The sequence below is a fragment of the Myripristis murdjan genome, chromosome 14 (assembly GCF_902150065.1).
Source record: "Myripristis murdjan chromosome 14, fMyrMur1.1, whole genome shotgun sequence".
NCBI lineage: Eukaryota > Metazoa > Chordata > Actinopteri > Holocentriformes > Holocentridae > Myripristis > Myripristis murdjan.
The window spans coordinates 25,790,932-25,933,006 of record NC_043993.1 but is presented as its reverse complement, the minus strand read 5'-3'; the positions used below and the strand labels follow the sequence as shown (position 1 = coordinate 25,933,006).

Below are 142,075 nucleotides of genomic sequence, written 5' to 3'. Positions count from 1 at the left end.
AGCTTGTCACCGCGGACTGACCGACCCGAGTCAGCCTCTTACAGGCTCCCAGTACAGTTTGTTACCACATTAGGAAAACCAGGTCACCCTGTTGTTTGAATCACATGTTTTCCAGCATCCCATGAGCACAAACATGACGCTTTACACACATCAATACAACTCTCAAAATATTCCAAAATGACGGCATTTATCAGAGCTCAAGCACAGACACAATGTGTTTCGGTGAGAAATTTTGAATGTAAACAAAATGGAGAACGTTTACAAGGAAAACTACATTTGGTACCTTTCATAGACACTGTGAAAACTGGGTAAACTGCAGCTTGTGGGACTTTCTCTACCATTCATGGTTAAATACTTGAGATTCCTGCAGTGCCAAAGAGCCAGTTTCCACTCATGTGTCATCATGTGGTCATTCTGAAATTGTGCCTGAAGAATTGAGCTTTTCAATTTCAGTTGTGATTTAATAACTCAGAATAGAGCCTTTTTCCCCCAAGTTTTTCCTGCAATTATAACTTCATAACTTCAGAACTGTGAGAATTTTTTCTCATAGAGAGAGCGCTGCACAACAATCAGCTTCGATGAAAATTAAATAAAGCAGACGGTGGTGGCCTCTTGCAGACACACACACAGCTTCAGGTGTCAGGCTGACTGCATGGTTATCACGTTGCTGCAGCGTTCTCCCCAGTGTCCAGAGACTTATTTAACAACGTGCAAAAATCATAACTACAAGAAAAAAATCTCACAATTCCTGAGTTAAGTTACAATTGAGAGACAAAAATGTACAAGTCTGGGTCATTCAGTCACAATTAACACAATTCATTCTGACATATAGTCTCAGTTACTACAATAAAAATCTGAGTTAAGTCAGATCTGTAAGAAAAAAAATGACAATTTAGCCATTTTTTATTTGTTCATGTGTCAGGAATGGGCTTCCATAGATCACAGCGACTCGCAGTTTCAGTTTCAACTCCCAGTGTGAAATCACCTACTTTTGTCATTCGTCCAACATGTTATAGCATGGACTGTTTCTGCCCTCCACCTTGACCACATGCACACACACACACACACACCAATACCCACACCCACCCACCCACTCTAACACACACGCACACACACAAACATTTACGAACAGGCTCATCCCGCACACACATTACAACTTGTTCATGCTTCCTGGGATTCGTCTTGATGCTCAACATCCTCATGATTTAGTGCCAGCCCCTTTAACTTCAGGAAAGCCATTCATTAAACAAGCCAGTGCCTTAATCTTAACGCTTTTCCTCACAGATAGGGCTGATAGCTGATCAATACCGCCAGACTCAATCAATCAATGTCCCCCCACCCAATGCCTTTCAGCCTTCCTGGCTACTGCTCCAGTTGCAGCTGCCTCAGCTGAAGGGCCGATGCGTCCTGTCTCCGTCATTTGTCTTCAGACTCGCGTTCGGGCTGACAGGCCCAGCACTCTCCTGATGCCCTTTCCTCGTGCCCTTACCTCCATTTTCAGTGAGTTATGGCCTTTCCTGGTCATCAGCACAACTTAACCCACATTTGAACAAGTCATTTAGCCTCATATTCAGTATTAAAACTTATTTTTCTTAAAACAAGTGAATAAGTGAGTGTCAGGAGTTTTCTCAAAACAAGTATTGGTATTTAAAAAAAAAAAAAAAAGAACAGCCTGCATGAGGGATATCACTCCACTAATATTTCAGAAGCTGACACTTGATCACTTGATTTAAAAAAACCCAAACAAGTTCATTTTGATTGACAACATGGAAATTGCTTCTGTAACACCAGAATGGAGATTTATTCACTTGTTTTGGGAAATAAATATGTTTTAAGACACTGAATGACTGGTAAGGTTTATATTTTTTGCATCAGAAAACCCCCAATCATTAGTAAATGAATACATAAAATTAGAAAAATCCAGCACCCTTTGTGTCCGTGCCTCAGATCTTGTTGATGTGCATCATGTTTTACATCCAGCAGTGGAGCTCCTCTGGGTGTTGGCCTTCCTGCTTTTGCTTTGCTTTTCACATTTTTCTCTCCTGGCTCCTTTCTACAGGCAATCCTGATGTGCAGTGAGCTGTGAAGGAAAAAAATTCTTACAGTCGCCTAAAAACACACCCATGACTGTGAACACACACACACACACACACACACACGTTCACACACACACACACACACACTCACACACGCAAGGTGCAGTTAAAACACTGCCTGTCAGTGCCTTAAAAGGTGCACGGCTGAAATGAAACACCCTGTCCTCTTGTCATGTCGGCTGACCCGGCAGCATAAAGGGCCTTTTTGATGGAGTCTGTTCAGGTTGGACTGTGGAAGTAAATTATAAGAGAGGAGATGAAGGTGTTTTCCATAATATTACCACGTCAGGATCTGGAGATAACACAGCTGCCAGTGTCCAAACAGCAAACTCTGTAAAGCAATGGATCTTGGTTTTTCTAACAGCATTCATATCTATCTAAAGAAGTCATGACATTTATTCCCAACTGGCCTTGCATTCATTTTAATTTGTCTGCTATTATTGTGTTTGTGGTCTTTCTTTTTTCCCCTCCACATCCACACAAGTCCACATCCTTCACCCTGACAGCTAAATTCTGTGGCCTACTTTGCTTTTTTTTATTTTGCCCCTGCCTGGACACCCATTAACACATTTCCTTTTATTCTTATATAATTTAAAAATGGAGCTCGAAGGACCATTTTGTATTAGATTTAAGGTTCACACTGGAGCCGCAAACCACCAGGAAACAAGGGTTACAACCAGACGTCCGGTTTATTTTATGCTGTAAATGTTGATGTTGTCATGGTTCTAAACAAAAGGAAACAAATTATAATATTGGCCCTAACAAATAATAAATGCAATCTTTAAATCATCTTAAATATCTGCACATTGCAGTGCCATAAGTATTTCAAATAATAATTGGCCAAGCATGTACTTTGTCATAATAATCACATAACAATTTAAATCAAATCATCAATTCGCCTTCATGTCAATACTTGGATACGTCATGATGCCAATAAATTAAAAGACAAGTACTAATTACATTGAAGGTTAAATGATCATTTGAGCTTTGTTGTGTTCACTACACAAACCCACAAACAGTCATGTCCCCATCTGTCTTTCACAAAAAGAAAAAAAAAAAAAAAAGCATTAATGTATCACACTTTTTCATGAAAAATCCAAATGATGAGTAGTTTTTTTTTCTCTTCTTTTTAACCTTCATTTATTCAGGGCAGGTTTGCTGATGATGCACCGCCCTGCTTCACACTCACGAGGCCCTCCCTTTGCTCCAACACACAACAGCAACGACTGACCAAAACTGCTACGTTACATTAACATATTTTCCAACAATCACACGTGTTTTGAAAAGGTGTGATAGTGGTTAAAATTATTAGCCTGGCAGCCCTGTTATTACTAAAATAAAAAATGGAGAATGAAATGTTTGGTACATGAAACCTGCATTATATGTCTATTTGCAATCAAACCACAAATAATGAATTTTGTTATTATCAAATCAAATTTCTCTCTCTCATATACTGATATTGGGCTTCTTTTCTTCTTCTTCTTTTTTTTTTTTTTTTTTTTTTTGCCCTACCAGTGACTCCACTAAAACTCCTAGTTTGATTTAATTCCTTGTATGTGTTGTCTTATTATCTTGCTCCATGTCCTGTGTGTGAGGAATATGTAGGGAAATGTGTAGAGGGGGCTGTAAATGATGGAAGGGGCAATGTTTTGTAGAAGAAAAAAAAACTGAAACAGGAATATTTAATATCCTCGTAGCGAAAAACAGGTGAACACAGTTTGAATTATTTCAATAAACCACATAAACGGGATTTGTGTTTACTGCTGACACATTAATGTAACTCCTGCCGCTGTGTATATTAGGATATATAATTGTGTGTTAACATTATAAAGGGCCTTTGATAATAATTTATGCTGTGGACAAACTGTACAGTGAAGCCAAATCTAGAAAAAAAAAAAAAAAAAAAAAAGCATTCTGATAATTACTGATAATTATTCAACGTTTCTGATGCTGCAAGAGAACATCTATAGAAAACATCTGGGCAGGGATTTGCATTATTTTAAGAAATTCATGTATTTCATATAAACACAAGCAAGGCGCCTCCTCCTGCAGAATGAGCGGTGACGCGCAGTTTGGAGGCGATTTAGGAGCCGGTTTTTAACCGCAGAAGAAGAAGAGAGACCCAAAATGGCGATTCTTCCGTTGTAAACAAGCGTCAGTTTCACAAAGTATCTCGGTTGTTCATGCAGCTAAACAGGATGCCGTGTGATTAACATGCACCTCTTGTGGTAGTGCTTCTCTTTGCTTTACCTCGATGAAAAAATATTCGAGAAACCTGCATGAAATTGGAGGTTAAAAAAAAAAAAAAACAGAGGCCACCCGGGGCAGTAGGTGGCAGAGTGCAGCCTCATGTCGGTTTGCGAACCAGGAAATGAAAAGAGGAGGAAGAAGAAGGAGCAAGCGGAAGAGACGTGGCATATAAACAGAAAAGTAACTAGCTAGCAGATAAGTTGAGATTTGTCAACATCTTTTAGAGCTAGTTCTCATGCCAGCCCCATAACGAAGCATAAATGAGAGCCGCACAGCACCACCTGACACGGAGGGGAATCGTCTAAACTCGGCGCGACAGGTAACGCTGTAATTTCCTGACATTAAGGTGAAGATGTGACGTTTGATTTGGGCAGCTAGCTAAGCGTTAGCCGTCACGTTTAGCAGGCAACTTTGGCTCCTTCTCTGAGCTGGCAGCTGGTTTCAGTGCTGTGTGATCAAAACGGAGGCGTGTGGATGCTGAAAATGACACGGAAAATATTTGTGTCAAAAGCAAATGTGCGAAATGTGAATGTCATGCCAGGCTAACAGCACATCCTCTGACGTTACACAGCTAAACATCATGTACAAATCACCTCCGCAGGAAACATGGAAGTCATAACCAGTATTACTAACAATGGATGAACAATATGGCCAAACCACACAGGGAACTAGACCGTTTCGCATCTTTAACACTTGAAACAAGACATTAAACTCAAATAGCCGGTTGCCATGTCGGTGTCCTGTCTGTTGTAGTCACTGCACACTTCATGTTTGTTTGATTAATCCTATGGAAACTACGTGTGTGTGGGTGGACAGCTCAGTGAGTCAGAATTGTGTGTGTGTGTGTGTGCTGTTGTGTGACATTGAGTTGTACCACTTTTAACATAAGTAAAAGTTCAGCTTTACCTAAAGTGTAAAAGGGAGTTGTCTTTACACTTTACAGACACTACCAAGAATAAAAAGTGGCTTAAACAGCAGTAAAATTTGCATACGGTTAAAAAGAAAAAATACCATACAGTACATATAGTAACAACATCCACTGATTTCATTCATTTCCTATAGCTGCTTGTTCCTCATCAGGGTTGTGGGTAGCTGGAATCTATCCCAGCATGCACTGGGTGGAAGGCAGGGAAACACCCAGCACTGGTGGCTAGGGTGTTGCCTGTCACAGCATGCAACTAACACACACACACACACACACACACACACACCTATGGGCAATGTAGGTTGTCCACCTGCTCAGATTGTGGGAGGAAACCACACAAAGACAGAAAAAAGTAAAATCGTCTCTGGAATAAACTTGTGTGGCGAGTAAGGGCTGCGAATACAAGAGTGTGAAAGGTGAAGATTTCACACAGCAGATTTCACATTAACTTGAGTGTTTTTTTATTTTGTTTTTTAGATGTGTGTGCCTGTATGATATGTAGACTCTTCGATGTCTGTTAGCCCTTTGATTTCATTCTAAAACGTGGAAAAAAAGCAATGACAACTCAATAAGAAGTTACCTGAAATTTTGGCAAGAAGTGAGTGAACGGTTACAAGAAAATGACTTGAAAATTACCCAAAAAAGAAAGAAAATGAGCTGAAATTAATCATGTAATTAATCAAGCAAAACAATGTCCTGATTAAACAAACAAACAAACAAACAAACAAGCAAACACTGTGACCTGTAAATTAGCCTAATTTTTTTTTTTCTTGTAACATAATTTTAAATATTTAATCATAAACATTATCAGTATAGTTTTCTGGACATTTTCTCACTATTTATTATTATTATTATTATTATTATTATTATTATTATTATCATTACTATTATTATTATTATTATTCATAATTTTCTCTGTCTCTGACTATTTCTTGTCCAGGTCATTTTCTTTAAACCTTTTACTAATTTCTTGCCAAGTTTTGGGTGATTTCTTGATATGTTGCTCATTGCCTTTTTCCCATATTTATCGAAGAAATGAAGCCAATTTGCTCAGGTTTCAAAGGCTTGTGAATGAAAGTATTTAAACAAGGAATCTGTCGTCCATCTGGGTTTCAGAGGGTCAACAATTTTTTTTCTGTCCAGTTAATGTATATTTAAGATCATGATTAATGTGACAGGTTATCTGACGGATGAATCCAGTACATTCAGCACATGAGACACTGCAGGTCAGCCTCTGGTCATCAGTTGTTATTTGGATTAACAGCCAACCAAATGGCTTTACAAGGAAGGCACCAGCCAACATTTCAGGGGAGATTTGAGTTTGGAAAAATCCTGAAAGAATCTAGTCATGTATTATCTGTGCCTTTATTGTGCTTACAAAAACGTGTGAGCACATTGCCTATATTTAGCAGAACTCTGGCCTCAAGGCACCTAGACTTACTAAAAACCTTACACTGACAAATGATTTGCTCGTAAAAATAAATACTCAGTTCCGCTGACACATCTATATTGCTAAAAGAAACAAACTGGCCTGGTTTTTACACCAAATGAGGACAGTCGCCTAGAACAGAAAACATGTGGGGGAAAAAAATCCTTGAGTCTGAAGAATTAGTGCTGTAAACACCCAAAACGTCTCTTATTATCCTCACTACAGGGCAGCTGGCCATGGGTCTCTGCAAGTGTCCCAAGCGGAAGGTGACCAATTTGTTCTGTTTTGAGCATCGTGTGAATGTGTGCGAGCATTGCCTGGTCTCCAACCATAACAAGGTAAGTGGGCAGACGTGTAACTGTGTCGAACACACGCCACATTGCGTTGTGATCACGTTAAAGTGACGTATGTCCCTTCTCCACCCTTTAGTGTATCGTGCAGTCCTATTTGCAGTGGCTTCAGGACAGCGATTACAACCCCAACTGCACCCTGTGTGACACCCCGCTGACCGATCAGGACACTGTCAGATTGGTCTGCTACGGTGAGGTTTATCATCTCTGGAGTGTGAAACTCATCGGGAGTCTTACATCAAACAAATTTTCAGTTGTTTAGGAGTTCATAATGTTGACGTGTGTGCATGCCGTAAACGAAAGCTCTTGTTAACCCCCTGTCCTCCACAGATGTGTTCCACTGGTCGTGTCTTAACAGCCTGGCTGCCCGTTTGCCCCTGCACACGGCTCCGGCGGGATACCAATGTCCCAGCTGCCAGGGTCCAGTGTTTCCCCCATCCAACCTGGCCAGTCCAGTGGCCGACGTGCTGAAAGAGCAGCTGTCGCGTGTCAACTGGGCCAGAGCCGGTTTAGGGCTGCCACTGGTAAGCGCTTATTGTTGATATATCCCTTTTTAGTGGCCTTACCAATGCTTATATGATTTACAATGCAAATCACAGCTTTATAAACCATATCACAAACAGCCGAACCCAAGTCAAATGGTTACAACTGCACATTTTCTTTCTTTAATCCATAGAAACACACTTGAATCTCATGTTATTTGGAACGGTGAATCAGAGGTGGTTAAGTCGTTTTATTTCAACAAGATTATAAGAGCGTTGTTGGGTAGTCTTTAATTTATTTGTTTTTTGCAGAACCCCACTTTCTCTGATTTCATTTTTTCCCCTCCATAAATAATCCAGAGATCAGCTGTTTGCTCTGCTTTGCTATTTCCACTCGATTAACTCCCTCTACATATCGGTCAAACCTTGCCTGCTTGTACTTGATGGTTTGAGTGAAATTATGAATTGCGAATTGTTAAAAAAAAAAAAAAAAAAAAATAGGGACGACTTCAGTTATAATAATGATGTTTGAGTCTGACCAGTTTCACCTTTTACACACATATAGGCCAAGTAATTCTATTTAGCATTCACAGACATCATAAAACATAAATCGAGTGTTGCGCTGTGGTTTTATTTGTGTCACCTATGACTGAAGTGACATTAAATATTTTAGTAGTATTACAAATTCCATGTGAAGTTGTGTAGTATTTGCACACCTTCACGTTAGAGTATGCTGGTGTGTGTTGTTGGCAGTGCTATATAGACACCTTGACTACTGTTGGTGGACAGTTTCATAACATTGCTGATAATCCCAAAAAACCTGCATTTTCACACTCCTCAACATGCCCCATAGCCTGTGTATACCCCAGAGTTTTCTTTGTCCTGTGAGTCCTCTGTGGTGCTGAGTCACCCACCTTCAGTTATTGCAAATATTGAAGGACAGAAAGCCGAGGACAAACGTTCACATTTGAAATAAAGCACACTAAGATTTTATTCACTTTGTTTGAGGTGATTTATTACGTGACATGTTTGTCATTATTCACCAGTGTAACAGAGCACTGAGTGAGTTTAATGCTGTGATTTGAGGAAAAAAAGGTTATGATTGTATTGTGTTGGGTAAACATTCGACAAATGGACTATCCTATGAGATAATTGTGACTTTTGATTTCTGACAGATCGAGGAGCCAGCTGAAGTCCTCGAGGAGACCACAGCGAATGACGTTACTGATTATAGTGATTGGTCCACATTTAATGGTGAGTCCTTATTTATATTAAAAGTCAGTGTTGTATTTGTTCTAATTAGACAGATGTTCAGCACCTCCCTCCTCTCTTTTTGCCCCAGCACCAGAGCAAAGTGAAATTTACCCCAGCCAAAATTACAACTCCAGCCTCAGCGCACCACCGACGTCTGTTGCAGTTCCAGCACAGGAAGATCATGGAGTTCCTCGCAGAAACGGAGATCCAGCCATGCAGGAACACTCTGTCATCAACTTCACCACAGCCACGACCTGCGACACTATCACAATACACGCAGGTAGAGCGGCAGAAAGATCTTTAAACATGCTCTCATCGCCTGCATCTAAGCTACAGCTTCACTTTCCCTTAAAGAGCTTCTCAATTATATTTACAAACCTGAGATTCCATTTATTTTTATTTTATGTATTCATTTATTTGAGTCTAATGTGAGGATTTGTCAAGTCTCTATTATTTTCATTTTGATGTCACCCAAAACCTTGGAGTCTTGTTCTTAAAAATTGTTTTAGGAAACAGCCATGCTGTGTGCAAAATATATGCTAATTATAATGCAAATGTAGACACTGGACAGGGTCCCAGAGTTTGAAGGATGAAAACCCATTACAAGTATTTGGTGTAATAGCTTCATTTGTTCCTTAGTTCAGTGTGATGTATAGAAAGCCACAGCCAAGTATCAAACCACCATCAGTAAAATTTGCACTGAATTGCACGTTCTGAATTTCTGAAATACCTGTTTGTAAAATTATCAGAATGAAAATGTAAATATTATTGTTGCTATTATTCCAGCATCATCTCCAAGAAAGATCTATGACACCCGGGACATCGCCCCCAGCTCCGTCACACAGATCGACTTTGATGACGACAAGTACCGGCGGCGACCGGCTCTCAGCTGGTTTGCTCAAATTCTCAAGTTAGTATCATCATTTGTCATTTGTTGCTTTCTGTATTTGCCTGTAAAACTAAATCAACACAGAATACTGCTGCTGTGAACCGTTGTGTTTTTGTTTCCTTTCTCTTCCCCTCAGAAACCGCACAGGTAAAAAGAGGACCTCTCTGTCCTGGAAGCAGCGGGTCTTCATGCTGCTCCTGGTTGGCGTTCTGGGATTCTTCACGCTGATAATCATTATGGCTAAACTCGGACGTGCCTCGGCCGGCTCAGACCCCAACCTAGATCCACTTCTTAACCCCAACATCCGTGTGGGGAAAAACTGAAAACAAGCAAAGCATTTGTTTTTGTTTTTTTTTTTTGTTCTGGAGTGTTTCAGGCCTGTGTAGAGTCAGCTGTAATGGGACTTTCCATAACTCGATGCGACCAACAGAGGGAGCCCTTTCCCAGCTTGAATGGAGAAGAGAGAGGGATGATGCACCATTTTTAGAATCGAGGCAAACCTTTAATCAGGCAGCAGGTGCATGCCCAGAGCTCGTTGCAGGGCACTGAAAAATCTCTCACAATATTCAGTTTCCATTTTTGGGAGGGGCTTACCTTTGATCCCAGCAGAGCTACCTGCAGCCGGGGTGTTGATAAAGTGTTCATGGGGTGCTCATATAGGATGTTTTTTCTGCAGTTCTGCTGTGTTGATAACAAGGAGCAGTCTCCATATTTGCAAAATCTGGCTAACTTTTGTCAGTGATCTTTATATGTTAATATTTTTTTATTTATCTTAAGTTCCAGTAATTACAAAATCAACACTGTTAATCCACAAAAAAATGTTTTGCTGGCAAAATTATCAGTAATGTGTGGTCGGCAGTAATGTTGACTCAGTTGGCGCGGTTCTTAACTGATTCCACGTAGGAGCACCGATGGTGTTCGGTAAACCTGAGAAGCCCTGCAGTCTTCCTGGTCAAGTTCCTGAGCAGGGACGAGGACACACAGATCGACCCTTTTTCACTGGACTCAACATCCATCACACCTAATTAATACATAACTATTTATGTGTGTTTGCATTACTTCTGAAATTTCCAATGTATACCGTGCATTGCTTTTAGAATTGCCATAGAAACTGTATGTAAATTTTCACCATGATTTTTGATTGTCCATTAAATGGGAATACTACAGAAATTAAGTATTCAAATATTTTTAATACCACCCTGAAAAGTTAAGTATTAAAAAAAACTTTATCTGGTGTTGTGTAGAGGCAGAATCCAGAGTGAAGTTTGTCCACCTACTCATCCCAAGATGTGACAGTTTCATCAAGATGGAAAACACAACATGGCATGCCCAAGAGTTTTTTTTTTTTTTTTTTTTTTAATGAAAAGTAGATTTTGATTATAAAGCGGTGCTTGTTTAAGGGTGAAAGCAGGTAAGTGTCCTCCCTCTGTCTCGCTATGGTGGTAGGAAACTCCATGTCTGTGTATCTTATGAGATAATGTGTTCCTTCTAACCAAAAAACTCCTGTAGTCTCAAAGATAATGTAGTACTTTATGTCAACAGGCGGCAGGTGAAGTCCAACATATTTGCACACTGCCTCAAAATCAGACCAGGATTCACTAACAACAAGCTCAAATCTATCAGTTGCTGTCCTGACCACAAGGGGATGTCAAAGTTCAAGGCTGTGTATGGGAATGTGCAAATATTTGGAAAATAGTATAGGTCTGGTGCATTCTGTGTTTCACAATATTTAAGGTGGAGCTAGAGTAGGAACAGCTGAATTTAGCTGGAAATGTGAGTGCTGACAAATGGACATTACTAACAGTGTCATATGATGCAACCTTGAATTACCACTAGTAAAGAGAACTGAGAATTGCCAAGGAAAGTATTATATTTTTCAAGGGCAAGCAAACCGTAAATTTACTGTCAAAGCCAGTTCATTATGTGCATTCTGGTAATCTCAGATACATCTCAAGACTGCAGTCACTGAAACATTCATATGGGATCAGACAACCCATAAGAAAATGGGTATGACATATATCTTCATATACACTACTCACAAAAAAGTTAGGGATATTCGGCTTTCGGGTGAAATTTCAGGATGAACCTAAAATGCATTATAACCTTTACAGGTGAACTTAATGTGACCTTCTGTAAACTTTTGAATGCACATGTCCAACTGTTCAGTGTTTCAGTACTTTTTGCACAAGTTGCTGTTCTCTAACAAGGAGTTTAACGGCAAAATTCACATCAGGTGTTTGATGCTCCAGCTCATCGAGGTCGTATCATTAGGGAACGGCTGCTGGAGACTGGGGTACCTCAGATGGAGTGGCCTGCACTTTCTCAGACCTGAATCCCATAGAAAACCTATGGGATCAGCTGAGTCGCCGTGTAGAGGCTCGGAGCTCTGTACCCCAGAACCTCAATGTCCTGAGGGCTGCCCTTCAAGAAGAGTGGGATGCCATGCCTCAGCAGACAATAAGTCGACTTGTGAACAGCATGAGACGTCGTTGTCAAGCTGTAATTGGTGCTCAAGGGCACATGACAAGTTATTGACACTGACATTTTTTGCTGTGGTATATCCACCACTGTTGTTGGCTTTTGTTTCAATAAATTGTTTGAGATGAGGAAATCACCAGTGTATGCTTCTACTTAAATGCCCTACTTTCAAGATATAATATCACTGTAGTGTGAACTTTTTATATTTTCCATAAATTTCACCCAAAAGCCAAATATCCCTAACTTTTTGTGAGTAGTGTATATACAAACTATATGAAACCTGTTAGAAATTGCAACGTCATTTTGACATATTTGTCCTGCCCATACAAATGTGTGTGTTTATGTGTTCATGTATAATACAAGTTTTACATAGAGCATGAGCATGCCATGTTGTTTTCCATATACCTCTATTGTTAAATATGAATGTACCATATATTCTTTTTTTTTTGGCATTTCTGCCTAGCTTGAGTAGAGAGACAGAGGGGATGACATGCAGCAACTGAGGTGGGATTTGAACCCAGGATGCTGTGGTCAGGACTCAGCCTTAACACAAGATACACACTCTACCAGAGGAGGTAACCAGGCACCCCTATGTGCCATATAGTCTTAACATAGATTGAAACTGAAAAACATTTATATATGATTTTGCTGTATGTGTGGGATACATAAATTCTGTTTATAGAAGACAGTGTGTGCATATACTGTACATGTGTAAATGGGATATATGTTACTTACATGTATGTAACATGCATGTTTGTCACATGTTTCTGCATAGATGTGTATATGAACTGCAAATACAAAATACATTTGCATTGATATAGAATATAAATTACACAAATATATCAAACAGGTGGTGTTAAAACACAATACGATATAACAAATCTTCCTATGGGTGTTTTTCATTTATGTACGTATATAAATTTCACTATGCGTATTCAATATGTCTTATTAACCTATATCTTCATATATACAGAAGATGTATGTATGTGACAATAATGTATTGCCTTATATGTATATACATGTGGACTGTGTGGAGAGGGTCTCAGACTCCCAGTTCCTGGGCGTTCACATCGAGGATGACCTGAACTGGAGCATCAACACCACTGCTGTCACCAAGAGGGCACAGCAGATACTGCACTTCCTGAGATACTCAGGAATAACCACCTCACTCAAAAACTGCTTGTGTTGCTCTGTAGAGAGCATCGTGATCTTCTGCATCTGTGTGTGGTGCTCCAGCTGCACGCCTGCAGACAGGGAGGCGCTCCAGAGGGTCGTCGCCATGGCCCAAAAGATAACCAACTGCCCTCTCCACTCCCTGGAAGACCTCTGTACAGGTCCCACTGTTTCAGGAAAGCACAGAGCATTGTCAGAGACCCACCTCACCCTGGACATTGTCTGTTTGAGCTTCTGGCCTCAGGTGGACGCTTAAGGACGTTGAACACATGGACTACCAGATTAAAGAACAGTTTTTATCCCAGAGCCATAATTTCACTAAACACAGCAAAACATGAACACCTGTAATGTTCACTGGGAAACACTGATATGGATTGTGCAATATATACTATGCAGAATGCAGAAGAGTTATTTTTTAGAAATATTTATTTCATAGTTTTTATTCATAGTTTTTTAAGATGCGCCGCAAGGACTGCATTTCAATTTCATTGTACTTGTACAATGACAATCTTGACATTTTCTTTTCTGTATTATTATTTCAACTCTCGCCAGCCTCATAATGGGCTGCAACTAGAATCAACTAATATATGACAACAACAGATGAAAACCCACTGAGCATCGCTGATGGAGGTCATTTCCTCTGGAAAGTCTGTCTGCATCACAAAGATGTTGTAGGTGTTTCATTGTACTGATAAAAAAAATGTGGAGGAGTTTAAACTAGAGAAAGGAGAAGAGCAAACTAATGAGTGAGTCATCTCAACTAATCAATGATGAATTCAACTCTTTCTAACATTACATATATGCTTTTTTCTTTTCAGATGTGTTGCTGTTCATTGCACATAATCTTACAAATAGATGAGCTGAGATAAAAAGCAAAGGGAAGATGAGAATTTTTCATTTTGGGCCAAATGGTGGCCAATTGCTATTTCATTTCCTGTGGTACACAGTTTTCTCATTTAGGTGTGTTTTGGAAGGCATCTTCCATTCAGAATAAATTATTGTAGTTCAACTGTTTCCTTCCACATTATTTCACAAAAGGTTTATGAGCAGAAATAAGAAGTAAAGGGAAGACGGAAATGCTGTTTCATTTTGGACCGATTGGTGGCAAATTGCTATTTTGCTCATTTCCTGTGGTACACAAACTTCTCATTTAGATTATACTTGTGCCTTTTGGAAGATATTTTCTATTCAACATAAATTATTCTGGTCCAATGTTTTGTTTTTTTTTTTCATCAAAGCTGATAGTTGACTTACTGTAGGGCTAAACCACGACTCTGCTCTGCGCGTTTCTGCTGGTGGTGCATCCTGAGCTGAAACCCCTGAGAGATGTCCTGTGAAAGTCAGTGAGCACCGTGTCGGGACGGGGGCCAACATCTGAAGGCAGGGGCGTGAGGAGAGCCTGTTTTATAGCCTTGCAGGGCCGTAGCTCCCAATGAGACGCCACAGTGCTCACAACACTATAAAAACTCACAGGGCAATTTAGTGAAATCATCTCCTGTTTCATCATTAACTCAGTGTATATGTACATGAGCTTGTTGATTTCAGCTCATCGGCTCTATAACTTTTAATGAGAGCTGTAACTTAAAATTATGAGCTGGAAGAACACCTTACCAAGCATTCACAAAACTAATTACATTCACGTTTCTTCTTACTATTATTACTATACAATACTTCCCAGCAGGTAACTGTAGAGATCCTTTGCCTTTGCTTGTTTGGACAAATATGCAGATTATGATTTTAAAAATTAAATCCTCTTCTTCTTCTCCTTTTTCGAGTTTTACTGCGAATACTGAAGATCAACCTAACTCTTTGGCACTACTTAAGCCAACTTGTAATGTTAGGACAGCAAGAAAAGTTGTGTTTCTGAGTTTAAACGTATAAAGCACTTTAAAGCTCTCTAGACTCACACTAATGGGTAACACTTTACAATAAGAGTACAACAATTAACGTTAGTTAATGTTAGTTAATGCCGTAATGGTTAATTAACTGTTAGTTAATGATTATTATGGCATTTACTAATGTTAATAATATCTACAATAACCCTTAAATAACATATAAATTAATACCTTAGCATGAACAGCATTAGTACATGATTCTTAGACACATTAGTTAACGGTTAGTTAACTGTTTCTTAATGTTTATTACGACATCAACTAACGTTAATTGTTGTACTCTTATTGTAAAGTGTTACCCACTAATGTCTGCCATATTAACGCTATGACCCCCTGTGTTTGGATTTTGGTCCAGCCACATGCAAATAGTTGCTCTAAAAAACTGAGAATGAGCCCGTGAGACAGCAGAGAAGCTACAGAGGTGCCATCATCTGAAACACCACACCGACGTCTCACTTTCAGGGACCAAACAGAGCGAGAGACCCCACTCTGCCAGCTACTTTCACAAAGTTATTACACAGCTTTTACAGCCTCAGTATATATGTTAAACTGAACTACCTGTTTAACTGCCTGAATTACAAGCAGAAAAAACAGCCGAATAAAAATTCTCCAGTAAATCTCTGTAAATTACAGACAGTGATGAGGTGACATTGTCCCAACCTGTAGCAGCATATAAAGGGACTCCATTCATCACCGGCCCTGTGACTGTTTTCTATTTTACTTATGTAACAGTGACACATGCTGTCCTTGGAAATCCCGGTGATATCTCTCATCAAATGGAGAGACTGGTTTCACAAACATACAAATCTGTCACGTGTGTGCATGTGTGTGTGTGTATTACCCCTGCTAACTTTCCACTCTCTCTGACGAACAGTTACATCAGCGGCAGGTTGACATTGATTGTCAGTGGATCTGAGCCATATTACATTGATTCAGGGAAAGCTGCTGGGGGCGATGATTATATGTGCAGCAAAGTCAACAACACCGATGACAGATGCGCCATGTCTGGGTCACAAATCTGTGGTTCACACTACCTTACCGCTTTTCTTCACATATCAGACTTCCAAAATTCATCATGCAGGCATTTAATATAAAATGATGATGTCTTATGATGTGTCAGCACGTCATTGTGTTTCTCGGTGAAGTTCACTGTGAGTTATTAGTGTGTCCACTGCACTGACATAATAAGGACATCCTGGTCAATAACTCTGTGCTGCATGGTAGTTGACACGCATAAGCACCAAGTTTAGCTTTTGCCCTGTACTCATGGCATGAAAAATTAACTTGGTGATGAACTGTTGATGTTTGGAGTGAATTATTTATGCTGTTAATAACTTTATTTCACAGTTTCAGGGTAAGTTACACCTATCCACATGGGTATTCTCGCACAGTTATATAATGTATCTAACAAAACAAGTAAATAAACACAGTACCCTGGAGACAGCTGTCAGAAATTGCCTCTTTTTGCTTTTCAGATCTGATAAAATACAACAAAAAATGATGTTTCTTCCATACCAAATCATCACAATGGCAGTTCAAGTGTGGGATGGTGTCTGTCCTAAGGTGGGCTGCCTTGGTAAAATAAATTAAATGGATGACAGGTGACTGACAGGTGCATACACATTAAAATCTGCTACCCCACACTACTGCGGCAAGTTATATTCACTTAACAGAGGAGTTCCTTATTCACTTTTTAGTTGGTGTTCATTGTGATCTGGCTATTGTTTTTACTGTGACACACTACTGAAAAGACCCTGTATAAGGTGAGGAATAACTGTAGGCAGACTTCCTCTTCTTTTTCTTCTTCATCTGCTTCCTCATGGCTGGTACAATAGCTTAGATCCTAGACATTAACTCAGTCACTCATCCATAATCAATGTGTATTCTGTCAGTGTTGAAAATTATTTGTGTGGCATTTTCAAATAAAAATGTAACTTCGATTCAGTTAGATTCTCCAACTCATATGCAAAGCCTGGCAGAGAGAGGAAAGATATACAAGAATATATGTAGTCAGAATTAATGGCTGACAGTTCATATCAATCACTATATAATCATATTAATCAGAATATTTTTTTAAATCACAAATGCAAATTATTATTTTGTTTCCACAGTCAATAAAAAGGCTGGTGGTGTGAGAAAAGATTTTAATGAGCCGTTATAGCTGTGAGTGCAACAGCTGGGTTTCTGCTTATTGGATGGGCGCACAAGTATTTATTGACAAGTGTGCGTAGGTTTCACACGTGCTCTCCAGTTCGATTAGAGGGTGCAACACATACAGAGTGGTTGCATTTCTAGTTCAAAGCATCAATGAGCGCCGTTCCCTGGATCACTGCTGTGGTTTCTCCGAGAAAGTAAGTAGATGTTCGCTTTATGACACACAGAACTATCTGTGTTAATTCCTGCAGACTCAATATTTCTGTTGAGCTGCTGGCAGGAAGCACTTTGTTGCAAACACAGCAGTTAAACTTTTCAGACTACAAGAATCAACTTGTAATATTCTGTAGAGCTAGAACTTGTAAACATCTATGTTTCATGATACTGCTTCTAACTTTAACATTCATTTTAAATTGAACAAGTCTTACCTAATGCTGTATCAAACCAATTTTAACTTTTATTCATATTTTAATACAGTTCTGAAATCATGTGCTGAAAAACATATCATTAATTTTGATGCTGTAGTATGTATTAATCAGTACAATATTATTAAGTACTATTTTTTTTTTTTTTTTGTGAGGTATGTCACATTTTCAGTGTTTTTCCCAGTTTATTGAAATTTGAGTTTTGTCATGTTTAATTTCTACATTCATAAGAATTTTGGCAGTGGACTGGACAAATTATCATTTGGCAACAAAATCATACTCAAATCATACATTTTTTTTAGGGATCACTATTGTGCCAACCACTGGGGACGCCGGGCAGGAACAACACCAGGTGATGGAGAAGAGTTACAAACCATTGCAGCTTCACAAGGAAACCAAGAGCCACAAGTTTCATACACCTGATGTACATGACCACCAAGAAAAGGACCACAAACACAGAAAGATGATTAGCCCAAAATCTCAACACAAGAAACATCACCACCAAAGTCACAGCCATCATCATCACCAGTACCAAAATGAGTCACATCAGTCAGATGACAATAATAGCCATGAGTAAGTTTTAAGAGCTTTCTTTTCCACTGTAGCTGCATGCAAAGTTTCTGATTCATGCATGTAATCTGTGCTTAATTTAATTTAATTTAATTTAATTTAATTTATGCACCATAAACTCAGAAAATTCAACAGCTTTAAAAGATCTTTTTTTTTTTTTTTTTTTTTTTTTGCATAAGATTTAAACAGCAGAGAGCCATGGTCATTTGGGTCTACATGTTATATCAGTCTGACTCATAAACTAGTTCCACTTTCTTTGTATCAATGTCCAGTGTGTCCTGTAACAGCCCTTCACCTATGCTCTTTTGTAATAGCCCCCACTCAACAGTAGAGGACAGCAGTTCACACTATCATCACCATGACCACTATCATCAGTGTGGCAGTGACAAGACCGATCATTTCCAACCTGATCATTACCATCATCAACAAAAGCATCACCATGTTGCAGGCAGGATTTGCCACTCTCCTGTTTCAGGGACTTCTTCAAGCTCCTCAGATGGTTCCTCTTCATCCTCTTATTCCTCTGCATCTTCATCAGCATCCTCCTCCTCCTATTCTTCCTCCAGTTCAACCTCTGGCTCTTCCTCTTCGTTGTCCTCTGAGAGCAGTGAGTCTTGTGAGAGATATCCTCTTAGGAAGCCCCAGCATTCGCAGTCCTGCACTGACATCTCCAGGAGACAGAGAGCCTTTGAAGAGGGAGATGACACAGCCCCTTTGATAGATGGTGAAAGTCATCTGAACAAGTTCTCTGCCAAAGACAAACAAGCAAGAGACAAGTGTTCTCACAGTGTCTCTGCCAAGGACACCCTGAAAAACAAACAGAGAACTGCCAAAGGCTTAGGGAAAGATGGAAGTTTCCGTAAAGCTAAATCAATGGAGTCCCTCTCTAGACCTGCAGAAAGAAAAGATTATGAAAGTGAGGATGAAAATGAGGTGAAAAAGAGAAAAATAGAAGCCAGGAAAAATTTAGTGAAGGAGAAACTGAAGTTCTCTGCCTTTCTTAATGAGATCACTCGGCAGGTGCTCAGTCCATTGAGACTCACCTCTCTGGGGGTTACAGATGTTCAAAGACCCTGCAGCCCAGGCCAGGCCTCTGTTAGATCACACAAAACAGACAGCACAACTGGGAATTACCAAGAGCAGAGGAGTCACCCTGGCAGCACAGACTCAGTTAGCTCCAGCAGTTGCTCTCATACCAGCAAACATTCCCAACTCAGCAAGCATTCCCATTCTAGTAGGCATTCTCACTCTAAATTTGGCCAGTGCATGCATCACCACCACAGTCATCACCACTCTGCAGCAGACCCACCTCATCACATGGATCACAGCCCTAGAAGCTGCAGTGATGAAAGATCCAGCCCAGAGAAAAGCTATTCCCAAAGACGCCGCTCATCATCACTAACTTCTCAGCATGGCTTTCATTCTCTTCATTCCAAGCACCACCATGATCACCATGGAGAGCATCACAGTTCCAAACATCATCGTGGACATCGAGACCCCAATAACCCAAGTCATCACCATCACCATGGACACCACGACACCTCTACTCATAATCATGGCAACCACTATAGTTCAACTTGTCATCATGAAGATCACCATGGCCCTACACATCACCATGGAGACCACAATGGCCCTGCTCATCATCATGGAAACCACCATGGCCCTGCTCAACACCATGTAGCTCATCATAGCTCAACTCACTGTCATCACCATGGAGACCATGACAGATCCAGTCATCACAGTGGAGGTCACCATGATAAAACTCATCATTACCACCACAGAGACGACCATAGCCCAACTCATGACCATGGAGATCACCATAATGCAACTTATCATCATCACCATGGAGACCACTCCATTTCAGATTCTCATCGTCATCACCATGGAGACCTCTCCATTTCAGATTCTCATCATCATCACCATGGAGACAACCACAGCCTAAGACATCACCATGGAGACCACCATAGCCCAACTTATCACCATGGAGATCAGCACAGTTCAAGTCATCTCGATCACCAAAGCGACCACCCAAACAAAATGCAACATTCGGATCATAAAGATCACTCCACCACCCTACATCACCAGGGGCACCACAGTCCAAGTAATGATCATGGCAATCACCACCATAAAAGTCATCCTCATCATCATGGAGACCACCACAGCACAACTCATCAGCATCACCATGAAGACCACTACAGCGTGACTCAACAGCATCACCATGGAGATCACCATAGCCCAACTCCACATCATCACCATGGAGACCACCATAGCCCAACTCCACATCATCACCATGGAGAGCCCCATAGCCCAACAAACCACCATGACCATGGAGACCACCACAGCACAACTCCTCACCATCACCACAGAGACCATAGCAGCCAAACTCATGAGCGTCACCATGGAGACCACCACAGCATGATTCAACAACATCACCATGGAGACCACCACAGCGTGAGTCATCAGCATCACCATGGAGACCACCATAGCCCAACTCCACATCATCACCATGGAGAGCCCCATAGCCCAACAAACCACCATGACCATGGAGACCACCATAGCACAACTCCTCACCATCACCACGGAGACCATAGCAGCCAAACTCATGAACATCACCACGGAGACCACCACAGCATGATTCAGCAACATCACCATGGAGACCACCACAGCACAACTCATCTGCATCATCATAGAGACTACCACAGCACAAGTCACCACCATCATCATGGAGACCATCACAGCACAAGTCATGACCATCACCATGGAGACCATCACAGCACAAGTCATGACCATCACCACGGAGACCATCACAGCACAAGTCATGACCAAGGAGATGGCCCTGAATCACATCATAAGCCATTGCACTCCAAAAACAAAGATCATGAGTCTCATAATCTGACTCACTCAGATGTCAAACACCATTCTGCGCAATCAGACTCTCTCAAACACCATGTCTCTCACCGCCACCCATCACCGCTCTCGGACTCTGAACACAGTCCTACACACTCAGAATCACATTATGGTCATCACCCCTCTCACCAAGTGACTGACCATCGCCACCGTCCCACCCGTGAGGATCCTCATCCCCATTCCCAACATTCAGAGACACATCATGGCCATCACCATGATGACCACCACAGCCGTTTGAAAGGTCATTCTCCTGTCAGTTTGCCCTCAGACAGAAACAGCAGCAGCCCCTCCACACAGGATGAGGAACAGGCAGGATACACCGGCTCATCATCACATGAAGTATGGCATAATTCTCAGTGTTGAAGTTATAATAATTCATGATGCTCCCTATTTACAGCATGTGCCCTGTGAAATTATTGATAAGTTGATAGTTAATCATGTTTTATGGTCTGTATTAACAAGTTACGCAATAATGTTCCACTCATTTGTTTTCCTATTGATTTTGGCATGAACATGCATCTCATTGTGGGAGAACAATAGATTAGTTATCACACACAAACTCACAGACATCAAATTGACGTCTTTATAGGTTATCAATTTCATTTTTGTTGAGGCTTCATCAATACCTATTTTTATATTTCACTTTTCATGTCATAGTAAAAAATGTTTTTGTCTTTCAATACAGGCCAAGGCACAGGAGTGTGGTAGAATAATGTAAGTTTGATTTGATTCTCTAGTTTTTTGATCTGGTAAAAGTGAAGTGAGTGTGCATTTGGACAGTGATAGATTAATTGATGTGTTGGCTACTGATTGCTTTGGGTTAGCTTAGATGTGACTAGTTTAAAGTGCAGATTTCAGATTCCAAACTCTAAGGGGAACTCTTAGGGCATTTTCTGATACACTGAATTAACTATTAATACTTGCTGGTCTTTTTTGTACATGTTCCGTCCATTTCTGAGAGCTCCTAGTGAGAGAGAACTCCAGTATTAAGAAGTGTGCAATTTCACATTAATCTGTAACCTATTAACATCATCAGGATATTGATATCTTTTGAAAGGTTGTCTTTCCAGCCTCTTCACATTTCAGTGTATGTCTTGGAGGAGCATGATGGACATGAAATTATTCTGTTAAAAAAGATAGCTGGAGTACATCAAAGGGGATGAAAAAGAGAACTGCTTGATCTATTGATTCACAGTGCTAGAGAGCTTTAAGACTGACATGTTCAGCTTTTTAGCTTAGTTGATCTTCTGACTGATTTTTCAAAAGAGCTCAACAGGAAAAGTGACTGTCAGAGACAAATAACACTAAACGTACTTACATCAGTCTTGAAGACGCAGAAGGACAGTCATTCAGGACTGCCCTGAAAGATCAGCTCCTTGTTTACTTTTTACTGTAAAGTAAGATACAGGTGTGTAGGCATTTTACATCCATAGTAATAAAAAAAGGGCAAAGACATGAAAGAATGTGTCACTGCACAAATAATGTAAACGACTCACTACATATTGTCTTACTCAGTGTATTATTTTTCTTTTATATTCGTATTATTTTATTTGTCCTTGCAGGATGCTACAGGAGCAGAATGAAGGTCTGCAAAACAGTTTGCTAAAGACAGCAGTAAGGATGGAGTGTTTAGGAGAAGAATTTATGAGCAGCCAAAAGCTGCTAGAGACAGAGCTTCAGAGGACACGTGTGGACCTTAGCAACCTCATGGAAAAGTTCAAAAGGTAAAGATTTTCTTTTCTTTTCTTTTCTTTTCTTTTCTTTTCTTCTTCTTCTTCTTTTTTTTTTACTGGATATGTTTTAGTTGTTCAGGTCCAATAATTTCACTTAGACAGCCACATGCAAAAAGAGCACTGCTCCAGTTAATGACCTGATTTGGCTGTCTTTACCAGTCAGTATGGACTGATCTTGGCAGCTTCAGAACAGAAAATGGCACTGAGGATCCTCTAGTATCAGTGTGAACAAGCCTCAGTTGGCTGGCCCAGATCTGTTGCCCTCAATAATAACTGTGTTTTGTAAGCTTGTGTGGCACTCAGATGACCCCTGCTCATCTGTGCAGCTGGAGTTGGCGATTTTTACAGGCTTTTATTTGGGGATCCTGATCATTCAAAGTTATTTTGTGTGTGCACCCATAATTAAGTATTGTGCATCTTTCAGACACCATAATCATAAATCTGTTGTCTACCGTGACCTCCGCTTTCATCATCTGCTCAGATTAATGTGTCTCTGTCCCTTAGACAATCCATAATTCAGTGGCACTTCAGTTGTCATACATGGTGATCTGAATAGTAATCTTACATTACATGTAATGTGGGATATTGCTACTTTATTTTGTATTGTGTATGAATACTTGTGCTCTCTCTCCCTCCCTCTCTCGCTCCCTCTCTCTCTCTCTCTCTTTCTCTCTAGACTACATGATAACTATTCCTCCACACAACAGACCAATAATCTTCTAGAGCAAAAGCTTCATTCAGTGGTGAGGTCCACGCTACTGCTGCATGTCTTGTCCACAAGTGAAAAAAATAGCCTGTAATATATACAGTGACCTATGTTATGAGAAACACAGATACAAGTTTTAAAAAGCCTTTCCTTGACGGGTTTAAAACATTTAAAACAACAGGCATGTTTGAAAATAACAGTATACATCTGGGATAACTGTGTTTTCTTTACTAAATCAGGCTCAGAGTATGGAGGAGGAACGTGAGAGTTTGAACCAACGCATTTCAGCACTAACAGAGCAGCTTGCAAAGACCAAATTCACCACAAACATGGAACCTCCTAATGTAAGAACCTCACCTATCTCTGATTAAAAGGTTTAGGTCACAGTGAAAATGACCAGATTGCAGCAACTAAGAAATACAGATTAAATGTTGAATGAGTGTAATATAGCCTTACACATTCAATTTAGTGTTTGTTTTGTTGATCCTCATACAAGAGCTAAAGTAACTCTAATAATTAAGCAGTATATTTTCAGCATATTTTTACATTTTGTAAATATGAAATAAAATGACCCATCTCCACACTGTACCTCTACTCAGGCAACATCAGTGCTGCACAAAACTGTTGATCATCATTTCCAGTCAGATGATGCCATCAATCAGTTTGTGCTCCCCATTGCTCCGCCTCCAGCTCAGTTCATGGATGGTCTGAACTATGAAAAGGTCAAATCACTTGGGCAGGAGCAATCTCTGGGTTCAGTTCCAGAGGAGGAGGAATCTGACTGGTCAGAGATGGGTGACGAAATCCCACAATTTATACTGACAGGGTCGAATAGAAGTCATGCAAAAACTGTGACATTTGCCACCTGGAGACACGAGGAGAGAGAAGGGGACGTAGACAGTGAGTCAGGGGGAGAGGAAATCGTCAGACAATACCCACCACGTTCACTGCAGATACCTCATCTCCAGTTCACCGTCCACAGTGACATTTTACCAGTCCCTCTGACTAATACTCTCCCTGTCGGTTTCAAAAACCTGTCTGACAGAATGATGGGTGACGGTGGTTACAGGGTCGCCGCAAGTCAAAAACTTGGTTCACCCATCCTCATCCGGTCAGCAAGCCTGGAGGAAATTCCTCTGAAGCACCAGCACATGCAGGAGGAGCTGCGAGGCATGGAGGCCGTGATGGACCTCCACCACGCAGAGGACGAAGCTATCGAGGATTCAGATAATGAGATCATTCATCACTGGAGGGCGGGCAGTGACAGCGACGCAGCGATGGGGAGACCTCCAGAAAGCAGATCATCAGAGTCAGATCGCAGCCTGGCTGGCCTGCAGTCGGCCCAGAGGATGCTTAACCACTTCATATGTGAACTGCAGCCCACTGAGGGAACCGGTCAAGACAGGGTTGAGGTGAAAGGCTGGACAGGAGGGCTTCCAGAGGCGGTGTTAAAAGGAGAGCGAACAGAGCTGTGACAGTAAAATGTACGCATGGTTCAATGTTAATGATGTCACCATTTTTCACCCAGGGAAGGTCAGCTGAGCCTCACTTTCACACACATGCAAACACCTTCACACACCTGGGAGCTGCTCACAGTCTTGTGCTGCTGGACACTGAGCAGCTCCACTGCAACCATTTGGCAGTCAAATGTTTTGCTCAAGGACACTTCACTAGTGGTCTGGCACACCCCATTACAGTTTAAGATCAAACTGGCTGTGATTGACAGACTGTCACTAAATAACCCACGCTAAACAACACATTGAGCTGCATCACTAGTTTTTTGTAGCTGCAAGACAATAATCAGCAAACTGTTGTGATGGTATGTAACGTGTGTCAGTCATACTCAGTTTAGTGGCCAGGCTGTTTTCTCATGAATATATGCAGCACACATTTGCAGTTTAAACAAGGCTGATATGAACTAAGAACAACACAACCATCCCTGAACGGCAGGGATGGAAAAATCAGTGGGCCCTGTACTGTAAAATGAGTGGTATAAAATCCAATGAATAAAGTTAACAGATCAGAGTTTAGTTTAGTTTTTTTTCTTGATTTACAGTTAGTAATGTAGTTGTATAGTTGTACCAAGTTCTAAGTTGAAGATTTTACCTTTAAAAGTTGATATTGGCATTGATTTCTCAAAATGTATAGTTAGGGTTAGAAATCTGGCACTTGGTTGTTGTAGTTTAAGATGTGAGCACTGTGGACAGACTACATTATGTTTATTCTCATACAACAGAAGCTTTTGACAGCCATAACTGTATATTATACTGTATGTATACACACACACACACACACACACACACACACACATATATATATACTTCTGTGCTTTGAAGTAGGCTATTCACTAGATTGTATCACCAGATTGTACAGCTTGTATACAGTCTATAAAGTGCATAGTATAAATTTCACCTCGCTGCAATGATGTAATTGTGATTTATAACATATTTAGAAACTGCTGGTTGAACACACACATATTTGGGGTCAGTAAATCATTTCTGTTAAAGTTCTGTTGTTTTTGGTGCTGCTTCAGTGTAGGAAGAAACAAAAAGCCAGATATTCTAAATACTTTTTGGCAGGCCAGATGTACCCTGCAGGCTGCCAGTTGACAAAAACTGCTTTAAATGGTAAACTAGCTCGCTATTCTAGTTTATAGATGCAAATGTACTGTAGTCATTTTTTTAAATCTATATTGATATTGTAATATTTAGGAAACAAGTGTTTTTTTTTTCTCCTCTTTAATGCATGGAACTTGCTTATATTCATTACTTCATTATTATCATTATTATTATTTGTAATCACCCACATTCATGCATTGTTAAATATTTGATGATCTTCACTGCAATGTTTGCAGCACAGTGTACGCTCCTGCCACTTATGCTACTCTATATATAACTACAGCTGCCTGGTTTAGAATGTCTATATGTATGCAGTGCTGCATTTTCTCTCTGTCATTTGATGATTAATCTGCCAATGCTGCAAAAGAAATTTAATTTCACCTGCTTGTTGAATGCCAATCATGTATTATTTTCCATGTAGTGTCTAATAAAATAATGATAAATAATAAAGATGTAATCAACATTTATTTGCTTGAGTACATTTTGTGATTACTTATGTACACACTTTCATTTCATCTAAATAGAATTGTAACATTCAATGCAAAAGTAATTTACTTACAAAGTTTTCAAAATGTAACCACACCATAACATCAGAAAAATACAAGAAAAACAACAGTATTGCAAAACCCAACGTAAGTATACTTATATATTGTAGTTGCTAATGAAATAGAGTCAAATGGTGTCAGACTGCCTTGGAAGCCCATTCACAAAATGAACAGAAGGGGTCTGTTGTAATTTCCAATTGGGCAAGAAGCAGATGTCAAGAAGGTTTAGAGGTTGCCTTAGCAACAGGAACTGATTCCCAAAACTTGGAAATGTAAACCTCCATACACAGCATCATTTACAGCTGAAATCCTTGACTGGAGGTGGTTTCTCTCCACCTCCTCCTCAGTTGAGCAGAGGAAAAGCTGTTTGCATATGTGCACTTAAAGGGACTTAAAACCACAGTAGATGGTCTGCACTTTGTTGGCATCTAGTGGTTAAAAATTTCACCTTGTTGCAGTGATGTAGTTGTATTGTTGGGTGTGTTCAGAAGTGCAGCTGAACTTTTTAAACCATAGTAGTCAGTTTAGACTGCCCAAAACCCCATTAGGGGACAAGGGTGGTTAGGAAAGGTTTCAGTCTGAAGAGAGAGGTCTTCTGGTCCTACACGATCAGTATTTCACCTGACATTAGTAGAAAGTCAGAGCTTTTCCTCCATACTTCTGGGTTTTAGGGTCACAGAATGAAAAAACACTCAAATTACCATAATGCCTCGTGTTACACACCTCGTTCAACTCCACCCATTTCCGCTCTCCGCCGTGCTGAAGGCCAATTGGTGAATGGGGCCATGTTCTGACATGACACATGTTCACCAATAAACACCTCCTGGAATTCGCCCACCATTTACACTGTAAATGACAAAAATTACGATTCCATGGACACCATACAACATGTGTTAACATTTGTGTTGGGTTTCCTGTCACCTTGATTACGTGATAATGAAGCACAGATAAAAATAGAAGCGATTGTGTTGACATTATATGAAACAGTCCACTCTCGGACAATTGATGATGTCCAAACCAATGTTTTGGTGTATTTCTCACCATGAATTTAGTGACATCTTGCAGTCTATGTATACTGAGGGTGTGTTAGCAACATCTGAACCCTCTTCATCTCGTCTCTCCTCAACTGGCTCCATGTTGTCTTCACGCTCAGTGGATATCAACCACAAAACACATAAGAAGGACAAAGCGGTGTAGTGGACCAATCACAGATCTTGCAGTCTTGCGTCGCCCTACGTTCTCTTACATTTTTGGTGAGGTGCACGTAGGTTTTGGTGGCTCCTCCTCCGCAGGAGCCATAGACGGCGCTGGTGCAGCTACAATGGCATGTTAGCAAAGATGTATCTACTGGGTTTTGGTATCTTTGCCTAGACTCCTTCCCTTTTTAATTATTTGAAGAGAAAAACTGCCAAGTAATCCAAGTAAATTTACTTCAGTGAGCTCTGACATGTTTATTTCTTTTTTACCCTCAGTTTTTCCTTTTGTAGATAAGACATAATTACATGAAAGCAAAACATGAATAAAATATTTCTCATAATTTGAACTTTCATTTTCATCTTACATTGTACTAATCTTATATTTATCATGTCAAATTTGTGTGTGTGTATGTGTGTGTGTGTGTGTGTGTTTGTGTGTGTGTGTGTCTGAAGCTGATGTGTCATAAGGATCTGTGCTACTAAGGTAACGCCTTATAATATCCATCTCCCTGTCATATTCAATTTGGTTTGTCATCCATGTCCCTCTCTGCTCTGCGAGGAAGGCTTTGCTGAGCAGACAATGGCCTGGATTCACAGACCATTTTAATAGGATACATAGGTATTAGCGGTAAGACGGTCCAGGGCATACAGTTTTGCCAAACCAGTGTGCCAAATCCACTGTGTGGCACACTGGATAGTACATAGTGGTCCGAGGACGTTTTTTGGACCCTTTTTCGGCACTTTTTGGGGCAACAAATAAGGTGAACTTTGATCCAGCAGCATCCGTGAATCCAAGACACATCATCTGAGATATAAAACTTTAATATCTTTCTTTGATTCTTAGAATTCTCCACGGATTTCTGTCTTGTTTTTTTTTTTTTCATTTTGGATAAAAATTTGTTCTCAGCTGGCTAGAAGTTTCTTTTTGATTGTGATTACTGTAATTACATCAGTGCTGTTCCTCTTTGAAGCTTTTTAATTTACAACCTCAAGTATTCTTCTGGAGTCTAGCCTCTGCACTCTCTTCCTTATCCACAGATACAACAGAGTCTCGTTCGCCTCCTTGTCGCTCTCCTTCCCCTACTCCCCCGGTAAGACTCGGACCCCCTCGCTGCAACCATGGTGGTGATGAAGATGAAATTCCCCTTTGAGAAAAGGGTGAAGTTAGCCCAGGGACTGTGGGTACTCTCCTGGTTTGCAGCTGTGGCTGGTGCTATAACCTTCACCCTGGGCTGCATCCTTAAGACGGAGCTACGAAAGAGGGCAGAGGTATTTCTTAAGTCTTACATCCTGTGACTTTAAGCTTAAAACAATACTTCAAAAGCATTCAAATTACGAAAAGCATACAAGGACTGAGTTAATATTCAGCTAGCTTTACATGGTGCATTTGGAGGGCACCTTCATCTAGTTAACATAATTGTATCAGAGTCCTGTTGGAGAATCATCCTGTGAAAACATTGCATCGGGTTTATATCATTATTTGAAATGTTCAGGATGAGTTTGGTGACAAAGCAACAGCAAACCTTTCATTTGCAACATGCAGCTAAGTGCATAAAAGTTGCACAGTATTTTACATAAAACCTTATTGCCATAATACGTGAGATATTGTGATATTCCTCTATGTAATAGTGAATATACAGCATGTGTAGGTACTAGTGCAACCATGCTCTGAACATAATATACAAATGACATATCATGGAAGACAATACACAAGCTGCTAACAAAACAGGGTTACACAAAAAGGGTTTTTCTAAACTGCACTGTACAATAAATGCTCTACATTAACAGATAAGATACGTAATGGTTGAAAGGTATCATACTATAATGTAATTATTCACATATTCACAGTAACTGCAAGTCCACCATAAACATGAATAAAAACACCATCTGTGGTTGTATTACTTTCAACTGGAACAGTCTTTGGAAGCAATCTGGCCACAGAAAAGATTTTTGAGACTATGAGTCAAAGCATATCTGACATAATTTCACATATTCTACACAGGCAGCTGAGTAAAATATCCTTTTTGAGTCCTAGATTCAAGTGAGAAAATAAAGGTGCACTCTGCAAAACTGAGGGTTGGTTGAAGTGAAAACTATTTGGACTCAACTGAAAAAAAAAAAAAAGCATGGAATAAGCAGCATGTGATCTCTTGGACGTGGTCTCAAATATCAAATTTCATGCTTATTCCACACTTTTTGGACAGCTGTGTCTCTAAAGGGTCCTCACTTCTCTGAAACTGTACACAGTGCAACTTTAAGCCTCTCAGTGTTGCACAGAGGCTCAAAGGCCCACCTGAACTAAACACACCTGTGACCCAATTTGGATCCTGACTCATCGTTTATTAAACCAGGATCTATCTTGTCTTTATCCTTAATCACCTTAATCCCCATCTTTGAAGACAATCAGAATTTAGCATCACAAACAAAACATTCACAGCTCATTTGAAGCGTTTGGATGCATACGTATTTAAGTACTTTTATGTATTTTTTAAAATTATTAGTAGAAAGAATAATAAAACATCACTAGATCCTTGTACTACTGGACTATAGCTGTACTCTCGCATTACTCATATGTCAAAAAGTATTTTTAAAAGGACAAACAAAAAAGATTTTGCACACCTGAAATTCTAAAGCCACAGGTGTGCAGAAAGAAATGAAACTAGGCAAAGAAAGGAAGACGTTTTTTTACTGATATCAATGTCAAGACATTGTTCCTGATAAAATCAATGTAATTGCAAGTGAAATGAACACTGTGCGCAAGAATTTCCTTTTAGTTGCTGTACTATAAAATACCAAAATATTTTTTCCCAAAGATAACATTTTTGAGACAAAAAGAAACCTTTCCAAGCTATTTGAACAGCTTGTGATATCTGGCTGGTGCCAATATTCACTTATGAAAAAAGCAACTAATCACACTCATAAATCCTTTGCTGGAATAAGTGTAGTTACAGACCAAAAAAAATCTCCGCAGCAGATAGTACAGAATGTCTTGTGCAATGGAGATAATCTACTTTCTGCTATTTGTCCATCGATCCACATGATCCCACAACATAGGACTCTCAGGTCTGCAATCAATCAAATCCTAAAAAATGAGCACAAAACATGCATTGCCTTACACATTTATGGACACAGCCTTATTGTGCAGTGAGACATTTGTTAGGTTCTGCTACTTTATGATTTCATCTCTTTTTTCATATCTTTGTCATATCAGAACAAGAAAGCTTATGAATGGAAGTTCACTGGCTTGAATCCCACCTGATCTGATAAAATTTGAGATGCTACATGAATTATACTGTCGACAAATACTGTTGTATGCCCCTGAGCAACACACTTAAGGCCCAGTTGCTCCAGCTAAGATGCTCAGTGGCCAACAGGAGCTTGTGCTTGAGTTGGAAAGCTCTTAAGTGTGGATGTCACTGAACAACTGGGAAGTGATGCTAGAAAATAACCTATACCATGTGCGGTGGTCTATGGTCATTCACACATGCTTGAAAGTCTGTGTTCAAAGACAGATGGATTTTCAGCTGGATTTTGGATGTACGATGTCGAGTATTTTATGTAAATATATTGCATATGATATAGTTAATATATTCTGAATGTATTGATTTCTCGAAGAAAATGAGCATGAATAATCTTCAGTATGTTATTCTATGACTTACTTCCAGGTAATGGACAACACAGATGTACATGTTGTGCCCAATACCCTCATGCTTGTTGGTCTGGCCTCCTTGGGTATCAACTACTTTGCTGGGAAGATCTGTCAGGATGCCCTGGATGCTGGGCGATTCCCTCGCTGGAAAACCTTCTTGAAGCCCTATTTTGCGACATCTTGTTTCTTCACCGTCCTAATGCTTCTGTCTGTGGTCATGAGCTACGTCATGAAGGGCAGCCTGGAGAATTCTCTGAAGATCGGCCTGAGGAATGGCATCCGCTTCTACAAGGACACGGACACGCCTGGGCGCTGTTTCCAGAAGCAGAATATTGACCGTCTGCAGATGGACTTTCAGTGCTGTGGAAACACCGACCACAGGGACTGGTTTGAGGTCCAGTGGATCAGCAACCGCTACCTTGACTTCAGCTCTAAGGATGTGAAAGAGTAAGTTGTGACGAATGTTACAGCAGTGAGGCCTGAATGATGAAACAATCCAATAACGGACAATCATGGAATAACCATCTAACTAAAATCTAATTAAAATGAGGGAATCTCTGTCTGTCTGTCCTTTGATTATATCGACAACCATTCATCCGATTGACTTCACACTTCACACTCAGCGGGTGCATTGCTGAGGACCCAAGGAAGAGGGTCCTCAGCAATGCACCCGCCGAGTGTGAAGTGTCAGTTGATCATGAAGTTGTTTGGACAAGCGGTTCTCCAGAAATCTGCAAGCAGCAATACCAGAGGCCAAGCAGTTGTCCTGTTTTCAAACAGCCATGTTTTGAACAGGCACTGCACTAGTTAGTATTAATAATGTGCCACAAATGCAGCTTTTACAGCCTTCTTTGTGGTAAATCCTATCCCTTGTATCTTTGATGTTTCTCTTCCAGCCGCATCAAGAGCAACGTGGATGGCCGTTACTTGCTGGATGGAGTCCCTTTCAGCTGCTGCAACCCAAGCTCTCCACGGCCCTGCATCCAGTACCAAATCACAAACAACTCAGCTCACTACAACTACGATTACCAGACTGAGGAGCTCAACATCTACCTCCGAGGCTGCAGGGAGGCCCTGGTCCACTACTACATGGGCCTGATGAACACCATTGGGGCTGGAGTGCTTACAGTCTTTATGATCCAGGTATGATGAGAAGAATCACTGGTCCACAATTGACTAATTGACTAATAATCACTGTTCAAGCAGTGTTGATTAGATATGGTTGGAAAGATTTTAATGTGGAGACAAATCAGCACCTCACAGCATTATTGCAGGAGTTGGATGAAAGAACATACTGCTGCACAAATGGTGCAAGACACCTGGATCATATATGTCATCATTTTATTATTATTATTATTATTATTATTATTATTTAAGGTATGTATTGCATCAGCATACTCATACAAATTTTAAGCAGTAGCCACAAAATGCCACTTTCTGTTCAGGATCCTGGGAGACGCTGTGTGATGAAACCTATTTCCTGTGGAACTTCAGTGCTGGGCAAAGTTTGCCTCGGGCTCTTTCTGTCAGACATTCTGTCAGGAAAAATGTTAAGGTCTGAATTAGGATTAGGGATGATCTGTCTGTCAGAAAGTGCTTGAAGCAAATGTCTCTCTTGTGCTGTAACTTCCTTTTCCTTCTCCCCAGGGGTCTGTGCTGGTGTGCCTGCGGTATCTGCAGACAGCCATGGAGGCAGTGGCAGGGCAGGAAAATACTGAGATCGAAACTGAAGGCTACTTGCTGGAGAAAGGGGTGAAGGAGACCATCATGGAGTATGTGGACCCTGTGCTGAAATTCCTCTTGCTGAACCAAGTGGCGGAGGGCGAAGAGACCCCTGCTGCCGCCACCTAAAGCACACATTATCATGGCCCCATTTACACTTATCATGTCATGCATCTCTCATCTGGATAATATACAGACATGTTTATCCACATTCCATTTACACTTGGCCACATCAATGCGTCTTCATTAGATGGATAAAAATGTGATTGCACTCGCCCACACAAAATGCAGATGTTTTCAGGTGGAGCGTAGTGATGGCAGCTGTGGCTTGGGTAGACGGATGTACTCACACTTAACAAGATTGCGGCCATGATGCGTCTCAAGACTCCTCCTCAGGTGGCTTAGAAATAAGATCTGACTCCAGCCCCAATGTGTCTTGGATGTATTCACACTTGGCCTTTTAGCTATCCAATAGCTATCCCATCTGCTCAAGACGCATGAATTGGCCAGGTGTAAATGGGCACAGAGGCATGATTTTATTCTTATTTTTTTACCAAGTGGGCGACTAAATAAATGATAATATAAAGTTGAATACAACTTGTGAATTAAGATTTTCTTTGAATTTCACCGACTCAGGTATAGTGTGGGTTATGTTTTTTTGTTTGTTTGTTTTTTTTTTTGTGAGTGACATGGATCGTACATCTAATATTTCTTATATAAAAACCAAAACAATTATCTTCTATCTGCTATCATTTACTGCCTGTACACCTTCCCATTCAATTTCCAAATACATAATTGACCCTCCATCCAGTACTGTATGTAAAACCACAACAGATGCCCACAGTGTTTATAATCTATAATCTTTCTAACATTGATGAGTTACTTGTCAATACTGCTTAAAATGAATAATATGCTCAAGAGTTGAGCAAGACTTTTGTTTAGTTATTTTTTGTTCTTTCATATTATTTACAGCAAGAAACCCTTTATTGTTACACTTGTTTACAACTTGACAAATACACAAAACCATTTGTATCTTAACCTCATTGTGAAATGACCTGCCATGTGCATTTCACACCACATTCCCAAGATTGTTTACTTACCAAAGATATTTTAAAAAATTACCCATCACTTCAGTGGGTAAACAATAACTCTCCAGCTGATGTAAAAAAAAAAATCTGTTTTGGTCTAAAAAAAAAAAAAAAAAAAAAGAACGGTGATGTAAAGCTGACTGTAGAGAGACATGCGACACAACGCTCTGCTACGTAACAATGCAAAAGGACACTATATTACAGAGGTATTACAACAGATAACATATTAAAGTTTCAAGTTTCTAATTGCCTTGTGGAGTGGAGTCACTTATTCCTTCTTCTTCCAATAAAAAATTACACACACATCAAACATAATATATATAATACTATACACACTTTCCCCCTCCTTAGCAGGCCCTCTCCAGTCCTACTTCCCCCTCCCTCCCTCACTCTCCCTGTCAGGGAATAGGATTATGAAGACTGATTAGTCGATGTCAGTTATGCAGTGAAAGCTGTTAAGTGTGTCCTCTGCCCTGACACCTTTCCAAAAGCCGCTAATCCCATTTGTTAATACTCAACTTGCTGGCCCAGCAGTATACTCCTACAGTGGAGGTGAGATGCTATTCACCATGCAAAGGTTTTGTGTGTTTATTTATACACATGTAAATGCTTTTAAAACATCTTTGACACCCTTTCAAATGCACATACAGAAATTACACGTTACAAGTCATCAAAAGCAACTCTAGTGAATAAAGGGAAACATTGCAGAGTTGCTCATGAATGTGGTTCTTGGATTTTACAGTGGTAATATGAGCCTGATTCACTGACTGGGTTCTCGATTAAATTATCAGTAAAAACCATCTCGTGCCACATCAAACTTCACTTTGCCACCGGAATAATCCGATTTTTTCAGGTGTCAATTCCAAAATGTGTTGAAAAAATTCCACACCGATGTTGCCTCATGCTGATCATGGGTTTTTGCTCAGTTGGGGCACATGCACATTTCAAATTTGCTCATGGTAAGGGTATATACCAAAGACAATATGAAAGAGATGTTGGATATGTCCCAAAATGTATCAGTATCCCTGGTATGGGACAAGAAAAGCACAGGTAAGTACCCTTGTTATTGCTTAAAGTGGCAAAAAAAAAAAAGAAAAGAAAAGAAAAGAAAAAAAGAAAATGTCCTCTGAAAATTCTTTAGGGGGAATCAACTGAAGGAAAATGGTATGAAAAAAAAAGTTGTGCTAGGTACATGCTTGCCAAATGTGAACATCTTAGCAAACAGTGTAACAAGTGGAAGCATTTCTCCTTGACAGCCATGGGTGCAGAAAATACCTCTAATCTTTCAGCAACACGACTTATTAAAAAGACAGTTTGGAGAGAAAGAGAAGATTCGAATCATTTGTTCTCATCCTTGAACGCCATCATGACAGATTAATAGGCTACATGATGAGCACAGCATATAACAATAAATGTCATTTATTGTATTGCAATTGAAATGTCATGATTGGAGTCGTTTTATTAAAAGTGTGTGTCTGTGTGATTGTGTGCGCTTGTTAATCCTCATAATAAAGCGGTGACATACCTAATTGTTCATATTAGGTGAGAGATAAATTGGATTAGCCTGTGGATATAGCACAGCAGTAAATAGCATATTAAACTTGGAGTTGGTGTGATTTGTAGTAACCCAATAGGGATCTCATGATAAAGACAACATTTATTTGAAGCTTTACACATTTCATTGACTGAGGAGTCATTTATTATATACACTGAAGATACAGTAGTACTCCATTAAGGCCTTGAAGAAAGGGGCCATGCTGTGTTTGATGGGCCTATAGTGGATTTTGTGCATTAACATGGATGTACAGGGTTTTATTTAAAGGTGCGGTGCTTTGCTGGCCACTAGATGTCCTTCATTACATGGGCCGTTGTTCATAATACCAGTTGGTGTTATTAGAGTCAGCTGGTATAATTTAGGTAGCCATGCCTACAGCCCGGACAGAGTGTTGTTTTTGTGTGTGTTCCTTCTTTCGTTCTTACATAACTAAAATTAAAAAAAAGACCTCACAGTCACTATAAATGTCTTGTCAACTGCACTGCACACAGACATTTTCAGTTTAGGCCTTATATTTGACTAATCACACTGGAAATAAATTCTAATTGTGGTAAACTCTCAAGCTTTTTATATTCCAGTGTGGATTAATTTGTATACACTGCAGCTCTTGAGAAGGTGTGCAGATTTTAATTATCTTTACCAACATCAGATTATCAGCAGCTTCTCTGTCATTCGTCATTAAAAAATAATAAATAAATAAAAACACAGGATGTATGTTTCATGATTCAGAGAACTGTAGCAATAAAATGTCATCATCTCCACTGATTAATAAAATCTGTCATCCAGCCTCCTGTAGTTGATCACTCAAGTGTGTGTAAATGAGTGAGCAGAGGATGTTGTTGGAGGCTGCTGCTTTCATAAAGTAAGTTCTACCATGCTTTAAAAATAATAATAATAATAAAAAAACACTTCCTCATTTGTCCATGCAGTTTCCACCATAACAATAACAACAGCTGTTTTTGCACATTAAGACGACCGCAGATCTTCAAAATGCGTCAGCTCTTCAAAGCCCTGCACACATGAAGCGCATGCATGTTCAACAAATACGTGACAGACCAATGGTGAAGTTCTGAGCTCAATTCCTGGGTGTTGCAACCATATTGAGCCAAATATAGAAATGCACAGTATGCAGGCGGTTTGATGGGAAGTTCCACTAAAGGTTAAAAGGCATTGTTTATGCTTGACTGGTTTCATTTTCTCCTCTATTTCCTTTCCCATGTCACAGTTAAGTGGCTGAACTGTTCCCAGCCATCACACTGCTGCTGATTGGGATCTGTGGTGTTGACGGTGAAGCCGCTATAATGCAAGATCTGCTGTAGGGTCACACATTATCTTTAGACACGACAGCTGCTCTAAGCTTGGGTAACGAGTTACAGTCATTTTCAGTATAGTTAATTCAGTGTATTGAGTGTTATTGTTTAATTATTATTATGGGGTATGACAATTGGTAGATTAGGATAAATACTGTATTTTCCACCAGAAGGTAAAAATTTGTCTTTGGCTTCACAGCATATGACTCAATATGAAAGTAAAAGACAACAGACAAATGAACTGCAATAAAATAAGTAAAAATACTGTTAGCAGCATCAAAGTCATGCATGTTCATTAACACTTTCATGGGTATTAATGGTGCATTTATGGCCATGGTGATAACTAAAACCAACAACCCAGTTTATGTCTTGCAGTGGCCTTTGTCACGTGCTCTTCTATCAGCTGCCTTATTCATTATTGGCTATTGACTTAGTGACTTCAGCTCTACAAAGTGTGCATGTCTGGCCTGTGGGCAAGCATAATGAGACTTAATAAAGATAGTAAGTGTCTGGTTGGTTTTGTTGGAAGACAGGCCCAAAGTGTTGTGCATTACAATATCATAAAGGTACTAAAACATAACTTTGTAAACATAAGGAAAAAATACATTAAATAACTGAAATAACAGAGGATTTTCATGAAAATAACTTATTCTTGGTAAGTATTTCAATATAATGAATGTCAGTGGTAAAACATTTTTGTTATTATTTACAATTTTTGGAAGTTTAATAAAATATTGAAATTCTAATTTAAAAAAGTCAAGTATCAGCAGAGCCCTTACGCTGCTAAGTTTTGTTTATGGATAAATAATCTCGCAGAGGGGATTAAAGCGTAAGTCCTGTCTCAGAGGACCTGCTGGCATTTGGACAGAAACAGATGATATCTCCAGTACAAAGGGGCAGAGAAACACGCTTCCTGTCATTCAAGCCCTGAGTCCGTACAAACACCAGCTGCGGTGACGTTTGCGTGATGACGTCAGCAAGCCCGCGGCATTCTCTGCGCGGCCGAGTTGAGCTGTTCGAGCCGCTTTAGGGATCAGTGCGTTTTGAACCATTTCTGTGGAGAGGGACACTTTGATTTATGGGGCTCATTTTGTGAACCTGCCCAAAACAAAGATGAGGCAGGGCAGATTTAGACCGTAACTGATGCACATGAATGAAAACTGTGGTCGATTCTACACTTCCATACAAAGCTGCTACAGCTCGATGTGATTCTAAAACAGCCATATATATATATATATACATATATATATATATATATATATTGATGAAGATGGTATACATTAGGTTGAAACCGCTGTTATGACTATTAATAGTGTATTCGTGCATTCCCTCTTGACTGACTGGGTACAACGAGTTAGTAGGGCCATTGTAAGGGGAAAAATCACGGAGCCAGGGGAGGGAGGGGTAATATTCTGAGAAAAAAAACTCAGAATTTCCCAGATTAAAGTCATAAATTTAGAAGAAAATAAGTCACAATTTTATGAGAAAAATAAAAACAAAATGTTTCTCTTTTAATTTTTTTGGTAAAGGAACCACTTTGCTTCACTTTGCAAGGTTGGATGAACCACATACCTCAGGCTCTGCCACTTGCTGTGTATCACGCCTTCACCTGATAATCTCATCAAATTATACTTTGCAGTGGGATTTGGTAATAAGGAAATTCTTGTGATCTTAACCCAGAATCACAATAGTATCAACAGCATTTGGACTGTGAAGAGACATTGCCATGACCTGGGCCTATTCAGAAGAAAACAACACACTACTTTTCAAGACTTTTTTTCTTATTAATTTGCACATGTCTTCACATAAAGTAACAGCTTGAGTCTCAGAGATTTTTTCTTGCAAATTCTCGCAAAATTGTGACTTTTTAATCTGCTAATTTTTACTTTTTCCTCATTAATTTGTGTTTTTTTTCCCCCTCATAAATATTCCACTTTAATCTCAGAAAATTTTATAGAGTTTTTTTCTTTCTCGTAAACTTCAATCTCAGAAATCCTGACTTTTTTCTCTGACTATTCCCCCGTCCCCTGGCTCTGTAATCACTATTATATTTCCTGATATTGTCTCTAACAGCAGCAGAAAGGGTGACAGTCACGCCCAACACATTTTCATTCAAAATAAAGGAGTCGCTCTTCTTCTCCCCACCAGCCGAACTGTTGCAGCTGCGCGGAAAGCTAGTTTTCAGACAACTGGCACGCCAGCCAGGAAGCCAAAGGAGACTCAAATTATTTCATTTTTAAGTATTTTCTAAACTGTAAAACAATATATCTTCAGGCCCAGCGTTTCTCGGAGGGGGTTTCACGGCATTAGCAGGGTAGGTGAACGACAGGGGACATTTTGTTCCTTCGTTTGCTAACGGCTTCACAGCCCAGGAGCTCGACTGCAATAACGTATCGCTAACTTTATGGGACACAACGCCAAAAAAAAAGTACTTTCTTTTGTAAGCATGGGGATTTTTTATGCCTTGTTGTCAAATGGACGAGGCATAAAAAAGTACCAAAATAATGCTGTGTAACGTTAAAGCTGGTAATGTTAGCTAATAGCCACCACGGATGGCCAATAGGGCGCTTCCACTGTTGTTGCCTGGTAAAGTGAGGCTCATCGTCCGGGAACTTTAGCATTATCATTATTATCATTATTATCATTATTATTATTATTATTATTCAAATGGGTTTGTTTTGGGATGATTTGGATAGGAAACTTGTTTTACGCACAGCACAAGTGCCACTGGATAACGGTGATATGTTGAGAGGCGTTGGGATAGTTTCCAGTTAAACGGCGTGCTGTCAGGAGTCAAACTGTGGTACTGAAGAGAGTCGGATATAAAAGTTTGTTCAGATTGTGATGGATGTCTTACACATTGTCCAGGTCAGTTCATGGCTGGGTGTGTGAACCGTATCTGCGTCTGGGCCTGTGGAGAAACAAGGCTGCAGGAGCTGTGATTGGTCCGCTTGACCCGTCTGTGTTTCCTCCCACATGGTTAATTTAATGATTTAATGACGATAACACTGAGCTGGTCACAAAACAGACTAGCGTATCATACCTGCAAAAATGTCCACTCATTCTACATCTCAGCCCAAAATTATAATGCTTGCCAAAAGTCAATAAATTCATGGCAATAGGTGTCTCTAAATGTCTCTACTTTTGCTGTTACGCATGCTTTGGCAAGATAAATAAACCAAATTTGACTCTGCCATGTAGTGAACAAAAGTACTATGTACCACGGCAGCATGTCAACCCAGAGCCATATATCATAATGGTTCTTGAATGGTACTTCTCATGACCATTGCATGGATCTGTAGCAAAATTTAGTTATGTGTTAGGTGCACAGGCGAAGAGAAACCACTGTGCCTCTTGAAAATGGCACTTAGTTAGTGAGTGGCCACTCTTTGTGCAGTGCACCTGTACAACATTAGTGTCTAAAGTCTGTTTAATGGCACTCCAAGCCAGAGGGGGAAGCTCAGAAAATGTAGGGTTAGGGCAGGTTTATGTACCTATAAATATAGAGATTGTGATGTGAGACAATATATTGCCTTTGTTTTTGGATTTTGTAATATTGTGATGTTGTGTAAGTGTTGTCTTTTCCTGGTTTAAAAGATAATGTGATGCAATTGCCTGAGCTGACTAGACTTATTTGCATGTACCTGTTTGGTAATTTTATCTGCATGACTAATGATTTTTTTTTTTTTTTTTTTTTTTTTTTAAATCAAAAAGCTGGTGTGTAAATATCTTATGAAAGGACCAGTTGTCATCCCTACAATATTGTCACAATATTGAGGTATTTGGTCAAAGATATCATTATATTTACTCATTATTTGCTCATTAACATTAACAGCTCACTCACAGCCTTTCCAGGGAGGTGACAGTTTTGCGACCTCTCTTGACTACAAGAAAAAAAAAAAAAGCCAGTCAGCATTAGACTAGCCAACAGCCAAACCAAAAAATATCAAACATATTTGGTGCAAATTGGAGCGGCTCCAGTTGGATCGTCTTGACTCTGTAGCCTCTTCATGCTGCGATATTTTTGAGGGACTGGGAAGACCTCCTTGACCCTGCCTTAGGATGAAATTGGCCAAGATGTGATAATGTGAGAAAACCTTTAGCCCATTAAAGTGTCTGGCAACAGGGCTGTTGTCATTCCATGTGCAAATGGTGCTGTAGCTTTCCATGTAGGTCTTCAGGGCTCTGTTACTTTTGCCCATATATAATAATATACCAGAATATTTTCCAAATTGTAGATGGTTGGCAGTCGATCATGCAACACCCTAGTCTTGTCTCAGTCTGGGAAAGGCAGAAAAAGAGAATTTTTCCTCAAAAGTTGCAGTATTCCTTTAATAAATATTGTACTGTGAGCATTAGCATGCGAGTCAGTAGTTTCTCTTCCTGGAAGCTGGTTTTGCACTGATTACTGGAGGTACATGTATTTACCTGTTAACTGCGACATAAATCTTGCCAGCAATCCAACTGCCATTCAGACAAAGGGAAGATTACAGCTCTGCCAAGTGTGTGTGGCGTGTGTGTTAGAAAGGGGAAGTAAACAGTTTGGAAAAGGGATGTGAACTGTGTACTTCTCAAAGTCAACTTGGAAACTGTTCTGTGAATTTACACACTTATTCTTCTAAGACTCAGTGCATTTTCCTGCAAAATAATTTCCTTAAAAGAGTGGAAATCCTGTGTTCTTGTGACGGATGAAGAGTGGTTTTTGTGTTTCAGACCAGAAATGGAAGGAGATGAGTGTGGTTTTCCTCCAGAACCATCAGATGATCACTCACAAAGAGGAAGTGTTGCTTCTTCTGCAACACTTACCCGTGGTACGGCACTGCAAATATTAACATTACACTTAAAACAACTCCACAGTGTATTATAGTGAACTGTCTTTGAAGTATTATACAAGTTAAGGCTATCCAAAGGCTGCCAGTATGATTTTTGCTTGACTTTGGCTGATTTGTCCTCACAAATCTTAATTTTGTTGCCATATGTTATGATTTCACACAGCTCAAGATGTGCTTATCTACCTGGTGGGTGACAGCGCCGTACACTTGTGTGTAGAAGGGGTCAGTAGCGTCACTGTGCAAGAGTTGGGCCGCAGTGTGAGGGAGGCTCTCCATATTCCTGACTCTGCGCAGGAAGCTTTTGCCTTCTGGCTTTGTTCCCCGCTGCTTGGTAAGAAGCTTTTTTTTTGCAAGACTGTTCATCATCAGTGCTATGACAGCTTTTGTTAATGGTTTTAAAGTGATTTTCATAGAGATGGTTAAATTACACTGATTTCCTACAGATGGATGGCTGTATCATTTCATTGTGATTGCCATGATTAAATTGCCACAATTAAATTGCCACAATGAAATGAAGCAGAGCAGTACACAATTTTTGGATTCAACCTATATCAAAGAGAGAGCGGGTAGCTGGTGGTCACATATTTTCATACTTTTTGCTGTTAAATTGTTCTGTCTGTGGGCACAGCACACCACAGATGGACAGGAATATTCTGTGTAGTTGTTTTATTTATGTCAGCAGGGGTACTCAGTTGTATGGGACCAAATGTGCATGTAAAAAAACTTAACCTGAACAAGATTTTTACCACAGTATGACTAATACTAGTTTTCTGTATGCTTGTAGATGTAGTCAGTGAAGCTTGTCTGCATTTTTCCTCTGTCTGTCTTATTCACAAAAACTTTATTTGTAGGTACACCCGTGACAGAAGATTTGGCAGGTGTAGACATATCCAAATAGTTTTCATATGGGGATACTCCTTTATGATAGTGTGTGCATGTTCCAAATGCCCAGAAGCACCCAGACAAATCAAAAGCCTGCATTGCCTCATTGACGACAAATGATTTACATATTTGTTCTCCAAGCATGTGCTATAAAACGGTTGATATGCAGCTGTTAAGTAATTGTTAATTTGATAAAATTAGGAGTAATTCACTTTTTTTAAATCAAAAATATTTATTCAGTCACAGAGAATTGCTTGTTCTCTGTCTTGCTCTTGGAGTGGTCATTTAGCTTCAGGATTTGAGCAGCCCCACTGAGAGGTGACTAGCTCCAGCAGTGCAGAGAGGCATGCACATCTCACTGTATCATCTTTCCGTTTCTCTTATTTCTCAGAATTGCAGTTGAAGCCCAGGCATCAGCCGTACAAATTGTGTCGGCAGTGGCAGGACTTGCTCTATCGCTTCACCGAGGCCTCAGAAGACGACATATCACAAGGTGAGAGGCTGCTCTGTGCATGTGGAGCCGGGCCTGTTTCATTTTCTGCAGCTATTCCTGCTGGCTTTGTAGCTTACTCGTGAATTGCCTTTGCTTTGTAATTGGTTTGATGCAGATTTTTTATTTATTCATTTATTTATGTTTGGCAAATAACCAGGATTGGTTATCAACTTTCTCAGAATTACATGTAAGAATTGCACCAAAATTATGTCTGTGACCAAAGTTTTCATCATGTCAAAGTAGTGCTGACACAACTAGTTTATTAATTGATTAGCTAATCAACAGGAAATGAATCAGTTATAATTTTGATAACGGAGTAATTGTCATTTATCAAGTAAAAATCCAAATATTTGCTGGATGTAGTTTCACAGAAGTTTAAGTTTGTTCCTAATTATAAAAATTAACACTACGTTTTTGCGGCAGCTGGTCAGACAAAGGAAGCAATTTGGAGACAACATTTATCGTTATTTTTAAGCTTTAAAAGAAAAAACAATAGACAAATTGAAAATAATTGTTGTTTGCAGCCATTTCAGAGTATTTGCCTCATTCACCTGTTTGGTTAACTGACGTCATTATGGGGGAGTAGATATGGAAGTGTCATAGACTTTGATGTTAAAATTCTGCTATCAAAATACTATGGGATTAATCACAGCTGGAAATCATCTAAGTAGCTACAATAAAACACTTGCCAAGGCTGAACTATGTTTTTTTAATCATTGTTTTATTGCTGTAGAATTAATGAAAGTCAATCAACAGAGCAGCCTTTCACTTCTGTTCGTTTTAAATCATGAAAACCATGACGCTCAAACACATTGGAAGTCTTTTAATAAGGGCTGTGAAAGGATGATAGTGTGATCTCTGTATCATTTCATTCAACATTAGTGTTGAAATAGTATCGGAGTTTTAATATTGGCGTCTATGGCACTTCTACTTCTAATCCCCCAAATAATGTCAGTTAACCCAAATGGTGGTGAGGTGAATAAGGCGAATGAACAGTGAGACAGTACTAACTGCGTCATTTTTGTAGCCCTTGTGACACTAAATCCATTGGAATAAACAGCAGAGTAGCCACAAACACACACACACACACACACACACACACACACACACAAAAGAGCAGTGCCTACATAAACCCAACATGCATCAACAAAAAAACTGAAGGAGAAATACATCATTCAGAGGAGAGCATGAACACTAAAGGGGAAGGAGACTGCCTCCAAGCTAAAAGTGGAATGAACATTGGCATTGCCTTTGAAAGATGGCTTCAGAGATGAGCTGCAGATGTAACATTTGGATTGTTTCTGGTCCTGTTTAGAGCAGACAGCTTTGTTATCATTTTGTATTGTGACATCTAAGTAGGGAGTAGTTGCTATAAGTAGGTTAGCATCTGCTGCTGATAAAATGATACAGGCTTAGTATTTACTTGTGGTTATTAATTGCAATAGATGTGCAGTTTGTTTGTTTATTATTTGTGGGTGTGGCAGGTGACGTCAGCACTGTACAGTGTAAGTACCACAGCTTAGAGAGCTTACCGCCAAAATGAAAAAAAAAAAAAAAAGGTCTTGTGGATTATCATCTCAATGCAGTAAAGCGGAGGATTAGTTAAAGTTTTTACAGGGAATGATTTCAGCCTGTGGACTCTGTGGCCTCTGGGTCTGCCGCAGTGCAGGAACACAGTTGTTTGGAGTCGCTGAGTGGTAGACAGTCCAGTGTGCTTAGTGTCACCTCAAATCACTGTTTGTCACTCGTCCCCGACTGGACTCTGCTCGCCTCGCTGTGCTCAGCTCCACTCAGGTTTGGAGTCACTGCACGGGTTGCAGCAGAACTGTTTTCTCTTGAGTGCAAAAATTCCAATTTTCAGTATTTGTTTACTTGAACAGGAAATCCAGTTTTTTTATTTTCTGAAATAACATTTACCCGTAAGCCATCACATGTCCTGAGCTGCATATCTGCCCTCATGCTTTTTTCACTGCTTTTATGTGCTCATTGTCCTCTTCTTCCCCCCCAAGATGAACCATGTCTCCAATACAGACGGAATGTGTTTTATCCCAAGTCTAAAGAGCTACAGGTACCATTAATCCTGATTCATTGTGATTTTTTTTTTAAAATGGTCTGATTTTCTGGGAACAGACAGTGTTAATGTTAAATTGTGTATTTGGAGTATGGTTCTATCCCAGGCTGTATTTTTGCCCCACAGCTCTCTGATTACATTTACATTAATGAATTAAAGACTTTTTTGCTCTAAAGTACATGAACTGAGGTCTCATTGACTGTAGTGTCAGTGTATTTGATAAGGGACATGAGTTTAAAGGTATTTGGAAAAAAAAAATATACAGAAATACGAACTGGAGCTTTAATGAAAATGTTTGGCTGACATCAAACATCAAAGAGTGCATTGTTCATAGCTGTGTGTTGTTGTAAGCTGGCACTGCCATTTCACTGGCTTTATATATTCTATTGGCAATGTATTTTCATGTTTTACATCATTCACAGCAGATTTTCTTTTTTTGCTACTAGCGCTGAGCTCATTTCCCTGCTAAGTGTTTGTGTTTTGTCATCCTCTCCCTGCTGAGCAGATAGATGATGAAGGAGTGCTGAGACTCCTGTATGACGAGGCCAGGAGCAACATCCTCACAGGTCGCTACCCCTGTGACCCCGAGCACTGGACGGGTCTCGGAGCGCTGTCTCTCGCCCTCGATGAGGGAGTTGGCCTGGACAGCCAAAAACTGACTGCTACTATAAGGTAAGTTGTTAGGGCTGCACCCGAGTGACAATTTCCAGAATCCACTCAAAGGTGGCCTGATGTGTGAATATGTTCATAAAGTAATTGCAGTTACTGAAATAATAGCGTAATAGTGTTTTTTTTTTTTTCTCTTTGATAACGTAACAAACAAATATATTATTTCTAACACTTGAAAGCTTCTACAGGCACAAAATGAATAAATGAATGTCTGATTAAAATGCATTTAAGGTAAATGTAGACTCATGCAACATGCAGTGTTTTTACGTGGAAGATGACTAGATGCTGTTTGGTCCTTAATGTTGCATTTCATTTTCATGTTATAGTTAGTGCTATTTCTCTGAGAGATAAGTAACATTTTCCATCATGAAAATATTTCTCAAGATAAAATCCTGCTTTACAATCTGCCCACTGGCTGCAGTAAATATTACACTTCAAAGTCTGCACTCTGTTAAAGAGAGACTAAAGCTGTGCTCCTCAAGCCCAAAAATCACTCCTCTTTTCCTTTATTTTCCTCTGTGACCCAGAAATCAATCGCTATGTTGCCAGCTGTCCCAATCATAGACAACACGTGACCAGGCACTCAAGTGTATTCACTTCAGGAAGTAAATTTCATGATGTTTGAATCAACCCTGATATAGCCCAATCAAATTCTGTGCTGCTCAGCTATGAGATAATTGGACCACTGAAGAGGAGAAAAACACAGCTATTAGGATGATTATCTACTGATTAAAACTATGAACTTTCAACATACAATTATGTATATTTGATGACATCTTAGACCAAGCAGCCCATTTCAGAAGATGGTCGTCATCTGTTATGACACTGAAGAACACAAGCTGTTGCAGTTTCAGAGCTCCTCTCCGGCTTTTACTTTCTTCCTTCCGTCCCTCCCATGCCCACTTTTTTTTTCTTGGCAGAATATGAGTGGTGGTGATTGAGGAGAAGAAGGCAGCTGTAGTGATAGGTTTTGGGACGCCTTGCTGTAAATAGTGAAAATAGATGAGTGAAGTGTGAATGTACATTGGCTCTGACTTAGGTCTTTCCAGAACTTATGGTCTTACGACAGCAAAGACGTATAGGCAGATGAACAGTATTTAATCTAATCAGCTACAGTTCTCTGAATTTGGGTAAAATCACCAAACGATCTGACGGCAATTAGATTCAGAAAAAGGCTTATTTGTATCAAAATGATCTCTCCAGCCAGCCGTACTGTAAAAATGCTGCTACTATACTTTTTGTGTAGAAATTATGCAAAATATGACAGTACATCAATCAATGAGGCTGAATACTGTTTTAAATAGTACTCAGATTTTTTGACAGCTTGAAAATTACACACCCAGGGTTCAGTGGGGCTGGACAATCAGGATAAAATCAAGTATCACATTATCTTTGACCAGGTAACTCGATATTGTAAGGATAACTTGGTGCTTTCATAAGATTTTACACACAAGAGATTTTCAATAAACAATCAATAGTAAAGTGGAAATGATGATCAAGCAGGTAGAGGCAGATAATAGAATAGCAACAATAGTCTACTTAGTTGCATCCCTTTACTTTATTGAAGCTTTTAAAACCAAGAAAAGACAAAACTGTCACAAATTTAGGATGTCCAAATTCCAGACGATGCCTCATAGTACTGATATAATGTTGATAGTTTACTCAGTCCTACTGTGCAACATCTTTTACAAATCCTCTTGTTAATCAGAAAGACAGAAGCACAGAAAAGTGCTGTAAAACTCAGTATGGATATGTGATAGGTTTTGTTCTATCGAAGAAAATCTAGAGCTCAGTTTTTCCAAAAGAGGATTCCCTTTTCCTGATAGTCTCAACGTGTATTAGATCTGCAGCATCTCACCAACTTGAAGTTACGTACTTTGCCATGTTTTCATAGCGACTCATTTGCTTTCTTTCGTCTGCAACAGAGAAAAGAAACTGTCGTCTTTTCTGCCCGCACATGTTGCCATGGGGAGTGGAGGTTTGCTCTCCACTCTGAGGGGAAAGGGGAGCCGGCAGGCAGGACTGGAGCAGAACCTGCTGGCAGAGTACAAAAAGATGAGCACATCTGCTGGCAGCCCCCCTGAGCCCACCCAGCTCCTGCACCAGTACCTCACCACATGCCACACTCTGCCTTACTATGGGTACGAAGTTATGCTAAGCTGGTTGCCATCTATATTTGGCAACTTAAATGCCTTGTAAAACTTGAAAGCAAACACTTAGATGCTTTAAATTTACCTCATATTTCAGTTTGGATGATATTAATGGGAATGCAATGTATGTTTTAACAGGTGTGCTTTCTTCTTTGGGGAGATTGACAAGCCAGTTCAAGGGATCCTCCAAAGGGGAGGACGCAAAGCCGTTAATGTTGGGATCAGCCTGGAGGGAGTTTATGTGATGGATGTCAAAGAGAAGGTGGGTTGACAGTTTTGTAAAATACCAGTGCAATGCTATGTTTTTCACAGGAGGTATTATGACACTTTTTGGGCAAAACATTGTGGACGATAAGAAGAAAGACTGGACGGAGCTGTTACATCTCTTCATAATTCTCTTGGTAAACGTGTTTTTTTTTTTTTTTTTTACAGCATGTGCTTCTTGGCCTGCGCTTCAATGAGCTGTCCTGGGACCACAGCTACCCTGAGGAGGAGGGAGACTCTCATATTCTTTGGCTTGAATTTGATGGAGAGGAAGCTGGCACTCCTGTCAACAAGCTGCTGAAGATCTACTCAAAACAAGTAAGGATGCCTCTAGTATAATAAAGTTAAAAACAAACAAAAACCTGAATTGTTTGATGACAAGCCATGCAACACAAAGAACTATATTAAAAGGAAAGTAGACCCTCAGGTTGTTCAGGCTGTCTGCCAACATCTGTTTCCTCCTTGGTCATTGGACTGACTTGCGGCAGCAGGAGCAAAACGCTATGAATGTGTAGAACTTGTTTTTAAAACTATATTAAAATATGTTTTTTCTTAGTTGTACAGAAATGGAATAGTTTAAATTTTGCCAGATGTGGAGTTTTGTACTATCCAAGATTTACTGCAGTATGTGATGCAGAGAGGTATTAACAGGGATGCAAAGAAGAGGAGTCACTGGCAGAGAAACTTGACTGCTGTAGTGAGTTATCTAGCCTGGTCATTATGGGAAAGATTGTGTCAGCCACCAGATGGTGAAGAGATATTACGTAATGGTAGAAGCAGCAATTTAATCACACCAGGCACTAATCCGAGGCTGGCGACCCAGCCCCTGTACCCTGCCTCACAAGAATCACAGCCAATCCTGTTACTGTACAAAATATTAGAGGAATAAACTGTGAAAGACAACATGAGAAGAGTACATGCCTGTGATTCACTGTCATCATGGAGCTCGGCTACTGAAATAAATACCTGAAATATTTACTCAGTTTGCCCATGTATTTTGCCAAGCTGTAGCATCACGGGTCCAACCTTCAAACTGTTAGATGTCTTTTTTTTAATTTATTTTTGTCCACCAGGCAGAGCTTATGAGCGGCCTCATTGAGTTCTGTGTGGAGCTGAAGTCGGCGTCTGAGGGCGGAGCTGCGGCTGACGCAGACGGTGAGGTCGGTGCGTCTCAGCAGCCTGCCGGACAGGACGGCAGCACCGAGAGAGCACGTGGTGGACATCGTGGGAAGCTGCGCAGGCAAAGCAGTGTCGTGTGCAGTCGGGTGCACTCGCTTAACACCATCAGCTATGTGGACAATGGTCAGTGTGGAAGACCTGATGTTTTTAAAGAAATGCTTCTCTTTGCATAGACCCTCAGACTTTTACAGTAAAGAAGTAAGCTGATGTTTGGGAGCTTATTTAGTTTGTTTAATTTTGAAATTTGCAAATCTGCATTACTTCAGGTGGAATTATTTTTCTTTTGTAAGAGAGATTTCAGTCTCAATATGCTTTTGTCCCGGAAAAAAATAAAAAAGGTGATTCTAAGCTGGATGATATAAATTGTTTTGTGAGAGATGAAATGCACTGTTTGAGTAACATTTTTTTCTACCTCTTGATGTCTTTCAGGAAAAGAAATTAAACGTTTGAAGCCAAAAAGGGCTGCATCATTCTTCAACCGACAGGTGTCGGCACCCTCGTACTCTGCTGTGCAGGTGGTGGAGAGTCTAGAGCAGGGCTAACCTCGAGGATCAACTCTGCCTCATGCTCCTCAAAGACCAAACCTGAACATTTCACATTGAGATTTAAGGAAAAGACTTGATACAGTTTTGAGAGTTTGACTCAAAAAAATGAAAATGCAATGGACCAAGAGAGGGATCTGTGTGCGAGTGACAATATTTATCCGTCAAAGTTGTTTATATTAAGAGACTATAGTAATGTGAAAAACAAGATCTATTAAGCGATTATGCTTCTAAGGTTAGACTGAAGTGGCTGTTGATTATGGGCCAGGATCAACCTGATGGATATGGGGGGAAAGCAGTTTAGGAGCACTGTGTTGTGGATGTGGCCTTTATCACTGTTCTCCTTCAGGCAAACTTATCCTCAAGACTACAAGTCTTCAGCTTTTACAAAAATCCTCAGACTTTGGCACTAGTCAAATGCTTCTTAAAAACAAGTTTGAAACCAACAGTCAAAACCATTTTCCAAAATTGTGTAATAGTTTCCAGCTGTATGAAGCAGTGCTGAAAACTCTGTTTCTAAAACAATAAGCCTCATTTGAGCATAACCTCTGCATTGCTGTTTTAAGGTAACGCTCAATAAACTCCTATGGAGAGTTGAAAATTAAACTCTGTAACAAATAACACTATACAGCCACAAGTGTTGCTACAAAATTAGTGAAAAACACTTTTCTAGGGGACTATTTAAGGGTGTGGTCATGCTGTTCTGCTGTTTTTGTTTTGTTTTTTAATTGACCGTGCCTTCAGGACATGAGATGAGATGTGAAAAGTTGATGTCTTGGAGCCGAGTGCACAGGAAGTTGGGGAAAGATCAACATTTTAGAAGAACAAATATGATGTCAGGCACTTTTTTGTGAGCTGACTAATCACAACAAGGAAGAGGCAGGGTTTCATGTTTCGAGTCACAGAAGAAGTTAGTCATTTGTTACTCTTGTAATGTCAGAATGGTAACCTTCATGTCTTGACAATTCTGGAAAAGTTACAGAGCAGCGTTTGACAATAGTTGCAGCTGGTTGTCATGGAAACAGTGTGCACATCAAACAATTCGCATTTTTGAAATGTGCTTTTTTTTTTCCTACAAAAAAGCAGAATAGTGTGGCCACATTCTAAAAATGACTTTCAACACAGGTCAAAATTAAACAGAATTAAACAAAAGACTGATAGTAATAACTTATTACATTGAAACATCAATTGTTAATTCACATTAACAAAACACTTTTTATAAATCAGGACCCAAAACTACAAAAATTGTAATTGAGATAATATTAAAAATAGAAAAACAAAGTCAAACTGAATTTTAAAACAAGTGAGGTAAAAAATACTTTCAAACAAATTAGTGAAGGTAATGGGCAAAGAATGGAAATGAACTGCATTAATGCAATTAATTACAACTCTTCACCTGACAACACAGACAGCACGGAGTTGGACGTTACCCTTACTGTTTGCTCAGTCGGCCTGAACATGAGTATCCTTTCTAAAATGAGGCAGTGCTGTGTCTGTGTAACTTCTGACATGAGAGAGGCTAAAACAAAAGATGCTTTCTACTTTATTTAAGTAACTTAAAGTGAACATTTGGCCTTGTTACAGCACTACTGCAGCCTACTGAGGGGTCATGAACCACTATTTACACTGCAGTGTTTCTCTAATTTGTACTTAGCTGTTTAAAATAGTTTGTTTTCCCTGCAAATAGCGGCTCAGTTCAAAAATGTTCATTTGCAAGAAGTGTGGGAGCTCTCTTAGAAATGTACTGTATAGATAAATATATATATAACACAGAACAGTTGACCGAGGCCTTGTTACAAAGCTGTTAATACCTCTGTATACCAAAGCAAGCCTATCTCACATGCTGCAATATAATAACCGTAAACACTTCAGAGATAGTTTCAGTCTCACATTTTTACAGTTGGCGTCATTGGCACCTTTTGCAATGCTGATCATTTTTTCTCTACAGAAAGAAAAAGGTCGAATCTTAGAAAAACAACAATAACAACAAAAAAAACTTTGTGTGCCTGTAGCTTTATTGTTCCGATTCTCAGATATACAAAATAGATAGAACTGAGTGAATAGAAAAGTCTCCATGGTAACAAATGGCTATACTAAACTTAACAAAAAAAACTTTTCAACTGCAAATAACAGCAATAATGTCACCAAGGCGCTATTTGTCTCATCTGTCTCCTCTGGCACCCCGGCTTTGGCTTGATATGGATGATATCTTTAGCCAGGGAGATGAACTATATCAAGATTTGAGCATTTCAACAAGCATATGTCATACTCTGTGAAATTATCATGCCATTTCAGAGGTTTCAGAGATGTAATTACAGAGATCATGGTGATATTTTACCTGTCAGCATGCAGTTTTGTCAGTCTTTGATTGCCTGAATCCTAAACGCTGGTTCAGAATTCAGATTCTAACAGCTCTGACAGCTAATCGAGATTTGATGTCAAAATTTTGGCTTGCAAGAGTGAAACATCGCTTTGTACCGCAGAATCGGCACAGTGAAGTCACTGAACATCTGCCTCACATTTTCAAGAGAGAACAAATTGTCAGCAATAGTGCAAACTGTGTCAATATCGCGCTCCAGCTCTTATTGGTTGCGGAAACAGTGGTATGCCTCCATCTTTACATGGCAGGGTCCTCCGGATGCCTCTCAGAAATTCACCCTGATCTTACTAGAAGCAGTTCCTGTATCTTTTCTCTACGTTTCACCTCACTAATACATACAAAACTATTCAGCTGCCTTCCACTTGAACTCGGCGTGCTCGTTTTGAGATGTGATAATGCCAGAGGAATCAAAGTCATCATGTATCCCTCCCGATTCCCTGCGTATGCAAACTGCAGAATGTGTTTTTCTTCTAAGTCCTTTTGACGTATGTAACTTAACCGATGCAGAGGCAACAGTCTGATTTGTTGTTGCTGAGTCACACTATGCATGTTATATTGTAGAATAGTCATTCCGACAAGCCACACATCATGTGATATGATTCTGCACTATTAATACTAATACACTGTATATATTGTTTTACATCTGCTGATTCTTTATATTGTTTCTTAGCTTTCATAAAAGAATATTTTTACTTTCACTTTCATATACTTGTCAGTGTTCTTACACAAAAGAAAATGAAGAAATAGGTCAGTTTAAGCGTTATTTCCTCAAGTGGACACTTTACAAGAACATAAAGTGCCTTTTTGTTTGTACTACATTTGCCTCGGAGGGACTGTTTTGGTACTTGTAAACTAGGGGATGGGCAATTTTGGTGGTGCTAGGGTTTGGAGAAAAAAAAAAAAAAAACAGTCGCCATGTGCTGTGTCTCATATTTTCAACTAACCGATGAAGTTCACCTTCCCTAGCTGATATGAACATGTTGACAAGGCCTGAACAACTCCCTGGACAGCTGCACTGGTCAACCTGCTACTGAACAATATTATCTTCTTTCTATCAATGCAGTGCAAACTCAGCTTAAACTACATGTGTTTGACATCTGTTGGCTTTTGTCACAAATAGATGCAAAGTGGTCCTGTTTCTCAAAAAGCATGTCGAAAAGTAAAGCGAGAAGAGTAATCATAGAGATGACTTCAGAATTATTAAATACTAACTTTCAAATGGAGCACTCAGACGCCAACATGGACATATATTGGTAATAAGTGCCCTGTCTGAACACTGACCACTTGTATAATTAGGCTTGTGTGCATTGAGTGTGGTTAACTGTGTGCTGCATTGATGTGAGTCAGTCTGCCAGTGTTGGCCTGACGGGGAGGGAAAGTCATCCTCTGCTTCTGTTCAAAGCTCATTGAGAAAAGTTTACTTTCTCCATGTGAAATTTTATGTCAAGTTATACTACAGATTACATTAAATAAAGAGAAGGATTCCATTTCTGCCTGATAATATCATCCTTTGACTCTAATTAATTACAGGTTGTGAAATTTTGTTAATGCTACATGCTGGTGAATCTGTTTTGATACAAGTTGCCTCATCAATTACTTACTTTCTGCTAGAAAATGTGAAGGTCTTTTTTTTTTTTCTCATCAGAGCTAGGAATATTTAAAGAGTTGACCCATCTTGCCTCTGTGCACATACTTTATTCCTTTTTTGTTTTTGTTCTCATTTTAGCCTTTAAGAACGAAATGTGGTTAGTGCACTGTATTCTTTAAAATACAAACAAAAACAGTGCAGATACTTTTGTTGACACTTTCTAGCATTATAAATAATTGAAATATGTGGAACATCACAGTATTTTTAGTATGGAAATATCCACGGCTGCCACGGAAGTAAGCTACATGCTGACTTGTGCTTGATTTCTCCATGAGAACAGTTTTAACAAAAGTCACAGTCACAAATACATATCAATATCCACAAAGTGAAATGTATACATCCTAATCTACACTCATTGTCCACTTTATCAGGTCCACCTGTATAATCTGATGCAATCCAATATAAATGTTCTGCCATAAATTCTACCTTTTAGGGAATTTCATAATGCTCAGTTTTTGTTGACATTGTGGAGAATGTCTAAATTTAATTCTATGTTTATTATTGAGGTTGTAGTTTGCAGAGCTGTTGTACTGGACTCCATTATAAGGAGAGGTGTTTCTAATTTTTTGTCCCTGCCCATTTATACACATGAGGGGGGACAGAATAGTGGAAACACATCTCAATAAAATGCAGTCCAGTCCAACAGCAGCACTAACTATGAGCTCAATGTCAAACATAGAATGAATGAACACCTTTTTTACTGTGACAAAAAGAAAACCTGAGCATTACAGGCATGAGAAAAGTAAACTTTATGGCAGAACATTTTTATTGGATTGTATTAGATTGTGCAGGTGAACTTAATAAAGTGGCCACTGAATGTATATTAAATCACATTAGAATGTATGTCTTCGATGTAAACACGCCATCTAAGTGGACATGCGCAGTGTGCATATCTCCTCCGCCACTTTCACAGCGCAGCCTCCTGTCATCACTCTAAACCCCACCCGCTTTGGTGACGTGCAAACCCGGAAACAGGGTAACCTTCTGACAACAACCACCGTAATGCTACCCGGTTTCTGATGTTGCAGGCAAACATGCCAACATTTTCCACTTCGACGTCCTGAAAAAGGTTTTCATAGCAGGAACGGGGACGCTGCAACACGGATATCAAGCAGTTTGGAGGATCTTTATCTGACTTAGCTCGTCAGAAACAGGTGGTTCTTCGTCTCCAGCCACCCAGTCACTGTGTTTCCATCACCTTTCTGCGTCGACATTTTTTATTTACATAGCTATTATTAGCGAGCTAGCTGGTGTTTAAAATGGACAAGGGAGTGGAGGCAGCAGCCCGGGTGCCAGCCGACGCTGGGGCCGAGAGGAAGAGGAGGGTACACGGCATGTTGAAGCTGTACTACGGTCTGAACGAGGAGGGGAAGGCCGCGGACCAGCCGGAGTCTCTGGACCCCTGCGACATCAACGGGCCGCACTTCGACCCCGAGGTCTACCTCAACAAGGTGAACACGGTGCATCAGTCTGCAACATGCTCTCATTCTCTGTTACAGCCAAATTCCTCTCTAATGGTTGCATCTTAACGTGCTGAAGCTCCTTGTTGTCAGTGTAAACGTCCAGCTGTCTGCTAGCAGCGCACCTAACTTCTCTGTGTGAGACAAACAGCAAAATGAGGCAGAGCTCAGAATGTTATTAAGTTTTTTTTCTTCTTTTTTTATGTTACAGAGGCCATAGAGTCCCATTGCAGTTGTCATTTGGCTAAATAGGCTATTTGATGTCACTGCACGGGCACACCAGCCTGATTTATTGCTGGGATTGCTAAAAATAACAATAAAATTAATAAAGACTAATAGTGAAACTGTGCGCGCATGAGAGTGTTATGAATTCTCTGTTATGAATGGTGCAGAGGTCAGGTTGATCATTCAGTGTGCCAAAGAAGACAGTATGGGATCCAGTTATGAGTAAGCATGAGGTTTCTAGGAGAGAAAGTCCAGTGTAATCCTAAATTATCAGAAAGTAATGCAATGCAGTGACAAAATAATCTGCTCTTCTTTAGCCAAAGGTAATTCAGTCATAAAAGTAAAGGAAATGGGGAAAATTGCATTATCCAGCAAATCACTCGTAAGATTTTACAAACTTCCTGAATCCTCTGGCATTGTAAGATAACAGTATATGACAGTTAACTGATATTATACTGAAGGATAATTGGAATTGAAGGAAATTGTGCATGTTCAGTGTAAGTTTGTGATACTGGAGGTGCAGGTAAGGAGCTGCAGCCCTGCTGGTGGTCCCCACTTTTCAGGAAATAACGCAGACATATTCTATGACCAGTGTTGGGAAGGTTACTATTGAAATGTAATAGGCTGCAGATGCGTAGTTACACTGTTAAAATTTAACAAGGAATATCACTATTGTAATGTTACATTTCATTACCTTTTTGATTATTTTTCTGATAAATAAGAACATATCAACCTGAAACGACAAGCAGTGTACATCTCACAACAGAATTCAACACTGACTGTCAAGCTTTTATCAAAAAGTTTTTCAGTATAACTTAAGTATAAATATTGATAGTATAAATTAAGATCAGAATGTTTTGTTTTGTTTTGTTTTTAAAGTACAACCACCAAAGCAAATCACAATATGTATATCACAAACAGCAAACCACGTTGACTCGGTCGGCTGGTTGCAGACACGTCAGACCGGCTGCTTAGAGCAGTGTGCGCTGATTTGATTGGCAGACGAGAGGCGGTGCAAATTCAGACAAGAGAACTAATTATAAACAACATTTGAGCACATACTGCCAGATGAATGGAGCCTGTCTAGACGTGGAGACAGCTCCTACCCTTCATGATGTTGCACTCAGATTTGTCCTAACAGTTTTGTTGGTGTGCGTTGTCTGGAAATCTGCCAAAAGAAGACATTTCCTGCATGGGGAAAAGATGCAACGCAGCTGATGCATGTTAGGCTATATTCTACAAATAAGCTTTTTACCAAACAGAATATATTCAAATGTATCCCCTTTGTAATCACCAACATTATGATTAATAACTGTAATTTAATGCTAAAAAATCACAGTAACTGGTAACAGTTGGTTTACAATTGCATTTATTTTGTAATTTGATTACATGTAACTAGTTACTTCGCAGCACTCTATGAAGCAGTCTACTTTTAGCTACAATGTCCTGTTTTTTTCAGTGTTAACCTTTGTGGGTGTCGGTGTCTTTGCTCGTTTGTGACTGCAGCTCAGAAGAGAGTGCTCTCTTGGGGAGCTGATGGACCAGGAGAGCTGCATGGTGAAGCAGATCCGCTCCTTGGACAGTGACATGCAGACGCTGGTGTATGAAAACTACAACAAGTTCATATCTGCCACAGGTAAGAGGTGACAGTGTTAAAATGTCAAGTTTTGCTGAACAGCACGCACTTTGTATGTGAACTCATACCTCCATCTCCTCCTAGACACTATAAGAAAGATGAAGAATGATTTCAAAAAGATGGAGGATGAAATGGATTGCCTCTCTGCCAACATGGCTGCTATAACAGAGTTCAGCGCTTGTATCAGCGGCACTCTTCAAGACCAACACACACAGATTACAAAGCTGTCAGGTGAGGTCTGAAACTGGCAGGTTCTGTTTTCAGACTTGTTGAGTGAATTGCAGGACTCTTGATAATGCTCAGATGTCTGTTTTGTCGCCTTTCGCCCCAGGGGTCCACACTCTCCTCCGGAAGCTGCAGTTTCTGTTTGAGCTGCCGGCGAGACTGAATAAGTGTCTAGAGCTGCAGGCGTACGCTCAGGCGGTGAGCTCGCACCGCCGCGCCCGCTGTGTGCTGCAGCAGTACAGTCACCTGCCCTCCTTCAAGGGAATTCAGGATGACTGTCACGCCATCATGGACAAGCTGGCACAGGAGCTGCGACAGAAGTTCAGGTGGGAATATGTCGGCCTATTTTCAGATCTGAGTGAGGGAGCGTGAAAGGAGACAAGCATACTCGAGTGCTGGAAAGAAATGTTACAAGGTTTTTACGATTCATAGTTATTGATTCTGGGCTGGGCTATATGGACAAAATCAAGCATCACACATTATTTGACTGAATACCTCTATTGATATTGTGATGGTATTACAGGGATGACCATTGGTGCTTACATAAGATATTTACACTCAAGAGATCTTTAATACACAGTCATTATTATTAATGTAGATATGATGACCAAGCAGGTGGAGACAAATTACAGAAAAGCTAGATCAGCCTTAGTTGAAAAAAATTGCATTCCTTTACTTTCATGCAGCTTTTAAAAACAATATGATGATATCCAAAATCCCAGGCGATATCCAGCTTCATATCACAATACTGGTGCATTATTGATACGTCACCCAGATGTACTCTGCTGTGATTTGCTCTTTTGCCTCAGACAAATGTTTGGATAATCTGAAAGTTGAGCAGGAAAACATTTCTGTTTCTGTAGATCAGCTGCAAACTTGATATACCATATTTATAATAAACTGTTTTTTTCTGACTCTCGAAAATAACTTTGGGAAAGGTTAATTAAAAAACATGAATCTTTAACCCAGATGTTTGTCTTTGATGGTTGTGGTGCTTATCTCTGCAGCAACCATTTTGCATTTTGAATTTCAAGGTGTTGATTTAGGGCATCAGTTATATATAATTACTGCCGTTTCATAAATAGCATACTGAAATGCTTCACATCAGGTATTTCTGAACTAGAACTGGTGGGAAACTGTGTAATGCACAAAAACAAACAAACAAAAAAATGCTTTCACACTGCTTCTGACAGCATCAGCATTGCACACATTGCAGTGTAGTAGCTGCCTTACCAAGCCTACTTTTTGTCTATTTTTTTTTTTTTTTTTTTGCTTTAAAGGGCTTAATGCATACAGCACCAGTTCATTTTTATACACATTCCCACCTGTTCTATTTTATGCACTCTAATTTGCTGTGACCGCGGCAATGATTGGAGACATGGGGTGGGAGCCTTGTGAGGTATGCTGGGCTGTGTGTATTAGCAGACTCTGGAACAGATCATGGATGTATGGATAATGTCACTTTGTGTAACAAAAATTTTAATATGAGATATACAGACAGATGATCCCCAGGTAGAGTGTGTTTACACCTTATTCCAGAACATATGCTGTGAAGAAGCATATATCAGGAGGAGAAGGTTATTATTGGAGGAATAAGTTGGTTTTTTAAGTTTTTAAGAAGGATAGCATGTTATGGCATGAAATTTGGAATAATCCATTTATTTTGTACGGAAAAGTATGTAAAACTTAATTTATCAAAGGTGAAAAGACCGTTTCTGGCCTTGTTGAGATGCAGTAAGAACGACATGAGAGGCTGTATGAAATTTAAAGTGAGTTTTGTATTGTCTGTTTCTATGATTTAAGGAAAGATTTACTTAATACAGTCAAGGACCATCACTATTTTCTACTTGAGGACTATGAAAGAGTGGAAAATCTTTGTGAAAAGGAAGCTTTTGCATTTACAGACTTATTGGAGAAAGCATGGACATTAGGAAGGAATGTGCTGTGCAGGTCCCTTTTTGTTGTATAGAACTGTGTACGGCAGGCAATGATGGTTTATCAACTTAACCATTTGCTCTCTGAAAGCCAAATGCCAGAAGTCTAATTTAAGTGTTATTGTTAATATGTGACTTGTAATCCCATGTGGGTTGGGCCGTGGGTCTCATAGCATGACACAAAAATAAAAAATAAAAATTTCATTCATTAATTTGTCCATGTTCTGTAATCCACTGGCAACCGATTTTTTTCTCACTGTCTTTTCCTGTTAATCAACGTTTTTGCGTGTGTCTGTGTATGTGTGTGTGTATGTATGTGTGTTCATAGGGATGGTGGATCAAGCGCCAAAGACCTATCAGAGTGTGTGGAGCTGCTGCTACAGTTGGATGAACCAGCAGAGGAGCTCTGTGATAAATTTCTGAGCCATGCGCGATCTCGACTGGAAATGGATCTCCAGGGCCTGGAAGCAGAGATAAGACCGTTCCCATCAACCCCAGTGGAGAGCGAAGCCCCCGGTGGTCCTGCCCGCAAGCCGTCGTCTGCTGTGGCTGCCGGATCTCCCACTGATAACTCCCCTAAAACTAGTGCCCTGCCCTCTCCCAGCTCCAAGACTGATATCCTGGAGTTCATTGACAGGGGTTGTAATGAATTTGTCAGCAGCTTATGCTTGGTAATTACCTCTTATCAAGAACTATTTATCAACCATGCTCAGACGGGAGAGCTGGCATCCAAAAATATCCCTCAGATGGCAAATGGCAAGCTGCACGCCTTTGTCGATGATTTGGCTGCTCGGTATTTCTCGCTGGTGGAGCGGAGGATGCAGGAGGAGAAGGGGGTGGGGGATAACTCCCTCCTGGTCCGGGCCCTTGACCGCTTCCACCGCCGGCTCCAGGCCGTGGCCAAACTGCTGCCAGGCTCCTCCGTGCCGAACCAGGGAACGGAGATTGTGATCCGTGCGGCGACGGAGCGAGTCAAGCAGTACCTCGCTGCACTCCAGAGCTTCTACATGGACAGCCTGACGGATGTGAGGCAGGCGCTGGCCGCCCCTCGGCTCGCCGTGGCCGGGGCCTCAGTGGCGGCGGGTGGGGCCCTGTTGGGGGGGCCGGCCTCTGGCAGAGATGCTCCCACTAGCCTGCCGGAGTTGCTCTCCTCTCTGTCAGCTTCTATTCTCAATCAGATCAAGTCGGTGTTGGCATCAGTCCACCTCTTCACGGCTAAAGACATTACATTCTCCAACAAACCTTACTTCAAGGTGAATAGGTTTGCATTTTTTGGTAAAGGAACAGGTTGTCACAAAGTTGTCATTACATACTCACCCCTATGTTGGTTGAAAGTGTGCTGAGGTTTCAAGAACCACAAAACACACAGGAAAATACCCCCCTGTAGTCCCACCTCTGTCTTCTTCCAAACTATTTAAGTGTATGCAGCCATCATTTAACAGATCCAAAAAGCATAAGTGACATGTTAACAGCGTTTTTTTTTCTTTCCATCCTTCCTTACATGGTGATTATCCATTAAAAGCTCAAAAAAACGATGTTATTCAAAGATGCCCAGAAAGCTCGCTTTTTTTCTAATTTGAAACAAGATCAGCTTTTCAGAAAAGTGGCTTGTGATGTCACCCTTTCTTTTAATCAGCCCAACAATCAGCAGATGATCAGATACAGGACTTTGTTATGGTCACAGTATGTTATCAGGGCCATTGGCTCTTTCCCTGCACCCAGAAACCAACATTCTTGGTGGCTCCTTTTTCACTTGAAAAAGACAGTATATAAGCATAAAGTGTTGTCCAAGTGTTTTTTAGCCAAACGATTGCACCATAGGTCAGAAAGTTTTACAGTGATACAGTCAGTATTTTGTTGACGCAAAATTACTTTCTATTATAAACTCAAATGATAAACCAAACAACCAAAAAAACAAGCAAACGTCAGATCTGGCTCTGGAACACGTATTTGGGGAATGTTACGTTCCTCTGTGCCACTTGACATTTCATGCTGTGCTGGAAGTGTGAAAAGATCAACTTTTGTAGGCTCACATTCAGCTGTGGGGGATATCGTGCTCTGTATTTGGTGGTCTTACAACAATTCAGTGGAATTTGAACTGACATCTGATTTTTCATTTGGAGGTGAACTATTACTTTAATCTAGGGGTCTCTGTCTTGTTTTACATTTTGTACTTTCACAATAACCGTCCCTGGCTTTGTGTCTGTTCTGTCTCAGGGTGAGTTCTGCAGCCAAGGTGTTCGTGAGAGCCTGGTGGTCAGCTTTATAAAATTTGTGTGCCAGTCCTCTCGCCAGTTTTGCGAGAGCGCTGGAGACAAGGGAGGCTCGACTCCCCCAGCCCTTCTGTTGCTGCTGTCGCGGCTCTGCCTGGACTACGAAACCTCCACCATCTCCTACATACTCACTCTCACAGACGAACAGTTCCTTGTGCAGGTAAATGTCTTGGTAAATAAGGCAGCATCACTCTGTTAAAGCATCGTATTTAACTTCAGATTAATGCTTCAAACCAGCATTTCTAAAATGTTCTTTTTATTTTTTATTTTTCCAGCACCACAGTCCTGTCACTGCAGTCACAACTTTATGTGCAGAGGCCAGGGAAGCAGCTCAGAAATTGCTGAACCACTATGTCAAGGTAGCATCCACCGAGCCCTTTTTATTACTCAGGAATAACAGAGCTGACAGTGTGGGAGCATCCTTACAGACCTGGCTTTCCTCTCAAATACTCATATTTTATGTGTGATGGTTTTGTTTGCAGGTTCAGGGCCTGATCATCTCCCAGATGCTGAGAAAGAGCGTGGAGACCCGAGACTGGGTCAACACCATTGAGCCTCGAAACGTCCGGGCTGTGATGAAGAGGGTCGTGGAGGACACCACATCGATCGATGTGCAGGTGACGCCTCCTTTGCGTAACTGATCACAGAGTCGTCACTGTGTGAACTATAGCATCCATGCTTTTGTCATTGTATCTTTAACAGTGAAGCTTGATTGACGGGATTTATTGAAGGAACAGTTCAACCAAAATAATAGAAATACTTCCCCACTTACCCCTGGTGCACTCGATATATCCAGATGCAGTGGTCCCTCGTTAATTGCGGGAGTTCTAAAAATAACCCGCAGTAGGCGAAATCCGCAAAGTAGTCAGCTTTATTTTTTACAATTATTATAGATGTTTTAAGGCGTAAAACCCCTCACTACACACATTATACACTTTTCTCAGACAGGCATTGACATTTTCTCAGTTTTCTCTCTTGTGTAAACACTCTCAAAGTTCAAACCTTTGTAGAAAAATAAGTCCAATTAAAAAAAAAAAAAAAAAAGCATGCAAAATTGCACTAAAAAAAAATCGAAACTGCGAGGCCGCGAAAGGTGAACCGTGTTATAGTGAGGGACAACTGTAGTTTCTGTTTGATTTGGCAGAGGTTTCCAATCTGCCACAGCGCCCCTCAGTCTCCTGTCACCCTAATACAATGAGGCGAGGTGGATGTTCTCTTGTGTAGCTCAGCCGTTCAAAATTTGTAGGTGAAAAAGTCAAAAGCAGCAGTTCTTTACAATAGCAATGACACAGATAGCCAACATAATCCACAGCCCTCAGGGGGGAAGAGATTCATGGGAACTATTCCCTGCCAAATAACACCAGCAAACTGTATCTGTCTGCCATAAATTCATACTCGCTGGGGGCAGGTAGATATATTTATATATTTAGTTCCCACTTGAACAAGGGGAAAGTGGGAACATAGTTTTTTTTTTCCCTTTAATGCCTTTTTAATTCCTTGTGCTCTCCCACAGGTTGGTCTTTTATATGAAGAAGGGGTGAGGAAAGCACACAGCAGCGACTCCAGCAAAAGGACTTTCTCTGTCTACAGCAGCTCCAGGCAACAAGCCCGCTACGCCGCCAGCTACACCCCCAGGTACAGAACTAAATACAACTTCTTGAACTCAAAGGCTCATATTTTGAGAGCGACATGGGTTTGACTTGAGTTCCGGTTTAAATTAAAGCAAAATACTGAAGTCACTCAGTTTCTGTCTCTTGTCAGTCCTCTGCTACTTGTGCAATGCCTATTATCAGCTGTGAAATAAAAAAAGTCAAGCCACATTACCTTCCCAAGTACCCCTTCAAATAGAAAAGTCATCCAACTCCATCAAAGCTGAAATCCAGCTCTGCACACTTGTCACACATTATCACCAGGAGACACATTTTGGTGCTGCTCCACTGGCACTGCATCTACAAAGGGTCTACCCAGGATAATTTTCCTGGGATATGAACATATTTTCTGGCTGACACTTGATAACACTGTGTTGATCTCGCATTTACAAGCATGTTGAAGCTCAAACATCCATCCGAGACAACAAAGTCAGTCTCCAGTTAAGTGTCAATAGCTCCAGGCTGTTTCTTGATATCACAGATTAGAATGTGTGCTCTCTGGTTTTGAGCTTTGGGAGGGAGACGATAATATTTGTAGATATTAACCGACTTTGCTGAATGACGTGAAAGGATTAAGGTGAGTTGCGTTGTATTGTTGGGTTTTGCTTTATATTTTTTCTGTGGAGCACTGATATGGTCTTTCGTCTCCTTGTAGTGCTCCCATGGATACTAATCTGCTGAGCAACATACACAAGCTCTTTTCTGAGAGGATTGACATCTTCAGCTCGGTGGAGTTCAACAAGGTGAGTGCGGCTATTCATTGTGGATACTCAGCCTTCAGCACAATTACACAGAAATGCCTCTCCGTCCTTCTTACTCACTTCCTCCCACTCTCCCAGGTCTCTGTGATGACAGGAATCATCAAAATCAGTCTGAAGACGTTCCTCGAGTGTGTCCGACTGCGCACCTTCGGCCGCTATGGCCTGCAGCAGATCCAGGTTGATTGCCACTACCTGCAGATGTACCTGTGGCGCTTTGTCTCTGATGAGAACCTTGTACATTTCCTGCTCGACGAGATAGTGGGAAGCACCGCCCATCGCTGTTTGGACCCTGCCCCAATGGAGCAGAGTGTGATCGAGGTCATCTGTGAGCGAGGTTAAAGGCTCAGAGCAGAAGCAAAGCCTCACAGCATCATATTACAAATAACTGTGATCATGTGAAGATTCCTCAAAAACTCTGTATCACAATTTGTTTGCCTTTTCTGTGGCGTTCACATGGTTAGGGAATTGTTATTTTAATGTTGAATTTGTTCAGCCAGACCTTTGAAATGGCGTCGTATGAGAAAGAGCAGGAAGCACCATCACAGCCCATCTTTTACCTATCTGCTGGGGAGATACGCCTGGCGGAGATCTGCACTCCTCTGGTTCATACTGTGAAGAGTTTTGGTGTACAGACTTGTTGAGAAACATTTGTCAGTGGTGGGTGGACCTCAAGATTAATGTTACAAGTGGGCAGCAATCCCAATCATGAGGCGCTTCAATGAAAAATAAATACTGCATGAAAGGTTTACTCTCTTCAGTTCAAGGGGGATCTGATTAGATTTAGGAATTTACATGTTACTCTCGATAGGGACAAAACAGTAAATATTGTGTGTAGGGCTGGACGATGTGGACAAAATCAAATATCACAATATCTTTAACCTTGGTATTGATATCGTGACCATATTGTTGGAATGACTGATGGTGCTTTCAAAGGATACTTACCCACAAGATTTTTTTAATTATCAGTCATTACTAATATGGCCATGATGACCAAGCAGGTAGACAGAAATAATAAAACAGCTAGAGCAACGTAATGATTTCAGAGAAATGCTTTTCTTTACTGTAATGCAGCCTTTAAAACCAGGAAGACGTTACTTTTGCCATATCATGATTTTGCAAAATCCGACTGAAACACAATATTGAAATCACAATATTGATAAAAAACTGATACATATTGTCCAGCCCCTAATTATATGAGCATTAATGTTTCCCAATGCCAGAAATAAAAACTCAACTATTGTGTCTTGAAGAAATCCATGCCATTCATTGACAGGGAACTAGATGGTTACATCAAGCCATCATGCAATGTTTGCCTTAATTTTTCAGTTTTATAAAGAAAGCAGTAAATGTATGCTGCTTCAGAAATTACATTCTCTCATTCAGTGTGAATGATGACTTTGAAAGGCAGCAGTGAGGAGTCGGCTGCTCTCAGACGGTCCTGAGGTACAAGAAGTGATTGTTCTGTGACTAAAAACTGACCTTTTCCTAAGATGTGAGAAAACATAATGCAAATCTGAAAAGCCTCAGTGGCATCCCGCTTGAAGGAAAGGAGTTCTTGCACTGCTGAGGAGCGATGTGCTGTATAAATCCTCTGTAAATAAAGACTTTTGGGGGGTCCTGTGATGACTAATTCAATTTGCAGTCTGAATGTCATCTGATAATGTAATCTAACTCTAAAACCAATTACAGGAATAGCAGTGGGCTTGTCTCTCGCCTTAGAGTTTGATTGTCTTTGCTTTTTTTTTTTTTTTTTTACTGTGTACTTGTGCTACCAGGGCAGATTAAAATGATGTGTCAACAATAAAGGATATGAATGCAAGATTTTAAGTGGCTCCCTGCCTTTTTTTTCCCCAGCCAAACCTCGACTTAAACCAAGGAAACACCAGCCTTGCATGCTGTAAGTGAGCTTTGCCATTGGGAAGCAAGCTGTGATAAATAAGAAAATCCAATGCAATAAATAAGAAAATTCAAATTTCACAATGTGTGACAGGCGTTTCTGCCTGATGGTACTGTGAAGGTGTCTCTACTCGCCACCGTATGCTCAGATGTGATTGGCTGAAGGCTATTCTGTCCACCCTCTTCTGATGACCACGGCGGAATCTGATTGGCTGGAAGACAATTCACGCTGAAAAACGTGTATTTAGGGGCGCGTCCACCTGCACAGTGAATACACACACACACATATACACACACAACTTCCACCAGTGCACGCTCCCGTCTACACCTCCATGCCTTACACCGGTAAGACACTATTTGCTGTATTAGAAAGCAAGCAGCATCTACTCTTTCTATTCACACTGTCCCACTGCAAAGCCTTCGTCTCTTTACAGGCGCTGTAATCACGTTTTGTCGCGTTTGACGCCCAATCTAGTAATGGGGCAGTAGGATACTTCACGGCCTTCTCTCTCACGTCACACTGTTTGGCCTGCACACTACAAAAATCATAGCACTAACATTGTTGTGACGACTGATTTTTATTGTGCACATCGCTGCCACAGCAGTAATAAACGCAGGAAACCATCGGCATCAACGCAGAGCTCATTGACATGAAAGGGCTCTCTCTGGCGTCGTGCTGCCTTCAGGTGCCTCGTAAACTTTAAAACCCGGCACTGAAGTCGTTGATATCGTTGTTCAGGTCGCGCGTTCAGGTGTTTCTGGTGGGAAATGAGGTGAAGTTGGATGCCTGACGCAAAAGTAAAGTCGTGATTGTTGTCATTTCATTTTAGATATCAACTTGTTGTTTTAGTGGCAGAGTGAAAAAAAAACAAAGAGTGCAAGCTTGTAACTGCTGTGCTAGTTTATGTATTATGAGCTCAGTTTGTGATAACCAGTTAATGGAAATAGATTTTATTGGCTAGTGACAAATGATTTAGATATGTTATGTAAACCAAGACTTGCTGAACAGATAAAAATCATATCTTGCCTCGCTCAGGTATCATAGACAATTCCCGCTTTCCCAGGTGTTTTTACCACTTTGTTGGGTTGTTAATGTGTAGTCATCTGTAAGTACAATTTCCTTACAGTATTGAAGGTAGCATGATTGTGACCTAAGTACATCCATTGTTTCATGTATGAGAGTAACTGTCTCTCCTAGACAAATTACAAAATGTGTCATTTTGTTTCATTGCGTTTAAAAAGGTTTGATCTCATAATATACATTGCAAACTTTATGGTTAAATAATTTCCATGACATGAGAATCTTCTTTTATTAGGTGTGATTTAACTTGGGACAAAAATACTGGGTGATTACATGTTTATAAAGTTTATAACACACAATTGCAATAAAATACGTTGCAGATTATGCTGAATACTGTAGCAGGTCTATTATCTTGGAGAAACAGTTGTACTAGTTGTTAGTATTTGGGAATAGGAAATTTCCCTCAAGAATCAACAGGAGCCCAACACGAGTTATTCCTGTAGTAGACTCCTCATCAGTGTATTGGTTGAATATTGTTTTTCATTTGATCCTCATTTGTCTGTAATATACATGTGTTTTATTGTTTGAACTCTGTTTGCCCTAACATTTTCACAGGAGACCGATAATGAGGCCAAACAGTCAATCAGTGAAGCACAGGTCCCCGCACGGCTCCGAGCGGGAGTTTGGAGGGACGCTGGGTGAGTCACTGCAGATGCCTTCTGGGAATATCCAGCCTCTCCGAGTCTGGCCAGCTTGTTCTGTGGGCACCGTGTTGCTGCCAACTTCACTTTAATTAAGAACTGTCTTAGAAATGAGACATTTCTCTCCTCAAAACCATGCACAGATGCCCAACATTATATTGAGCCACAAGCAGCATAATTTAGTGGAGTGGAGTGCCACAAAAAAAAAAAACAATCTCTGGAAAACTTGTAAGTGAATTCTATTGGTGCAGCAGCTGTGACTGTCACGTCTGCTCCTCATCTACACTTGGAGAATTAACTACAAAATAGAAAGACTTTGACCGAAAACCTCAATATCAATATTGTGACAATGTTGTAGGGCTTACTACCGATGGCTTTCATAAAATATTTACACACAAGAGATTTTTGATAAACTGTCATTAGTAATGTGGATATGATGACCAAGAAGGTAGAAACAAATAATAACAGCTAGAACAGTCTAACAGGTTCAGAAAATTGCATCTCTTTACTGTAATGCACGCATTAAAACCAGGAAAAGACATCACTTAAACATATGACAGTATTGTGATATTCAAAAAGCCCAGACGATACCAAGTCTAATACCTTGATACTGATATGAAATCAATATATTACCCAGCTCAAGGTGACATCTTTATAAAGAAATAATAAAAAAAAACAAAACAAAACAACGAAAGACAAAACCATTTGAATTGAAATATGTTCAATGCAGTCTAAAGGTAATGTGATCAGTATTTAAAAACAAAAAAAATCTGTGCAAATAAAAGCTCATGTGCTTAAAGGAAGAAATTATTTGGCAGCAAAGTCAATCTGCCAGCTCATCTACCAAAGCCACAGCAAACATTGTTATTACATGCCTAACTTACGAGTTAGTAATTCATTCTTTCAACAGTTCAATTATTTTCAACTTCATGATGAAATTTTTTTGTTCGTAAATTTACTTATTTGGTCGTTTGTCTTGGCATCCTGTCTGGCAGATGGTAAAAAACAGCTGCCACAGTAAACATTAAAAGACGATAAATGCTGTACACACAAAAACAATAAAAACAATAACGCTTTCATGCCAAGTTAAAAATTCAGATTCAGATTCAGAAAACTTTATTTATCCCATACGGGCAATTCAGTTGACAGCTCCCAGTCCAATAAATAAAAGCACAACAAATACAACAATCATTCATTAGACATACAACTCTTAACACTCAACTCTCAATTGTCAGTAAATCAATTGAAATAATAGTTTCCCAGCAGTGATACCTTGTACATGTGAAAATATGAGAAAATAAGTATTCGATCAAAGGAAAAAGAATGAATAAATTGGATAGAAATAAATAAATAAAGTGACAACTTCAAATGACAATTGAGCTCTCCACAGATGAATGAAAATAGGTCCTTATGAACTGAGCCATGAGTTTAGCATTTTGTTACAACCTTATTGACCAGAGGTGCAACTATTTTGCCACTATTCAGTCTAATGAAATAGTTTAATTATTCATCTGTCAAGATACATTTCCATTGTGAAGCTTCCACAAAGCATCTACTGTATATCTTCATCTATATCCTACATTAGTATGCTATCTGGGAGTAGATATTTGATTTCTTTCATTGTTGCATTTGATTTTTTTGTGTGCTCCTCTTTCAGGTGCCACCTGCATCCCAATCTTCCTTCCCCTCACGGTGCTCTACCTGATCAGCGTGTGCCGGTCTCCTGCGGCCAGCGTGCTGCAGTGGCCGCCTCCTTTACCCCCCGGCGGTCAGCTGTGGGACCCTCTGGCCCCTGTGCTTCTACTGGGCTGGATCACTCTGCATGTCTTCCTCTATTCGCTCCCACTTGGGCGGGTATGCCGAATTCATCAGTTTCTTAAATCCAAACCGATCACTCGTGTGACTCCCTGAAGTATTTAAAGCTGCAGTTTTCACGTTTCTTATAAGCTGTTGCCTTTGAGAAACATTTGTTTGGGCATATGCTGCCTCCAGTATTACTGTCTCAATGCTGTGTGAGAGTTAATACCCATATCCTATGATAAACATGGATCTACCATGGCATGATACCATACAGAATGCATTCCAAACAAATAAACTATACAGAAACTGCACATTTTAATTAGCAAAGTCCCTCTGCAAGGAAGAGGCTCACATTCTCGCAACTGAAATATCCATCTGTCATACAGCTTTACTGCACGAGTGCACACTTTTGTTCCAGCTGATGCTCCATACACAATTAGGAACACGGCGTTATGACTGATGTGTTCAGTTCAGATTTAATATGAGTGTTTTTACCTGCAGGTGTCTGAGGGATTAGTGCTGAGAGATGGAACGCGCCTCAAGTATCCAATAAATGGTAATGTAGTGTGGGATTTGGGGAGGAGTGCATTTATAGGATTGATTTGTAATATAACGTTTACAATTACAGTATTTCAGCACATGCTTTTGTGTGTCCTGACAATAGAAAACAGCCTGAATCTGTCAGTCACAGTGTCAGATGATGTTCCAAAATGCTTATTCTCCATTTACAAGTAAAAAAAAAAAAAACTCATGAAACTATGTGAATATAGTCAAAAGTCACAGACAGATTCTTCTTTTAGATTGCCTGCTCTTTGCCGCTTGTGTCCTTGAACAAGGGTTCACTGTGTTACGCAATCTCAAATTCCTCCTTTTTCACCTTTTACCTGTTTTTTTTTTTTATAACAGTTCCTCTGTCAATTCCCTTATCTCTCTCTACCGCTTGCCGTAACATCAGTTTTGTTTGTTTCTCTCCCGCAGGTTTTCATTCTTTGTGCATCAGTCTTGTGTTGCTGGTGCTGTTGCTGTGGCTGGGAGCTCCTCTGGGGCATCTGTTCGAGCTTCTGTTGCCTCTGGCAGTTTGTGCGATCGGAGTTTCATTCCTTCTCTCTTTCTACCTCTACATTCGCTCTTTTTGGGCTCCGCACCATGCGCTCGCTTTGGGGGGCAACACAGGTGAGAGTGCAGGTTGATCGTTAAAGGGAAAATCCACCCTAAATCACTTTTGAGACTGTTAAAAATAAGCTACCGGTGATGCACCGTACATTTGAAGGCCCGTTTTGTTCTGCGGTGTGTTTTTCTTTTTCCTGTGGGTAACTGGCCAAATGTAGATAACAGTTTCGGGGCAGAAACCCCTTTTCGCTACTGAATGGCCCTGCTACACTGGAGCCATCAGCCATAGTGAATGCTGCCTTTAAAGTATGCTCACAATGCTAAGCAGGCTGTGTTGAGGTGTGTCTGCTGGCCTCCAGCGTCTAGATTCAGTTCTCAGTGCTAGACTTCAGTCCATTTTGGTGAATGGGTAAACCAAGCAAGGCACCAACACTGTGCAATATACAATTTTTCATGGTCTGGACGCCGTAGTTGACCTTTAGTAAGCAGTGAACCCTCAGGTGAAGTGATTTTGCCTTGGTACCCCGATACATAAAGATGTTTTGGTTTGTGGTTCGTAATAATTTTTTAAAATGTCATTCTTGAGCGCTGACTAGTAGATTCAAAGTGATGAGATTAAATAAAATAATGTTGAACCAACAGTCCCTAACAGTTCACTTCACTTGTGCCCATCACTGTGTCCTGTCCAGGAAATCCCCTGTATGACTTCTTCATGGGACGGGAGCTGAACCCCCGGATTGGAAACTTTGATCTTAAATATTTCTGTGAGCTAAGACCGGGTCTGATTGGCTGGGTGAGTTGAAATGCGAAAATTATGAGATGAAATTGATGACTAGAGCCATACCATATATCTTTAATGAACTATTTTTGAACCATGCTCCATTAATAACAAGTTACATGTGGTTTTATTGTACATTTTTTTGAATTAGTTGACCCCACACTGATGCACTGTATGCAGAAATGGTAAAATGACAGCAGAACAAGTGAAACCACGCTGATAATGTCGGTATAATAACCAGTATTATATAACACACCCCAAATTGCTTTATAACTCTTCTGTCACTGCTGTCAGTTTTGTAAATTCAATTTGCGTAGGTTCAATAACTTGCAAATTTGATAAAAGACACTGACAACATAGCTGTCACTCCTCATGCACAGGGGAAATCAGGTAATACCATTCAATAAAATGATGGAGTGCATGAAATTCATTTCAAAACATGCCCTCAAAACAGCAAAGATTAAAAGCATGTCACTTAATCAAATCCAAACCTTTCAAATTTTCATGCCCTGCAGTTCTATGTTATAGGTCCATCACTATTCTGTTTGAAGTGTTCATTAAAACAGAAGGCAGATTTCTCTGATTCTGTGGTGACTTGTGTAATGTGCTACTTCAAACCAAATCCGCTGAATAATTAAAGACACTGTACATGTATGCAGTAATTAACGGTAATGATGGTAATAATAATGTCTGTTTGAGAAGCTCCACAAGGCCAACAGGAGGCGTTGTTGCTCTCAGCATTCCTCAGTCCACAGTTTTATACAGCGAGACTGGTGGAAACTATTCTCTCTAATGACCTGACACAGTAAAAGGGATTTTTGGAAGGCAGTGGTGCACACCATCATCGAGCTTCTGTGTCTGAGTTAGTAGACCTAATACAGAGACAAAAATAAGACTGCCTCAGATTACCACAAGCCTCCCTGTATTTTTGCACTTGTCATAATAGAAAGACAACACTGAGACAGCGCTGTAGGTTTGCTCTGCACACCCCTGAGGACTATCAGACACCATTCCAAAGAATCACACTGGAAGAAGCTGATATCATTGCAAATCTGCACTAAAATGTTTTCTCTGTATGGGATTATTTATTTGAAGATGTCTTGTAATTGCAGAAAATGTCCCAAATATTGTATTTCTTACGCAGCAGGTCTCCCAAATCCCCCATTTAATGGATTTGCATGAAATCTGGGATATAAACCCCTAACAGTGTCCCTTGGATGTAAATCAAGTTCATAGTAATCAGGCGAGCTCAGTTTGAGCCACAAGCCTTTTTATAAATTGAATATGAAATATTCAAACATGAAAGTTTCTCATCAGTACAGAGGAACAGATAATACTGTATAATATGTGACTTTTCCCCAGCACAGCGACAGTGAGAAGGGAAGGTCATCATGTCATCTTCTGATGGCTGTGTTCACGCCCACCATCCAGACACAAATATCACAACATATGACAGACATTTTAACTGGCACTGAAGTGCGTCATGTAATAAAACAGAGATGGAAGGCACTGCCTCTCGCCAACTGTGAATGTTCCTCCTGGGAGTCAATATGGCAGCATCAACCGGACTGTAACGCCACTGCAAGTCATAGATATTTTGTAGACTGATCGAATGTCCTGCAGTTCATTTTTCAGGAAGAAAATCTGCTCTTAATGGGAAGATGAACAGAGATTTTCTCTGAGCTGAATGCAGCCAGCTGTGAATTTTCTGTCTGTTTTCTAAAAGCCTCTGCAGATCACAGCTTATGTTCTCACAGCTAGTAAATCCCTGCTGCATTGTTTGTTTCATGAATGTGTTTTCAAAAGGGATCACAGATTGAGCAGTTGGTTGTTTGATGACGCATGCATCACCTGGCTGGAAAAAGACATTGTAAAATACAGGCTACCCCACATCCAGCCAGATGTGAGACAGGCTTATCTACCAAAGTTGTAAAATGCTGGTGAAAACATTGCCTGTGTCTTGTCACTCAGATAATTGAGGCAGATGGCTGCCCACCCAGAGCCGGTTCTGCTCAAGGCTTTTTAAAAGTTTTTTTCCCCTCACCACGGATGCCATGTGTTTGCTCACAGGGGAGATTTTGATTCCTGGGATGAGCCAAAATCTGTCGGGTTTCTGTAAAGCGCCTTGAGATAACCTTTGTTACGATTTGACACTGAATTTGAATTGAATTTGAATTGAATGTTTGTGATGCTTCACCATGATTTCTCTCAGGTCGTCGTAAACCTCGGTATGATGATGAAAGAGGTGGAGCTTCGCGATTCCCCCTCCCTCGCCATGATTTTGGTCAACAGCTTCCAGCTGCTGTACGTGGCAGACGCTCTGTGGAACGAGGTGAGAGGTTCATCCACACGCATTCATTCATTACATTTATCCCAGCATGCACTGGGCAGAAGGCACTGAACACCTTGGACAAGTTGTCAGTTCATTGCAGGGCCAACACATAGACAGACAAGTACAGTCATGCCTATGGGCAGCTAAGAGTCTCCAGTTCACCTGACTCACATTTCTGTGGGAACAGGAGAGGAAACCTACCTGGAGATTCAAAACCCAGATCGTGTTGTGATGCGTCACAGTGCTCACCACTGAGTCACACTGAGTTACTCTGATCCAGACTGATGTAAAAATTATGATAAGGACTTGAATTTTCATTTTAGTCTTAGCACATCTGTTTTCAGTGGTAGAGCTGAAACATAGCTTTAAAGGAAAACTCTTGCCTAAAATACATAAGCAGTGACTGGTGAATCACATTGCGTTTTTGATGCTATATCGTTGTTTGATGTACTTTTCAAACATGAATCCAGTTTAGTCACTGAGAGATATTGTGGGCACAGCGACAATGCTGTTTGACAGGGGGAAAAAAATGTCAACAATCTAAAAAAGAAATGTTTGTTGTCAGGTTTTGTGGTAAACCCACCAAAAGTTAAAGAGCACAGGCTTCCTTGTGGATCTACCCATTTGCAGCAATGTTAAACAAACATGCAGGGAGAAATCCAGCATAGAGGAGAGAGAGCTCACTTCTTACTCCACTGTAGCTGCAGCTGCTCCCTCTGTGAATTATGAGTTCACCAACAGAAATCACACAATATACCTTAAAACAACAAAGTGGCACCAGAAGGGTAATCTAAGTTTTTTAATTCACTCTCAGTTTTTAAAGTGTGTTATTCTATCAAGGAATCTGCTTGTGTTATATGAATATTGGGCCAGGAGACCACATCACTGCTGACTGTGTATTTGTTGACTGTTTTTCCTTAATAGAAGGAAGTAAGATGTAACTTGGACATCAAAACAGCCTTATCTTTTAGAGTCAGTTTTTCTGTCTCTGCACTTTGTAACAAATAAAGTTTATTTCCATGATATTTTATCGTATATTATCCTGTCCATATCTCATGCTCAGTTGTATTTTAACAGGAGGCTGTTCTGACCACCATGGACATTGTGCATGACGGTTTTGGGTTCATGTTGGTGTTTGGCGACCTGGCTTGGGTTCCCTTTACGTACAGCCTCCAGGCTGCCTTCCTGGTGGTGCACCCACAGGAGCTCAGCACGCTCACAGCCTCTGCCATAGTTGCACTGAACGGTAATCCTGTCAATCTTTTTTTTATCAGGCAGTAACATGTTGTGTTTTATACTATTATTTCGTTAACACTTTTCTCCTTCCCGTTTAGGTATTGGATATTATATTTTCAGAAAATCAAACTCACAGAAGAACCAATTCCGACGAGACCCAACACATCCAAGTGTTTCAAGTTAGTAAATCTTTAATTTTCTCTTAATCTTTCTCTTGTTTATTCTCTAACTCAAGAACATGCATTTTAAGGCATTTTTGTACCCGTTTTTATGTTCATTCTGCGTCTATTAAATGTGAAGCACTCGGTACATGTAATTTCTGTATTGTAAAGCACTTTGAGCTGCATTTCTTTTATGAAAGGTACTACACAAATAAAGTTTATTATTATTATCATCATCATTTTTCTTCTTATTATTAATGGTGGTAGAAGTAGTAGAGGTAGTAGTAGTAGTAGTAGTTGTATTAATTTGTACTATGTCCTCAATACTAGCTGTATATAATACTAACACCGTATAGTGTTAGTATTATGTACTGTGAGTGTGGATGATACATTTACTCCATGTTTCAGAGTGGCTTACAGAATGAGACAGTATAGATCAGACTCTTGTCCCAGCAGAGGGGGACTACTGAGGTGGCGGCCAAATCTTAAAAAAAGACCTGTCTGTCTCCTCGATGTGTAGAGCTGGAAACTATTGCCACAGCGACAGGGAAACGTCTCCTGGTGTCGGGCTGGTGGGGCCTGGTCCGCCATCCCAATTACCTCGGTGACCTTCTCATGGCCCTGGCATGGTCTCTGCCATGTGGTGAGTCCAGATAAAACACACACTGCGAGCTTTGTTCCACACACAGGACTGTCAAACTTGTTCAGAGTCTTGAAGGGACAGTTCACTCATTTTGAAATGCTCAGTATAATTTTACTTACCCCCTTCGGTGGCATGTAGAGCAGTCGTGATGCTCTCCTCCTTCCATTGTTTCCACTGTGCTGGATAATGACAGGATGGCCCCAGCACTAACGAGCAGCCTTCTGCCATTGTTTAGCTAGTCTTCTTTAAGAAGTTTAGTAAAGTGTAATTTTTCAAATACAGGAATGCACATATGATTGCTGAATGTAGTGGATATTTTTGCTCAAATTACACTCTGTCATTTGGTTAACCCTCTGAATACCATGAACCAACAGACTTAATTTTGACAGGTTAAAATTGGTTTAATCCACTTCAGAAAGGTACGTGTACTTTTGAAAACTTCAGAGAAAACAGCATGTTGTTATCTCAGCAGCGGAAATATTCACAGGCAGGAAGCTACTGACTGTTCGTACAGCAGCATTGTTAAGAACATTACGTTCTGCGGTTTGATTCATAAATACAATTTTGCCTTTGGGAAATAACAGACCGGGTTGGACACTGTTTAACTGTTTGCAGTGTAAGTAGGAAGTGCAGCAGTTGTTCTTTTGTGTGGGTGCAGTGGAGGAAGAGGTGTGCTTGATTTGCACTACAACGCAACAGGCCACAATAAATCAACAACACATACAATTTGAAAATGTGCAGTTTGACATGTATTAGAGCACTATCTTTACTATCAGTAGCCAAAATAAAGTAGTGTTCATCAGTTCACTGATAAATCATCAATATGTCTGTTACAGGTTTCTGTAAGGACACATTAATGATTTTTAGCCGTGCCATGTAAATGTGTCAGCTCTAGTTCTCAGTGTAAAAGACTGACTGACTTCACCTTGTTGAAAAAGGTGCACCTTGCGATTTTTACCAGTAGGTGGTGTCGTCAGTACAAACTCTGTAAACGCACAAACTGCACATACGCATGCAGCATAGCGCACTGAGCCAGTGTTAGTTGTCAGACAATGTTTGAAAACTCGAAAGTAAAGAAAAAAGTGTATTTTGTGTGAGAAACAGTGGATTTAACTCTCACAAGGCTCCCTCCCGTTGGATTATTTGGATTAGTTTGTCTCCGACCTTCAGTTTGAAAACGCGGTGAAATAGCCGACTCAGCTACAAGGTCGGTTCTGAATGAACTGTTGGTGTCGCTTCATCACTGACTTAAGAGGCTTTTGGTTTATTTGGGGCTTAATCATGTGATTTCAACTCAGCTGCACACAGCACATGTTGCTTTCCTAAATGAGAAATATAAAATCTGGTCCATTAGTGTTTGATTAGTTTTTAAATGTGGTTAGTTTGTATGATAATGTTATTTGAGACTGAGCGAATAAGTCTTCAACAGCTTGAAATGTGTTTGTGTTAGCCTTCTAACATCAGAATCACTGCTACACAAAGCTGGCATCAGCCTGGCTATGTGTGTGTGTGTGTGTGTGTGTGTGTGTGTGTGTGTGTGTGTGTATGTGTGTGTATGTGCATGTGTGTGTGTTGGGGGGCCTGGGGAACACATCATAGTGGTTAGATAAGCTTGGCTATTTTTATTTTCAGAGTTTGAAATCTCTGCAGATGATAGCAGTGATGATAGCAGTGGAGTAATGGGTATAAATCACTGACACTTGTGAACCTGCTGCTTTGTTATGGTTGTTTGCACATTTGAACATGCAAATTATTATATTTTGCACCTAATCCTGAGCGACACACCTTGCATGAGGTTCACTTAAACTTGTTTATAATGCATTCCTGTTCCCTCATCCTCGCTGTTTTTTTTTGTTTTTTTATAGGGTTCTCACATCTTCTGCCGTATTTCTACGTCGTGTACTTCACCATCCTGCTGATTCACAGAGAGGCCCGCGATGAGAGGCAATGTAGGAGCAAGTATGGACTGGCGTGGGACACCTACTGCCGACGAGTGCCCTATAGGATTTTCCCTTATATATACTGAGGTGGAAATGAGCCGGACTGAATCAGACCAAACTGTCAAACTGTATCCCCGTTACTCGACAAGCAATAACCTGAAATTGTAATTCATTTTTAGTCTCTGGGAGGGAATGAAAAGGGACTTCCTATTTTCAGTGTCACTTCATATGTTCTAAAATGTTTGATACATCAATGTTTTCACTCAGTGATTCAATACATTTTTAATGACAATTCTTATAATTTTAGGATTCAATAAGAAAAATCAATCCCCACATTAGATAGGTTGTCTGTAGGTTCTTAAAAAGTTTTAAAATGACGTAAATTCAATTTTGTAAATATGGGGCCGTAAAGACAGAAAATTGAAGTTCAACATTAACATTCATCTAATTTTCTTCTTCTCTTCAGTATGATCTTATTTGCCCGTACTTCCATTTATCCATTTTTTTTTTTTTCAAATTTGAGTTCTTCTGTTGGAAAAATACCTTTTGTGGATAAATCCAACTCACTTTATAATTTATACTTACCTGATGTACCAGCTTGTAGAGAGAAATACAAGAAAACCTTGGTACTTACATTTCCTGAGTTCTGTGGGAAAAAAAAAAAAGGAACTGTAGAAAATGAAAGGGTAATAATAGCAGTCCACACAGTCATCTAAGTGACCATGTTCCTACAGAAAATGTTACCTCTGCACTGGACCAAATATATAGTGCTTACTTTTATACTTTTTTTTTTGCTATGCTTAGTTGAATAAGGAAAAGATTTGTCTAAGTTTTGTTAAAATTTGTCTTTAAAAACACGTAAATATAGTCCTCTGATACCTGTGGACACCCTGTTAGTCACTTCAGAATTTCTCCACTGCGCACAACAACACAGTTTGACCAGTAGGCTGTGATCAGCGCTGATACTATTGTCATTATTACTATGATATTATAAGATACCAAGTCAAAATTACATTTAAAAATCCATAGAAATAGAAAAGAACATCTATTTTTTGCCTCAAAATTGCAGAAAGTCAAAATTGTAGTTCATGCATTTTTCCCCTCATGCCTAAGTAATTAAATAAATAGTGTACTCTCATTCATGGAGTGTGTAAAGTCCATGAATGAGAGAAGCAGTGAGAAGATAATATGGTGTATTTGCTGAATGAATGCATTCAACCAGCCACGCTAGCTGCAGATGTTTTGTTGTTGAGTTTGTGCACAGCGAAGGAGATACACTCGATTGATACTGTGGACGATAAAATAACAGCCAGACCCAGTCTGTCTGCAGATCAGTGATGTGCCTAATGCCTTTTGCCCATTTGTATTTTTATATCTCATCACTCATTATCCTATTCCCAGAGTCCAGAGTGCACCGTGGCCTCATAGACTTCAGCTGAACCTGCATTAACTCAGCCCGCGATGACTCAGTCCTCTGGACACTTGGACTTAAATACAGTACAACCAGAAGCACTTAAAGTACAAATTCATAGAACAAAGCGCAGTTCTGCAAGATTCAAATAGAAGTGGTGTCGTCAGTAGCACTTGGAAACACGCAGTACAGAACAGGAGACATGTGACATTCAACTTGGAAAAAAAATCTGCAGGTTTTCTTGTTATTAGAACTGTCTGTACATTAATGCCTCACTTATGTTAAAATATGTTATTGGGCATATTTAACCTGGAAAATGTGTGTGTTGTGATGTTTACAGGGTTAGAAATAAACTCATATTTCTCCCAAATTTTCAGCCTACTTGCAAACTGAAGCCAACACCAGCCCTCAGATCCATTTTTTTAAACAAAAAGATTTTGTAATAACAAGTGAAAAATATGACATTTCTCTTTCAAGATGAATGCTGGGCTGCTAGTATATCCTCAGACCTCATTATATCAAAGCATTTGGTTGTCTTTTGCAGTATAATTGTTCCTTTTTTATGTTTGCTCTATGTAAAAATATGAATATACTTTAAATACACAAATACATGAATAAAATGTCATTACATACATCCAAATGTGTTGCTGCACTTGCCTGAACCTCACCAGATATTATGGGAAGTGAAAAATAGTTTTGTGTTTTAGCATTTATGTTGTAAAATGTATGGCTGTAATGTGCAAAATCAAGTGACTATTATGTTCTTAATGTATATATAAATCTGTTTATGTGAGCCAAAGTTGCATCTACAAGTTTGCAAGTACAAAATAAGCCCCAGAGCCCTCTGGGAAATGCACACACCCATTAATATGAACTTCACACTGGCACCAAATAGTTGAATCAGTTTTTGCTAATCTTTCCCAACCAACAGGTACCATGCTCTAAATTACTCTTTAGGAATATAAAGTACATGGCTGAAGTGAATTAATACAAATAAACAAGAGGCAGAAGTATTCTGAATCATCATACTCGTGATAAAATATAAACTCTGGCATAAAGAAAAGTTGCCCCAGGTGTTGAAGCTTATAAGAAAGTAAACCTTCATGGTTTACAATAAGAATACCCTTATAAAGGGTTTATGAATGGTTTATAATTAAGTTATAAAACACAAAATACAAAGACAAATTACAAATTAGGTTGTAAACACTATCATTAATAAACAATTGTAAGTAAGTTGTAACTCAATTTTCATACATTGGTACAGGCTCACTATTTGGCAAGATCAAGTTACTGCTGCACTGTATCTGTTCTCTTGAATCTCAGATCCTGCCAGTTGCTTAGTTTACTTCACTTGATCACGCCAAATAGTGAGTTGCACCAGTGTTTATAACTGTTAATCAATGACTTAATAAAAGTGTGTACGACCTAATTACACACCATTCATAAACCCGTTTTAGGGATAGTCTTATTGTAAAGCCTTTGCTCATGCAGGCTCCAATGTGCTGTACAAAACAAAATACAATATAGCAAACCAGAAGACATAAAAAAAAAAAAAAAAACATAACACATAAAAACAAATAACAAGGTCAGCTGAAAAGGTGCTGACAAAATTAATGAAATAAAAAACAACACACACACTCGACAGAAACAATTAAAAGCCCCTGTGACGAGGCGGCTCTGCTCTGTGTTTGGAGCTGTAAACGGCTGTGGGGGAGGCAGGGGGCCGCCGTGTTAATGCACCGGTGCGTCTCCCACATGAAACTTTTTGGGGCAGGGGCTTGTCTGGGCTGACAGGGTCGGTGGCTGCTTTTTAAAAACTTTTAACACTGTATCACAGGTTGTTTTGTCCATATCTTACATGCAGTAACACTTTTTCAAATACATTCAAAGTGTCCAGACAACTATAAACATGGAATATGATTTCCTAGCAAAAAAATAATGAGCACCAAATTTTCCCCTCTTATGTTAGTCATTCACCCGACCGCCTCCCCATATCCTTGAAAGGATACTTCTGTGCGAGCACACACTTTACAGACTGACACCTTCGCTGTTTCCCGAACCACCTTTAAGCCCTTTTGTCTTCTGATTTCGCCCACACATCACTTCTCGGCTTATTCTGTGTTGTTTTTCATACTCTAAGTGCTAATTAGAAACCGTCCTGGTTTAAAAAATAGGCTACTACAGCATGGGGCTTCTAATGTATTGTTTCATACTGTAATGCATTGTATTTGTGAGGTGTTTACAGTGACAAGTGTTGGCTTGTTAACTTGGGCTTGAATGGTGTTTTATAACCACGCTGATAATAGACCTGAAATGCCAAATGACACCATTTTTTTTATTTTATTTTTTATTTTTTTTAGTTGTGCAACGCTGTCAAAGGCTCTGTGTTGCACTGCTGGTTCCCATCCATCATCGGTGCAGATAAAAAGAGCACATAAGGTTGGACAAACACCAAAAATCTGATTTCTGACAATATGGCACAGGTTCTTTTTATTTCTGTCTAAGCTGCCTAGATATTCTCAGCCTCATGCATTGCTCAGATTTGATGCAGGTCTGATATGTGAGCCGATCAATTTGTACTTTTGTCAGAGCAAATGTCAGAGCGAATTTGTTTGTCCGTGTCCTCGTCACAGAATTACACACAACACAAACACAGGCTTTTCCATTCATATAAAGTTGTATGGATCGTTCAGTTGGTTTCTCCTTGTCATGATCAATATTTAAGTCTGTGACCCAGAGTAAAATTAGATACTGTCAACATTTTAACTAAGAACAAAAAGACCATAACAGGAAATGAAGATATAAAAGCCTTAGGGTCTTATCCATGAAAAATATACTTGGATTTCATCTTAAAATTTAATCTTAAAATCCGTTGTGGGCAGACCAGACTGATGAGAGAGATAATTACAAGTGAATAATAATCCATCTGTAAATTAGTCTGCAAGACTCGCCTCGGGACTTTGAGTATACATTAACAACCTTCACTCGTCTATGCTGTAGCATACCTGTGATAAAGTAGAAGTCATAGTTATTATTGATCAGATTCACTCAAACAGGCTTTATTTAATTAAAGAGCACCAGAGCTGGCACAGGAATAGGATTTTTTTTCTCATCACAGATTCACAGTTTATAAATAACAATGCTGTTCGTTTTCAACTCAGCCTACGTGCATTTTGACAATCAAATTATCTAATTGTTTTAACGGACAGGGAGTTGAAATTTGGCTAAGTGAATTTATTGATGAAACTGATTTTTTTTTCTTAATAAATATGGCTCGCTCTGGCCACTAATTGAAAACGAACTGATCACTCAGGTACAGATGAAATCCTTGGGTATTTTTATAAATGAGACACCGGCTGACAGTCAGTGTGAGTCATGCTCAAGCCTCTGTCTGGACTCACATAAATCATCCACACTACATACATAACGGTGTGCGAGCAGGTTTCACACACCATTGGAAAGGGTCACATCCCTTGATCACTCGCCCTGCCAGTGTTAAAGCAGCCCCGAGGCGCTGCATCTGCGCCTTTTTTTTTTTTTTTTTATTTGTATCAACATCTTATTCAGACGCAGAAACAGAACATCTTAATCTCAGTGGTTATAATAAAAATCAGCTGAATTCAGGGCTCGCCTGGTATGTAAATGTGCAGAGTACAGTCGCCAGACAAGATGTCACAGTTGCTCATATACACCCACTGAACAATTTTACAGTGATTAGACGTTTCAGAGCTGTCTAAATGGCTGTAGACGTCTGGAATGAGGCTGGGCTACACGCGGTTTAACAGGGAAAGTTTAGTAGACGTCTCTGTCTCAGACTACCTCTTCTCAGATGCATGACAAAAAGTATAAAGCATTGCCTTGTACATATGAACCTCTCTGCTACATGTGCTTGATATTAACAGCAGTTTATGCTATAGCAAATTGTGATAATTTATTATTTAATTCATTTTTATACTAATTGTGATAATTTACTTATTTCTTGGTCTTAAACTGGGGTCCACACGGCCTAAAAGAACCTGAGCTGTATGAGAGGTGACTGCAACATTTGAATCATGTTCAGGGCTCAGTGGGGCACGATGCACCTCTCCTTTTTATTTTCCTATTTATTATTATCTCTGCCAGGTGGCAGCCTGAAGGGTATCATGTGCTTGGGTGTACAGTGGTGGAAAAAAGTTTTCAGACACCCTTAAAATTTTACACAATCTCAAATATTATCATGAAATATTTTTGGAAAACTCTTTTTTGTGTTTCAAAAGGTGTGGCTGCATTAGTCAGATACAAACAAATACAAATTATATTTTTTTGTTTATTGTTTACAAGAAAAACTAACAAAACTAAAGCTGGAAACTGGACTCATCTGACCACAGAATCTTCTTCCAGTTCCTGGCTGTCCAGTTCTTGTGTGCCTGGGCCCGACGACGCCGGGCTAGCCTCTGTCTCTCATTGATCAGGGGCTTCTTGATAGCCTTGTAGGACCTTAAGCCATGATCTAAAAGTCGGCCACGTGCAGTGCGGGTGGAACACTGGACACCAGTTTGGTTTGACCTCTGCTGCTGAAGCTCCTGTGATGTCATTCGGCGGTTTTGCCTGCACATGCGGATCAGGATGCGGTCATTTCTTGCTGAAGAAACCCTTGGACGCCCAGATCTTGGTTTGTCTTCCAAGCTGTTGGTTCGTCTGTATTTCTGCAGAGTGTATCCAACTGCTGAAGGACTGCATCTGCACTTCCTGGCTATCTGGCGGCAGCTGTACCCTTCCTGGCTGAGAATCTTTATCTTCAGGCGTGTTTCCTGTGTTAGGTTCCTTGTTTTAGCCATTTTTGTGTCTGAAGAACTTTCAAATGTGCTGGCTTTATATAGACATGAAGCTTGGCAACAAAAATTGTGTCTTTTAATAAAAAGAACGACCTTCATCACTGGTACCAAAATGACCCAATACTCGAAATTTCTTATGTATTTTTATGGAACCCATCAATTTTAAGTTTTTAATAGGATTTGTTTAGTATTTTGGCTGTGACTGTACTAAAAGAAATTGCACTTGAAGACCTAAGAGTGATTCTTAATGCAATATTTCACGAATGCATGGGGTGTCCGAAAACTTTTTTCCACCACTGTATGTATCTGTCTGCAGCTAATCTCGCAAACTACTGAGCCTGTCAACCGAATATTTTTTCACACAGTTATGCCTGTTTGATTAAGGACCTCTTATGGTTGTGGTGATTTAAAACCTTTGAAAACCTTCTCCCAGCAGGTGAAAAAAGGGTTTTTCACCTAAGTCCGAGTCAGCAGCTAATCTTGCAGACACTGGGCCTATCAGCCTAATATTTTTGTGCACAGTTATGACTGTAGGATCGGACATCTTGTGGATGTGGTGATTCAAATCCTTTGAACCCCCTGTTTTATACCTGAGTTCTAACTTCTCAGCTGGTTTTGGAGCACCAGAGAAGGGGAGATGCACATGGCAGAGATCTGTACTCTACTGAGTGCACCCTTATAGTTTTGCCTCTTTTTCAGTGAAGTTACTCTGAATCACTCCGTCTTTTTCAATTTCTCCTCACATATTGCCTTTGTTCTTGAGCTGGCTTTGTCTTCTTGTCTTTGTAATTGTATTTTAGAATAAAACAAAAGTTGAAATTTTTGATTACCTGTACATGATGGCTCTTGATGCAGCATTAGGCTTATTGATATTATTTGTTTTTAATGAGTTCAGAACCTGATTACATGCACATACAATGTCTTTTCTGTCTATGCGTGCCTGTATAACCAGCATAAAATACTGTACAACACCCTAGAGTGTGTTGCATAATAATGAATGGGCAAAATGTCTGTGTGTCTGTATGTGTGTGTGTGTGTGTGTGTGTGTGTGTGTGTGCGTGCGTGAATGTAAATGTGTATGTGCGCACGCATGTGTGCACTCTTGCCAATTGTGTATGCCAATCGTGAGGTTTCAAACCTATCAGTTGTAGCCAGTTTCCATGGCAACATCTCTCTGAGAGCACAGACGTAGGAGAGAGGGGAAAGGAGTTGAGACAATTATTGTCATGGAGGGTGCTGAAAAAGGAAGAGCCCAGGATGATTAGTGTGAAATAGTGTGAACCGTGGGATGAGACAGAATGAGAAACAGATGCATGTGTGTGAGTGAGCCAACGACTGTCTGTGTGCGTGTGTGTGCATGCATGTGTGTGTGTGTGTGTGTGTGTGTGTGTGTGTGTGTGTGCATGCATGTGCTAGCAAGTCGCACGTACTGGTAGACACGGTGGGTTTGCTGAAATCATGACTGTGTATATTTAATTGCTGTACATCTTGGCCTTGATCTCGCTGCAGACGTGTAACAAGCGATATGGCGCACGGGCAAGCGGCGCTGCCGGGCACATAAACCCCAGACTCCATGAACTTGAATTGGATTTTTCTCTGTTTTGAGTGAGAGCATTAGAGTGAGTCAACAGGAATCTCTAACACAATTTTGTTTCCATGGTGACAGCGGGGAATGATATGTCCTTTTCAAACTGAGGGAAAAAGCCGGCTTGAAAAAGCCTCCTTGTTAGAGGGTCCGTTTTCTGTCTGAAGCATTATTTAGACAAGCAGAGACCTTTCAGTCTCTTGCAGACTGCTCACAAAGCTGACCTCGAGCCGCTGCTCTGTTGCACTTTACATCCGATGCCCTCTTTATGTTTGACAGAAATTACCACTGTGGACCCGGCATATTGTTCTCCAACATGTCTCCAAATTGTGTATGACTAATGCACTTGAACTGACATTTTTTCAGCGATCTGTAGCCTCACAGTGCACATCTATCAATTTAGTTTGTTATGTAATCTAATAGGCAGCTTGCACACTATAATTTAATATGGTGATAATGTTATTAATGTATGGTGTAGACATTAACAAGGGGCTCTCATCCCTCTTGTGCTGCCTCTCGATGACGAGGACTTTCTCGCAGATGCATTTTCAAAAGCAACTGCGAGCAATTTGATGGGATGCTGTTATTTTCGGGGCTTTTAAGAGGCAGGGTGAAAGTGTCTGAAAGCAGCAGAAATGCAGCTCTTTTTTTTTGACATCTTTCTATATGAGGAGAGATGGTATAGTTCATCTCCTCCGCTCTGTCCATTTCACCCCGCGCTTCATCATCACTATACTGGCTTTGAAATGCCTCGGTATATACGGTGTATTTTCTTCTTCTAGCACATCTCTAGTCTTTGCAAACCACTGCGATTGCATAACTCATCACAGAAGGCAAAAACACCGACAAGAGACAAATGGTAAATAAGAAACATCTAGAGGATAATTTTGACATTACTATTTTATTAGAATACTGCATGTGAATCGCTGTTTATGAACTGTACATCATCTAATAAATATAAAGTAATCCACCAAATTTACTATAGCATACAGTGATGATAAATGTATAAAAGACAGATACAAATAGATATACTTAAATATATTTTCTAAAATGCTGTATTTTGAGCAACTACATAATGACATTCAACCTAGCGGTATATTTCTCCTCTTTTACCCCTGTTTCTGTGCTTTAATAGTGATTGTCCAGACTCAACAGACTCACATTGTTGGCAGAGTTTTGAGGTCTCAGTGTCCTGTGTTTACTTCCATGGGAACATCTTTTGGCACAACATGTTCTGTTTATGTCTTGGCATAAATACCTACCTCAAGAATATTGACAGACTATTAAAGTTGCTTTAGGCAAGGTCAAAAGAAAAAAAAAAAAAAAAAGGTTAGAGTTCAGTTAAAATGCGAAAAACAAAACAAAACAAGCATACCCACTACCAAACTGTTATGAAATGGAGAGTGATTGACAAGTGGTGGAGCTTTCTTGACTTTTTTTTTTTTTTTTTTTTTTTTTTTGAGAGAGTAAATACAGAGAAGAAAGCTGCTGTGCTTACATAATACATTACATATTATGATATACGGAATTAGCAATGACAATTCAGTATCAAAATGTTTTTTGAAGTTGAAATAATCAGCAGACTATCAAGCTATATATTTTCATTAGCAGAAGAGTTTTATTCCAAAATGCTGTCACTCCACTTTGGGTGAAATAATCGCTCGCTGAAATTCATCAGGAACACAAATCATTCTGTCGCTGACAAGTGGGACTCATTTGTATGCAACTCAAGTTTATTAGGAACCCATAATCTGCTTTATTTTCATGGCAACGCTCACTGTGTGAGAGTGGGCACCACGTTTCTCAAAGGATAAAGCTGCGATTTTGGAATTGAACTCTGTTTAATATTGTCCACACTGGGCATCCTTAGTGATGTGCTTGCAATGAAACAGCACTAACATGCAGATGCACAAAGCACTGCGGTCATGTTTAGACAGCATGTTGTGTTCAGTAATAACGTTTTCCAGAGGCAATTTTACCTGTTAGAGACTGAAAAAAAAAAAAAAAAACAGATTCATGCTGATGTGTTAAAGCTATAAATGAAATATTACTTTAATAGGCTGTTTGTATTCGAGGCTTTTCCCTATGCGAGTCCAACTTTTACCATAACAGACACCAGCAATAAACACAACGTGGAGCCGCTTGGACAAACATGACAGTTTGCTCCCGGGCTCCAGAGTTTCTGCTTTTCTACTGATGGTAAAAATCACACATTTGAACCACCACTTATCTACAAATAGATCAGACTAATGAACACATGATAGCAAAGGCAGCACCAGATGAGCAAAGGCTTTGCTGTTTACAAAAGTCTCAGTCAACACAGGAGCGTTAGCAACTCTGTCCCGTGCAGCCGTCGCACAACAGAGACGTATGAGCTTTCCACGTCTCAGATTAGCCAGCCGTAGCCAACGTTTTATTTCTGTGATTCAAACGCTGCTGCACGGCCGTACACGTCTTTATTATTGTCTCATCTGCCACCTGCGCCCCACTCACTGCTATTACATACATTGATTAACACCGTGTGTATCGATATGTCTCATGAATGATATCACATTGCTATTTTGCTGTTTTTAATTGCTTTTTCTACATGACTTGTCTATTTTTCTATCTCGGATCAAAGAAATGCAGCAGTGCGGAGATGAGTACAGTATAGATGATGCTAGAAAGATGAGTCGAGTAAACTTCACTGGAAATAGAAATAAGGCGCTCCCTGCACGCTGCCAGAAATACAACAGGACTAATGTTTGTTTTTATTGTATTTTTTCCCTTTTTTTTTTTTTTTTTTGTTTATTTTTTTCCCTTTTATTTCTTTAAAAACAAAAAGCATAGTGCCAAAATCAAATGCACCGAAGCTAGTAAAAATCAAAAGAAGGCCTCGTCCTCATCTTTCCTGTTTTCATTTGCACTGATTCACTGTTAATGTGGCACTATGTTTTTTGTACAGTAATTTTGGTATTATATCTCTGAGCATGGAGCTCTGGAAAGCATGGAGCCTATAGCATGTAGCATGAAACAAGTCATTTTAAGCCATGGACATACTTATTTTGAATAACCACACATTACAAGCATTGACCGGTAAAGTCAAACTACTACTTAATTCCTTAGTGATTTTGTGTAACAGCGTGAAATTTGTCTTTGCTTTAGGGAGAGGCTGGGGGAACGCTGCGTTGACATGGGCCTCCCTCGTTTCAAGCCCCAGGGTGTCCATGATCATTTCCCAATTAAAAACCGATCAAAACTGTGCTCTTACAGTGCTGAAGAGTTCTGTAAATTTTTATTCTGTTAATCAACCTGTAACAATCAAAGCAATGATCTGATATTGGAGGTGTCTGTCATCCTGAATGCAGGGAATAATACCAAAATCATCTCGCTTTGTAGCATGTTCTCATAATCAAAGCATGCATCAAATTGTGTTTTAGCCCCTAAGTGTTTGGAGGTTCACAGTGAGTTGAGTGACTGGATCAGTTAAGAGCAGCATGGGGTAACTCCAGCCCTTCAGAAATATTGTTAGATCATGTAATGGGTCAAAGGCAACACAAGCACTGTCTATGTTCTCATTCTGTCTCATTTCACTCCTGAAACACTTTGTCCAGCCATCCAGTGGCAATATCTGGGCTAAAGCGATATAATCAAGTGGAGGCAAGAAAAACCCTTTACATTCACATTATTACTCGGAAAGGTCTTCTTCTTTCATCCAAGGTTAGATTGGTGTAAACCCAGGCCAGTGATGGGACTCATACACGGAGAGAGGAGAAAAAAAGTGAGCTCTCCATGAATTCCTCATTGTCTTTCTGACAGACCTTTTGTTTTTGTCTCTGAGGCTTCTCTCCTCTGTTAGAAGCTCACCAAGGCGTAGACCATACTTTCAGCGGGAAGCAGATGTGGCAACAGAGACAGGGAGAGAGAACAATATTTCATTTAGTTTCCTTGCAAACTACACACAGTTGCCTCCAGGCCAAAGAGTTCACATGTGTCAATCAAATGAAGACAAGAAACCTGTTGAATTACAGGGCTGGATATAGGCAAGAGCCTCACAATGCAATATGCAGCATGGGCCACTATATCATGTGTGGCATGATACACTGCAATAATTCACTGAGAATGTATAAACAGAGCTTAAAGAGAGACAATGACAACATGCAGCATGTATAATAAATTGAGGGACAAACTGACTCAAAACAATTTCAAACAATAAAATATAACATATAATGTAGATGTCATATAAAAATGAAGTGCATAAATGATAATCATCAATAAAATGGTTGCAGGAATCGATATAGCTTTGCAAATACATATTGTGATACTCAGCTTTATCAATTTTTTTTTTTTTTTTTTTTTTAAGCACAGCTAAATTCAATTAATAATGTGTTGTGCACTGAAACGATTTGGATTTACCCCTACCTGTAGAGATAGTAGAAGAAAGACACCAGGTAAAAGCCGAGCTTACACCAGGACTCCTTTTGACAGTAATTGAGAATATCTGCATTCATCACGCTCACAGGATCATACATGACTTCTGACCCATCTCTCGGACGATGGAAAAACCTGAAAAAAGGGCAGAGAGGAGGTTCACCCAGCGCCACACGGGCTGACAGAAACCATTTTTAGAAATGTGTTACGGGGCGCTGCGTACCTCCAGAGGTGGTATAACAGCAGGGGGATGTTGAGGCCGAGGGTGACCCACTCTCCAGCGCACATGAACATCAGGCAGAAGAGTCCATGGATGGAGTATTCTGGCACCACCAGCTACCAAGAACAGGGAGTTATTTAGAGCCAGCTTTCAGCACGTACAGCTAATTATGGCTTTCCCTGTGTGTTTCTGTGTCCCACACAAACACAGGACACAGAGCAAAATCTGTGTGTGTGTGTCTGTGTGTGTGCACGCGTGCGCCTGGAATGGGGATTCCCCAGAAAGCTTTCAGTGCAATGTTTCCTAAAACACTTGAGCAACAAAACAGTAACAATATATCTCTTTAGTACTGAGAAAAAAACTGCATCTTGCACTGTTTGATCTCATTTGAGGGCCGGCAGCAGTGGAATATTACCCTTTAGAGCAAGGAATCAATCAATAAATCATCACACTTGTGGGTAAAAAGCTGTAAATCAGTTACTACATTAACTTTAGTTCCTCTCTGACCGTCTTTCCCATTATGAGCAAAAGACTTTCTTCCCATGCGGTCCATTTTGAACATTAGGGTTAAGAAATTCCTTGGAGAGCAACATTTGTCATTTCACAGATGCCCCATTGAAAAAACAAAATAGAAACAGATAGAAGTCAAGAGATCAAGGACAGATAAAGAATAGAAAATCCTTTTCAGGTAAGGAAAGATATTTGGGCAATTAGAGCAAGCTGACCAAAGGCTGCATAGCTAAATATGTCTGTTAAAGTGGTTGTGTTGTTGTTTCCCAGATGTTACTGCAGCTATATCGAAGATGTCCTAATAAAGCCTCTGAACCGCCTGTAGGTAAAGTTTACGACTCAAGATGTGATGTATGTGGACGCGATGGGGAAAAAGGTGGAGGCAGAGCGGTGATGCTGGATAATGGGGATGGTACATGTGATTTTCACAACAGTCACAGAAACAAATGCTCAAGGTTTTTCTGATGTCCCTCTGTTACTCATCATCCACCACCAGGTGAAAAACAAGTATTACTCACCCTCCGCAGCAGGTTGCAGATTCTTTCAATATTGAGAATTCTTTCCCTCTGTGAAGTGAATAGAAAGCCCGATTATGTCTGCATCAGTTTTTACAGGCATCTCCCATCATGAATAAATAAATTCCATGTTAATGTCTGATTTCCAGTGACGTTTATGCATTTACAAAATGCATAAACTAGAACCCAGACAGATGCTGTAACTAGAACAGAAAGAAAGACTTTTTTTTTTGTTATTAAGCCGATAAACCTGCTTTTATACAACAAACTCGAGCTGTTATCATTAACCATGAAAGTAGATTACCAAAGGTGCACAGAGGGGCCAAAGCAGGACTGAAAAATCGATTTCTAGAACACACTTAAGCTTTTGAGTGCCATTTTACTTATTCATGTTAGACCAACTAACTAACTAAATAAATTAAAGCTACATTTCAGGTGTTGTTTACTCAGGCCTGTTGGTGTGAGCCATGGTGTTTTGAAGTCTCTTGTTAGCCATGTGAGGAGATTAAATTTTCTGTTTTACAAATTAAAACCTTATATCGTGAGCTTCTCTCTGTTATTTTGGCCTATTCTGGTCTTGGCCTGGTATGGAAATGTTAAGTTAGCAGGCTGAATGTCATCATTTGCTGCATTTCATCAAGGTCCACCCTATGATCCCACAACCCTAGTTTCCCTCTACACAAATATTTTCCATACCTCTGTTGAGTGCCAGTAGAAAAAATGCATAATCTAACAGTGTATGCTCAGTAAATATCTGAAATGGTGTTAATGATCATATTCATGAAAATGTACACTGACATGACCAAAGTTGGCATTAGTAATGTCATGAACATCATTAGCCACATACATAACACTGAGCTTGAACAACATAGATAACCCTATGTTCCCTCAGCATAAAAAGAATAATGTTCATGTTCCCTAGTATATTAACCAAAATTCATAATCTGTTTTCCCCTAATCTTTTTCTTTCTCTCTTTTTAATTTCTTTTTTGCCTGTCTTTCTATGCTCATCTCATCATTTCAACTATGCCACAGTAATTAAATTTTAAGTTACTTAATTGTAAGTTTAAAAAAATGTTATTGTGATCTCTGCACAATAAAAAGATGTATCACAAAAAATCATAATGTGATAGTACATGTTGAGTAGATAAAATTAGAAATAGCTTTTGAAAACAGTGCATGAAAAAAATTACATGAAGGGAATATAGCCCTGGGAACATAGATACACTCCTATTTCATGCACTTTAGAGTAATTTGTTTCCATCACTGCGACAAGAGAGCAAGAGAACAACAGCAGCAATGGTCAGCGGCAATGGACAGTTGTCAGCTGCCATTGCCATTGTTATTTTTCTTCCCTGAATAATTTCTTTTGTGTGAGTGACGTCCAGCAGATGAGCAGGATGTGCTTCATATACGCAGCCCTTGCCTTGTATCATCATGCTGCAAGCCACGCTGCTGGCCTGGCACTGTTGTATAAACCTCAACTGGAGAGATGTGTCGACTTTATGAGATATTGAGACATCTATCGTAGTTACAGGATGAGTTTGCACAATTCAGGCTTCCTCTGATGCCATTTCCCTTCAGCCAGAGCCACCAGCTGCATTTATGAAAGCTTCTGAAGCCGTGGCCGCAAATTCCAACCTTCCTTAGTGACCTGAAAGCGGATGTTGCCCTAAATCCACAGCAGACATTGGCTTTCCACCCTCGCTGTTTATCCTCGGCTGCAGCTTTGGTCGATGCTAAATTCTCTTGTATACTTTCTACACCACATTTTCCCAAGACACTGTGGGGTTTCAAATCTCAGCAGCCCTTCTGTGTACACATTACCAGCTAAAGTACAAAGTTTTTAATTTTATATTTTAAATTTATTGGCCCAGATTTGCTCACAACTCACATTCCCTATAGCCTCCCCAAACTGTGCCAGGTTGTGTCGGTCCAATTCAGTTTTCATTGTTCCATTTCGCCATGAACAAAGATTCATCAGAGGCAAGAGACGTTTAGCAACAACAAACAATAGAGCACAGATGAGGTTTATGCCGTTGAAATATCCAATCAACTCCAGCAAAAACAGATTCAGCAAAAGAAATTTTGTTATTCAGTAAAAAAAAAAAAAAAAAAATCAAATAATTTGTGCCATTGTGAACATGTAAATGCAGTTTTTCCCCCACTATCAAAGAAGGTGCAAGTTCAGTGGTTTTAAAGCTTTTCTATGGCCACTAAATAAAAGAACCCTTCAAATAAAAGAACCTAAAGAATGGTGTCCTCTGGGTTTATATCAGCCCTTTTCTAATTTATTTCATAATGAGAGAAATTATGCTGCCACCTCTAGACAGAGCACTTCAGTCCCTTTTGTCAACGCACCAATCACAGCTTAGATGGGGTGAGATGCTGATTTTGTGCGCCCACATGCTCGGCACTCCAAGGTTGTCAGATTGAGTGGTGGCACTAAGAGCGACACCCCCAGCAAATTTTGTGCTGTTGGAAGTCCTGTCAAAAAGTAGGACGTAGGAAAGACATGAAAAAAAAAGCAGCAACAACAGACGAGAACAACTGACAGGTGAAGGTTATGATGCAGTGTGCTTTTTTTTTTTATCCCACCACCGCACCGAGGAGCCTCAAGGCTACAAACTTGTTGGAGTGTATTATGTGCATTTTGTTTATGCTACCCGCCCTTCCCAAAGTTTCCTCCATTTACTTTTTTCCGAGGGTCTAAAAATGGGTCTGTCATTTGCATTTTTCATTTACCGTGTAAGATTTCTAACACAAATTACAAGGTCACGCTTCTCAAACAGGCCTGTCTTCAGATCATCAAGTCTTTTTTTTTAAACAAAAGACCATCTTAGTTTTACTCAGTTGCTGACTTTACAGTTGTGATAAGTGACACAATTCTAGAAAACAAGGTCTCACAAGCGCCACTATCACAGTCAGCCAAATGTCAGAAATGAAAATAATGTTGGACTGATATCAATATTGATTTTTAATGCTAATAGTCTGCCAACATATTTGTTAATCCCTATAATAAGCATTAGAAAAGCATGCCTAATAGCATCCAGGCAATAATTGAATACCCTTGCAAGTCTCGAATAAAATAAGCTGTGTCTCTGAGTTTGCTGTTAAAAAATGGAGGAGAAATCTTTTCCTCTTTTGTTCCTCCTGAAGACAAAGGCAATTGTGCAAACACCTGGTGTTCTTTCTCAGCATCAGAATTAATCGCTGTGTGTTTGTTTTCAGATGCTGCTGCCATGTCCTTCTGTACTTGTCTGTGCTGCCAAGTTGATCAACCTTGGGCAAGACTGGCGTTGCATCCTGACCGAGCATGTCTGAGCGGCGTTGTTTCTGAACATGTTTGCCCCCAGCCCACCCCTTCCCGATGCTGGTTTAGGTTTCAGGGCGATGGCAGCAGATTAGAGCTTGCCCCTAATAAATGTAATTGGCATCCCTCCACACTCCACAGTCCCTCACAGTGCCACAGTCTGTTTTCTCAGTTTTCTCTCCCACTCCTCATGATTCTCACTTCTCTGCTCAGATGCAGGTTTAATTGAGAGCTGCAAGTTTAGCTGCTTGGAAAAAGACAAAATTCTCTCCACTGTTACTTCCTTGCAATCAGTTTATACATATTAGTTAAATTTGGACAAAAAAAAAAAAAGAAAAAGAAAAAAAAACAGTTATGTTAGTTTCTTATTCATTTACATTTCTCAACACACTTGGGGAAACTGTGCAGGAGAGGCATGGCATCACATTTTTGGATGATTAAATAACAGCACTTTACTCTTTCAGGACAGTAAAATAATTATTCTCCTAGAACCTGTTGTGCTTTGCTGCTATGACTTTAACTAAGTTCATCAGGTTAAGATACTCTTGAGAAATAAGTATTCTTATCATGATGTCTCTACTGTTGTTATTGAGATGGCAAACAATGCACTTGTGTAAACAGCAGCTTCATTTGCATCCATCCATTTAACTGATTGAGACAATCACGCAGACAAGTTGCTGGAGGGTTGATTTGCATGAACCCACTTACAAATTAATATTCAGAGCAAGCAATGCCGATGTGCCATTGTTGCAACCATTGTAAGTATGCCTCTGGAAGGGTTGTTAGCAAGAAGTGCCATTATTTTTATTGTAATGGATAAATCTAGTTGAATAAATCATTTAAAAAGTTTCGCTCTAACATCATATAATTGATGCTTATTGCTGGCATGGCAGTAAAGCACACGGCCTGTCAAATTAAATCATGATTCATTTTAAGACATTTGCCTTTTAAATTAATCTCTTTTTGAGTATAGAATCGACTGTGAAATTGAAATACTGACTGATGAATTTTTGGGTTGCAACACACACCCCGCCCCAAAATGGATCTGCAGTGTTTTGGAATGAAAGTGTCAATTTGTTCATGGCGTGTCGGTGCCGCTCATTGGCTGCTGCTCCTCAAAATTAAAGGGAAGGGAATTTCTCTGTGTGAGCAGGGAGTTTGATCAATCCTGAAAGAGTTCAAGTCTCAGTCAAACAACAGGGGTCTTACCGCTCTGGTGGGATTGCTCTGATCAATGGGGTTTTTGAAGTCTGTGCGAAGCTCGTCGAATGCAATAATCTGAAAAACAATGCATATGTTGAAAATTGTTTTCATGCGGCATTCTTTTTTTTTTTTTTTTAACAAAAAGCTTAGAAAAAACATTCATCTTCCTGTGATCTCCTTGACACTACACCTTTAAAAAAAGCCTCCCTCTCTGTCTATTTTCACACCACATTTCAGTCTCAGCCTGTTGTATAATGCTCATTCTTTATTTAATTTAGCTCATTCTTTCAGTCTGCGTGGTACCCTGGACCAGCGTACCACTGCAGGCTCACCACTATATCTTCTCAACAACTGCACTGTACGTCTATAGCCTGAATACACATGGTGATTACATGTTGAAAGGAAGCACAGTGACATGTAAAGTTACTGTTTCATGTCCCTTTGCACTTGAAGTGAGCCAGATGTTGTGCATGCACCATGTGTCTGTTTGCAGTGTGTTATTAGTGAGGATGTCAAAATGCACGCAATTCTTTATCTCACTATTACACAGTTTTGGTTTGGATGTGACCCTTCCTTTCTCCTTTTTTGTCAGCTCCTCTTTCATTCCCAGAAATCAGTTTAAGTGAACCTTGATAGAGTTCAAAACTTGCCACAGATGGAGAATGTCCTCCGGCAAAACACCACCCCATAGGTCATTTGCACAGCAGCTTATTATGACCTATAGTTATGTTTTAAAGTTAAGCGACTTATGAATAACAACACTGTGGTGTAGTATTAACCCACCTGTTATCTCTGGGGCCAATTTGAGCCCATTCAGTGTTTAACACCGCTAAATACATGATTAACATTTTGTCTCATATTTAATGACTTTTCCTAATGTAATGGGGACAAGTGGGTGAACAAAAAATTATAGAACATATAAGAAATATCATCATTTTACACATATATGTTTTAGTTCTTTTGGACACAGAGGAACTATTATTTGCCATTTATAATCTTCAAAATTCCTCCCTCTGCTTTAGGGCCCTGATCCTACATAACCACACCTGTAACACTGTGAGAACCACTGATAGTTAATGTGACATTCAGGAGCGAAAAACATGGTTCCCACAAGAACTTTGATGTATAAAGGGTGAGTGGGGGGTGTTATGTTTTATTTAAAGGGCTGTTTAGTCAACAAGTCAAGACACATAAAGTACCTGACACATAAACTTGAGTAACAATTTTAATTTTCTGGTGGTTTAAATTACTGAGTTCAAATTGATCCCAACTACTAAAAAATGTCAGTAAATTTTCAAGGTGACAGGAGGGTTCATCCTGACCTTTTCCCAACCTTAACCATTATGACAAACCTTTCCTTAACCTTAACCAAGAATTTTTAGTGACTAGTCGCTAGTTAGCTCATTAGCTAGCTAGGTCATAGTTCGCTCCAGAAACACTCCTGTGGGTCGTATTGTGCGGTTGGAACAGACCTATGTGGTCTTATGGACGGCATGACTTGTTGGCAAAGTTACATCTGTGGCTAAGTGGCCCTGTTATCTGTAATAAAATGCTGTGATGCTATTGGTTAAAAGAGGATTAACGCCCTGGATGTAAAACACACAAGTGTCCCATTCACTGCCAAGTAAATCTTCGACCTAAACTCTTGCAGATTTTTTAATGTGGTTATTTTCCATGGCCTTGTTTGCCGTTTAGGACACAGTAAAGCGAGCATTTGTTGTTTCAGTCAGCTACACTGTCTGCAGCAACACGCTGACGGCTCCATCTAAGGTGAAAGTGGGTGATAAAATTTTTGCTAACCAACTGTGATTAACAGTCAAATAAAAATCCTGATAAATCCTGGTGGAACAGCCATCTGCTACGCTTATCATCGGGTCAGCTTTCAAACAGCGTGGCTTGATTTTGATGGCTTAGTGGTCGGCAGTAAAAACCTGCATGAAAATGGCCTGACGCAGATATTGTTTGCAGGTAAGTGCTGTGCTTCCACCAACAAGGTTGAATTAGAGAGCGGCTCAATCTTGGTCTTATTTTCCCCATAAGCATCTATACGGCTCTCTCTTGTCTTGTTCACACTCAGCTCCGTTGTAAACAGATGCAGTTTCCATGGTGACATTGGTGAGCCCCTCAGTGGGCTCCATGGTTACTATAGCAGTGAATGGGCAATCTGATTGGTTGAGAGCCACGTAGAAAATGGGGAGCTCTAACCATGGGTAGAGGCAGATTGGGGGAAGGGGGTGGAACTAAATCATAGTTTGATAAGCATTTTCAATCACATGGCTCGCTGCTGAGCCAGACACAGGCTTCTACCCGTCGCTTTCTCACACACAGACACACTGACTCATATGTAGTCTCACCCACTTAGTCAATTCAAGAGTCAGTACGTTAGTCATTTCAAGCCTTATTTTTGTAATGATCTGGTCTCTATCGCACGTTATTCATTCCTCCATGGATTGAATGTTTAAGCTGAGAGAGCAATGCTTCGGTATTTGCGAAGCCTGCACCTGTGACAACAAGGGCAGAGCGCAGCATACTGAGTGCACAGGTCTCCGGTGATGGCTGTGCAAATTCCACTTAAAATTCTGCAGACAGGCAGCTCCACAACAATCTGGCAATGAGATTTATGATGATCACTGTTTTTTCGTAGCTCCCCGTACACAAACACACATCCAGTTTGCTAATGCCTCGCCACCTTGTTTGAGGAAGGGGTTCTTTTGTGTCAGCTCTTTCACATCATAAGCACTGTGCAATCTGCCTTATTGCTGGCTCAATGTTTTTTTTTTTTTATCAAAGGGTCAGACTAGCCCCAGTTTATTATCCCAGTAATAAGGCACCATGTAACCTGGTCATTTAAAGGCACATATTTGCGCTGTTGCATGAAAGTAGCTGGAAAAACCCCTGCACAGCACGTAACATTGTGTTTTTCAGGCTTCCCATTCTATGTTGTGTTTAGTAGGAACCATTCTGCCTCTATAATTAATTCTTATTCCACCAATTATCTTAATACAGGACTTCTGAGCTTAGCATTAAAAGGAAAAAGCCTTCACTTCTGAAGTTAATATGATAGGTAACACTGTCATTTCTGACTTTAGTATTACAGGGAACATGCCGTTCTTTCTGACTTTAGTATTAAAGGGAACATGCCATGTTTTTGGCAGGTTTTAAGAGGCAAAAGTAAGAGTCACATAACCACCAATACTGCACATCTACATTTTTTGGGCCAGCTGCATTGAGCAAAAAACAGGCTTTAAATTCAAGTGACCCAAAGGTTTTCTTGTGCTGAGACGGGCACTGAGAGCAGCACCGGCTAACCCCAAGGAAATGCTGTGATTACCTGAATGTGCACAGTATGAGTATAAAGTACATGGGTGATCTGTCCACTCTCCATCCCTCTCTGTGCTGTGTGACTGTGTGTAGGTGGGTGTGTTTGTCTGTCTGCGTGGGAGAGAGAGAGAGCATGGACATTCGCAGGCCTGCAGCATGCCCGTTTTGGGTTTTGCGTGTGGTACCGGAGTGCAGAGTAAAACTCACCTGCCATATGACAAAGAAGATAAGAGCAGCGCACAGCACCAAGGTGAGCATGTAGCAGAAGGCCGCAAAGGTGAAAGCCATGGCTGTGCCAGCCAGCCTGACAATGGGACGGGTCGAGAGAGAGGAAGGGAACTTTCCCCTACTCTCCCTCTCTGTCTCTCTCTCCCTCTCTGTCTCTGGGTCTCTCGCTCTCTGGCTATTCCTCCCTCACTCTTGCTGACTCTGACTCTCCTTCTCAGATGCAAGCTGTGCTGAGAGGCAGTTTTATCCAGGTGATGTGAAGCACTCAACTTGAGCTGTGGTTTCACTGGTTCTTCTTATTTAAGCCCCATCCACTTATTCCCTATTGCATCCTTGTCCCTTTTGTATCTATCTTTTTATCTATCTCTCGTCCCTCTTTTTTAAAATCTACTTCATTTGATTCAGAAAGCACTTGTATGGTCTGTTCGCAGCCACAGTTGTCAGAGGGTCTGGTGCTCCTCTTTTCAGTCTCTGACAGGCATTATGTCTGTCTCCTCCCCTTCCCCCTCCCGGTAGTTTCGCTTTAGACAAAGCCTACACATTTTATTCAGTGTAACACAACCACAAAGTGCCTCGCTGCACGCTGACTACAGAAACACAGGATATTCCTCTCGATACCAAGCACAGCACTGTGTTTTCAAAAGCAGTACTGATTATTATTATTATGAAGGATGGTATGGCTTGTGATTATTTTAAATATCTGTGGTATGGCTTTCAATTCATCTGTTGCTTTAAATCAAGTATACCATTAATGACGCATATTTCCAAATCATATTGACTGTAAACAGTTAGGTATGAGTTATTTACATCAGACAGTATTTTAGTGTATTACTTTATTTTATTACTATATTGTTAAAAAATGATGGATCTGAACATGTATCCATTCATTTACTAAAGATACAGGCTATATTGCTCTTCCATTAAGAATGTATATTTAACAAAGAATATTCAAACACATCAAGTTATTGATAGCTGATTTTGTAAGTATAGATTACATGCAGTAAAGAGTGAAATGCCATTTCCGATCAAATGGCTTTTTTTTAAACTAACAATGCTAAAGAAAAACCCGTCCACATAAAAGAGGATTGACATGAAGATGAGATGACAGGAGAAATAGAAAAGATCGTTTCAGATAGCATGGATCAAAATCTTGACTGATCTTAATATCGAGTAGAGAATACCTGTATCTGGTTGGAGATGTGTCTGCCAATGAACAGTCCACTCTTTCCTCGCCCAACTCTGTCTCTGTCAATTTGGGTCGGCACCATGTCAGATTTCTCTGCTTTGCATCTCTCTCTCAGACGCATCCCTCAGATTCCTTCAAACATTTATATTTGTCTTTGCTCACATGCAGGATAGTGATGATGATTAAAAAAAAAAAGCATCTAGGAAAATCTACCAGGACCCTCCACTGCATCTACATGATGAGATGGGTTTATTCTTATTTTGAGATCACGCTTGTTCTCAAGCAAAAAGCTCCACAGCCCTCAGAAGTCATAAGTTAATTAATCCACCTTTCTCTTGTCTCCTCCCTCCTCATTTGCCTTCCCTGTCACTAAATCTCCCTTTTTCCTGTTTTCTCTTGCAGGGATTTTGAAAACACACCTGCTTATATTTCCTGAGTCCTCTGCCTATCTGTCTATCTCCAGCTCTTCTTCTGCTTCTTAGACTGCGAGAGCAATATTTCTATCACGCTTGATGTTATAACGATCATCCAATAGCATTGCTCGCTCCCCCTCCCTCTCTCATTTGCTCTTTTTCTCTCTCGCCCTGTCTCTCTCTCTCTCTCTCTCTCTCTCTCTCTCTGTCAGTCTCCCCTCTCCCTTGCATTTATACATTTCCATAATCCCTTGTTCCCCAGAGACTGATGAGGGGGCAGGGGAGGGTCCAAAATGTTTTTTTTTTCTTTTGTCTGCATCCTTCTCTCTCTCTCTCTCTCTCTCTCTCTCTCTCTCTCCTTCTCCTGAAATTTTCCTCCCCTCACATTCTATCATTCCCTATCTTGACACCCTTTAGCCATCCATCATTTCATTAAATAGGAGCCATTTTTTAATGTGTTCCTCTCACTCTCTTCTCATTTCTTTTTATTATCTACCCTATTAGCTATTTTCTCACCCTTTACATAATTGATCTGTTTCACTTTTTGTCTCATCCTTCTATTACCCCGTCATATCAGGCTGTAATTTTAGATGGCTCATTCAGCTGGTGCTGTCTAATTCCCACTGTCATCCATTTCATGATCATTGATCTCTATTGATCTGCTGACTATAGTTTGTCTTTTTTTTTTTTTTTTTTTTTTTTTACTGTAACTTGCATGCTCACCTGCTCCCCAGCCTGAGAGTCATGGCGTTTCTTTGACTTATAAGCAGATCTGTAAGAATCTGCTCAACAACAAAACCACCAAAAACACCAACAGGTTATACAAATGTGTCCTTGACTATATCTGATGCATTAACTTCCATTACAGTTTTCAAACAGTGCTGCTGAAGGTCTTTGTCCCAGTTGTGCCGGCTGATGACACTGTGGATCCACAGCGGGAGAGCCATTTGCTTAGAGGCAGACAAGGGAGACGATCCACATGGCTTTCTTAGTATAAAACCATGTAACCGGCTACAGCAGCTTGCTTGGAGCCCTGTCTATCTGAGTGAGTGTCATTACATGGCAAGAAAAATACATGTTTAAAGAAAGCCAACCAGGTAGTTTAACAACCAGCTGAGAGTGCAGGTAGAGCTCTACTCAGTCGTAAACTCCTTCAGACTACATATACAGAGCCTCAACCCAGATTGGCCGCCGTGCAGGGAATCCCCATGCACTCGCCAGCACAGCAGCCCAAATTAGAGCAACAACCTCTGCTTTACCATTAAATGGCTAACACACTAACCCAGATTGATGAAAATCCAACACACCAGCCATTCACCGCTCTGTGCCACAACCCAAACTGCCATGACTTTAATGTGACATCTAGGATGGACCAAAGGATGCACCAATCCAGGTCACTTTGACATTTTTTACTCACTGATTATTCACACCTCCTGTGCATGACGACCTACAACCTTTAGTCATGCTAACAAATGTATAATTTGACCAAGTGATTCAGCATTCGATGACAGATTCGATGACATGGTGGTTAAACATCTTATGCTGTGCTCTGACTTTCTGCATGGACAGATGCAATTGAAATGTCCCTCAGTTGCAAGTAGCATGATTAATATGTCTGTAATGTTCAGAATAATTCATTTTCAGCATCACACAATTTTAAATATATAGCAAAGGGTTAAATATACAATTTAGAAATTTAAAGTTGAACATATGCAGTAGTCGCTGATGTTCCAGTCCAACAGGAAGGTAACGTTGATTCAACAAACAGGGGCCAGTGAACTTGTCAGTGTTTTCAAAGTAAGAGCTCAGCCTAAAGAACAAAGATGTTTTCATCCAAGTCAGTCGCCAGAATAAAATATTGCCATTTTTTGTAACAACAAACCAACAAATACGTTGAAGTGTCAGTGTTTGTGAACCAATAATGCATTGCATATCAACACATGTCCAACACTAATGTTAGCTGATGTTAGCTCGTCAGGTACTTCTGCCATTTTCGTTTGCTTTGTTAGCTTCATACACCACCAAAACAACTTGGTTAAGATTAGGAAAAGGTCACGGTTAATGTTACAAAATGTTAGCTAACATTCACTAATATTGGCTGGCAAACATTACGTAAAAATGAACTCCTACTTTCAAAAACTTTCAAAAATTTCAACATTTCAACATATCCTCGGTTTGCAGAAACGTAAAATGCCAACATTTTTTCTGGTGACTGGGCATCCATAGGGAAGACAGAGCTCCAAAAATGAATGATGCCTCAGGTTTCCATTCTTCAGGACTTTATATTACAACATATTTAAACATTGCTCGAGCCAACACATGCTGACACGTTTTGGCTATTAGCCCTCATCAGAGCCGAGCCATACTGTTGATTTAACAGTTCTAAGAGAAAAAAAAAAACCAAACAAACAAACAAACAAAAAAAAACCAAACAAACATCCATGTTTCGAACTCAGTTTTTCTAAACTGGACAAACACTCACAATTTCTGACTTCCAACATCAAGATGATGAATGCAACATTTTTTTATGTTAATATTTGAGCGGTTCAAATTCTTTGTCAACATCTTGCACTGGCTTTTTGGACTGTTGTACAACCCAGACTGGACTCTGAAATGTGTTAAGTTATGCAACGCTATGGCCGCAAGAGTTACTTCACATATCACTACAATAGTTTATTATCAACATGTATTGTGTATTGTTAAATCAGCTTTCTAGTTTGGAATAATTTTTTACAATCTATACATTACATTTTCCATAGGCACTCAGAGAATGCTGTCATGTTGTCATTTTTTTATGTGTGCAAAGTTAACATGATGAGATCATGTTTCCACATGACAAATTTTGGTTAAATGTGTCATACTTCATGTCAGTGACGAGTATCTGTGGTTAAAGTGGCTGTCCAATATTTACATCAACTCCTTACACGCAAGTCAATTTGATGCTGCACATGATGTGAACAATAGTTTCACTTCTCCAAAAATGTTCATAGGTTATTACTCTGCTGTTTTGAAAAACCTTCTCATGTGGTATCAAAATACTCTGAAGACCTGCGAGATTCATTGCCTTTTGTCGTGCTCTGTTACAGCGTAGGTGTCACATCGCCCTCTCCTCATGACAGAGAGGATTGAATTGCCGAAATCCCTCCTGTGTCTTATTTAACCAAAATAAACATAATATCCCTCAGAGTATCAGCAACAACTGAACAGAACCGCTGACTGTTTAGTTGGTTGTACATTGTTTTTGGCCCAAAGTGTACACTTCATAAATACATAAGTTTCACTCTGACCTCTTTTTCACACACATACACGTGTGTGGGTGTGTGTGTGTGTGTGTGTGTGCGTTGTCAATCACATCAATAATGTATTGATTACTCATTTGTTTTAAACTTGACATATAGAAAAGCAAATGCTAATCAGTACAATTTTGATGTATTATGGTCATATTCAGTCTATATTCCATATAAAAAATATATTTTACACTGTCATGTTGGATGCATGTAGCCACATGAACTCCATACATTTGCACAGTAAACGAGTGATGTGTTGGATTTCGAGCTGTCTGGGTTTGTGTGTTAGTCATTTAACGGTTAAGCAGGCGTTGTTGCTCTTATTTGGGTTGCTGTGTTGGCCAGTGGATGGGGATTCCCTGCAGTCTGCGTAATCTGGATTGGGATGTTGTATGTTGTGTAAATGTGTTTGGGATATTGCATGTTGTGTAAATGGGGTTATTCCTGCAAATTAGCAAGTCCATACCACATCAAGGGGTATCCTTTGTGTGTACTCTCCCTCTTAGTAATAAAATGACACAGTTAACATAGTGTGTCACTTATCTTTCTGTTTTAGAGCTGAAAGCCACCTGCTCCTGTACTACTCAGTGAGTTTGGTGCATTTTCAACTCAGCAGGCTCAGGGCTCATGTTTGTAGCTCTTGTGTGGCACGATCAATGTCCCTGTCCACATGTCACAGTGATGACTGACACCCATATGTGAACTACAGCCACACACTGCAGGTGCTGAGGGCTGCCGGAGCACCTGAGGTTGAGAGGTTTTGACCTCATTTTGAGCTGCAAATAAGAGCTACTCTTGTCTCATAGAGCTGTTGACCGTGCTCACTTAACAGGACCCATCTGATGAAAATCATGACCCATGTTTGCATCGTTATTTGGCACGTTGCATGTGGGTTTGATGACATTGCAGCGGTAAAACTTCCATTTGCAACATTTAACAAACTGCATGGAGGCTATAATGTGTGAAGCCAGCCTTGGGCCATGCTTAAACCTTTGCTTCTGCAGACCTCCTGCTGCCATATTAATAAACAATCAATGAATTATTTACTCTGACACTAACAATAATCATGCTATTTCATATTCCCATTTGATAAGGTTTACTATAAAGATCCTGTGGAATTATTTTAACCCAGTATGGAGAAATTTGATATTGATTTTGAATGCAAGGTGCATCATATTTTTTAGTTTTTGATGATTCCATGACATAAAACATGCAAGAGTGAAAGTCTCGACCTGCTGCATAACTGTTTCATCCGGTTCATATTTTTGTTTTTAGCTAACAAATATTCAGTGTTGGAACTTCAATTCCCAGCAACAATAGAGGCACAGAGATTTTAGCCGGTTTGATAAGCACTGTCGTTGTCTGAATATAATCTGACAGACTATTGGTCACCTTATTAACTATGGATACTGTCGACCAATCAGAACATTCACAAAAACCTGACGGTGACATATTTCACACCAGGAAGGAGACTCATATTGACAATCAGAGGGAGAGTTTTTCAAAGGGCATTAGTCACATTTCCTCAAAAAAGAGTGACTGATGCCATAAAACTGAGAATTGCAATTCCCACTGCTTTGGAGCTTTAAAGGTCATCATTCAAAGTTCTGGGCCAGAAATAAAGCATTCGTCACAACATTAGCTTGTGTCCCCATGCTGGACTCTGTACACACAGCAGTTGTCATTTATAGTCCTAACCCACAAAGTATTTAGGCTTGCTGTTGTCTCAATGCTGGCTTTAGGCCTCCCACTAGTGGTGATTATGAGCAACTGCAACTTCTGCTTTCACTTCTTTCTTTATTTCAATCTCATATCAAAGGTCATTTTGTGAATGGGAGTGAATAAATGTCAGTGTTATAAACAAACTTAAAGAGCATGACACACAAGTACAGATGTTGCAATATGGATTGAAATAGGTACATTACTACAATTACTGTTAATTTAACACCATTTGGTCATGGATCAGGTTCCAGCCACTCTCAGCAGTGGAAGAAATACAAAAATACCTTAATTAAAAGCAGGAGTAGTACACATGTCGACATATTTATGGTATATGTAGACATATATGTAGTAAATAAATAACAGAAGACACTGTAAAGCAGATACTTTAGTGGTAGGGCTTAGTGTTTAATTCTATAAAGATTATATTACATTAGATTATATTATTATTGGTGTCCGTCTTACTCTGTCTCTGATCACTTCCTCTTACAGGTGGCTGTCTCATACTCTGCTCTGTTTTTTTTTATGGAATTGCAGGATTAAAGCTTTGTTTTCAAAACACAGGTGGCCAGCAAATGTAGGGGAATGAATGTTTAAAGTATAAAATGTTAAAGTTTTACCTTGATTTTCTGTTTGTGTGAAGGGCTGACTGATTCTACTTGGCAGCACAAGCTGACACAGCTCTTCAGCTTTTGATTCAAGTGTCCAGTGACAATATCATAACAATGTTCCTGAGCAGATAAGATGGGTAAATGTTAGGGTCTTCTTCTTCTTCTTCTTCTTCTTCTTCTTCTTCTTCTTCTTCTTCTTCTCCTTCTTCTTCTTCTCCTTCTCCTTCTTCTTCTTCTTCTTCTTATTTTGTTAATTGCACTTAGTGCATTATTAATTGCCATATCATCATGTAGACAAGTCAATACAATATCCTCAATAAACAAGTCACACATCTTACAGGGTTATACCTCTATTTAAATCCCAGTAAGTAAGTAAGGAAATAAGGAAATAAGGCATAATCAGCCTATGGGATACTGACACATGTATGCACATATATACATATTTATATAAGTATTTTAACTGTTGTAAAGATTCATTAAAAAGGTAAGAGGAATAAGAAGGAGAAAAGAAGAAGAAGAAGAAGAAGAAGAAGAAGAAGAAGAAGAAGAAGAAGAAGAAGAAGAGATAAAAAAAAAAATGAGGTAATCAACTATAAATTCCCATTTGCATGTTTTAAATTAAGGGCCCTATCTTGTGCCACCCGCTATCTGCTGCCACTACCCGCTACCCGCAAATTGCGGATTTAGGAACTTCCGCTATCCCTAAACGGTATCTTGCGCCACCCGCTACCCGCTATCCGTTATGCCGACTCCGTCATTTGCGCCTGGAGGTGTGTCCGTGGGTGTGTTTCATCCGCTATCCCTAAAGTTTGGGCTGTTACGAGAGCGCGCCCGGGCGGCTTCAATGCGCGCCCCGACGGAGCCACACCACGCACACGGTCGGACTGTTAGCTCCCGATTCTTTTGTTGAAAGCCCAGGAACAGACCGGAGTCAGTCTTCAATTTTCTGATGGAATATTTATTATGGTCACATATAAAGCAAGGCAGCGCTGGTCTCAGTGTGACAGAGCTCCCGCAGGATGTCAGTCAGAAAGAGCCCCGATATCAGGAAATGATACACATTTATGTTCTTGGGCTGGGCCTGCCCCGTACATAGGTTGGACTTAAATGCAACCGAGAATAATTGGCCAGTTACCCGGACATGGACAGGCCAACCACTGTCCATGCCTTGTTTCTGGAATGTGTGATGCTATGTGTGTGAATGTTGACTGGGCGTGTATCTAATGCAACAGACCTAAATAACAAGATAGAGAAAGTACATCTGGCTCCTGCTTTATCTGTCCTCTGCTTAGCAGCCAAGCTGCCCTGAACTATGTAATACATTGGATAATGCAAGAAACATTGAACTATACGGCCAATTGTAACAGGACTGATACCGGGACGCCGCCGGAATGGACTGAGTAGCCTATATTACTCATATAGACTGTTTAGAGGAAAGACTGTTTTAAGTGGACACTTATGCCAGCACGTTTTATTGTTTTATCATAAGCCAGCAGCTGTGCTATATTTTTATTTTTAATATTTTATTTGCCCAATCTACCTTGTCAATAAATTAGTTTACACATAGTTCCACCTCTGCCTCTTGTGTGTGTGTGGTGTGACCCGGGGATTTTACTCAATCAGTACAATCTTGTAACACGTCCACTTGGACACATGTGGCTCCACCTCCCGAATTAACTCGCCTATAATATAATATATAATATGTATATAAAGCCAACTTGCTTTAGCCTCAGTAGAAGCCCTGAGAAAATCTACCTCCCTCTCTCCATTGCGGGTTTAGGATTTAGGATTTAGGATAGCGCATCCTGCCCTTAAAGGCAATGGCACCTGGCACACTGATTGGTTTAACTGGCGTAACGCCCAAAACACGCCTATGCATAATATAGCGGGTAGCGCAGGTGTTTTGCAGATAGCGGGAGGTGCACAAGATAGCAACTTTTACGGGGGAATGCCTCTTCCTAAATCCTAAATCCGCAAATAACGGGTTTAGGGAGTCTGGCGCAAGATAGGGCCCTAGGGGCCTATCTTGCGCCAGACTCCCTAAACCCGGGCCCTAGGGGCCCTATCTTGCGCCAGACTCCCTAAACCCGCTATTTGCGGATTTAGGATTTAGGAAGAGGCGTTCCCCCGTAAAAGTTGCTATCTTGTGCACCTCCCGCTATCCGCAAAACACCTCCGCTACCCGCTATATTTTGCATAGGCGTGTTTTGGGTGTTACGCCAGTTAAACCAATCAGTGTGCCAGGTGCCATTGCCTTTAAGGGCAGGATGCGCTATCCTAAATCCTAAATCCTAAACCCGCGATGGAGAGAGGGAGGTAGATTTTCTCAGGGCTTCTACTGAGGCTAAAGCAAGTTGGCTTTATATATTATATATTATATTATAGGAGAGTTAATTCGGGAGGTGGAGCCACATGTATCCAAGTGGATGTGTCACAAGGTTGTACTGATTGAGTAAAATCCCCGCGCCACACCACAGACACACAAGAGGCAGAGGTGGAACTATGTGTAAACTAATTTATTGACAAGGTAGATTGGGCAAATAAAATATTAAAAATAAAAATATAGCACAGCTGCTGGCTTATGATAAAACAATAAAACGTGCTGGCGTAAGTGTCCAATTAAAACAGTCTTTCCTCTTAACAGTCTATATGAGTAATATGCTCAGTCCATTGCGGAGGCGTCCCGGTATCAGTCCGACCGTGTGTGTGGCGAGGCTCCGTCGGGGCGCACACTGAAGCCGCCTGGGCGCGCTCTCCTAACAGCCCAAACGACCACCCGCTATCCGCTTTCCCTAAAGTGTGTGCGCAAGATAGCAACTTTAGGGATAGCGCATGAAACACGCCCACGGACACACCTCCAGGCGCAAATGATGGAGTCGGCATAACGGATAGCGGGTAGCGGGTGGCGCAAGATACAGTTTAGGGATAGTGGAAGTTCCTAAATCCGCAATTTGCGGGTAGCGGGTAGTGGCAGCGGATAGCAGGTGGCACAAGATAGGGCCCAAAGTAGCTATTAGGAGCCTCACAATATCCTGATTAATTCATTGGTGCATCATTAAAAGGATAGGGGAGAGTGGGGTAATTTGTGCCAAGGGGCAAGTAGTGCCATCCCTGTTATCTAGAAAACTATAGAAGAAGTTGGTCATGTGACCACATATTTTTGAAGAGGCATCCATTTCACTGATCCTGCAAAGAAGGGAGACACATGGCTTGAGAGGTAAGCACATTTAAGTTCAAAAAACATTTTTTTGCCCTCCAAAGTAAAATTTCTATGATCAAGGTTTTTTGATTGCTGTGTTTGAACAATTATAGAAAACTTTGAAAACAGTTCACACAGGTTTTAGTACTTTAGTAAGCTACACCATGAGTCTATACAGTTAGCATGATGTTAGCTCAAAACAGCTGGGGGATGCATTTTTTTCAAAATGGTGGGCTTGGGGTAATTTGTGCCAAAGGGCCTTGGGGTAATTTGTGCCAGTGGCACAACTTGTGATTATATACTATATATTACTTTCTTGTATTTTATTGTTATTGTACATTAGTTTCTTACCTTTGATCACTAAAACTATTCAGATTCAGATGAAGATGATTTTCAGGTGCTCATTTTGGAAGTTTTATTTTGTTCTGGGTATGTGTTCATGTGGCGCTAGGCCTTGTTATAGAAAAGTGGCCTGTGATCTTGTTAAAATAAGAAATAAATGTTAAATAAATAATTTTGTATTGAATTTGCTTTGCTTTTATATAGCATTATCATTTGTGAGATTAAAATGATCTGTTTTACTTCAATTATCAATGGCACAATTTACCCCAGTGTATTCTCTCTAATGGCACAATTTACCCCACACCGGGGGCAAGTTGTGCCACAAAACCACTTTTTTTTTTAAAGCTATATTTCTCAAACAGTTTATATAAGATCCTAAGTGACTGTTCCCAGGGATGCACAACATCCTAAACTATATGTGCATATTTTAGTTGGAGGCATTACTGTAATCCCCTTGCTTTAAAGGCAGTTTAAGTAAAAATTGGCACTATTTACCCCACTCTCCCCTACAGGTTACACAGAAATGTCAACTTGAAAAAGACAGAGTCTTGCAACTATGACACATCATTTTTTTGTCCAGTATTACTCGGCTGGATGAGTTCAGCGGACTGTTGTTGTCAGGTCAGTGAAGCCTGATATCATAATTCATGTGACTCTGGTTGAGGTCTATATTGGGAATTTTCTATTTCCTTACAAGAATTATATCCTAACTGGTGTCATTATTTTGATGAAGAGTGGCACAAGTTTAAATTGTCCACAAGATGGCAACATATACGAGGCAGAGGCAGCAGAGGACTGTGACTTAATGTGACTGATGCCAGCATCGATTTTCAAGATACAAACTCCCAAAGCAGCATCGCAAATTCCTCCTGAGGGGTAAAACCAGGCTTTTAGCAACACGGTTAGATCCTGCTGCAGATAAATGATTTGAGACTCACACACCACCTCAGCTGATGGAGAAGGAAACATCCACATTAATAATTCAGATGCTTTGAAACTCTGTGGGAAAATAAGTGAGGGGTAAAATGCTCCAGCCATTCATCCAGTACCAAATGTGAACACCCACAGCAGAGGCATGATGATTGGAAGGTGGATTAATAACTCAGACTTGTTTACTCTACTGGCACTAATTTACCCCACACACACTGCCTCAGTGCAAATTAGAGCATAGCCTAGTCTCAGCTGAATCAATACCAAGGACAGCATAACAGGATATTGCAGCAGTCACTAGTGGAGATGTCACAAGAATAGATGTGTAGACAACAGGTCAATATCTAAATTGTGAAAATGATAATATTTTTAGTGTCATTAACTTAGTATAGACACAACTTGATACATCATATTCTAATGTTAGTTTAGCCTGTGTGTTTAAATACCTGAACCAATTACTGAATAAGCTTTCTGTTTTTGCCATGGTATCAAATCAGGCATTGAGAATCAAGGAATTTCACTTGTAATGCAACAACCAAAAGTCTGGCAATGTGAATTCCCTAATCACTACAGTAGATATCAGGCACAGAAGTTGAATGGTTCATTCAAGTGTAACTGATGAGTGCTGTATCCTTGGGCTCAAGGGTACGGCACTCATCAGTCACAGTGCCAATACACTCAGGATGGATGAACTTAATGACCTCTAGCTTGTGGTCCTGATGGCCATTGTAAGTGTTTTGCACACTGGCCATTTAAAATATGAAAACATCAAAGCGTGCTGAGTGTTCACCGACTAGGAACAGCACGGTGTGGAGGATGCCACAGCTGCAACAGCTGCCATGTAAAATCAGGTCAACAAACACTTTGAGAAAGCTCCTGCCTCCACACAGATTCACTGACAAGCTGACAATCCCAAACAGGCTGAGATTCAGGCTGGTTCAGGAGTTCAGTAAGTTCAATTGCCATCTTGTAAAATGTAATTTGTGTTGGTGTTTGTAGTTTATTTATTGCTTTGTTTGAGATCTTTTTTTTTCTTTACTGCTGGCTGTTAACCAAATTGCCCCTTGGGGATAATCAAGTTACCTTGAGCCTTGAACCTTGAATCAATAATACACTGACACTGTTGATCAAGAACTTCTAACTAATACAGAAGGTAACACTTAACTTTAACTCCCCAAAATGAAGCAATCATAAATAGTGCATACGCAATTGACAGATGCTTTCTAACACACTATTAATAGGGTGGTAAGCACTGTGTTATGGATTTTACCAACAGTTTTATGTTTTAAATAATGAATTCCAAATTTTGAAGAGTATGCTAAACAATGTTCTCCAAAATTGAATTCAATATGTCTTGACAGTCCTCTAATATCACACCAAATATGTTGCATTTTACAAATCCTCTTCATGATCTAGTCAAACATTCAGCGATCAAGAGAACTGCTTGCTTATCACGTTTGCAGATGATGCTGCCCTGGTCAGTCAGATGAAGAAGACCAAGTGAGACACACACAGGGATGCCATTCACTATATTACAGCGGTGTGTTGAACGTAACCTCATACTTTACACCTATAAGACCAAAGCACTTGTTATTCATCTAAGCAAGGGATGATGCACAGCAAGCTGATTGTCAACACAACATGTTGTTGGGGTTTAATTTATGATACTGTAAGGATATTTGCATTGCATCATAACACGCTGTATCAATCCACTGTACATTGTATCGTATTGTTCTCTAAAATATGCCATAACAAGATAAATCAAGACCCCAATGTGAAACACCAATAACGACCAGCCCTCTGTTTATGATTTCTCTTATAACACTGCTACTTTGTCATATACATTAATTACCTGAAACAAAATATTGATTTAAAATTATTTTAAATGCTTACACACTGATGTAATCTACAAACTTTCTCCACAGAAAAAAAAATTTGCTCAGCAGTACTGCAACACTGTAACAGAAGTGCAATCACAACAGTGTAAACAAATCCACTGAGACTGCTGTTCGACCTGCGGTATTGTGTTCTCTGAATAAATTAATAAAAATTCATAATAATAATAAAATGTAATTAAAAAAATGTTCCTGTTTGGTATGCAGGCTAGCTGTTTGTCTGCCGCAGGCAAGCTGCTGGTTAATTTCATTAGAAATCAACAAAAATAATAGGCTCTTTTGACCATAAAGTGATATATTAGATGTGAAGCAGCTGCCAGATGGGTTCACTGGCCAATCAGAGTCCGCTGTTCAACAAAACTGTGCGATTACTAAGAACCTCAAAAATAGAAATCAACAGGACGGCCATTTCCTGATTGGTTAAGGTTCAGAAAAGCTGCCTTAGATGTTGTAGTTAAATAAAGTAGTATTGTGGACAGTGCGTGGTACATAATCTTGGCGTGTTAAGTTAATGTTGACCATGCTGGCATGTTAGGTTAAATGAATGGCCATAGCAACAAATAATGTTCCCATGACAACATTATGAAGCATTCTGTGGCAGCCATCTTGAGGTGTATCAGTCAAATGAACAATGACCAAAAGCACCGATTTGATTCAATAAGTATGGTCCTTCTGGTTAGTGCAGCTCTGTGCTAGGAACAGTTATTGATAGCAGCCAAACATGAAACACAGACACAGCCCACAGTCCAGTGCACAAACCCTCTACTTCTGGAGAGTGGAGGCGTTTTGATGCCAACAAATTCATACAGCAGCCATTTCACAAGAGTTACACTCACTCAAAGCATTTTAACTCTTCACTTCCAGTACAGAGATGCATCACATCATCTGTCAAAAAAAACAGACAAACCAATAAAGGCAGGACAAGTCTAATTGTTTAGCACATTTTCTACACAATGAACATTAAGAGTGCTTCACATGAGGTGTGAAAGATATTTAATAAGAAATAAATAACAATAGAACATAAAAGTTTTTAACGCTGCATTTAAAAGATGTTTCAGCCAAGTGTACTATAGCATAGTAACTAAATGCAGCTTCAGGGTTTTTGCTTTACTGACAGTCTGGCAGGCCAGCCCCAGATGACCTGAGCTGTCTGAGGAGTTCAGATTGCAAAGGAAAGTCAGAGATGTATTTTGGCCCTAAATCGCTGAGTGATTTGTAGACAAGCTGCAGTATTTTTAAAAATCAATTCTGTGACATCCTGCAAGCCTGTGTTGAGATATGGGAATCAGTGTAAAGTGCTCAGCTTTCTTACAAATATCATAGCTGGTCGAATATCTCTTTCAGCTTTTCCCACCACAGTGAGCATCATACACTGTATCTGGTCAAGACATTCACAGCTGACCCATCAATGACCCCTGTATATAGATTATATCTACCATGCTGTGAGGCCACAGATGCAGCATGAGGAAATTGTCCATTTCATTCTCACCAGTTAGTTTTCAGTGGCTGGATTTTGTTTGAGCTGTCAATGAGTTCTTCAACTAGTGAGTTTCTGGACGTACTTCTAAAGAATCTGGTGGATAAAAAAGCCTGAGAGCCAATTATTATGTTTTAGTCTATTCCATATGCATAGAATCCCTTAGAGTTTGAGGTCTTGGCAAGGGTCTACTGCAGTTTTTATAATAATGATATTTCAATTATAAAAATGTTTTGACCTCTATTTAGAAATGTCTTTTCATTGCCTCACTCTATCATGGCCAGAGGACAGACTCAGCAACAGAACATCACTAGCTGTCAGGGGTTGCTGCCTCGTTTAAACTCTTCAGCCTTCCCAGTTCATCATCATGGTGGGATCGTCATTATAAACGCAAGCTGTGCGGCCGAGCTTTGTTGAAACCCACAGAACTTTTCTTAAAATTTTAGTAGAGATCCTATGGTTTCGAAAGACGTGTGGTGTCGCTCCATGGAAGTGTTACGACGGGCAGATACAGACAGAATATTTATGAGACACTGACATACAATATGGAAAAAACAGTTTTTTTTCTAATGCTGAAGCTACAAAAGAAGAAATGTGAGGGGAAAGCAGAGTTCATGGGCTTAAGCTGCTTACCAGCACGAGGGCCTGAGCTGGGGCAGTGTGGTTGAAAAACAGGCTCGCCCATGACTAGGCCCAGTGGGTGAAACCTCTCAACTTTACCCTTATTAAAAAACATAAGTCAGCCCTCTCAATTATACATTATGCTAACCTAAATTATAAAATACTCTTTTTTTCCCCTTAGTTAAGGCGTATTTTGTGATACAACATTATAATATTATAATTTTTAGAGGGTAAACCATCATCCTAAGACTGAAAAGACTTATTCAAAGGAGCAGAATTGTACAATATTGTACTAAACTGGTTCTGTAAATCATTATGAGTTCCTACAAAAAAATGTAATATTTTTAAAAAATGCAAACAAGCAATGGATGATATGAATGGGATCAACAGAAACACAGCGAGGTGAAAAAGCAGGAACTTAAAGAATTAAACGTGCTTAATTAATAACGAACTTAATTCTTCTTCTTCTTTACTGGATTCAGCTGTCTCAAACACACACACTCACACACACAAAGTTTTGCGTTTGGATACCAATGAAAGCAAAGATGGTGCACTCATTAAATAAGACTTACACTTAATTACAGCCTATTAAAAATTAATAACCAGAAAATTGTCCAGAGGAAGAGGAGAACACAGATCAGGAAATTCAGGAGTCTGTGGGAGCTGAGGATCTATGAGCTGCTTGCATGTCACCATCTTACAAATCCGCTGCAAGAGACGATGACATGGACTTTGCTGTCAGTCTTAACATGTTTTTTTTTTTTTTCTCCACATGGTTTGAAGCCTCTGACAACCCAAGAAAAGTGCTGGAGCCCATCACCAGAGGGCGCAGATGGACTACAAATCACAGCAAACCAGGCAGCTCCTGCTTTCCAACACCTTAATTCCTGAAAGGCTTCCTCCCTCAATAATACGAGCCTCTGCCTAAATTACTCAGCAGAGAAACCTTGCCCATATTTCTACAGTCACTGGGCACTTTTGTGGACTGGATAAAACATGCAAAATCTCCCATATGACCTCCAATGTCCAAGAAATGGTGTCCAAAGGGGTGTAATTACTTCCTTTTATCCGCTCTTAGGGTGTGTACAATAAAGTATTGGTACATACTTTAGGGATTCCTGTTATTACTTAACTCTTCGGCTGCCGCACACCATAGAAATGCACAACTTAAACAGGAGGATGAATCACTTGAAATTGACAAGATGTGTATAGCATCTAACTTACAATATAGATTGTATTGTAGAAAAAAGGCATTCTGTGGCAAAGCAATGCACACAGAAACTCAACAATGAGCACATTGTATACAGGCTAACAGAGCGGTGTATAGGAGGAGCTTGGACCAGTACAACATTATGTTTGCTCAGGTGTAACATCTAATCTAAATCATCTGACAGATTTCAGCCCTGATTTTTAAGTGAGTTCTCTCTAAAGGAGCAGGTCTTTTTTCTGTGATGCTGCTCCACCTCCTGGTCTTCAGGCTGTTTTCCCCTCCTCTGGCTTTTGTGAAGCCTCCAGATTCAAGTCTGATCTCTGTTTTATTTATCTCCAAGCCTTGCCACAGCCATCATTTCCCTCACAGCCAGTGATATAGTTAAATGCAGCCAATAAACAGGTTGGTAAATCATGGCAACCCGTGAATGACTATCTATAATTAACCACCAGCATAGACAACAATCACTTGAACTCTCAGAGGAGCAACTTTCAGCTTTTTCAGCTTGAAGACTCCATCCTCATGTAACTTGAAATCACTTACTGTGATGTGTTTGATGAATTTACCTCATAAGGATTGAATTTAGGTGGACTGGTTCTTCACTACACCCCTGCCCACAGCCATGCACACTGCAACAAAATCAAAGCACCAACCCACAATACACACCTAAAGGCAACATCTGTAGGATTTTATATATTTAAACGAATTTCATATTTGTGGCGTTTAGGCTGCAAAAGGCAGCGATATAATGCAAATGATGTGGATTTGGGGCTATAATTTGATTTATCCCGGACTCTTGATGCGCAGTCAGTATGAGCAGCCGTGCGTGTGGAGCTGTTTCTGAACGTCTCCTCCCCTGTTTCTGCAGTAACACTGCTTTTTGCTTTTCCTTCTCGCTCATCGTTTCTTGTGCCAATGCTGCCCACCGCAAGAGTAAGACAAGGCTTCCATTTGCATAACACCAGACTCCTCTTTCTTGTCCACCACCATCCCTCTTGCTTGAAATTCATCTTGTCCTGATCCGTGTTACTGTAAGGTTTGCGTCCTCTCAATCTTTCACCATCCATTCACGCCTACTCTCATGTGCAGTCCAGTGTGGTTCTTTGCGTTTTCCAGCTGTGGGGGAAAATGATGGGTTTTTCTTCTCCCAATACATATTTATTTTTGTCGGATAAAAAAACACCTCTAAACCAATGTTAAATTGACTGTTTTGGGGGAATTTATGACTGGTACAAGCGGGACGATTGAGGACAGAGTCAGTAATTTAATTTATTATTTTACGCATCAACAATCGCACGTAGCCTGGAGAGGATAAAGCTGAAAACGCATTTTGATTCTTGAGGATTTTTTTTTTTTTTTTTTTAAGCTGTACGGGAGGTGTCACCACGGTGGAATGAGGGGGATGTCAGAGAGGAACTAAACCGACAGTGTTAAGTTTGCTGAGGTAGGCTACCTGTCAGAAAAATCGCGAAGAGGCACCATGGAAAGCTACGCGTCATCTCCAAGACCCCAGCGCAACAAGCCAACACCATTATATCAGCCTGCTGTGTGAATGGCACACTGGGGTGCCGTCCACTGTTTGGTTGTGCAGGGTAGGGACGGTGGAAGAGCAGTGTCCGGCTCAGATAGCGACAATATGTGAGTATTTGTAGGACTACCGTGCGCACCAAATGGATGGGGCATCAGTCTACTTTGTCCCTTTTGCACCGCAGCCTGTTGGGATAAACGTCTCTTTCTTGCATCTGTCATTTCCAGCGGTCTGCTTGTCTTAGAAAGCAACTATGCCTTACTAATTTTTCAGTGGCAAACAGTTTTTGAAACGCCTAAAGCAATGATATGGATTTGGATTGCTAAATGCTCCTAGTGTTTGCTCTCAGTCAGTTTTTTCAATTTTTATTTTTGAAATTATTTTGGATTCTTTAATCTGGAATCCGGTCCAGTTAGTGTTTTAAGGTGAGGATGAAACTCTTGATAATCTTTGCAGTCCATTATGTTAAGAAAACCTGTTTTTCCTCAGATCAGGATGAAAGACAAGTTCACCTCCTGAGGCCATAACTTCCATACTGAGCTGACTCACTGACAGCTGCACCCAGGTGAGAGAGGCAGTTTCTTGTTATGTTGAAAACAGCAAATATATGCATTTTATGGTTTAACATGGCCATTTTGGTATTTGACAGATTTGTTTTCCCCCCTGCATGCTTCATCATGATGAGTCCTATCGTTCGTAAGTGCGTAATAGCAGCTGCTTTATGTCATATTTGCTTAGATTATGTAGTCTGTAGTGTTTTCCAAATAGACATGATCAAGGAGTGAATGTTTACCTCTGAAAGCATCCATTAACAAACTGTGAAATAGTCCTCTTACATTTGCATTCCTTTGTTGTTACACATTGTGTTTGCTCCATTTTGCTCTGTTTTGTTTTGAGTTTTCATCCTCAAGGTAATAGAAATGACATTTATGAAGAGTTTCATTACAGACGAGATATCCACCATTTGAAAAAACCCACATCGTCTCTCACAAAATGATTACTGCTATGACTCACCGTGTACAACTAGTTGTTACTGGCCAACTTGAGACCTTTGCTTACCAAATAGGAACACTTGTGAGAATGAAATCATCATGATCGCTTATTTCAGGTCAGTTATTCAGTGGATTTGAATCTCTTTTTTTTTTTATTAAATGAAGATTTTGAAAAGAGCCATTTTGCCTGTTAGATCTTGCAGTTCTTGCCGACAACTGACAGTGAGCAAAGGATGAGAATAATATGGAGATCTGAGATGAACAAAAGTGCATATCATGCTCATCTTATTGAAAATCTTGTCTTAATGTTGGCACTGCTTTAATGGGAGAGTTTTATTTGGTTGTATCGTTCAACACATACTTTTCAGAATACACTTTGTTGGCCGCACACATACATCTCTTTAGTCTGTATCTAAGCAACATAATGTGGCTTCAGTATCTTCAATGTAGCCTCCACATTTAGAAACTTTACTGAGCACATGAAAAAGTTTGTTATTTTGATTTTTCATGATGCACCAAACACAGCTCCAGCTTTCAGTGTCCTCCTCAGTATAAATGATTAATGGTTCCTTAAGTGTCTTCTGAGGATTTGCATTTGCAAATTGTCAGAGTGGTCTGAAAATGTTTCTGCAGTGGCAGTTCTGCTGAGTGAAAACTGCCCTTTGAAACAAGTGGTTAAATCTTGCAGATTAATAAGCAATTTAGCTTGTTATCTGGTTAAGAAACATAATGTATTTTGTTTTTGTTCAAATATCAAGGTGTGTCTTTAATACTAATTCTTTCATCATTGCCTGCCACAGAGAAGTTGGCCAGTAGCTGACTATTACTGTACGTGTTCATCATGTTACAAAACAACAGGACTGCATTTTGAAAGAAGACCAGGAAACATTTCAAATGCATGTTGTGTATTTCAAAGCAAAATTCTGGACCGGAAATTCTGGAAAAACTTGTGACATTTTTCCCACTGGGAATTTGTGTATTAGACTAATGTTTCAATGGTGTAAAGTGATCTTAACCTGAGCTATCAGATTGTGAAATAACACAGAAGTCACCAGTAAATCTGATGTAAAATTTGTGAAATGTTGTTCAGAAATCATGTTTTATTCTTGAGTTCCTTGTGAAATATTACACCGCCCTCAAGCTTGAGCAATTGGAGAGCTTGCTGTTACCACAGAAACGTTACCAGCTCTAAAGTTGCACATGGTTGGCAGCCAGACCAGAGCAAAGTTGGTTAGCAACCTGTAAACGTGATTGGCACCACTCCACCATTTGCTATCAGGCATGGTTTTCTTTTTTCAAGGATGAGCAGATCTGCACATGCGTCAAAAAAAAAAAAAAAAAAAAAAAAAAAAAAAAAAAAACACTGATCAGTGCTGTATGGAGAGAGTAGTAAAAATACTGCACACACTCTCTTTTTTCCCTAATTTTTCATGTATATTTTTTCTCCTGCATTTGTTATATAAGCTCATAACTCATCTCATGGCTTGCCTGGATTGGCTCAAAGCTTAAAACTCATTATACCAGGATTTTCTGAAATGTCTTTGGGGAAAATGAATGACAAAATTATTTCCAAATCCAGGGCCACTCATAAAGGGGGCGGACATGTTTCAGTTTTGTTATTGATTTTGCCTGTTCATCCCAGCAGTCGCTGTCCGTGGTCCTGTCCTGGCTATCAAGCTCCACGGTTAGATGAAAGTTAGCCAATTGATGCTTTATCTGTTCAGCAGACAGCAGCCAAATTTGTGCAGCTAAGAAAAGCTATTGATTTGCGGGTCATTTATTTTTAAATTTACAAACAGCACAACTTAATTTCTACATCTGTGCCTTGGTGTTTCACCCTTAGATATACATTTCATAGAAAGCCTGTATCCCTCACTCAGCCATGCCTCTCTGGAGCACTTACACAGGTCAGAGTGGAGATTGCTGCTTTTCTCAGCTGCATGTCAATGAGCGCATGTACAGTAAGCATTGTCAAACCTTTTCTGCCCCGTAGGTAGGCATCCTATTTTTGAATGTGTCTTAAAATTTTCATACGGAAGCATTAAATTGCGTAGTCCTGGATGCTTTAGCTGCCCTGTCTTTCCTTCCCTATTTCTCTCTCCTCTGTTAACACTGATGCAGATGTTAGTCCTCTGGCTCGCATTGTGGCTGTGCTCTCTGAATTGTTTTGCACTTGAAGTGTTGATATGGCCATCTGCATGGTGCTGCCAAGAGTAACACCATGAGCTGTAAACACCAAAGTCAAAACAATGCAGCTAGATGCAAATACAGAATACTTTAAAGTCTGTAAATGTGCTTCTACAGGTTGGTTATTGCCATAGCAATTAAATAAGAGCAGTGTTTGAAAGCATGATGTACTGCCATAAGAGATCAGGACATTTTCCCCCTTTAAATAGGCTATAAAGACAAAAGCTATTAGGATAACTGTTTTTCTTTCTTTGTTCTCATGAAAATTTCATTTCTTTGTGTAAAGGTTATTTTTGGAATTTCTCTTTCAGCAGACTGTTTATAGGGGACCATTTATCATTGACTCCATTTTATTCTTGAGAGTTAAAGCTGCATAAGTGTGATTTTTATTGGCCCATATCACATAATTACCGCAGGAGTTTGACAGGGCTGTTGATCAATACCAATGACTTAATGGTTACTTCACAAGATGCCAAATTTTTGCTTTTTGAAACTCTCCAGCAATAATTTGCACATGGAAAAGTGTAACTGTGGGCGCATTGGTCAGCTTGCATAATACAAAAAAATAAATAAATAAAAAAATGGAATAATGTCTGCCGCTTGATATAAAATGTGACTATCTCATCTTGCACAAAACTTGCAGTTTCCTCTTCTTCTGTCTTCCAGAAATTTATCTGAAGTGGATTTGACTCCAGCATCAGAGGACTTGACTCCGAGCATCATCGCACCACCATGTCAATGCATGAGCGTATTCTGAGCTGCACTCCTCCTCTCACCCCTGGCCTGTTAACCTCCATACTGCTGGTCCTACTCCCAGGGCTCACTCACTTCTCACTGGCCGACTCCAGCCATGGCACCGGCGGCACACCAGGCAACTGCTCCGGAGAGGACAGCTGTTCGGAGGGTGTGGTCCTGCCCATGTGGAACCCCCAGAACCCCTCGGTGGGCGATAAGGTGGCACGCGCAATAGTTTACTTTGCAGCTCTCATCTACATGTTCCTGGGTATGTCCATTATCGCGGACCGCTTCATGTCTTCCATCGAGGTCATCACCTCCCAGGAGAAAGAGATCACCATCAAGAAGCCCAACGGCGAGTCGACCACGGCCACTGTGCGCATTTGGAATGAGACGGTATCCAACCTCACTCTGATGGCTCTGGGCTCATCTGCTCCAGAGATCCTGCTTTCCGTCATCGAAGTGGTTGGCCATAAGTTTGAGGCCGGCGCTCTGGGTCCGAGCACCATCGTGGGCAGCGCTGCATTTAATATGTTCATCATCATCGCTATCTGTGTGTACGTAGTGCCAGAAAATGAAACACGCAAGATAAAGCACCTGCGGGTGTTCTTCGTCACTGCTGCCTGGAGCATCTTTGCCTACATCTGGTTGTATCTCATCCTGTCAGTGATCTCACCTGGAGAGGTGGAGCTGTGGGAGGCAGTCCTCACCTTCTGCTTCTTCCCCCTCTGTGTGGTGCAGGCCTGGATTGCAGACCGCCGCCTTCTCTTCTACAAGTATGTCCACAAGCGATATCGTGCTGACAAATCCCGTGGTATTATCATCGAGACAGAGGGAGATGCCATGTTCACCAAAATGGACTTGGAGATGGACGGCCAGGGCGTGAACTCTCATGCTCACCCCAAAGAAGTTCTGGATGGGATGTTGGAGGGGGTGGAGGAAGGTGGAGGGACCAGTCCAGGCCAGGACCAAGAAGAAGAAGCTCGACGTGAGATGGCCCGAACATTGAAAGAATTAAAACAGAGGCACCCAGAGAAAGACATGGAACAGCTGATTGAGATGGCCAACTACCAAGTTCTGGTCCAGCAACAGAAGAGTCGTGCTTTTTATCGTATCCAAGCCACACGTATGATGATCGGAGCTGGGAACATCTTGAAAAAACATGCCGCAGACCAGGCCAGGAAGGTGGTGAGCTGTCATGAGGCCAGTGGCCAGGAGGAGGATCCCCATACCATCTACTTACAGTTTGAACCTTCTCACTACCAGTGCTTTGAGAACTGTGGCTCGCTTAAGCTGTCAGTAGGGCGCCACGGAGGAGAAAGTGGCTGCACTGTGAAGGTAAGAGGCAAAGTCATTTCATAAATATTGTAAACGCAGCTCAAGGTCAGTTTTAAATCCTAACTTCACACCTCCTCCAAATGTTTTCAGGCATAAAGAAATCTTAATAATTCAGCATCTTATTATAACCGCAGTTGATAAATAATTTAGACAGCATAGTACTTTAGTTGGTACAATGTGTGCCCTTATTTCTGCATGCCACACAGGTAGACTACCGCACAGAGGATGGGACTGCCAACGCTGGCTCAGACTATGAGTTTGCTGAGGGCACACTGGTCTTCAAGCCTGGTGAGACGATAAAAGAGTTCACTGTCGGTGTCATCGATGATGACATTTTCGAAGAGGATGAGCACTTCTATGTTCACCTCAGCAACCCTCGCATCGCGCACCGTGCTGAAGTTTCCCTCCTGGAGCCCAGCTCTATCACCTCTAGCAGCAGCATGATGGGCAGTGGCATCTCAACCCACATTCCCCCCAAGGCGGCCCTGGGCAGTGCTCACACCGCCACGGTTACCATCTATGACGACGACCACGCTGGCATTTTTACATTTGAGAGCAATTCCACACGGGTCAGCGAGAGCGTTGGCAATATGCAGGTTAAGGTTCACCGGACGTCTGGGGCGAGGGGGAAGGTGGCTGTGCCCTACCATACAGTAGAGGGCACTGCCAAGGCCGGGGAGGACTACGAGGAAGTGGCTGGCAAGCTGGAGTTTCAGAATGATGAGACGATGTGAGTGACAGTTCAGCTTCTTCTTCTATTTTGATGTGAATGTCTTGTCACTCATCGCTGCCTCTGAACAAACATTACAAACCGTCTTTTAAACCAGTTCCCTAGATTAAGTTGGTTATTCTAGTAATGGAAGGGACTATTTTTGCGAGTTGCAGACACGCTCTGAAGAGTTTAGATCTTTCAAAAGGATGGGTGAGGGCGGATAAAAGGATATAATTGTAAGGCAGATAGTGCAACATTGCAGCTGCTGTAAAATATATATATTTATATGTAGCAGCAGCCACTGTGAACGAATTCAGAATTAAGAGGCAGCACATTGGGATTTCTATGGGGGTTATATGGGAGTTCATTGTAATGCAGAGCAACAAAAACTCCAGCACAGAAAAGGAAGAAAGGGTATGTGAAAGACAGACTAGAGCAGAGAAAAACTGACAAATGACTGAGAGAGGAGAGAGAAGGGGAGAAGGTTGATCAGCTACTGAAAACAGGTCTATGTGATGTAGCTTGTGTGATAATTTTAACAAAACAACTCATGGATGCACCGACAGAGAAGCAGATAAAAGGTTAGGAGGGAAAGTTAGAGAGTGCAAAGAGATAAATGAAAATGTGATGTCTTCACAGCTACTGTATCTCTTGAACACTGTATGGAAGCACTGGCTGACTGTTGAGTACACTTTGATAGTTGCGAGTGTATTGTAGTGTCTGTTTTATCTGCTTGTCTGTGATGAGCCAAAGACTGGCAATTATCCACTCCAGTCATTTTTACATGAAAAAGCAAACTGGCTTTAACATATCAAGCTCATGACAAAATGCTGTACAGCGCAACAAAAGACAAATCAAATGCAATTAAATTGAAGAAAGGAAATCATTGCTGAATAAAAAATGTGTGTCTACACGTGTCAGATGAATATTATGAGGGTAGCAATTCAGGGCTCGCGTGTAGGCGGATTATGTAGGTCGGCTGAGTGGGAGAACAGGCAGGTGAATGCGTTTTGTCAAAAGAGAATGCAGATTTCCCTCTTTGTCTTTTTTGCCTTGCAGTGCAGGTGAGATTTTGTGAATATATTTGTCTGTGTTTGTCGGTTTGCTTGTCGATTGGCGTGCGCATGTATGAGTGTGTTCGCTTGCCTCTGCATACTCGTCTGAGTGGGAGAGTGTGTGGTGTGTGCGTGCTACATTCATTTTAAGGTCAAATCAAACAAAATGTCTCTCCAAAATGGGATCTGAAGAGTTTCTCAAACAGCCAGAACAATTAAAGGGAGTCAAACGGGGTAAAAGTATAGTATAGTGCCTATAACTGAAATAGGTGTGATTCATGAGACAGTAGTACAACAGTGAGCTCAGTTCGGTTGCATGGCCTGCAGCTAGGTTACCCATATCAATAAATGGAATAATGACTTGGCAGTGCCCTACCACACAGCAGAGGGCACTACCAAGGCTGGAAGGGAGTGTGACAAGGTTGTTGGCAAAATGAAACTCCTGGCATCTTTAAGTCTTCGACCCTGGCCGTCTCACCGGTGGGTTTGTCATTGCGGTGCCAACGAGCTTTGATCAAACCCACAGAGCTTAACAAAGACACTAAATGTGTCCTGGTCAATTACAAGGAAATGTGTATAAAATGATGCACGGGACATCCTGATATTTTCAACTGGATGTAAATGTGCAGCCATATAACAGTGTCGTTTTGGTTTGGAATATTTCATTCAGTATAAGCGTGATGCAGCTTCAGTGAAGCGTTGCAACCAGCAGACCTCAGTGTAGATCTGTTAGATTTACAGACAGGCAGCATGTGTCTGCATTCAAATGGAAGCTGAGCATTCAACAAAATCCTCAAGGGCCGTGACTGCTCATCAGACTGTGGCACGCTCACAATGACAGAGGCACCTGCAGAATTTATGTCATCTGGAGTCATGCTTTCTCCGACAGCTGTTGGTGTACAGCAGGGAAGGAAGGACTGTGGAGAGCTGATCCAGTGGAGCAGGGCAGGTTGCCACCAGAAAACCGATGAAAGGAAAACCCAGACACAGCAGGAAACGTGCATCTGTGCCTAAATCCACCTATGGCACTTTTGGAACAGGAATCATGCAACTTAAAGGAGATTTCTGCCATTTACACTTTCAAAAGAAGGGATGGGACTCCAGGGACGTCACAAGATTCAAAACTTAGGTACCAAGTTAATATCAGTATTTTGAAAATGATACCACTATTGATACTCCCAGTATTGCTGGTGGTATCAATGCAGCTTGATACCTCACTGTAACTCAGTGTTGCTATTCGGACATAGCACTGGACTATATGTTGAAATACTAAATCACTAAAACTTGCAGTCATGCTCACAGGACTAAAAATTTAAAAAAATGAGAGCACATAATCATACCATAGTATTTGTTGTTACAGCAGGACATTTCATACAGTTCCTCTACTCTGAAGTATTTATTTATCAGTATTTTGTTGGGCTGCTTTGTCTTCGATGTCAGGGCCACAGGCCAATGTTGCTCTTGAAACTCACTGGTCTTCTAATGTAGCCTATATGTTTAAACGCCAGAATTGCCAGGACCATCTGGGTCAGGAGACATGAGCAGCTTATGTACCTGGGATGTTAACGGTTTTAACTGCAATGCAATGTAATTTGCAGTTTTGATATACTGTGAGACTTAAAGGTGTATGTAATTAGAAGTATGTATTTACATACCTCTAATGTGCATAACACAGCGGTGGTGGTTCAGTGCTGATCAATACCTCTGCCTGCTTGGCAGCCATCACAGTGATGGCTGCCAAGATAACCCAGCTGTTTTGTTTTGTTTTGTCTCTGTGGGAAATTTCCCCCCACCGGTAACCTATATGTGTCTTAAAATATGAAAGAGAGAGAAATAGGGCAACGTACTTTGAACTGGTGGAGGAATGCTGAAGCAACAGGTTGCTTCAGGGTGGCTGTGGATCAGGAGAGGCAAGCCGTGGGTGGGCACAAGCCGGGGTTTGATCGACCCCAGCTGAGTTGCCTGGGTGAAGATGTCTGCTTGTTGAAAGACCCAAAACATCCGATGACCCCAGGAGACATCACTGCTGATGTGTCCAGGTGCATCACAACATGATGCATCTAACAAGTTTTCTTTTTTCCTCAGGCTGTTGCATTACCTGATACTTCTTTATTTACCTGATACATTTAAACATTTTAGGAGTTAACATAAATTGGCTTGTGGTGTAAAACTATCCCTAGCTATGATAAACGAAATACTATGTAGCTTATAACTCCCGACCTCTTGAGTCTGTATATAGACACAGATGGCAGTAGCCACTAGATGGCGCTAGTCACAAAAGGAATTGGCCCACTGCAAAACCTGGCATCGGAAGGGTAGATAGAGAAATATTTTTTCCATTGAAAATGCGCAGTAATCTTACTTAAGTGCCATGTTGCTAACTTAGTGTGTAGATCAAATGCCTTGGTAAGGCCTTTCTGACGCTCTGACATGGAACCATCAGGCTACACAACTCATTAGCTGAACAGATTTTCAAAAGGGTTTTAAAAAGGGCAGCCGAAACAACTCAAGCAGATCATAATGTTATCCAACTTATCAGAATGTGTAATTAGACTGAAACTGCACATTTTGACTGAAACTGAAAAGGAGTGTTGCTCAATCAGTGCCATTAAAAGATTAACAGGATGTATGCAAATGTCCTTACTGTTTGCCTCATTTATTCATTTGTTTGTGTGGATTTGTGTCTGCGTGTGTTTCTGAGCACATCAGCTTGCATGTGCTGTCTATATATACAGTATATATATATACACATATACATGTTTTGTGTGTGCTTGTGTGTGTGTGTGTGTGTGTGTGTGTGTGTGTGTGTGTGTGTGTGTGTGTGTGTGTGTGTGTGTATTTCTTCCTGCTGAGCAGGCTGCCAAAGTTCCTCTTTCAAAAAACAGAGCTTGCGTTTCCTACTGAGGTGTTTCCCGGGGCAGTCACAACTAAAGGAGGCTAACACCAGTCAGCAGGACTCCAGGGGGGCTCATGTTTGTGTGTATCTGTGTGTGTGTGTGTGTGTGTGTGTGTGTGTGTGTGTGTGTATGTGTGCATCTGCCCATTAATGTCAATGCTTGAGCATGCAGAGGAAGAAGAGAGGAGGAGGCCAAGTTTTTAAGCACTTGACACAGAGCCAGGAGGAATGGGGTAAAATCCAGGCGTTCTGTTTAATGAAAATATGCCATCTGAATTCTGCATTGCAGTAAATAGATTAGGATTTACAGACACAAACCTCTAAGCCAAAATAAACAGCCAGAGATAGAGAGCCATTTTACATTCTGCGCTTATGGATTAAGGGAAGATCTGCACAAACCCTTTGATGCTTGTGTATTTTCTGCGTATCTGTTTTTGTCTGTGGAACTATACAGTACAGTAGTTGAGGCTGAAGAGGATAACGGGAGCAGTTACATAAGCAAAGATGAATGAGATGGGAGAGAGATCTTCTCTGCAAATTGAAATCAATACTTTGATATTCTTTACCTCTCTTGCTTAATGCAAACTGCACCAGTAACACGCTGAACATCTCGATGAGCCCAGATAACAGCGGAGCACAAGTCACGGTTTTAATGCTAACATGTCTGGAGCAGTAAAAACACTCTGAATTCGTGCACCTCCTCTGAAGACTTGTCGCAGAAAGACAGAAGATAAGCTTTGCTCCATTTAAGCATCACTGATATCTCTTGGTGATTCTTGTTCCTATTATGATACACATCCTGCTTTATATGCTGAATGTCTGCTCGTTTCTGCCACCCTTCCCTCCTTTTTGTGCTCATTAGTTCAGATTTAGTTAAGCAGCCCCTCTCTGTTATGTTACCACACAATATTTGCCAGGATAATATATCAAAGATAACGTCACCTTTGATATCTAGATAAATTTAGCCATATAAATTGACTGTTCACTTGCGAAGCTATGGGAAGCTCCAGGAGGGAAATCTTTACTCAGTGTAGTGGTGCATTGATTTAGCATTTACTTTTTTTTTTTTTTTTTTAAAGCTATTTTTAATACTGTCACGTCAAAATAAGTATAGCTCACTCAAATACTATTTTTTTTTTTTTCAAAGCAGTTATATAATCCTGTTCATCCATATAACAATTCTAATAATAATGCGATCCAGGCAGGGAAATTCTGTTTTTGCCTTCCCCCCTCCTCTGGGAGACCACAGCGCAGACTCAGCTCTACTGGCCTCCACAGCCCTGGAGCGGGTAGGGATTAAGTGTCTTGCTCAAGGACACTTCAGGAGTGTCAGATGCTTGCTGACACAAGGTTTTAAAACCAGAATCCTTAAACTGAATAGCGCTCCTTTAATCAATATGCTTCCCTGTTGCCCAAATCTGCAGGCATATCACATAATTAAGGAAATTGATTCGCTCATTAGCTTTCTCTACGTGCTTGTTTTAAGAGCTGGGGACTATCCCAGCATGCATTGGGCCGAGGCCAGGGAAACACCCTGGACAGGTTGACAGTTTAGACAGTTTAGAGACTCTAGCACACTGGACGCATGTCACTGTGCTGTGAGAGGGAACCGAAGCACCTGTAGGAAACGTGCATGAACATTTGGTGACCCTTCAAGCCCATAAAAACGTCCCGGGCTGGGAATCGAGTCCCGCTCCTTTTCTTTGCAAGGTGCCAATGGTAAACACTTCGCCACAACGCCACCCTTTTCATTTCTTTTTAACTCAGCCTCAATTTTAGGAGGTTAATCCAACTCACATCAGTGAAATTTTTTGCAAGGGTGACCCAGCCAAACTGATGGCAGCACATTCATTTACAGAGGAAAAAAAAACAAAAAAAACGTTTTTATTACAAGAGATATACAGTCATAGAGAAGGTAAGAAATAGAGAGCAAAACTATTAAAGAGAAAAATGCTGACAATTTCACTTTCTATAGTTTTACCATCTACAGATTGAAGAAGAGCCAGTTCCTTTAGTCTCAATACCTTCAGCGGTCTGTTTCTCACTGGGAGCGCAGATTATGGCCCTTTCAGTTGCAGCTTTGGGAAAATAAGCAGAAATTAATCTCGGGACCTCCAACAATCCTCCTCAGTTTTGTGTAATATAGATACAATAACTGCCGATGTTACCCAAAATGGCCTTTCAGAGAAATTGCATCCAAGTGATAGCTACACAGGAGTTGGGAGCAGATGGGCAATTTGCCCTGGAATGTAATGATGAGTTAGGGTTTTAGAGTCTTGATGCAATATGGCTCTGCCCGTTGTAATGAGGGGTTTACACCAATCTGCTCTTTGGGCTGGGCAGTGCAGCGCTTGGTGCCGCTGCCCATGGGCTGTCATTTTGAATTTTGCATCACATCCACACGGGCATACTAATGAAGCTACTTTAATGTTATTTTGACTTAAGAAAGTCACTTGACAAATTAGCTGGAAGTCATGGGAACCACAACTGCACTGACTGCATGAATTTAGCAGGGAAGCCACACGAGTTCACTGTACCTGAGGGTTCCCCCTCTAGTTCCCAAAGCCCTCTGTTACGTCAGTGCAGTGTTTTCAGACTGAAAACTGTCCATGTTCCTTTAAAACAGAATGATGTTACATTAACAACAAAAAAAAACATAATCTGACAGCATTTTCCATAAGTTGGCATTTATGATAGGATGAGTATTAGCCACATACATAACATTGATAAATTAGCTATATAATCCGATGTTGCCTCAACATAAAAAGAAGAACAGCCTAATATCCATGATGTCTATAATGTCAATGTTCTCTGAATTACATCGTCTGATAGCACAGTAAATAGTCTGAAATGATGTTTGAAGATGGTGTATGTAGCGAACTGTAACTTCAGTGGGTCAAATATGTAAAGTTACTGTATGTACCTCCAGTTTCTCGAGATGCTTTCATTTACATTTTCAGTGGGTGTCAATCTGTGAAATGATAAACGTTTGCGCTGTGCTCGACATTTGCATGATGCGCATCCTGGGACACAGCAGCAGTGGGCTACAAAGCTGGGCTATCCAAAACAAGTGGGATGCAAGTTCATAAGTGGGAAAAAAGCTTCATACCAAGTGGACGATTATTTTCAGGTCCTTCCATGATATTTCAAGCCACACTTACCTCATTCATTGATGTTTCCTGGAAAAACAAATGTCAGCTCTGTACAGGAAAAAAAAAAAAATGAACTCAAGATTATTTTATAGTTCTTATTCTCTCTTTGCTCCCGTTGGCATGACATTGTCTAGCATTAGACAGCCATTGACGTATCAGACATGTTTAAAATAAACTTCTTTTCTTCTGCAAGCAAACGCACAGCCTGCGTGTGTCCAATCCTGTGAGTATATGTGTAGACAGAAATAGACAGCCACCCACGTATCATTAGGGAGATGGAGGGAGGGAGGGAGAGAGAGAGAAAGACTCAGTGCGACAGTGGAGGAGAAAATGTAGGGGGGCTGAGGCAAACATGTCGGCCACAGAGAGAAGCCACAGCCACACGTGTGTTTTTTTGTTTTAATACTCCTTCCTTGTATTTCTCAATAATCATTAGAGCCTGTTTTAACCAGTGTACGGTTTTATAAAAATGGATTGGGAAGAGCAGCGTAATGAGCCAATTTCTCCGTGACTCGACAACTTATTTGACCCTGTCTGCATCGTTTTGATGTGAACAGTTTTGATGTGAGTGGGAGGTGTGTGAGCTATTAAATTTGATTTCTCTGGTGGAAGTTTCTTTTTTTTTTTTTTTTTTTTGACGTGGACGGAGTTCGCCCTCTTGTGGGGTGTTGAGAAAGAAATTGAAGTGCAGGCTGGTTGCTGCACTGAATGGTTTTAATGTTATTTTGTTATCTAACACTCTTGCTTCATGATGCAGCACAATGACATATCCCTCCTGTCATCTTTGGGGTCAAATTGACTTCACTCAGTGTTTAACGCCTCTAAATACATGACCAACATTGTTTTGTTTTTTCCTCTTTAATGACTCTTCCTAATTTAATTGGGACAAGTGGATAAACATGAAATTAACATGATGACATGTTTTCAATATTCTGGACACATTTTGTATTCATGTCTTTGGGGTAAATTTGACCCCAGATGGTTTCAGCTGTATGAAACATATAAGAAATATCATGAAATCTAATTCAGTTGTTTGGGATGACACTAAGAAACTATAGCCATGTAATTCATAATCCTCAGAAAACTTCCCTCTGCTGTAGCATAACCACATCTGTAACACTGTGACAACCATTGACAGTTAATGTGACATTTGAGAGGGAAAAAAATGATTTCAGCAATAATTTTGTTGTATAAAGAGGGTGAGTTGGGGAGATTACAATTTATTTAAAGAGCTGTTTACATTGTCAGCAAGGTTAATAAAGTACGTGACAGTTATTATAATCATTTTCTGGAGGTTTAAATTATTCAGGTCAAATTGATGAAAAAATATTGGTAAATTTGGCTTGGCTACTATATTTTTTTATTAGAAAATTTGCCGCAGGAGCACAAAAAGCACGAACACTGGTTTCCATTGGCTTCCATTTTGTGATAGAAAAATAAGTGTAACATTATAGCGTGCTTCAACAACTCTGATACTGCTGCACAAGTAAAAAACTGGCAGCTATTTTTACATCAGCATGGACGAGCTTGACCGTCAGCAAACATGCCAATCAAATCAGTGTGTGCAGGCGCGCTCATACGTGCACGTGCAAACACATTTATCAGTTCCAGGAAACAATTAAACAATCAATAATTCGACTAATCTTAATTCAGTCCACCGTCTCTCTTTTTTTTTTGTCTTTGCTCCCATTTTAATTTCTTTTCCATTTCCCTTTCTGTCTGGTGCTGTCCATTCAGCCATAAAAATGATCTTCTCTTTTCTTCTTTTAGGAAGCTGCTGGATGTGAAGATCATTGATGATGAGGAGTATGAGAAGAACAAGACCTTCACCATTGTGTTAGAGGAGCCGATTCTGCTGGAGGTGGGGCAGAAACACGGTGAGTGGCACTGCCATACCTCAGCATCTCTACTGTTTTTTTTTTTTTTTTTTTCTCACGACATTGTGGCAAGGAGCGAATTTTCTTTGCATCCACTCTCCTTCTTATCTTTTTTAAATTCCTGGAATAGAGCTGGCTCCTTGATTTTAAAAGAGCAATTTATATCCAGCGATGTAAAGGTCTTCCGAGCTCAAGATATTTCCAAGGTTGATGAGACTGATAATTTCTTTCCATTTAATGGAAAGGCTCTGAATGTGTAATTTGTAAAAGGATTTGTCCCTCCAGTGCTTTTCACAAGCAGGTTTTTATCCTTGAGGTGTCAAGTTGGTATTACTGCACATTAATTGCCATTTATGGTTTCTCCACGCATTTCATAAAATTGACTTCTGTTATAGTTTATACAAGTGTTCTGCAATGCCGTCTGTGCAGTTTCTTTTGTAAATGTGGAAAAACATATCACTGTATCTAAAGCTGTTCTTTTCTATAGACAGTATTGCATTTTATCATTAGATTTCTATAATAAATTTCATTCCAAATGCTGCTGGCTGCATCAGTTTTAGAAAGCTTTTGCCATCTGAAATTCAGCAGACAAAACATGTTTGATTCTGCTTCAAAAAGTAACTATTCAAGAAGCAAAATGTGTGTTATGTAGGATGATTTCTGACTTTAATACCAAGGCATAAAGTGCTTAGCACCAGCAGTCAGTAAGGAAGCGTGGGTGTCATCTTTTTTTTTTAAATGATGGAACAAAACTCCTCATATGCCCGTGGAGAATAATATCGGCTGAGTAGCAGGAATTTTAATATGTGTATCTACCCATCCTCATTGATCCACTCTTGCTTTGCACCAGGAGATTCAAACGACAACAAGACGGTGGTGGGACTGGAGGATGTGGCAAAGATGGGCTGCCCTTGTCTCGGAGAACACACCAAGTTGGAGGTGGTCATTGAGGAATCCTATGAATTCAAGGTAACTTGAAAAAACAAAAAAAAAGAAAGAAAAAACAAAACTACTCTCTTCACCTCAGTGCCACCCTCACTTGTCACACTGCCTTTTATCTATTTTGGAGCATCCCACCAAGCTTACAAGGGCTGATGAAGGTTACTGTTTCATTAATTCTGACAAGATCCACTTCCTCTTGTCGCACTGAACTGCACCGCCACTGAGTTTACAAGAGACAGCGAGACAACTTTACACCCTTTTTTAAAGACAGTACAGCAGGAGCAGCATGTAAACAAATGGTGCAAGATGATGTTTAGGAAAATGAAGCCCAATCGCAGCCGCTTGTTTTGTTCATTTGTGCTACTCGGACACGCTGATCACCATGTTGCTTTTTGCTGTCTTTGTCTTTGTGTGGCAGAACACAGTGGACAAGTTGATAAAGAAGACTAACCTGGCCCTGGTGGTGGGGAGCAGTAGCTGGAGAGAGCAGTTTGTTAGTGCTGTCACTGTCAGTGCAGGTGAGTCCCACAGTCCTGAAATGACTCGGCTGTTCATCCCACTTAGTCGGGACCTGAGGGAGACACAGCCTGCAGGCTCGATCTGGCCCACCAGCTGCTTCTGACCACGCTGCCAGCTCTGCAGGGCTTTTTTTTTTTTTTTTTTTTTTTTTTTTTTTCCAAAGATGCATCGCTTGCAGCATCGCATTGCTAAATTAAATTAAATAAATAAATAAATAAATAAGCCCCATACTAACCAATAATGAGCATTTTATTGGTAATTACTTTAGGGGTACCCTCTGGTAGGTTTCATTGCTGCAATGCTGTTTGCTTACAAGCTTCCAAGTTAACTTTATGCAGAAAACAATGCCCCTTTTTATGTATTTGGACGATGTGCTTATTTTGAGAAGTGCATGCTTTTTTGCCTAGTCACTTTATTAATAATGAAAGATACGGTGAATTCTTCCTAAAAAAAATAATTAGCCACTCTGTCGGAGCAATTAAATGGATCTGAAGAATTTAAGTAGATGTAAATAATATGGTGAACCCATTTTTATCTCCCAACCTTTTAAAAGCCAGTCTTTTTCCTCTGGATCTGGAGGAGCCCAGGGCATTTGAGCAAAATCCTGCATTGCCTGCCAGAGATGTGTAATTTTCTTAATATTCTTTTTTCCTCACTCTGTCTCTCTCTCTCTCTTGTCGAGGCTCAAACTTGCACGCACCTCTGCGAGCAGAAAGTGAGCTCTCTGACTACATCCTATCCTACATGCTTGTCACTGAGTCACAGCCAGAAGTGACAGAAAAATTCTTTCCGCCCTGAGAGATTTTAGTGCAGTCCTTATTGCGAGGTTTAGCCGTCACATATTTTTCACACGGTGTTTGGAAACCTCAAAAGCAGAATGTTGCATGTGCTCTACATGCGTTTCATGTGCATTCTTGCATTTCTTCGCCAGGTGATGACGATGAGGAGGAGAGCGGAGAGGAGCGTTTGCCGTCCTGCTTTGATTACATTATGCACTTCCTGACAGTCTTCTGGAAGGTCCTCTTCGCTTTTGTCCCGCCCACCGAATACTGGAACGGCTGGGCCTGCTTCTTTGTGTCCATTTCTCTGATTGGCGTTCTGACAGCTGTGACGGGCGACCTGGCCTCTCATTTCGGCTGCACCATCGGCCTCAAAGACTCCGTCACTGCTGTGGTGTTTGTTGCGCTTGGCACCTCTGTTCCAGGTGGGTGTCAGATGTCCATCAGCTCTATCGGCACATTGTTTTGTCTCGGTTTCCTCCTGAAGTTGCCTCAGTGGTGCTCATGTCTGCTTTGAGATGTGTTTATAACATCGGCTTCATCCTGTGCTGTCAGATCCCTTTTCTCTAGAGTCTTCATCTTTATAGTCAACAGGCTGAGGTGGAAAAAACGTTTGCTCCTCTCTGTCTGTTGTAGACCTGTTTCTTGAACAATAGTGAGTTTTTTGCCATAAAGAAGAAGCCCAGGTTTCTGATGGTACAGGATGGATGCTTTACTCCGCCCAATTTGCACTTTGACAGAGCTAGGCTAATGACTCCCATAGTCTTCATGTCTTTATGCTAAGCTAACACCAAATTCTACCCATAAGAGCCAAACCACTGCATGTACAGACGTGAAATGATATCAAACATTTATTCTTTTTTGCATGTTAAGGTGTTCAGAGATTGATGTAGTAGGCCTGTGCAATTGTACTGCATCAAAAACCAATTTTTTAAAAATGCCTTTAACCACAAAGAGCTTTTAAGCATTTCTAAGCAGAGGAGTTTCAAAGCTTCATGTCTGTTATATACCCGTGAGGAAGGATATGCAAAGAGAGAGGAGAGGCAGGGATCAAGATGTCCAACTTGAATGGAGCCTTGCATTTAAAGATGAACTATGCAAAACTGCTGAGGTCAGATGAAGCGAGGATTCATTTAGACTCAGCTGACAGAAAAGATGGTGTAAGCATGTTGATGGTTGAGTCTACGTGATGAATTATGTGCTTGTTCCACGCTTACTGCTCGGGCAACTCTGCGTAGTGAACGTTCAACAAAAATGGAAACCCTGACTGAAACCCGTCAGAGGCTGATTTCCATTCACTCATGTTGTGCCTGGTGCTTCCCTCACTTTGCTCTCCGTGTTAACGCAGACACGTTTGCCAGTAAAGTCGCCGCTATCCAGGACCAATACGCCGACGCCTCCATCGGGAACGTGACGGGCAGCAACGCCGTGAACGTGTTCCTGGGCATCGGCGTGGCGTGGACCATCGCCGCCGTGTACTGGAGGACCAAGGGCCAGACCTTCCACGTGGAGCCGGGCTCGCTGGCCTTCTCCGTCACCCTCTTCACCATCATGGCGGTGGTGTGCGTGCTGGTGCTGCTTTACCGCCGGCGTCCAAGCGTGTCGGGCGGGGAGCTGGGCGGCCCACGGACAGCCAAGCTCCTCACCTTCCTGCTGTTCCTCTCGCTCTGGTTCATCTACATCCTGCTGGCCTCGCTGGAGGCCTACTGCCACGTGCCTGGCTTCTGAGAGAGAGAGAGAGAGAGAGGGAGAGAGGGGGAGAGGGAGAGGGAGAGGGAGACGCGGAGAGAGACACAGACAGCTCCTCTCCTTGTTTTTACAGTTTAACACATTTTCTCTCTGTTTTTGTCTATTTTCTTGAAGGTTTCTAAATATTTGTATCATTATTTCCTATTAATACTGCACAATATCTGATTGACTTTGGAACTTTTGAACTTTGCTACCATCCACTATGCTATTAAGGATAGCTTTAGCCACTGGAAATTAACTTCTCACTCGTTCTTCTCACTTTTAAGGTTGATATGTAACAATGGACGTTTATCTAATCATTGCTATCAGCTTAAACCGGGGGAAAAATGGGGAACTCTGAACACTGTTTTCTGTTAATACTGTATCTTCACCCCTGAGCGCCTTTTCCATATCTTACCACGCAAACTCCAAACTTCCAGTATCTAGTACCCTACATGTGTGGGCTTGTGCAATTGTTTGAAAATAGCCAGCCAACATAGTCAGCTTAATTGTATTGATTAAAAGAAGGGGCAGTTAAGAGAGGATTCATAATGATTTCATATGTTTTGAAGGGAGTGGTGAAATGGAAACCGACCATGCATGGCACAACATTACAATTAGCTGACATTTATACAAAAAAAGAATAGTATTACCAAGGAAACAGTGATCAGTCAAAAAAATATATTAATAATAATTTGTGTGTTGATATTTATTACTAGTCTATACATTGGTTATTCATTGTATATCCTGTAAAAGATGAACATGTGACCGTGTGTGAGAGTTTTGTGAGAGAGTAGGTGTGTTTACTTTTGCACGTATTGGATTAAGAATTTTTTTGTGGTAATCTATTTTACAAGACTGTGTGTAAAAATTTTGATATGGCTGTTAATGTGTTATTGTACATGTGAATCACAGCTAAGCACATATAAGTCTATCACTGCCTGGCGCCCTGTCCCACAAGCTCAGTTACTTTTTTCATCAGCACCACGTAGGACGCGGCTAGCCCAGGGTGCTTCCAGGGTTTCGAATGCCTTTTTTTATACCAGGTACTACGACTGAAGTCATGCTAGGCCAGAGATCCTGCTTTGAATTGGGCTATGAAATTCAAATTCTTTCAGCACATTGACGTTTTGTGCGTGTGTGCGTGAGTTTGCAGTGTGTGTGCGCGCGCGCGTGTGTGTGTGAGCTATTCTGTCTTCAGCACAAAACGGTGAAAAGCATGGCTTTATTTCATCTCTTCGCTCTTCTCTTTTATCTTTCACACGGAGGCTTTGAACATTTTTCGGCAACATGACCCACAAGTCGCCTCTTAAAAAGCACAGCAGAGATCACAGGACCGCTTTTCGAATTATTGTAAGTTCTGTCATTGCCATAGCACAAACAATATACCAGTCCATAATTCAAACGTACTCAAAGAGAAGACATTGATTTCCTAGACTGACAGCGTCTCTTTGTGTTGCCAAGTGACACTGACATTGACTTTTTTTTTTCCTTTTATATTTAACCTAGAATCTGTAGAGCCATATTTATTGTATTACAGTATTACAGTAGAGGTATTCTTTATATGAACATTTCAACTTTAATTTTATTGATATGCACGTTTAATGTGTGAAAAGTGGAAATAAACAATTTATTATGCTACCTTACGAGGACTTTTATTGTCTCAATTCCCCACTTCAGGAGAGAAAAGATGAATATACTATGATTTCAAAATAAATAAATAAATAAAATAAAAACGAAGCTTAAACTATTACTCAGCATTGGGTAATAATATGCAAATCTGAATATTACTGTATACACTGGGTATTATCAATATTCAACTGCTATGCCTGTAAAACCTCACACAGAACATTCTCATTATCAAATTAAGGGCACAAATTAAACTGTGGTATGTATTTACACACATTTCTTCCCCTATAGCTCCTGTTGTCCCAGAGCCATGAGAGCCACACACATCTTTATGCCCCTGAGGGATCTGATGCACTGATGTCACCAAGACAAATTCCTCCACAATTGTTGTGTTTTTTGGGGGAAAAAAATTAATATAAATGCTGTTTAGTGGTTTGACTGCAGGACATTTCTCATGCACTCACGTACATCAAAAATGAAATATCGTTCCCCCAGCCTCTGTTGGTACCACAAAAAAAGACAACAATCAATAAACAGCTAAAAAAAAAAAAATAAAAGTAAAATTGATTAAACTAAGCATAAAATAAAATTGGAGTCTGAGCACAGTGTGTTACAGAGAGCAGCTGCACAGTATGTGAACGTGCAAAGTGCAGTTCAGTCCATCAGCAGTGCACCACCCATCTAAAAATCATGGTATTGATCCTGTAAATATGATGTGTGCATAAGTCCCATTAGCTGATGTCTTGTAATTACATCAAGACTTAAGTACTGATACGTATGAAGGCATAACCCTTGATATGTTATTTATCACTAAAGCAGTCCAAATCTTACATCTGCAGTCTTACATGCCTGAAGTCTCAGCACTGGATAAAATGTAAAACTAAAAAAGATGTAGAGGACAGACCGTGCAAGCTACGGGATGTAAGAAAATGATTGAAACTGGTGGAGGCATGATTTACTCAATCAATAATCACAGTATGTGAGGTTATTATGACTAAAGCACTGATAAATGGAAGCTGGAGCTCAGTAAATGAGGCGTGTTTTTGGTAATTTTAAAAAAAAAAAAAAAAGGAGGTATGAATGTGTTGGCACATCTTTATCTTTTCGGTGAATGTTAGCCAAATGCTCAGTGGCGGCAACAGATTGCATAGTATTTGAAGAGCTGCCAAAAAAAAAAAAAAAAAACACTACCAGTGATGAACTATGGTTGTTGCTAAATTGATTTAATCTTTTTATGTGCTGTAGCTTACATTGTCCGCAGATAATTCTGCCACTTTTGATCATTTTAGTGTGAAAGATGTCGCCTGGTAATAGGATTCATTCTAATAAACACATGACCTTAGCAAGGAGCCCCACTGCATCAAGGGATGTGAGTGCAGACTGAATATGGCACCCGTCACAGAGTCAAGAAAAATGATGTGGAGTCATTTGGAGAAAGTGGACATTTCCCGTAGAGACAACTTTAGTAAATTTTTGGACGGTGCCATGTCCTTGGACAACCCCGTGATTAAGTGGATTGCTCAACAACTCAATAAAGAAATTTTGTGGATATTTTGGACAAAACATAGTTCTGCTTCACATTGTAATATCTTCATTAGAATTCTTCTCATATTATTCTCTCACTCAAAGTAAGGACCATTTTAAGATTGTTGTGTGTATTTTAATTTAATGAGATACAAAACCAGTTCTAGAAGGACTGATAATAAAAGTAAAGCATGAAGTAATCTTAATATACAGAATTCTTACATAATGCTATTATAATTTGGATGCCAAATTTAATACTCAATATCTATAGATCAAAGTTAAATGGCACAAATGATGTCATGTTTTTCTCAAAATGTGTCCATCCATCATGCAACAGTGTTGACATTGCTGACCAGATTTTAATTTTGATAACATTTGGGGGCAGGAAGCATCTAATCAATCAACTGCTGCATTTTTCAGATCTCATTTCTCAGACAATGCTAATTAGATCTCAACGAAACTTGAAGGAATGAAGCATCTCGTCATTGTAGTGTGGCATTTTCCACACAACACACTGATTAGTCCAAGGTTGTGCTTTCCATAATTTGTGCGTTTGTTTGTTTGCTGGTTCATATGTTGACGTGTTCATCTGTTTTGCTCGTTGGTGTCCATGCGTCTCACTTAACATCTGCCGCACCACTGGTGTTTTGGCGAAGCCTGAGGAGATACGAGGGCGCCTAGCAGGGCACAGACCTCCACCAAGGTCACAGCTAGAAATTATGACCTGATTTGAGCTCAGTCATTCTCCAGTTCGGCGATTCTGTTATCATAACACACACCACTTTTGGCCAATCACCATGGTGGTCAGTGTCATTTTGATCCTCAGTAATATTTCATAATATTACATGGAAAAACAGCCCCATTATTGTGCCCCCTTGAGGCCGAATGCCCTAAAATGTAATCACTTTTTTGTTGTCTCACGACCAGCCAGCCCGTCAGGCTTCGTGACATCATGTGGATGTGTTTGGAAACTATGGCCCCGTTCATGCTAAGCCCCGCTCCCTTTGTGCAATGTTCACACATGACACACACCTTTGGCCAAATCAGCATGGAAAGTTGGTCGGTGCTGCCTTGACCCATGACCCACCTCCTTGCCAGGTTTCATGCTGGTACATGGATGCATTTGGGAACTATGTGTTATTAGGTAACTTACTAGAGTTCTGGCCAAGACATACCCTCTTGGCTAAGGTTGGAGCTTTGTGACCAACGACAAAATGTCCTGAAAGTGCAATGGAGTCAAGCAGCAAGTTCTGAGTCCATTGTTTCTAATGGAAGAGGACGTGCCTCAGTACAAATTATGACAAATTCTAATGTCCCATGGCAACTGAAGGCAACATTGGACCTGCTTTTCAAAAGCCACAGGTCGTTCCAACATTTTGAAGCTACACTGATTTATTTGATGTATTTTAGATGAAAAAAATCAGGAGAAAAAAAAAGAGTTTGTTTGAGACTTACTCAGCTTGGGACAATCTGCTGGCACTCCCCGCTGCGGAGAAGTTACCAGGCAGAAAAAAGCCGACCACGCCCACTTAGGAGACAGGAAGTACATTGAGTTTTTTTCTCCACCCGGACCGCTATGAATGAATCATCTTCCTTTAGTAATCCAGTATCTTTGCTACAGCCCCGCATGTGTTAAACACTGCCTGTTGCAACGCCCCCTTGAGGCCAATTGGCATGAAAAATTAATCACTTCTTCGCTTGCCCAAGACCAAACTTCCCACCAAGTTTTGTGGAAATCCGTCCGGCACATTTTGAGTTATAATGCTGATGGACAG

The 142,075-nt window shown here is 40.4% G+C and overlaps 8 protein-coding genes across 14 annotated transcripts; 7 read left to right on the top strand and 1 right to left on the bottom strand.

The window, feature by feature from the left end:
- Nucleotides 1–4,241: 4,241 nt before the first annotated feature.
- On the top strand, nucleotides 4,242–10,845 carry zfpl1 (zinc finger protein-like 1). Its single transcript, XM_030069435.1, has 8 exons — nucleotides 4,242–4,665; nucleotides 6,926–7,038; nucleotides 7,130–7,241; nucleotides 7,381–7,574; nucleotides 8,708–8,786; nucleotides 8,875–9,066; nucleotides 9,573–9,696; nucleotides 9,812–10,845. Exons 2-8 carry the CDS (start codon nucleotides 6,937–6,939, stop codon nucleotides 9,996–9,998), a joined length of 990 nt encoding a protein of 329 aa, XP_029925295.1. The 5' UTR covers nucleotides 4,242–4,665; nucleotides 6,926–6,936; the 3' UTR covers nucleotides 9,999–10,845.
- A 10,721-nt stretch (nucleotides 10,846–21,566) lies between these two features.
- On the top strand, nucleotides 21,567–25,897 carry LOC115371717 (uncharacterized). Its single transcript, XM_030069194.1, has 6 exons — nucleotides 21,567–21,613; nucleotides 21,960–21,988; nucleotides 22,837–22,998; nucleotides 23,684–23,750; nucleotides 23,953–24,057; nucleotides 24,313–25,897. Coding segments are annotated over exons 2-6 (1,212 nt in total). The 5' UTR covers nucleotides 21,567–21,613; nucleotides 21,960–21,986; the 3' UTR covers nucleotides 25,189–25,897.
- Nucleotides 25,898–28,624: 2,727 nt separating this feature from the next.
- rom1a (retinal outer segment membrane protein 1a) lies at nucleotides 28,625–34,780 on the top strand. Its single transcript, XM_030068871.1, has 5 exons — nucleotides 28,625–28,833; nucleotides 29,111–29,341; nucleotides 31,738–32,168; nucleotides 32,618–32,864; nucleotides 33,369–34,780. Exons 2-5 carry the CDS (start codon nucleotides 29,192–29,194, stop codon nucleotides 33,570–33,572), a joined length of 1,032 nt encoding a protein of 343 aa, XP_029924731.1. The 5' UTR covers nucleotides 28,625–28,833; nucleotides 29,111–29,191; the 3' UTR covers nucleotides 33,573–34,780.
- Nucleotides 34,781–39,550: 4,770 nt separating this feature from the next.
- Nucleotides 39,551–54,345, top strand: frmd8 (FERM domain containing 8). Its single transcript, XM_030068870.1, has 11 exons — nucleotides 39,551–39,710; nucleotides 42,110–42,207; nucleotides 42,392–42,559; nucleotides 43,502–43,603; nucleotides 45,613–45,671; nucleotides 46,180–46,346; nucleotides 48,269–48,484; nucleotides 48,632–48,755; nucleotides 48,926–49,075; nucleotides 49,831–50,059; nucleotides 50,366–54,345. Exons 2-11 carry the CDS (start codon nucleotides 42,117–42,119, stop codon nucleotides 50,476–50,478), a joined length of 1,419 nt encoding a protein of 472 aa, XP_029924730.1. The 5' UTR covers nucleotides 39,551–39,710; nucleotides 42,110–42,116; the 3' UTR covers nucleotides 50,479–54,345.
- Nucleotides 54,346–55,455: 1,110 nt separating this feature from the next.
- On the top strand, nucleotides 55,456–66,493 carry vps51 (VPS51 subunit of GARP complex). Its single transcript, XM_030068868.1, has 11 exons — nucleotides 55,456–55,957; nucleotides 57,698–57,827; nucleotides 57,912–58,058; nucleotides 58,159–58,378; nucleotides 60,315–61,239; nucleotides 62,204–62,419; nucleotides 62,535–62,618; nucleotides 62,742–62,876; nucleotides 63,773–63,894; nucleotides 64,564–64,651; nucleotides 64,748–66,493. Exons 1-11 carry the CDS (start codon nucleotides 55,766–55,768, stop codon nucleotides 65,006–65,008), a joined length of 2,520 nt encoding a protein of 839 aa, XP_029924728.1. The 5' UTR covers nucleotides 55,456–55,765; the 3' UTR covers nucleotides 65,009–66,493.
- Nucleotides 66,494–66,859: 366 nt separating this feature from the next.
- On the top strand, nucleotides 66,860–78,966 carry tm7sf2 (transmembrane 7 superfamily member 2). Its single transcript, XM_030069803.1, has 11 exons — nucleotides 66,860–66,910; nucleotides 68,202–68,284; nucleotides 69,945–70,141; nucleotides 70,589–70,643; nucleotides 71,066–71,260; nucleotides 71,887–71,990; nucleotides 74,188–74,307; nucleotides 75,385–75,553; nucleotides 75,642–75,722; nucleotides 76,225–76,347; nucleotides 78,213–78,966. Exons 2-11 carry the CDS (start codon nucleotides 68,212–68,214, stop codon nucleotides 78,371–78,373), a joined length of 1,278 nt encoding a protein of 425 aa, XP_029925663.1. The 5' UTR covers nucleotides 66,860–66,910; nucleotides 68,202–68,211; the 3' UTR covers nucleotides 78,374–78,966.
- A 10,965-nt stretch (nucleotides 78,967–89,931) lies between these two features.
- cnih2 (cornichon family AMPA receptor auxiliary protein 2) lies at nucleotides 89,932–99,877 on the bottom strand. Its single transcript, XM_030069197.1, has 6 exons — nucleotides 99,797–99,877; nucleotides 96,275–96,343; nucleotides 91,756–91,803; nucleotides 90,731–90,843; nucleotides 90,499–90,642; nucleotides 89,932–89,959 (listed from the first exon to the last, which is right to left on the bottom strand). The coding sequence occupies exons 1-6, from the start codon at nucleotides 99,875–99,877 to the stop codon at nucleotides 89,932–89,934; spliced, it is 483 nt and encodes a 160-aa protein (XP_029925057.1).
- A 22,416-nt stretch (nucleotides 99,878–122,293) lies between these two features.
- Nucleotides 122,294–137,147, top strand: slc8a4a (solute carrier family 8 member 4a). 7 transcript variants are annotated; one of them, XM_030068845.1, is made up of 8 exons: nucleotides 122,294–123,092; nucleotides 123,126–123,487; nucleotides 123,694–124,217; nucleotides 133,073–133,179; nucleotides 134,033–134,148; nucleotides 134,540–134,639; nucleotides 135,572–135,844; nucleotides 136,768–137,147. In XM_030068845.1, the coding sequence occupies exons 1-8, from the start codon at nucleotides 122,333–122,335 to the stop codon at nucleotides 137,145–137,147; spliced, it is 2,622 nt and encodes an 873-aa protein (XP_029924705.1). In that variant the 5' UTR covers nucleotides 122,294–122,332. The 7 variants fall into 7 exon arrangements, with proteins under 7 accessions (XP_029924705.1, XP_029924704.1, XP_029924703.1 ...); XM_030068846.1 differs by having other exon boundaries at nucleotides 122,324–123,487; nucleotides 123,694–123,872; nucleotides 123,924–124,217; nucleotides 134,030–134,148; XM_030068844.1 differs by having other exon boundaries at nucleotides 122,294–123,487; nucleotides 134,540–134,651.
- The last annotated feature ends 4,928 nt before the right edge of the window (nucleotides 137,148–142,075 follow it).

Excerpts from the sequence above, each read along its gene's own strand:
- tm7sf2 (XM_030069803.1), top strand. The coding sequence starts at position 68,212 with ATGAGGCCAAACAGTCAATCAGTGAAGCACAGGTCCCCGCACGGCTCC. Across the intron at positions 74,308-75,384 it reads CAGACGCTCTGTGGAACGAG|GAGGCTGTTCTGACCACCAT; the intron begins GTGAGAGGTTCA and ends GTATTTTAACAG. Across the intron at positions 76,348-78,212 it reads GGCATGGTCTCTGCCATGTG|GGTTCTCACATCTTCTGCCG; the intron begins GTGAGTCCAGAT and ends GTTTTTTTATAG.
- rom1a (XM_030068871.1), top strand. The coding sequence starts at position 29,192 with ATGGTGGTGATGAAGATGAAATTCCCCTTTGAGAAAAGGGTGAAGTTA. Across the intron at positions 32,169-32,617 it reads AGCTCTAAGGATGTGAAAGA|CCGCATCAAGAGCAACGTGG; the intron begins GTAAGTTGTGAC and ends TTTCTCTTCCAG. Across the intron at positions 32,865-33,368 it reads TTACAGTCTTTATGATCCAG|GGGTCTGTGCTGGTGTGCCT; the intron begins GTATGATGAGAA and ends CCTTCTCCCCAG.
- zfpl1 (XM_030069435.1), top strand. The coding sequence starts at position 6,937 with ATGGGTCTCTGCAAGTGTCCCAAGCGGAAGGTGACCAATTTGTTCTGT. Across the intron at positions 7,242-7,380 it reads TGTCAGATTGGTCTGCTACG|ATGTGTTCCACTGGTCGTGT; the intron begins GTGAGGTTTATC and ends TGTCCTCCACAG. Across the intron at positions 7,575-8,707 it reads CCGGTTTAGGGCTGCCACTG|ATCGAGGAGCCAGCTGAAGT; the intron begins GTAAGCGCTTAT and ends GATTTCTGACAG.
- cnih2 (XM_030069197.1), bottom strand. The coding sequence starts at position 99,877 with ATGGCTTTCACCTTTGCGGCCTTCTGCTACATGCTCACCTTGGTGCTG. Across the intron at positions 96,344-99,796 it reads TCTTCTTTGTCATATGGCAG|ATTATTGCATTCGACGAGCT; the intron begins GTGAGTTTTACT and ends ATTGTTTTTCAG. Across the intron at positions 89,960-90,498 it reads TTCTTCTACTATCTCTACAG|TATGGTCTACGCCTTGGTGA; the intron begins GTAGGGGTAAAT and ends TCCCGCTGAAAG.
- slc8a4a (XM_030068841.1), top strand. The coding sequence starts at position 122,333 with ATGTGGAACCCCCAGAACCCCTCGGTGGGCGATAAGGTGGCACGCGCA. Across the intron at positions 124,218-133,072 it reads TTTCAGAATGATGAGACGAT|GAAGCTGCTGGATGTGAAGA; the intron begins GTGAGTGACAGT and ends TTCTTCTTTTAG. Across the intron at positions 134,652-135,571 it reads CAGTGCAGGTGAGTCCCACA|GTGATGACGATGAGGAGGAG; the intron begins GTCCTGAAATGA and ends TTTCTTCGCCAG.
- LOC115371717 (XM_030069194.1), top strand. Across the intron at positions 22,999-23,683 it reads CTCATGGAAAAGTTCAAAAG|ACTACATGATAACTATTCCT; the intron begins GTAAAGATTTTC and ends CTTTCTCTCTAG. Across the intron at positions 23,751-23,952 it reads AGCAAAAGCTTCATTCAGTG|GCTCAGAGTATGGAGGAGGA; the intron begins GTGAGGTCCACG and ends TTACTAAATCAG.
- vps51 (XM_030068868.1), top strand. The coding sequence starts at position 55,766 with ATGGACAAGGGAGTGGAGGCAGCAGCCCGGGTGCCAGCCGACGCTGGG. Across the intron at positions 58,379-60,314 it reads GAGCTGCGACAGAAGTTCAG|GGATGGTGGATCAAGCGCCA; the intron begins GTGGGAATATGT and ends GTGTGTTCATAG. Across the intron at positions 61,240-62,203 it reads CCAACAAACCTTACTTCAAG|GGTGAGTTCTGCAGCCAAGG; the intron begins GTGAATAGGTTT and ends GTTCTGTCTCAG.
- frmd8 (XM_030068870.1), top strand. The coding sequence starts at position 42,117 with ATGGAAGGAGATGAGTGTGGTTTTCCTCCAGAACCATCAGATGATCAC. Across the intron at positions 46,347-48,268 it reads AAACTGACTGCTACTATAAG|AGAAAAGAAACTGTCGTCTT; the intron begins GTAAGTTGTTAG and ends CGTCTGCAACAG. Across the intron at positions 48,756-48,925 it reads TGATGGATGTCAAAGAGAAG|CATGTGCTTCTTGGCCTGCG; the intron begins GTGGGTTGACAG and ends TTTTTTTTACAG.